This window comes from Eretmochelys imbricata, chromosome 3 (assembly GCF_965152235.1).
Source record: "Eretmochelys imbricata isolate rEreImb1 chromosome 3, rEreImb1.hap1, whole genome shotgun sequence".
Lineage (NCBI taxonomy): Eukaryota > Metazoa > Chordata > Testudines > Cheloniidae > Eretmochelys > Eretmochelys imbricata.
Genome location: NC_135574.1, coordinates 87717618 through 87843517, shown reverse-complemented (window position 1 = coordinate 87843517; position 125900 = coordinate 87717618). Strand labels below are relative to the sequence as shown.

General features: G+C 42.9%; 1 protein-coding gene across 3 annotated transcripts; it reads left to right on the top strand.

The window, feature by feature from the left end:
* Positions 1-5840: 5840 nt before the first annotated feature.
* On the top strand, positions 5841-66442 carry HDAC2 (histone deacetylase 2). 3 transcript variants are annotated; one of them, XM_077812968.1, is made up of 14 exons: positions 5866-6163; positions 23819-23931; positions 24563-24680; positions 26406-26480; positions 26911-27049; positions 31343-31484; positions 38447-38539; positions 38629-38737; positions 41496-41636; positions 49839-49947; positions 51354-51484; positions 52707-52862; positions 65737-65794; positions 66062-66442. In XM_077812968.1, exons 1-14 carry the CDS (start codon positions 6112-6114, stop codon positions 66090-66092), a joined length of 1467 nt encoding a protein of 488 aa, XP_077669094.1. In that variant the 5' UTR covers positions 5866-6111; the 3' UTR covers positions 66093-66442. The 3 variants fall into 3 exon arrangements, with proteins under 3 accessions (XP_077669093.1, XP_077669094.1, XP_077669095.1); XM_077812969.1 differs by lacking the exon at positions 5866-6163 and adding an exon at positions 14434-14671; XM_077812967.1 differs by lacking the exon at positions 23819-23931 and having other exon boundaries at positions 5841-6163.
* The last annotated feature ends 59458 nt before the right edge of the window (positions 66443-125900 follow it).

Sequence of the window (125900 nt, the reverse complement as noted above, 5' to 3'; positions counted from 1 at the left end):
CTCTTATTATGGAGGAAGAGTGCCCACACAGGGAATTACATTAGTCTGTGTAGCTAAGCCTGTTTTGACTGCATACAGCTTGGGGTGTACCAGAATGCCCCACATAGTGGAGGTAAAAGTACTTCTTACAACAAACCATTGATTCAGCAACAGTCAGCTACTGTGCACTATTGTTATGTTCATGATTGTTGATAGAAACACAGTGTGTATATCAGGCAATTATTGAACCAAATAATTGTCTCCAAGACTCATTCACGTATGCTTCTGACATGGGACTTTAAAGGGATCTGTGAACAAATGCATGTTAATAATGTGGTCTGTGCTGTGTTTTTAGGTGACACGAGGCACAGTCCGTCCACATAGGCATCCAGGACTATTCCCTAATGGCTTGTGCTGGTATGAATGGACCGTAAACTGGAATGAGAGAAGCAGAGCAGTGAGAATTACAAATGATCACAGGCTTCAGTTTCTCATTGTCATTTTACAATGTGGCACCATGCAATACCTGTGAAGTGGCTGAAACAATTATCTTCCATTACAATGATTCCCAATTTTACTTCCTTCACACCATGCATGAGGAAAATCTTTAAGAGTATTCTCTACCCAGACCACATTTAAATAGATATAGGGCCATGCATTGTTTATATGGCAAATATGTAGCATTCAACGTTTGACCATGGAATGACACATTGTGTTTCCTTTTTCTACAGCATGAAGTAAAAAAATCCAGGCCCCACTCCAGTGTGCCTTAGGTTTATATTTAACATATATCTACAGTGAGGGACTTTTGTTAGAAAATGCTGTTTATATAACATGGCTGGTGGTTCATAATATTTTTATGTTGAATCTGGTTCACATACGTGGTGGACAGCTGTCTTTTAGTGAACAAGACCTAACTAGGCCTCTGTATGGATAAATGAGATTTAACTAGGGTAACACTAAGACATTATTTCTATTTGAAAAGCTATATGTTTTGGTGGGTGATATGTGTCATCTAACTATCCATGCAGGTGCCTTTTAAGGTACTGTTGGCCTCTGAGAATTACACTGTGTTTATTTGGATTACAGAATATTTCTGGTATCTGTTCTATGTCTAATAAATAAATCAAGAAACCCTGAAAAATAACTTTAAAACTGGATACCTAAATTTAGGATCTTAAATCCTTATTTAGGCTCAAGATCTATGGCCAAATTTTCAAAAGCACTGAACACTCAGCAGCTCCTATTGACATCAATGGGTGTTCAGCACTACTGAAATTCAGGCTCCTCATTTTGGTGACTAATATGAACTCTTAAGTTTGGATTCTTAAATTTAGTCACCAATGCTCAGATCCACAAAGGGACTCAGTGTCACAACACCTAACTTTTAGGTATCTAGAAGAGGGATTTGGGCTTGGGCCTGAGTCTGGCTTACATTATAGTATAGATAAACCTTTAGGAGCTGATCTCTGAGAGAGGGACAGAGCTTAAGACATGCCTTGTTATTATCTCCTATGGGCTTAGGCAGAAAATGGCTTTTATGGCTCTCATTCTATTAGGCACCTATCTCTCCCCATTCATTGTATAGGAAGCCTGGGCGCCTAATTCAGGCTTTGTGAATCACTGTGATCCACAAAGTGGAGTATCTTAAATCCAGTCCCGCTCCTGGAGATAGGCTCCTAAGGGTATGCCTACATAGAATCATAGAATATCAGGGTTGGAAGGGACCTCAGGAGGTCATCTAGTCCAACCCCCTGCTCAAAAGCAGGACCAATCCCCAATTAAATCATCCCAGCCAGGGCTTTGTCAAGCCTGACCTTAAAAACTTCTAAGGAAGGAGATTCCACCACCTCCCTAGGCAACGCATTCCAGTGTTTCACCACCCTCCTAGTGAAAAAGTTTTTCCTAATATCCAACCTAAACTTCCCCCACTGCAACTTGAGACCATTACTCCTTGTCCTGTCCTCTTCTACCACTGAGAATAGTCTAGAACCGTCCTCTCTGGAACCACCTCTCAGGTAGTTGAAAGCAGCTATCAAATCCCCCCTCATTCTTCTCTTCTGCAGACTAAACAATCCCAGTTCCCTCAGCCTCTCCTCATAACTCATGTGTTCCAGACCCCTAATCATTTTTGTTGCCCTTCGCTGGACTCTTTCCAATTTATCCACATCCTTCTTGTAGTGTGGGGCCCAAAACTGGACACAGTACTCCAGATGAGGCCTCACCAATGTCGAATCGAGGGGGACGATCACGTCCCTCAATCTGCTCGCTATGCCCCTACTTATACATCCCAAAATGCCATTGGCCTTCTTGGCAACAAGGGTACACTGCTGACTCATATCCAGCTTCTCGTCCACTGTCACCCCTAGGTCCTTTTCCGCAGAACTGCTGCCTAGCCATTCGGCCCCTAGTCTGTAGCTGTGCATTGGGTTCTTCCGTCCTAAGTGCAGGACCCTGCACTTATCCTTATTGAACCTCATCAGATTTCTTTTGGCCCAATCCTCCAATTTGTCTAGGTCCCTCTGTATCCTATCCCTGCCCTCCAGCATATCTACCACTCCTCCCAGTTTAGTGTCATCCGCAAATTTGCTGAGAGTGCAATCCACACCATCCTCCAGATCATTTATGAAGATATTGAACAAAACCGATTTAGTTGTAACCCCCTTCCAAAGTGACATAAGAGTGTCCACATTGAGTCTGTATTGTCCTGTGTGTTTGTTTGTGGTCCATAGGTAGCTATAGTCTGAGCAGGTGGTATCATAAGCCAGTGGTCTCCAAACTGGGGTGTGCACCCCCTAGGGGGTGTGCGAGATGATCCCAGGGGATGCGCAGCACCAGGAGAGCCGACGGACAAGCACTCCGCCGTTTTTTTTCTTCGGCGGCAGCTCTGCACGTCCAAAGCTGGTGTTCCCCTCTGGCGGCCTGCCTGCTATAAGTCTTCCATTCTTCTTCCATTGGTGGCGCACCTGCGGCTGGTCTTCCAGTCTTCTTCTGTCGGCGGCACGTCTCTGGCAGGTCTTACAGTCTTCACCTTGGGGTGCGCAAGCCAAAAAGTTTGGAGACCATTGTCATAAGCCATACCTGCACCCGGGTAACTACATGAACGCAGAGAGTCTTCAGCCGCTTACAGGGAGGCAGTAAGCCATGTGGATGCTAGCACAACACCTTGTTAATCCCCCCATGAATTTTGACCCAATGCTGGGTTCTGATAGCTGCAAACCTTTTCCCAGAGTAGACATTTCAGATGGGTAGTAACATTTTGGGGAAAGGCATATCTTCCGGGCCTCCATCTGTAAGTCGCCAGCCCATTACAATTGCAGATGTGTTGTTCAGTTACCATAAGCTTGAAAACATCTTTGGTATACATGGGTGGGTTCCCCATGTCCCTTTGCAGTCAGGAACCTCCAGGATTGTTATGTCCTCCAGAATGTGGAATGCCTGAAAAGATTGAGAAACCATGGATAGTAAACCACAGCAACTGGATCCCCCCAAGCTAAAATGGTCTTCAATTATTAAATAATATCACTTATAAATTTCATCTTAGCATTATGTGCGAAGGCTGTACACTCTGCTTAACTCTCAGTCCAGGAAATGAGTCCTATATCCATGGCCCTGGTACAGGTAAGAAACTCCATTCACTCAAAACCATTAGTTATTTCAGGGACATTGTCTATACTCACCACCTTTGGGTAAATCACATTCCTGAACACCTCAGAAACCTCCACCACCACAGCCCCCACCCTCAACTTGCCAACACCAAGCTGGTTAGCAACAGACCTGTAGCGCTTAGGAGTGGTAAGCTTCTAGATGGCTATAGCAACCCGCTTCTGGACCTCTATGGCCACCCTACTGTGTGTCCTGTCACTGGAGGGTTGGGGCAAGTTGATCACAAAGCTCCAGAAATGGAAAATGTGGCCCTGTTTCGATCTTGGCTGTGCAACATGTTTTACTTCGTAAAATCATGCCTACTGTGCATACAACAAATAGGCATTGTATTTTTCCTAGGTATAAGAGACATTTATATGCTCTTACATAGGAATAACAGCAGTGTCAAAAATTATAATTATCATATCATACAGCCTTTGTGATAGTGTTAAATGCACTATGAATGGAAAAGCATAAAAAACCCCTCTGCCTATGTGCAGTTAGCATACCTGGAAAAATGTTAGCTAATACACTACTCTGAATGAAAGAATGCCTTAATGCTTTCTTATGTAAAATCATCACATGTAATTTCATGTGGCATGGTATAAGTACGGCACCCTCATGAGTAATTATTCTTGCTGGAAAACATGTAAAATAGTGACATGCATGAAAATGAAAAATATTCACATGTTGAAATTGAACTGTTTTGAACTATACTGACAGGTTTCAGAGTAGCAGCCGTGTTAGTCTGTATTCGCAAAAAGAAGAGGAGTACTTGTGGCACCTTAGAGACTAACCAATTTATTTGAGAATAAGCTTTCGTGAGCTGTAGCTCACGAAAGCTTATGCTCAGATAAATTGGTTAGTCTCTAAGGTGCCACAAGTACTCCTTTTCTTTGAACTATACTGTTATTCTGAATTCATGAAAAGAACCACTCATGCCTTTTGGAAAAGGACACTGCTTGCGACAGTCACTGAAATAAAACCTATACTGAGATTTTATTTATTTGCCACTTGTGTATATATATATATATATATATATATATATATGTCTATTGATGGCTGATGTTACACACTAAGGCAATGTGAGTAAAGTTGAGCATAGATCATAGGTGCCAACTCTGTGCATGCTCCAGCCCTGTAGCACCCACGGGGAACCCGTTATCAACTCGCCTCTTCCCACTGATCAGTGCTTCCCAGTCTCACAGGCCGCAATCAGCTGTTCTGTGGCATGCTGGAGGCTCTGGGGGGAAAAGGGGGAGGAGCGAGGATGTGGTGTGCTTGGGGGGTAGAAAGAAGGGGGGGCTGGGGAGAAGAGGTGGGGTGGAGCTGGGGGTGGAAAAGGTGGGGGTCGAGCACCCCCAAACACATTGGAAAGTCGGTGCCTGTGGCACAGCTGTAAACCTTTTGCCAGACTTAATGACCAATCTGTACAACATATCACTCTGAAGTAAATGCAGTGGTGCATGTACAGCTGTTTTGGAGATAGCAAGCGTTGGGTATCCCTAGTGCAGCAGTTCTCAAACCGTGGCTTACGACCCCACAGTGGATCATGACCCCATTTGAATGGGGTCACCAGGTTGGCATTAGACTTGCTGGGGCCTAGGCCTGAAGCCCAAGCCCCACAGCCCAGATCCAAAGCCGATGCCCGAAGACTTCAGCTCTGGGAGGTGGAGCTCAGGCTACAGGCCCCCTGCCCAGGGCTGAAATCTTTGGCGTTTGGCCTTGACACACCCGTCCCGGGACGTGTTTTGCTGCCAGCCCAGATCTCAAGGGGTGGCCAGCGCGGGGTAGGCAGGGAGCTGGACCCCAGCCCGTGTAGCACATTGTTCCAGCAGCTCTGTCTCGCGGGGCCACCTGCACCCCGGGGGGTGGCTGGGGCCCAGCCCCCAAGGGCCGCTGGCTGCAGAGCTCTGAGCGCGGCGGCAGCTGGCTGGCGTCTTCCCGCGGGGACGGGGAGCCGGCGGCGGATGCGCAGCCCCTGTCCCCCGCCTCCTCCTGGAGCACGCGACGCGATACAGGCCGCCGGGCGGGAGGGGGAGATGCTCCGCGCATGCGCCGGAGCAGAGGCTGTCCTCATTGTGGGGAGGGGGAGAGCGCGCACCACCCCCTACCTCGCGCAGGCGGGCGGGCGGTACCACTGTGTAACGTTGAGGGTTGGGCCCCACACCCATTTCCTTTGTCACGGGGGCGCCTTCCACCGCTTCCCGCTCGGGCCAGAGTGGGGGGTAGGAGGGTGTCTCTCCGCGCGGCTCCGCGTCCAGCGCTGGAGGGCGGCGGGCGAACGGAGCGAGGGACGCGGGGCTGAGAGACGCGTACGTCGCCCCCTCCCCCCGGCTCGGCCGCAGAGTGGGCGCGTCCCCCTTCCCCGCTGTTGATGGTCGGGTCGTTGCGTGGCTGCCGCCGCTGCCCCCGGCGTCGCGAGTTCACGCTCGCTCAGCTCCCGCCCGCCCGCCCCGGCTTCAGCCTCGGCCTCCCGGCGGCCCCATGGCGTACAGTCAGGGCGGCGGCAAGAAGAAAGTCTGTTATTACTATGACGGTGAGCGGCGGGGGCGGGGACGGGCAGCGGCGGGGCCACGAGCTGAGGGACGCGGAACTCGAGTTCCCCGGTTCCCCGCGCCCGGGCTTCTGCGTCTCGATCGCAGCCCCTGGGAGCTCTCCGGCGCCGCCGCCCCGGCCCCCCACCGTCCCCGGCAGCGGGGTGTCTGGTTCCGGGCAAGGCTGGGGCTGGACGGCTGGTGGCGGCCCCGCCTAGGGGCGGCGGCGGCGGGCTGCTGGGGCCGATCGCAGCCTCCGTTATCAAGGCGACGCTCTTAGCGCCTGGCGTAGCAGCTGGGGAGCCTCCGTGTCTCTGGCGGAGAAGCGGGTGGCCGAGGGCGATGAACCGCCGCGGCTGCCCCTTGTGTTTTGGCAGCCTCCCGACCGGGGCAACGCACACTGGCGTGCACGACAGTTTGCTGGCCGTGTCTGCGCATCTTGGCTCGGGGATGCTCCTCAAATCCGCAAACCACGTCTTGTGACTTATCTGACCAATACCACATAGCTAAGCCATGTTTGAAATTTGGGTTGCTTTGCATTGCGTTTCATGTATTTGCAGCACACCGTAAGGTGGAAACTTCCCTGTCTCCCATCCCGCCCCCCGAAAAACACTCTACGCAAAGCAGGAAAGTTCCCTTTGCTCGCTGACTTTCTGCTCACAGCGTGAGGCTAAAGTTATTGGTCAGATTACTTGTTTGAGGCTAAGTTTCTGCATAAATAAAGATGCATGGGATAAGTCTTACTCTTGACAGTTGAGAATGGGTGGCATGGATGGGGGATTTTGCTATTAGAGGTAGTGAAGAAAGGTGATGAGACTGCTTTGCGTTCCTATTACATGTATTGTCATAATTTGAGATATGGAGAGTAGAGTCTCCAGCCTAGGATGATGCCAGAGGTGCTGCTGCTGTGGTAGATGGGCTGATCAGAAATCCCAGACCTGAAGAAGAGCTCTGTGTGGCTCAAAAGCTCTCTCTCACTAGTAGAAGTTGGTCCAGTAAAAGACATTGCCTCACCTACCTTGTCTATTCAGAAAAATGGCAGATTTGTTGGGGCCTAGTCAGGGTTTCTAACATGCTGCCAAGACAGGCAGAGTTGTGTGGTTACCGCCCCCTTCTCTTTGTCCTTCACTCTGCTTCTTTGTTCAGCATAAGGGGGAAAAGAGGCCCCTGTTAAGGAGAATTTTGCTGAAACTGGGATCTGACTTTTCTCTGGAAGAAGAGTAGGCACTGTTAGTCTTACTGAAGGAAAGATTGCACTGATATTTCTGTTTATATTTGCCTGTCTTGAAACTAAAAATGTAGGTATACGGTTTTGCAGTGTATCAGAAAAAGCAAAATCTGCTTGGTTAGTATACCATTTCACTAGAGTGCAATACTGTGGCATTTTAATAGTAGCCTAAGAATTGTAAGCTCCATTGCTTGGATTCCTACACAGCTGAAAAACTACATGGGGGAGGAGAATGAAAAAAGCACTGGGTTAAGGAACAGTTCTGTGTTGGCAGGGTGATGAACTAGTGATCAAATTGGTCTCAACCACCTCAGATTTCCTTGAAAATGGTTGTTCTTATGGTCAGTTGGAGACTCAGTATTTTCCTCCATGACTGTTCAGACTCCTAATTATTTAACATTTCTCCTGCTGTGTGAGAGCATCTTTCCCATTGTCTGCTGTGCTCATCAATATTCCTAGTATTCATCTGGGTTAGAATGTTTCAGAAGACTTTTTTTTTTAAACCTGAAACCAGCATTGAATGAAGTGCCAAAGTCAATGGTTATTTTACATTCTTTCCAAATGTAATAGATCAAAACTGCGTACTTAGAAATTAGCAAAGCTTATCAGAGAAAATTTCAAAACTAATTTCTGATATAGCTGGGAAAAGTTCCTAACCCACTTACAGTTCATTCAGCATTTCTTCTAATTTCCATGCTGTGTTGTACCCACAGAGGTTTGTAAATGTTCCTCCTACTGTATGTAAAGGGAAAAGGGCTCACGACCTTAAATGATATGAAAGTTGTAATATGAAAATACTACAACAGATATGGAAGTACATCTGTGGGTGGATGCAAACTTACACCTAGCTGATGACATCAAGCTGGAGTTTATTAAAGATTTCTTTGCTGTTTGTTGTGTCAAAGACTTTTGTATAGAAACATGACTCCTTCATTCAAGTTTTGATTCCAATTTTCACTTTGTTTCTTTGGAAATATGTAGAAGTCAAGAAGTGTACACTAAAAATTGTAAAAGTGTAAAAGAGGCACACTAATTCAATGTAGTGTATTTTAAGATGTAATTTAGTACTTTCCCTGCTTTGTAGTAATTTTAGTATGGTTATTGGCAGAGAGAAGTTACTCTATCAAATCAGCATTTCACTTTGCAAATCTGCTTACTGCATGTATTGAGATTAACATCTGCTTGTCTTATTGACTGTTTTGGTACCTTTAAGTCTTGTTAGTACTGCAAAACTCAGGAATGGGAGAACTAGCTTGATTTTACTCATGCTTATGCTTGTAACAGAGTTGTTAATGAAGTCCATGTTGCAGAATTTTTATTGCTGGTGGTGATGTGTTGAGCTAGAAAGAACCCTAGCTTCACTTTCAAATCATAGGCTAACTGCAGTGAAGGGAGCATTATTTTACTTGAACTGAGCAAGTATGATATAGAAATGCTGAGATAAACACATGAACCCATGAGGTTATTTTTAGATTAAATGCATTCTATTGCCAGCCTTCAGAATTGGAATGTGTCGGCTTTAAGGGTATATTCACACTGCATTGTAAACTCAGGTCTGTGGGACTTATTTTTGTTCAATGTTCCCAAGCCTGTGTTTAGGTATATCCATTATATTGTAAACCTGGACTGACAGTTGCTGGACCTGGATCTCACGGCCATGGTAACGTGTCCATACTGCCCTATGCAGACCTTCAGACTTGGTTCTGAGGCTTCAGCTACATTCACACTGAAAATACTCTGACACTTGGGCTCTGACTCACTCCAGCATGGTCCTGAGTGCTTGCTGACCTGAGTCATACTGATTTGTGTGTGGAGGGAAGGGAGGTGTAGGGCTCAAACCTGAGTCAGAGCCTGGGCTTAGTGTGTGATGTAGACATATAGTATATTAAAGTAGTATTTTGTTTTACAAATGTCTCTTAGGTCCTTCCTTGTTCACGTTGACTAGAATAGTGCTTAGATACAATGAGCTATTAAAGTGGTTAAGCACAGTTTTGTAGAACCATACTGTACAGTTTTCGAACAATACTGTAACTAGCCCAGTTGCAGCTGATGAGTAGATTCATAGACTACAAGGTAAGAAGGGACCATGGTGATCATGCTGTCTGACCTGAATAATCCAGGTCCTAGAACTTCCCCAAAATAATTCCTAGAGAATAGTTTAGAAAAACATCCAGTCTTGATCAGCGTGAATTTGATTTAAATCAATTTGATTTAAATCACTAGTCAGGAAGACTTAATTTAATCATGGATTTCTACCTAGAAATGTATTCTTGTTGGTTTTTATAACCTTAATACATTATATTCTTCATAACTCAGATATAGGTTTCATTTTTAGAAGGTACACACTATACATTTTTGAAGTGATTTATTTTGAAAACTTTTCAGATTACTTTTACAGCTCTATCAGAAAATGAATGATTGGTAATTTTATTTACTTATTTATTTCAAAGGTAATTGAAGAAGATATTTATGAAGTCATTGGGAGGTGAACTATCTCAAATTCAACAGGTTAATCATTAATATTTGGAGGATTTTCTTGCCATGCTGTATTAGGAGGAGATCATCACCAGACAGACATTTAAATTGTTTTATTTAACTAAACATTATGTATTCTGGATTTCTTTCTTCAACAGTAAACATATAATATTATAACAAAGCATATGAATTTTTGAATTTAGTTAAAGATTCAACGTTTTTAAAATCAAACCTGATTTTTATTTTGTTTTTAACTAGTTAAATGAAATATTTAGAAAGCAAAACAAAAATTAAATCCACTATGTCAGTCAGGTCAACATGAGAAACTTAAAATATTGGCCTCTGCAGCTAACTCAGTCGTCTTCACTTTCATTTTCCTGTTTGTTCATAATCTGGAAAAGAAAAACCAGCTTTCCTGTTTTTTCAGGTCCCAAACGATTTCTCAATTTGGCATGAATTAGTCCAAAGGAAGAAAATATTGTTTCTACCCTGGCAGAAGAAGCTACTGCTGTTAAAAGTGAGATTATCACTTCAACAGTCTCTGAATCCAAGTGCTTAAGTGACTTCCAGCAGTTCACTGGTGTGACTTGCTTTAAAACATCAGCAGCAGACATATATTTCTTGAATGGTTAATTACCCTTACTGTTAAAAATTCACATCTTACTTTTTTTTTTTTTTTAATTTATCTAGCTTCAACTTCCAGCCATTGGATCTTCTTATATCTTTGCTAGATTGAAGAGCCATTTAGCATATTTGTTCCCCATGTAGGTACCTATAGACTATAATGAAGTCAACCTTTAACCTTCTCTTTGTTAACCTAGATAAATTGAGCTAATTGAGTCTCTTACTGTAGGTATGGTATGTTTTCTAATCCTATAATGATGGCTCTGCTCTGAACCCTCTCCAATTTATTAACATCCTTCCTGAAAAGTAGACATCAGAACTGGATGCAGTACTCCAGCTGTCACACCAGTGCCAAATATAAGAGTAAAATAACCTCTCTAATCCTACTTGTGTTAGCCCTTTTGGCCATAGAGTTGCACTAGGAGTGCACATTCAGCTGAGTATTCCCACAGAATGTTCAGAGTCATTGCTTCCCAAAATAGTCGCCCATCTTGTATACGCTCAGGAACAAGGAATATATGCCATACTTAGATTTACATTTATCCATATTAAAACATACATTGTTGGCTTGCCTCCCAATCCGATGTCTCTGTCAGTGACCTGTCCTCTTTACTGTTTACCACCCCCCTCAATTCTTGTGTCAGCTTCAAACTTTATCAGAGATGATTTTGTTTTCTTACAGGTCATTGATATATTGTAGGCAAACATATTGCAAGTATTTTTAGATTTCTTATATGTATCTTGCACAATTTAATATGGATGTTTAAAAGGTCCCTTCTGCACTGATATTGTAGAGATCTAGGCAGGAACATGTTCCATGTCGGCAAGACTAAACCCGTTTGAATTATGGGCAGGGCACTACTGTGCTCAAATGCCGTTTAAATACGGTAACATTTGTAATATAAATCAGCCACAGTTCAGCATGTTATGTGTGTATGTAAAGTATTCTAAAACTGAAAACTATTTCATATGTGTTTCCAAGCCCTGTGCCTAATAGTCTGGAAACCCCATACATCAGCCTCCATGCTGTGTTCCTGTAATGGTGTTAGGCTGGTCTTCAAATGTAGTTGTGACTATGCTGGCAAGCTTAAGACAAGCTAAGAAAAATCTTTGGAGACACAACTAATAGAAAAAACTGAAGTGAATGTGCAGGGGGGCAGCGGTAGCTCAGTGGTTTGAGCATTGGCCTGCTAAACCCAGGATTGTGAGTTTAATCCTTGAGGGGGCCATTTAGGGATCTGGGGCAAAAATTGGGGATTGGCCCTGCTTTGAGCAGGGGGTTGGATGAGATGACCTCCTGAGGTCCCTTCCAACTCTGATATTCTATGATTCTGTGATCCTACGATTGGCTGACTACCTTTCCAAACATTGTGCATCATGAATTTGTCCACTGCTTTGCAGATACATTTGTAATGACTTTACTAGAAAGCATAGAATTTTCACATAGAATTGAATGTGTGGGAGTAAATTATCACTTGGAAAAAACAGACTAGAAATAGATACACAGTTACTTCAAGTGTAAAGCTTTTGAAGTATGTTATAGTAATATGGTGGCCAAGCTGTCATGTGCATGCATAATAACTTTTTTTTATATATAGCTTAATTTACAAAATGTGGTATGCTCTTTGGCTCTGATCCTACTAGTGTAAGACTGACTTCTTAAATGTACTTGTTACTGAACTGACTTGAGAAACTTTATGCTACTTTTGTAAAAATGCTTACTAAAGATGCAGCCTATTGAAGTGCTTCTACAGGCATTTGGCTGCTTTGTGAGCTTGCTTGTAGCTACTGAATACGCAAGCTAAATTTTTTAAAGCTTAATTTTTTTTATAGTTAACAATAGTAGATCCCATTGAATTTAATGGGGAGCTGTGGGTATTTAACCCTTTCTTTCGCTGTAAGTGCTAATCTAAAAAAGCCTCCAAAACCTGTGCATGCCTGTTAGTTCTTGCTAACTGTTCTTTTAAATTCAGGACCATCTCTACTGCAAAGAGAATGTTGTAGAAGACGAGTGTAATATGCAGTTTAAAGTAAATACTTCAGAGATCAGAATGTGGCAATATACATATAGTAACTTTGTAAGTTTGAAATATTTTAATTTCAGTTAATGCCGGGAGATAAAGTGGGAGAAGCCAAAAAACCCCCAAACATTGCTAGGACATCTGATCTCCATTTGTATTCCATTTTTATAGCATAACATGAGCACAATGCAGGGGCAGAAAACAAACCTTAATTTTGAATTTCTATTTGGTTTGTCACAGTTTATGCTTAGAAGAACTCTTGTGCACAACAGCATCTCAGCGTTGGTGCAGTTATTAGTGCCTGACAACCACATAATTGATATTGGACAGACTACAGAGCAATTGCTTCCAGTCTTTCTTTGCTGAAACCCTCTTGTGACAAACTGGTAGATTTTCCCTTTGAGCCCCTTATGCCTTGTCCCAGAAATTGCTATCTTATTTTTTGTCTATTCTCTCATTTTACTGTCTCCGTAATTTTTTTTCACTTATCTTTTTTTCTCCTCTTGATTTTCTTACTCTCTTTCCTTCGCCTCTGTAGTTTTCTCCATATTACCGGAGACTCACCTGCACTGGCAAAAATCAAATGTTCATAATTCACCAGAGTAGCTGTGATAGAATATGCAGTCTTAGGGTAGTCATCAAGGTATGTGTACATTTACAGCAGCATGTAGCGTACAGACACTTCACGCCCAGCTATCATGGATATAAATAGCAATGAAGATTGTGTGGCCTGCCTTAGGTGAGTAAAGTGCCTGCATGTCTAAAGGCTAAGGTAAATACCTTACGCTCTCTCTACGCACCTAAGCAGTGGCTCCCATTTCTACGCTGCTATTTTCAGCAGCATAGCGTCCTGCTGCCTGCCCCTGCCAGAGCAGTTCCTCGCTGCTCTGGAGCCTTTCCACATTGCTGCCACATGTAGCCACGCTTGTCACTGAAATGTGTACATGCAGCTGGCTTTTACTGCAGGCATGGAGCTATACATGTAATGCCTGTGTTCTAGATGCCATGGTAAGGCCTCAGGTATTTGTCCTCTTATAGTTTTTAATGCTGTTCTTTTACCTCTAAAAGGAAAATGCCATTCTATTCCTATTAGCCAAACATGCAAACTGCTTCCATTTCACATATAGGCGCTTAAACTGACTTTATAAAATTTATTATAAATAGTTCCCTGGAAAGGAAGACTTCCTTACAAATTAAAGTAAAGGTTGATAGATCTGATGAATACATCTACGGAGGATACCAGGACGATCTTTTAAAATGAAAACTTATATACTTATCTGGACAAAGGGTTTGGCAGCACTTGCAGATGTAGAGCACTGTGAGTTAAACCAACCCTGGGAAAGCACTACAGTGTGTTCACACTGTCAACTGCAAGTGCACTGGCGTGGCCACATTTTCGGTACTTGCAGCGGCACTGGGAACGGTGCATTATGGACAGCTATCCCACAGAGCACCTCTTCTCATTCTGGCTCTGTGGCTTGTGGGAAGGGGACAGGGGGTGCAGGGCAGTCTGGGTCCTGTCCCAACGCTCTGTGTTGCATTGCTTTGCATCCAGCAATCCCTGTACTTCCGTCTGGATTTGGCACCATTTTTCAGCATTTTTTGTACTGCGCTCTCTGTCTTCCCTTTCAGTCTGCGGGAATGGATCCCGAACTTCTGAGGAATATGCTGATGGGTCTCACCAGCATGTCACAAATGGCAGTCGAGTTGCTCCTTAAGTTACAAACAGACAGAGAGGAGTCCAACGATGATGTCAACTCGCATAACACATATGACACGAGTTTGCTTGTGGCATTCACGGACATGCTCACCACCGTGGAATGCCACTTTTGGGCTTGGGAAACAAGCACTGAGTGGTGGGATCACATCATCATGCAAGTCTGGGATGACTAGCAGTGGCAGCAGAACTTTCGGATGAGAAAAGCCACTTTCATGGGACTGTGATGAGCTCGCCCCCACTCTGCGGCGCAAGGACACAAGATTGAGAGCTGCCCTGCCGGTGGAGAAGCAGGTGGCTATTGCAATCTGGAAGCTGGCAACTCCAGACAGCTACCGATTGGTCACTAACCAGTTTGGAGTGGGAAAGTTTACCGTTGGAATCGTGTTGATGCAAGTTTGCAGGGTCATTAATCGCATCCTTCTCAGAAGAACTGTGACTCTGGGTAAGGTGCATGACATTGTGGCTGGCTTTGCAGAAATGAGTTTCTCTAACTGTGGAGGGGTGATAGGTGGGACGCATATTCCAATTCTGGCACCAGCCCACCAGGCCTCCGAGAACGTTAATCGGAAGGGCTATTTCTCTATGGTTCTCCAGGCGCTTGTGGATCACCGTGGGCGTTTCACTGACGCAGGCTGGTCCAGAAAGATGCATGACGCACACATTTTTTGGAACACAGACCTGTTCAGGAAGCTGTAAATTGGGTCTTTCTTCCCAGACCAGAAGATCACCATGGGGAAAGTCGAAATGCCCATTGTGATCCTTGGAGACCCTGCTTACCCTTTCATGCCATGGGTCATGAAACCCTACACAGGGAGCCTTGACCATTGAAACGGCTGCTTGCGCTACCTGTAGGGGAAGCTGGACCTAGCCAGTGACAACATCCCCACGGTTATATCTGCGTGCTGTACCCTCCGTAACATTTGTGAAGGGAAGGGTGAAAGATTCACTCAGGCGTGGACCTCTGAGGTTGAATACCTGGAGGATGAATTTGAACAGCCAGAGAGCAAGGCTCTTAGGTGGGTCCAGTGCGGTGCTGCAAGGATTAGGGATGTCTTGTAGGAGCAATTTGAGGCTAAAAGCCACCAATAATGCCTGGTGCCTTGCACAGGAGTGAAGTGCAGTGGTTCCAATGTTAGTAGGAATCTGTGTTTGCTACACTGACGTGCAGTGTCTGTTTCTTTCCTGGGCTAAGGTATTTTTTACTTAATGCAATAATAAAGAATGTTTTCAAAGCCAAAAAATCCATTTATTGAAAAGAAACACAACTGCTTTGGAAACAGAAGGGCAAGGGGGTGGGGAGGGGAACAGTACAATTACAGATTTGCATATGTCCTGTTATCATACTCCGCCTTCCTGTTTGGAGTTCTGTGCAATAAGTGCTGCACTTCTGGCTAGCTAAAATGCATGGTGATGGGGATTGAGTGCAGTGGGTAAGGATCGTAGTTTGCAGGGCTGGGTGGTGAAGCCACAGGTGTTGGCAGCTGGTGGTGATAAGAACCCGGATGTTGAGGAAAGTGGGTTGGAGATGACATGGAGGCACAAGGGAAAGAGTTTTGGGACAAGGGCTGCGGGGGGGCGCGGTAGTGCTCCACCTGCATTGCTACGAGCGCCTGTATCGAGTCCACTTGGCGCTCCATAATGCTTAGCAGCCTCTCTGTGCTTTGGTGCTGGCAATCTGCATTCTGCTGGCGGACCCTCCTTTCGCTCTCCTGCCACTCCTGCGCTTTTTGATTTTCATTAAGGGACTGCTGCATTACTTCATGCAGCATGTCCTCTTTGCTTCTATGTGGCTGCTTCCTAATTCTTTGGAGTCTTTCGACCGGTGATAACAAGGATGGCTGAGATCTCAAGTTTGCATCTGTAAAGACAAAATGCAACACTTAACAGAGGCAGCATTATTCACACTAGAAGGAGCAATGATTCCGCCGTACTTAAAGTAGACAAGCACAATCTACACAATAGCAGAAATGGCCCATCCACAGGAGCCCCAAAATGGTGAGTAAGCACAGGAGCAAGGGGGACTGATTGTTTTACGGCCGTACTGTCCTCTAGGGTTCTGTGCCTTGGGGAGAACCAACTTCTGCAGGGGGCCCCTATACTGAACACTGTCCCCACATTTTCCACAGGAGTTTGTCCTGGAAGATATCTCGCTGCTGAGGGTGTCCTGGGAAGGAAGGGAGGGTCTTCTACTACAATGCGGCTTCCGCCCTGGTTCATATGTAGCTTGCCTGTGTGCAGCAGTGGTCCCACTGCCTCATGGCACTCTGACGCAGACATGTTAGCCTTACAAGGACAAGGAGCACAATAGCTCTGCCAAGAAACCCGCGCAAGCAGATTGCACAGCTTCTGCATGAGACATTTGAAGAGATCACTGAGGCCGATTACCGTCATGTGAGAGAGCACATCAATGCCCTATTCCATATCTAGGGATGCATGCAGCCCTAACCCTCTTCACCTCAAGAGCCCACACTGAACAACTTCCTTCCCAAAATAAAAGTCACTTACCGGGCACCTCCTCCGGTGTTTATTCTCCCCGAAGCACCGGCTGCTGCAACTAGCTACCTTCCTCCTAGATTGAGTACAGCTCCTGGCTACATGCATCTAGATATGTCAGGCTGTCGCCCTCCTCCTCAACACCCTCGCTCCTGCTTTCCTCCTTCTCCTGCCTTGTTGAACTGGGCTCTGAAGTGTACATGGTGGTACTCAGAGTGGAGGTGGGGTCGCCCCCAAGTATTGCGTCCAGCTCTTTGTAGAAATGGCAGGTCGCGGGGGCAGCACTGGAGAGGCAGTTTGCCGTGTGGGTTTTATGGTAGGCATTCCGCAGCTCCTTCACTTTAACCCCGCACTGCTGTGCGTCCCGGTCATGGCTCCTTTCCGTCATGTCCCTTGATATCTGCCCAAAGGTATCGTAATTCCTACGGCTGGAGCACAGCTGGGGCTGGACAACTTCCTCCCCACTAACGCTGAGGTCCAGCATCTCGCCATTGCTCCATACTGAGGATTGCCTGGCGCGGGGAGGCATGGTCACCTGGAAAGATTCGCTGAGAGCACTCCATGCCTGGCTGAGAAAACAGGAAGTGGATTTTCAAAATTTCCAGAGAGTTTAAAGGGCGGGTCTGACAGTTGATCACCTGACGGCAGGGCAGTAGACTTCAAAGTGATGACCAGAGTTGCTAGAACAGGCATTGTGGGACACTTCTGGAGGCTGATCAGAGATCATTAACAGAGCAGGGCATCCACACTGGCGCCATGGCGCTCCAGCCAGGGCACATCAAGCGTTATGCTTCTCATCAAGGTGGATTACCAGGAGCGCTCCAGCTGCGGAGTCCGGGCTCTCTCTGTGCCTTGCCAGTGTGGATGCGTTATGAGTTAGGGCGCCTGGGACCACTTTAATGCGCTTTAACTCGCAAGTGTAGCCAAGCCCTAAGTTTCATGCTCAAAAAGGTATTTCTGCTTGCCGTGGTGTTGTGCATTTCTGAAATATCTCAGCTTTCTTAAACACATCCTTCTCAGAAGGACTTGAACACTGAAAATATATTTAAAAGTTGTTTGTTACAGAGGCTTTTAAAAAAAATTAGGTGGACTGAGTAAAAATACTTAATTTTACTCAGTGACATGGAATGCTTTTAATTCTGTTTGTCTCTCTATCCATTAACCTTTTGAGGAGAAAAATCAGTAATTCAGTCTCTGTTTTAAACAATACCCTACTAATTTCCGAAATTATGATGTTAAGTTAGAAGATTGGTAGGAAATGTAAACTCTTTTTATTAAGCATAAATAACATTCCAAAATGCATTTCTTTTAACACCTGGAGAAAATATACTATTCAAAGGCTTTATTGTGCAATTATTTGGCTCCTTAAGTACCAGACTGTATTCCTGGCGCAAAGCCTTATGGTTTAGTGGTTCAGCAGTAGTTTCATAAAACTAAATGCTTACCAGCGTGGGTCTTCCACCTATACTTTCGGCAGCATATATTGCTCTGGAGCACACTTGCCTAATTACCAAATATGGTAACATTTGGTAAGGTGTGTTAGCCAACTCCGGCAACATATTACTGTCTAAAGTATCTTATAACCCAGTCAAGCTTCAGGCCTGGATATCATTGCAGTGGTTGATCTCTTACCATTGGAATAATTATAGTTACTAACTTTTTATTAAAATCATATTACATTGTTATTGGTAGACTTTGACACTAATTATGATATGCTGCTTAGTTGTAGGACCTAGTATAAGTGGAATGGTTTACTTTAAGTTGATTGTGTTCAGTCTTCTCAGACAACCTATAGCAGGGATCGGCACCGTTGGCACGCGGCCCATCAGGGAAATACACTGGCGGGCCGGGGCGGTTTGTTTACCTGCAGCATCCGCAGGTTCGGCCGATTACAGCTCCCACTGGCCACGGTTCACCGTTCCAGACCAGTGGGGGCTACGGGAAGCGGCAGCCAGCACATCCCTCAGCCCACGCTGCTTCTCACAGCCCCCATTGGCCTGGAACGGTGAACCACGGCCAGTGGGAGCTGCGATCGGCCGAACCACCGGACACTGCAGGTAAGCAAACCCTCACGGCCTGCCAGAGGATTTCCCTGATGGGCCGTGTGCCAAAGTTTGCCGATCACCGACCTATAGGGTTGTGATGTGCAACTGTTTGTTTTCCCTGGGGGCTCTTGCTAGCGTAATCCTATGGTACATGGTTGTGTGGTCAATATGGTAGTAACACACTTAGGCAGTTCACCTAGCCATCCCAATATCTGTGTACTTGTCTGTATGTACATCAACACATACAGTGGCATGTAGAGTACAGACAGTGCACGCTCAGTTAGTTCATGTATAAATATCAGTGTAGACAATGAGACATAACTTAATCAAGTAGAGTGCTCTACATGCTTGAACCCTAGGGTATATGTCCTACATGACTCTCTACCTGCACAAATAGTGTCTACACTGCTATTTTTAATAGTGTAGTGTTCTGCTGCCTCCCCCTGCCAGAGCCTTTCCTTATTGCAGTGAAAGACTTCATTGAGCTGCCAGTGTCTTTCCCTGCTGCCTCCAAGCTGCTGGAGCCTTTCACTGCCACATGTAAATATGTGTATCCTACACACCACCGCAAATGTAGACAAGGTTAGAGTGCCCTCTTCATCAGGCCCAGACAGAATAGATTCTTGTTCACTTAATGTATGCCTACATTGCAATCAAAAACCTGTAGCATGGAGTCTCAGAGCCGGGGTCAGTTGATTCAGGCTCATGGGACTATAAAATTGCTGTGTAGATGGTCGTGCTCAGACTAGAGTCTGGGCTGTGGGACCCTTCCCTCTTTCAAGATCTCAGACCCCAGGCTCCAGCCGAAGCTTGAACATCTACACTGCAGTTTTATGGCCCTGTAGTCAAAGCCCATGAGCCCAAGTCAGCTGACCCAGGATAGCCCTGGCCATTCTGCCAGTCTTTTATTGTAGTGTAGAATGTACCCTTATGGGTTGAGCCAACTCCCGCAGAAGTCAGTGAGTCTTTCTATTGATTTCAGAGTGTTGGGTTGGGTCTTTAATATTAGAATATTAGGACTTGAGCAAAAACAATCTGAGTCAAGCTATATCAGAGTAAAACCGAAATGATGCACTTTTTTCAGAGTAGATAAATTTGGCTCATTAAAATGCTTGTCTGCTCAAGTTAGTTTAATCTGAGGTTTTTACTCTATTCATCTTTGCTCATGGACACCAAGAAAGTAATGCCAGTTTGGTACAATTTCCTGAAAACTATTCCTGTCTCCAATACGGACCTAGCCACAATAATATCTGAGTTTGTAACCTATCAACTGTGGGGGTGTTCTTTACCTGGGGGCTGGCTGGAGCACTGACCTGGCACAGAACGTGCCTTAGTGGGTTAGTCAGAGCTTGTTATTTTGGTACTCCATAGTTGCAGTGGCTCTTCTCTTTGGTAAAAATTCAAAGTCTTGGCTGTCACCTGGTATGCAATATATGGTTTATAATGCAGTTACGTCCAAGATTAGAATTTTCTCTATGCCCTGCCATGGTCTGTAGTCTGCAAGTGCTCAAACTGCCATTGGAAGCAAGCTATTCTCCACTGTGGATTGTTATTGCTTTTGCAGTTGCTCCTACTGGTTACTTTCTAAGGTTCACAACTGGCAACAGTTTCACAAGAGACAAGCCAACTCTTTTCAGGTTAAGTGTGAATAGTTTTCCACCCAGTCTTCACCTACTGTTGCCAAAAAAAAAAAAAAAAATGCCTGTGGACCGTCAAATAGGTTTCTTGTCCCTGATAATGAAGTGGCATACTTTTTTTGTGCTAAATGACAAAATATGAACTAAAAATACACGTAATAGAGTGCCTACTAATAACCATTACATTTGAATTATCATTAGTCAGTGGTCTAAAAATGGTCGACGAATCGATGGTCCACAGTACAGAAAGTTTTGAGAGGGGAGACGGGTCCATGGGATTCTTTCTTACAAAGTGGCCTGTGAAATATGAAAGTGGGAAAATTACTAATCTTAACCTCTGTCCAGTGTTAGTCTGATATGCTGTCAGAACGAAGGTAGTGACCTTCATATAACGATCTAGATAGATAATTCTCTTAAGGACTAAAGAGATTATGTAACTTTTCTTTATCCACTAAACTTGAGTAAAAACTCTGTTAATTTTATGTAATGCCCTAGTTGCCTGAGTAGAAATAGTATGCTTATATTGTCAAAAGCTGATCTGTGTATTGAAATAAAGGAAGGTGGTAACACAAAGGGTAGTCCTATCCAGTCAGTGAGCTGCTAATATTAAGGCGAAAGTTTGTACAGCTGAGAAGTCTAAAGGAAGCTTGATTCTGAAGATGAAATAAGACATTAATTAGAGAGAATAAAAACATTCATTTTACTTTTTTTTAAAGAAATAAGATTCTGAAAAAATGAGCAATGTGCAGGGGAATGTTTCTGAATGAAACAAACCATATGTAAAATATGCATCCTAATGGGCACTTTGTGACCAACTTTTTTTCCCAAATACCTCTATCTCTTGTCTTTTCAGGAATGATTTTTAGGATGCACTCTGAAACTTCTAATTGGCACCCTAAGGCTATTCACTTAAGGTTGTCTTAAATATTTGACAAAGGGACTCCCTAGACATAAGGACTGAATAAATTAGATCAAAACTAGTTTATAACATTTGTAACATTTGCTCTATGTTCTGTTTCAGAGTAACAGCCGTGTTAGTCTGTATTCGCAAAAAGAAAAGGAGTACTTGTGGCACCTTAGAGACTAACCAATTTATTTGAGCATGAGCGTTCGTGAGCTACAGCTCACTTCATCGGATGCATACCGTGGAAACTGCAGCAGACATTATATACACACACAGAGATCATGAAACAATACCTCCTCCCACCCCACTGTCCTGCTGGTAATAGCTTATCTAAAGTGATCATCAAGTTGGGCCATTTCCAGCACAAACCCAGGTTTTCTCACCCTCCACCCCCCCCCACACACAAACTCACTCTCCTGCTGGTAATATATTCTGTCACTGAGAATCAAAAGCCTCAAAATAAAATGGAATCTAAGGTTATAGGCATTGCATTTATTTTACACAATGGACCGGGCAAAAATATTCTAGAAAACATGAAACAAAAATAGGTTATACAGAAAATTAGTTACTGCAGAACTGTCAGGTTTATTGCCTTCTGCTAGCAAGAAGCTTGGTTGAAAAGAAAACAACTTTAACAAAGCTTAAATTTGGAGTTCTCAGGAACTGCGAGTCATCTGGCAATTAAAAAGGTGCCTTTTAGATCCACCTCCCTTCTTGTTTCAGACAGTAACATAATAGGAAGAAGAAAAGGAGTACTTGTGGCACCTTAGAGACTAACCAATTTATTTGAGCATAAGCTTTCGTGAGCTACAGCTCACTTCATTGGATGAGCCGTAGCTCATGAAAGCTTATGCTCAAATAAATTGGTTAGTCTCTAAGGTGCCACAAGTACTCCTTTTCTTTTTGCAAATACAGACTAACACGGCTGTTACTCTGAAACCTGTCATAATAGGTAGACTAAATCACCAGTGGAGTCCACTTCTTAGTCCTCTTCAAGGTTTTCTGTCTCCCGTTATCTTATTCCTCCGTTTAGGCCTGTTAGTTTCTTCCCATTCTGCTTCAGTCCCCAGCTGTAGCCACCTTCTCTCCCGACACACCTCTGTCACTTGAGGGTTTCTGGCTCCAGCTTCCTTTCTCCTTCTGCTTCTGAAGTAGTTTCCTTGGTTCTTTTTGGGGTGGATTGATTTAAATCACCAAGTAGAAATCCTAGATTTAAGTAATTGATTTTAATCAACTTTTCCATTTGTTTTTCAGTATTGTCTAAAGAAATGTATGTTCTTATTGATTGGTATGACCATTAAAACATGTTCATTTACAGCGAAATAGAGCCTTTACACTAGATTTTGGTACATCTTTTTGCTACCCAAGAGGGTACACTACTGCAATATACATTTATTTAAGCAATTATATATCTTTAATATTTTCAGATTCATATTAATTGTACATTTTAGTATGCTAGAACATGGTGAATGATGTATTGCTTGTTTATGAAATAATTTTTTGCTCATAATTTGTGTCAAGCTGCATTGGATGTTAACTGGAATTCAGTTAAACACACAAAACAACATAGAAATGTTATTAAACATAACAAGCCCTTAATACAGTACATGGCCTATTATGCCATATTTATAAAGCTTGAGCTCAAAAGTTAGTTTCCCCTGATTCCTTCTTTATATAGAAAAGCAACCTTTAACTCAAAAGTTTTTGATAGGCTTGTGGATTCAGTATGTTTATTTTTTTATTTAGATGGTTTAAGGGATTATATGATAAAGCCTTAATATATTTTGTATTAAATTCAGATTTAAATTTAAGCAGGCTTATTTTTTAAAGAAAAACTTAAAATAATTTAAACAGAATAAAAAATGTCGGCCCCTTCCCCCTCCCCCCCCCCCCACCCCCCCCAAAAATCTGATTTTTATCTACCTGGTTGCCTTTGACTGCCTCCAATGGCTGGTTCTCTGAGGGTTCCTCTGGCTGCTGGCCTTGGCAGTATTGGTGGTGGTCTATTCACTAGCAGTTTCTTTGACAGCACGAGTAGCTACTAGATAGTTGCCACCATAGAAGCCTATTTGGAGAGGTGGTGGGTCTCTCAAGTGGCAGCTGCCTTTGATGGGTTTCCTTGGCAGTTGCTTTGGGAGTGGCTGCTTCTGGGAGGAGGCAGACCCTTTTATGGAACAATGCCCCTGATGAAAGCTCCATATCCATTTTCTGGTGCCCCCCAGTGGACCCAGTAACATCATGTGGCTGCCCAGCTGTTCTGCATGTCATGCTGTGAAACCTCTGTGTTAAACAATAGTTTTGACAATATAATTAAAGATCCTGATCACACCTCATAAACAGTGACTCCTCCCAAACCTGGCTGGAGAAATTTTAAAAAATAACCCTTTTATATCTATCCCTGTATGCAGGTCTGCAACTAGAAGAAATAATTAACAAATAAATATGGGGGATGGGAAAGCTGTGAAAAGTTATATCTTATAATATTAAATATAATTGTTTATCATTTATAGGTGATATTGGAAACTATTATTATGGGCAGGGCCATCCCATGAAACCCCATAGGATCCGTATGACTCACAACTTGTTGCTAAATTATGGCTTGTACAGAAAAATGGAAATTTATGTGAGTATAAGCAGCAGTCTGGACACTGAAAATGTTTAAATTACTTTTAAAAGATACAGCAATTTTAAACCTTTTTTTCCCCCCCCCCATTACATGTGAGGAATTATTTCTAGAAGCTGATATTTTCCTCTTCTATTTGGGAAACATTAATTAATCTTCGTTCTTTCCCCCCAGTCTTTGACAACTTAAAATGAAGCAGAACTTTTCAACTTACACAGGAGCCACTGCTTGCTACCCATATGTGGCAGAAAAGCAGGGTTAGGCCCCTGTGGGGAGGGTGGGTAGGTTTTTTTTGTTTTGGGTTTTTTTTAACATTTTTGTTTCACGGTAATATATAATATTTCTGCCATCATTAATTATGTCAGCACAATTGGCAAAACATAATGGAGGCTGCACTATAAAAATATTTTGCATGTTAAATTTTATTAATGGAGTTGTAGCTACTTTTACTCTCTATCCATATATGCTTAGGGTACAGAGTTTTTCCAGTGTCTGTTTATAATACCTTTAAGGTAGTTCAGATTGGTTGCATGAATTTTGTCTCTGATTTAATCTGATTTGTTAAAAACTAACATTTGTTGCAATATTATTTTTTGTTAGAGTAAAATTAATTTTACTTTCTTGTTTACAGCGACCCCATAAAGCTACAGCTGAAGAAATGACCAAGTACCACAGTGACGAATACATCAAATTTCTTCGATCAATAAGGCCAGACAATATGTCTGAATATAGCAAGCAGATGCAGAGATGTAAGTCTCCAAATTGGACTAAGTCTACATTATTTATTCATGTACTGGATTGTTAAGTACTTCATATATATAAAGTGTGAACATGCATTGGTTGTCTAAATATTTAACAATGGGTTCATGGCATTGTTTCTCCTTTACGTCACTCTATAAAGAGCTTCTAGTTTTTGTCTCAAGACTACTCAGAACACCAAATGCTCTTCGAGTATACAGTTATTAGTATGGGGTCAAATTGTCCCCAATACAATACACCCCATTCTGAGAACTTAAGTGGGAGGTAAGTGCTATGTGTAGGTCCATTGTACTTGGTCAAATTTCACTTCTAACAGTTGTTGGTTCTTAGTTGCTTGTAAAAATTAAAACACATTCTAAGATAAGAGCTTTATAAATAGAGCAGAGGTTCTCAAACTATGGTCCATGAGCTCCATTCAGGTAGCCTGCGGATAGTTGCCTCTAAAGTGCACACCTGGGTGGCTGCACACAAGAGAATGAAGGGCCGCCTATCTAATTAGTGGAGCCGCGCAGGTGTGGCTCCACTAATTAGGTGCCTGGACACTGGAGAAGATGCACATGTAAGGTGAGGTGGTGGCCTTGGGGGGATTAGGGGGTAGGTGGAAGGGGGCAGTGGGGTGAGAACGGGGCGGGGGGAGGAATTTGGGACATGCAGGGCTGCGGCGGCCAGAGAAAGAGGCGACTTTCCCCAGCTCCAGGGCTGTGGCTGCCGGGGAGAGACTGACCGCTTTCCCAGCCTCAGCTCTGTGGCTGCTGTGGCAGGGGAGAGAGGGAGAGATCCCCCTCCTTCCCAGCCCCAGCTCAGGGGCTGCTGTGGCCTGGGAGAGAGGGAACATCCATCGCAACAAAGGTAAGACTAGTGATACTAAAATATGAGTTGTGTGCTTTTATTTGTAGAACAAAAAAACCTAGTTTATTATTAAGGGTTTTTTTAATATATAGCGCTTTTATCCAAAGTGTTTTACAATAGTTAGCTAACAGTACAAACAACATTTGAAAAGATCATTAAGTGGTCCACCAAGACCCTCAGCAATTTTCAAGTGGTCTGTGGGGGAAAAAAGAGTTTGAGAACCACTGGAATAGAGAAGTGTTACTTCCCCTGCCTTCGAAGAAGCATCACAGAAATGAGTGGGAAAAGAAAAAGGTACTGGGTGAAAAGAAGAGTGAGCTGACTATTAGAATTGGCCTTTATTAGCTGGAGGGAAGTTAGCTAAGATTAAGAATTAATTTGAGGGAAATAATAGGCACATCACATAAGTGCCTATAAAATTGTTCAAAAAATAAACTACAATATTTGAAGGTGTCATTTATGATTCTGTGCAAAGAGGGTATATTACATTGGATTGCAAAACTGTTGTAATTGTACATATATTTAGTCAAAGCTCTTCCTAGTCGTAAAAAAGATTACTCCGTCTGACTTGTGTGGAAAATTTTAAATACCTTAAGCAACAGTTCAGGTTCATTCATCTACAAGCACCTATGGTCCCTAAACGTATATCTATATGCTGAAAATGTCAAGTTTCAGTACAATGTAACTTTGAACAGTTGAATCACTAAATTGCCAAAAACATGGAATGCAATGAAAATGTCAGCTGAACTTGAACTATAACCATACTACTGGTTACATTTGAGTGTTTTGAGTAACATATGTTTGTAATACCTGTGCACATATTAGGACTATGCACTTGAAAACTAACAACACTTTTTCTTACACAGTTAATGTTGGAGAAGATTGTCCTGTGTTTGATGGACTGTTTGAGTTCTGCCAGCTGTCAACAGGAGGCTCTGTTGGTAGGTATATGGTGGACTTAATTTTTTTTAAAGATATTAATATGACAGTAGCAATTAAAACCAATCAGTACAATGCTTTACTAGTCATAAGCAGCATTGTTCTAGCCATGTCGGTCCCAGGATAGTGGCAAGACCAGGTGGATGAAGTAATATATTTTATTGGACCATAGCCTGTTGATGAGAGAGACAAGTTTTCGAGCGCTTGATCGTAGTAATGTGTGCTATGTGGCTTTGTGTGGCTGACAGATTTGATGCTTCACACAGATTGTTTAATACCAAATATGGTGGTAATTTAAATTTTTTAAAAACTGCAAGTCCAAGATAGACTTGAAAAAAGTGGCATAAAGAGGTAATCTTGTTACAAGAAATGTTATCAGTTTTTCTTCCAATACTTTCAAAGACACTTAACTTCTTTTCTTAATGATTTTAGCTGGGGCAGTAAAATTAAATAGACAACAGACTGACATGGCTGTTAATTGGGCTGGAGGACTCCATCATGCTAAGAAGTCAGAGGCATCTGGTTTCTGTTACGTCAATGATATTGTGCTTGCTATCCTAGAGCTGCTGAAGTAAGTTTACCCTTGTGATCTAAAGATGTCAGAAAACCTGGGTGTTAAAATGTTTAAAGGTGACTAAGAAATGCACAGTAATCAAGGTGGCTTGAATTTTCATCAGATACATTGAACCACCACAATATGAATAAAAAATCTGTCCCCATTTAGAGTTACAACACGAAATCCATACTAAATCACATACAAGCAAGGAAAATTAAAAGTTTAAGCAAGGCTTAATTTAGAGGTACTAAGCTTACAGGGACACCTACCTTCTCCTGTAAAGTGACTTTCTCAGTTTGAAGTTGACCATATTTTAAAAAATACAATTTTCCTACTCAAACATATTTCCTGAGATTTAAAAAAAAATCTTTAAAAATATGAGGTGGTTCTTCCATGCTCCTTTTTAAAATAAGGGTCTTTTGTAGGAGCATGAGGGAAACACCACTACACATAATCAGGCCCCTCCCCCTCCCCGATCCTTGATTTCTCTCTGTCTGCGCAGCTGCCTGCTTCCTCTTTGGTTCCAGCTTTGCTGCTGCTGTTATTGGTGGGCACTCTCTTGGAGAAGATCACACAGTTACATTACTGCTGTAGGGGATTAAGTGACCATTAGCAAAACAATGAAAGTGACTACGCAGAGTGCTGTTCGACATACAAATAGACTGGAAAAAAAGGAAAAACAGATAAAATTACCTTTTGATTACCAGTAGCATTTGGGGTTATTTGTAACAACACTAAGTGCAGAATTTTCAGATGGAAGTATATAGATATATTTTTAAGTTGACTCTGTCCCTTTAATTAAAATGTAAACAACATCTTTTAGGAAAGTTAACCTCTAGGTATTTGATTGGGGCCCTCTGAGTTGGAGAAAGAGACAGTCTGCCAGGCACATCAAGTTGAGATGGAAAGGGAAAGCCGTAATCTGTGAGAACACAGTAAAAGAGTGTTTAAAAAAATTAAGGAGAATGCAAAGAGAAGAATCTGTCAATATCCAAACCTCCCACTCTACTGAATCCTTCACATGCACCCAGGACATGAGCCCTGCATTCCTGCCTCAGCAATAACCAGGGTTCCAATCGTCAGCTCGTGACTGAGCAAAGTAGTTTTGTTCGTTATACCCATAAGGAAAGGAAACTTTTCATTGTGCTTATTCATAGGAAGCTTCAGTATATAGCTTCTCAGACCTTGCTATTTTACATTATTCCACAACAATATTATAAAAAATTGTCTCCAAGGATTGAGAAATATTAGATTATTTGAAACTTCATGAGTAGTTTTAAACAGGTTTCCGTTGTGTAATATTGTATGTATTAAGTTAAATGCATTTGGAAGCATAAACACTTCATATTTGAGGATGTAGGGAAAGGGAGACAAACTACAAGATTAGGAGTTCACAGGAACTGTATTTTTTGAACTAAAGTAATTCTCTACGTTTACTGGCACAGTGTTCTTGGACAATTCCTTTAGCACATGCACCATGAGAGGGAAGCTTTCTATTGTAAAATCCATGCTTATTGAAGGAAAATGAGACTGAAAGAAAATGTCTGAGGTTGACAGAGTGAACAAAACAGATTATGACCATGAAAAGGAAAGGGAGGGGCTGGAGCAGTTCTCGGTCAGAGGAGAAAAAGAAAAAAGTAAGGGAAAAGGGGAAATGAGTGTATTAATTTAGATGGAATATATGGGCCCAAAGAGTCAAGATGTTAACGTGACCCATATGACCCTGTCACTGTCCAACATTAAAAAAGTGTTAAGCAAGGTTCAGAGTTTGGTATACAGAGACTTAGCCTGCTTAGTATCATGGCAAATACACCATTAAACATCATTTTAACCTTCTATTAAAAATACAGAAAAGAAGGAAAAAGTTAAAGCATTTGAAATGTAAAACATTAAGTAAGGCTTTCTGTGACTTTCCCCTCTGGTGTTATCTGGACCGGTGATCTGTTAGGTCACTCCAATCCTTGACTCTGGGAGCCAGCCTTACTGGGCTGTTCACGCACAGCCTTTGGCATGTAAGCTGCTCCTTGGATTGAATGACACTAGCCAATATCTCCGGTCCCAGACACAACCCTAGGAACCTCGGTCTTGCAGTGTCCAGTTATGCCCGCTGGACGGTGCAAGCTTATATGAGTTTTTCAATGTAACAAAGAAATTGATATGTACCAGGCTTGTTATCCTCAGGGGAGCCTCTGACACACTGCAAACCAAACACACTGCTTCAGGTAGAATAAACAAAGAAATTTATGAACTGTAAAGATAAATTTTAAGTGATTATAAGTCAAAACATAACCGGTCAGATTTGGTCAAATGAAATACAAGCAAAACTCATTCTGAGCTGATCTTAACATTTCCAGTGCCCTTACAAACTTAGATGTTTCTCACCACAGGCTGGCTGGTTGTTCTTCAGCCAGGCTCTCCCCTTTGATCAGCTCTTAAGTCACTTGGTGGTGGTGGTGTCTGTAGGTGGAAGAGAGAGGAAGAGCATGGCAAATGTGTGTCTCTCTTATCATGTCCTTTCTTCCCTCTTGGCTTTGGGCCGCCCTCCATCCCCCATACACTTCAGAGTCAGGTGAGGATTACCACATCACAGTTCCAAACTGACCAAAGGAAGGGGGTGACTCTCTCAAGAGTCTAACAGATTCTTTTGTTGCTGCCTAGGCCAGCGCCCTTTGTTCCTGTGAGGCTGGACTGGGTTTGTCCCATCCATGGCCTGATGAAGTGTGAACTGCCCCTCTGCTTCTGGAGAGTTTTTGTCCTTGCTTGCTTTAAGCCATGAGGATATATTTTCAGCTATATACATGAAATTATAACCTATAACATCACTATAACAACAACGCTTAATACATCACGAGCCTTCCGAAGACACCCGACATGACAAACTTTGCATTGGATGCCACACAATCATTTTACAAGGATGAACATGGGGGTGCTAGGTATTTCCCCGAGGTACAGAGCATCATACTTTCATTTTAGCAACATCCCTTGTTCCCTTTCCTTTTAGCAGGAGAGATTTTAGAAAGAAAAAAACTTTTGTCTGACAGTCTCTTAGATGGTATTAAATATGTTGCTGCTGCTAAAGCCCAGTCCCATTTCCAAAGAAGACAAACCAAGACAAGTGCATACGAAAGGAGAGAGGGGGGGGAAAACAGGAAAGAAGGAAATGCAGTTTTTGTCTCTGTTGTTGACTTTTTTATGTACAACCTCACTGCTAGAAAAACACAGGCATGGCACGCTATCTTATCAGCCACTCCAAGCCGTGGCAAATTTGTGCTAGCATCAAGTTTTTTGGGCTTTGCATTTATTTGCCTTTTTCTGGTCACAAGTTTACAGTGGTGTTGCAACATTATAATCTTGCCCAGCTAATCTAGACTTTTATTAGAGGGATAAGAAAGAAAAGAAATAAGGTGGGAAAGGAAAAGGACCTGGAAGGACAGCATGCAGGAGACAGTCTCCCATCCCAGGTGGTGGTCAGGGTTCAGCAGGAGGTAGTGATGTCATCTGGGTCCCTGTCTCAATCCCAGTGTTATCACGACATTTCTCAGGATTATGCCAAAGGAGGTCCAGGGTCTCAGGAGATTGTGGGGGAGGCAACCATGACGATGGAACTTGGTCCTTCGCCTCTCGTTTCTCAGTTAGTGTCACAATAGTATGCTTCAAAGCCTGCCCCAGCCAAAGTCTCTTTTTGAGGACTCCAGAAGAGAGTAGTGGGCGTTCTCTCATTATTTTGTTCACCAACTAAGCCTAGTTTCCAAGATACCAATTTTTGTTCACTGATTTCTGATTCCACACTTTTCTTGCCTACCAATACTTGAGTTATATCAATAAGCTTTTTCTTGTTTGTACTAATTCAGTCTTTCCATCTTGCTTTTGCACCTTTTCCCATTAACATTTGTTATCAGTTATTGTGACACTTATTCTCTCTTTACAGTTGAGCTCACAATTTGGGTAAATTTGTAGGCCCAGTTATCACAAAATTGGTGGTGATTGGGTGGGGGGGGGGGGGAGGAGGAACGTGAGAAGAGAATTGGCTTGCAAAATGTAGATTCTTACTGGGTGACAGAATGAGGTTAAATGTAGAATGCTTTTGGTGTTGAAGAAATGAATCAATGATCTTTGTTTTTACGTTTATTTTCTTTGAACGGATATGATAGCTTCAGTTATTATCATGTTTTTGGTTAGATAGCACAGGAAATAAAATCTTAACTATATTTACATACTGACTCCTGAATGTCATAGCACTGACAACTCAAATCACGCCACTTTCTCTTACATCCTTTTTTCACATGTGTATATATATGGTTTTTCCAGATATCACCAAAGAGTGTTATACATTGACATTGATATCCATCATGGTGATGGTGTTGAAGAAGCATTTTATACAACGGACCGTGTCATGACAGTATCATTCCATAAATATGGTGAATATTTTCCTGGCACAGGGGACTTAAGGGTAAGGTCAAACATGAATTTATGACTTGATTAAACTAGCTTTTACTTCTTCTTTTCTTGCAAATGTTCATTTTAGTGTTTGGTGATCATTCATTCTCACAATAATTAAATTTTGGGGGGGAAATGCCATATTCTGTGGAGTACTCAGCTCCCTGACAAATTTTCAGAATTCGCCTGGGAAATCTTTTTTAGCAAATTAACTCAGCCCACACGGAAATGGACAAGCTGCTTACTAAATAGTTGAGATGATTTAAGTCAATTATATTTGAAACTAGACTTTGGCACTTCTTTAGGAAAAAGATGTGTATTTGATGATGGCCTCTGCATTTTCAACCATGTACATACAGTAGGAAAAATAGGTGCTCTGTGCAGATAATGTTCTTTTATGTGGAAAAGGTTCATCTGTCACAAACAATCAAAATTTGGATATTTACAATACAATACTGTGTGCATATGAAAAATGCCAGCTGTGTTGGAAGATATTTCTCATGTTGCTTAGTGTTAATGCTTTGCATTTTTATAGTGCTCTTCATCTAAGGATACCAAAACTCTTCATATATATTAACATATTAAGCCTTGCAACTCCTGTGAGGTTGGTAAATACAGATAGAGAACACAGGCACAGAGATTGTGTATTGCCCAAGAGGTCACAGAGTCTATTGCACATTTGGAATTAGGAACCTGATCTCCTGGCTCTGCATGTTCACTTACTTAGAATAGATTATTTTTTTCCACCTAAACTTGTTCTAACCTAGAAAATTAGGTCTGTTTAACTGTCAGGGATGTGAAAAATCCACACCCTTGAGTAGTGTAGTTAAGTCGACCAATGTCCCCATGTAGACAGTGCTAGGTCGACAGAAGAATTTCTGTCTTGTTTCTAATGTAAAGTATACACTGTAAAAATGCAAGCATTAACTCTTCTGTTGACCTAGCTACAACCTCTCGGGGAGGTAGGATTACCTATGCTAATGGGAGAATCCCTTCCATTTGCAGAGGTGGTTTCTACAATTGTGTGTGATCTGAAAAGGTGTCCCATTTTAACTCTAGAAATGTATGCTGAATACCTCCAGTAGTAAGACTATAGTATATTATTGGCTGTAAACTTTTTAATATGTAGGTTCGTTATGGATCAGATTCTTGCTCACACCCCAGTGTGTGCTGTGTCACTGACATCAGCTGTGTTTGAGGAGTTAATTGTAACTTTCAAAAGGGCATAAAATAGTTCTTAAAAGTTTTCAGAACTACACAAAATGTTGTTGTGAAAGGTAGGTAGGCATCATTATTTTCTTGCCACCTTTACGATGCCTCCAGGAGATCTTGTTATGTGATGCAACATCACCAGTATTCCCAGGGTGGAGCTGGGAGTAAGAGTTGGTGATTCACAGTGGATATTGTGGAGACTGATAGTTAAATGTTAAGTCACTAATGCGCTGATTGTCCATCTCAGTCTGGCTGTTGGCGGCAATTACACCGTTCTAGAGTTGCTTGGTTTTGTTAAATTCCTTCTATATCACTTGTTATAGAAATCAGAGGCGCATATTTTTGTGACTTAACTTGACTGGCCACAAGGTGGTACTGTTGATTTAAACAAAAAGCAGCCAAAATAGGATTATTGTAATGGCAAAGTGCTATCATTATTTAACGAAGCCAGGATGCTTCTGAAAGCTTGGGTAGTTTGCAGTTGTCGGTGAGAAGTCACTTCTCATGAAGTTTCCTGGATTCTTTAGCTAGCCACCTTGAAGACAAGAGGATTTAAATGCTTAGATGGCTGAAATAAAATAAAACAAACAGAGAAGTATCTTCTCTGTTCTTAGTATTTTTATGGACCTTCAGAATGACAAATGATACCTCAACTGTGATAGACCTCCATCCCACACCGTCATAATCACTGCTTGTAAATAGTTTTTTGGAATGAACTGTAATGTATATGGATGCAGATGTTTTCTTAAGAGTTCTCCTCTAGCTAGCAGATCTCAATTAGAAAAGAATGTCCGGATTTCACTTTTTTTCTTAAAAGAGCCTGTAAGTATAAGTATAAAAGAGAAGGAAGGCTTAAGGAAGCCCTTTAAAGTAAGAATTAACAAACATTTACCCTTGTCAAGGTTCCTTCCCCACTCTGAACTCTAGGGTACAGATGTGGGGACCTGCATGAAAGACCCCGTAAGCTTATTCTTACCAGCTTAGGTTAAAAACTTCCTCAAGGTACAAACTTTGCCTTGTCCTTGAACCCTATGCTGCCACCACCAAGCATGTTAAACAAAGACCAGGGAACGAGCCCACTTGGAGACGTCTTCTCCCCAAAATATCCCGCCAAGCCCTACACCCCCGTTCCTGGGGAAGGCTTGATAAAAATCCTCACCAATTTGCATAGGTGAACGCAGACCCAAACCCTTGGATCTTATAGAACAATGAAAAAGCAATCAGGATCTTAAAAGAAGAATTTTAATTAAAGAGAAAGTAGAAGAATCACCTCTGTAAAAATCAGGGTGGTAAATACCTTACAGGGTAATCAGATTCAAAACATAGAGCATCCCTCTAGGCAAACCCTTAAGTTACAAAAAACCACGCAAACAGGAATATACATTCCATTCAGCACAACTTATTTACCAGCCATTAAACAAAAGGAAATCTAATGCATTTCTAGCTAGATTACTTACTAACAATTTCTAATACTCCATTCCTGTTCTGTTCCCGGCAAAAGCATCACACAGACAGACACCCTTTGTTCCCCCTGCTCCAGCTTTGAAAGTATCTTGTCTCCTCATTGGTCATTTTGGTCAGGTGCCAGCGAGGTTATCTTAGCTTCTTAACTCTGAAAGGGTTTTGCCTCTGGCCAGGAGGGATTTTATAGTTCTGTATACAGAAAGGTGGTTACCCTTCCCTTTATATTTATGACACCCCTTGAGTCAGGATTCTGTGCTGGAATTGGCTGCCTAGTATATTTCTCTTAGCCCCCACAGACTGCATCAAACCAGTCAGCTTCTGTTTGTCAATGTCAGTGGGCTCTAGTCAGGCTTTAATTTCCTCTGACATATCCTCTCTAGTTAATTTCCAAAATTGAGGTGGTGTCTCCATGAAACATAGAACAAGTCTTGTGTCCACCAGAAAGAACATCTTTCTACTTTAGATGCCCTCTCTATAGAGCTGTGCAAATAATTGATTTTTTTGTTTTTGTCTGATAGCTGAACAAAAAAATTGAAGAGAAATTTGGTTCATCCAAAACAAAAATGCCAGCAATCAAACTGAAATATTTTGTGTTGAACAAAGTATTTGTCAACCTGAAATATTTTTTTCTAGTTTTTTGTTCAGTTGAGTAAACTGAAATTTTTAACTGCTTTTTTATTAAAAGCAAAGGAAACTTGAAAATGCCATCCACAAAACCACTGAAGGAGGTGTTGCCCCCTTAATATTCAGTAGTTAGGGCACTTAACCAGGATGTGAGAGGCACAGGTTCCAATCCCTGCTCTGCCTGATGTGTGACAGAGATGCGAACCCAGGTCTCCAACCTCCCAAGTGAGTGCTCTAACCACTAGTTGAACAGCTTTAAGGGGAGAGTGAGAGAGACTCATCCCAGAATATCCTATAACTAAGCCCCTTTGTTTTCAGTTTAAAGTGATTTTTACTGAAAAATTCCCGGGTTTTACAAAAAGTATTTTTTTCCTCCAGTTTTCACCTACTTTTGTATCATTCAAATATATAAAAAATAACTTGTTTTATTAGGAAAATACAATACATTGCATGAGTTAAATCTGTATCTATCGGTATAGAGAGATATTACGATAATGCATTAGTCTGTATGCATAGCTGTCTGTTGAAGTGAGGCTACATATTAGTGCAGAACAGAGATGGGCAAACTGCGGCCCGCGGGCTACATCCGGCCCGCGTGACCATCCTGCCCGGCCCCTGAGCTTCTGGCCTAGGAGTCTTTCCCCCCCGCCCGGCCCCTGTCCCGCTGGCGCAACGCTCTGGGCGGCTGGGAAGCACAGTTGCAGAGCCGCAGCCTGACCCAGTGCTCTGGATGGCACGGCTGTAGCACCGCCAGCCACCGGTGCTCCAGACAGCATGGTAAGGGGGCAGGGAAGTTGGGGGTGATGGTCAGGGGGCGGGGGTGTGGATAGGGGTCGGGGCGGTCAGAGAGCAGGGAACAGGTGGGTTGGATGGGGCAGGGGTCCCGGGGGGAGCAGTCAGGAAGGAGAGGGGGGGTTGGATGGAGCAGCATGGGGCAAGCAGGGGTGGGGGTCTGGGGGTGGTCAGGGAACAGGGAGCAGGGGGTGGTGGATGGGGTAGGAGTCCCAGGGGAGCTGTCAGGGGGCAAGAACTGGGGGGGGGGGGTCGGCTAGGAGGCGGGGGCTGGGCCACGCCTGGCTGTTTGGGGAGACACAGCCTCCCCTAATCGGCGCTCCATACAATTTTGGAAACCCGATGTGGCCCTCAGGCCAAAAAGTTTGCCCACCCCCAGTCTATAAGATACAATAAACAAAAAGAACAGGAGTACTTGTGGCACCTTAGAGACTAACAAATTTATTAGAGCTTAAGCTTTCGTGAGATACAGCTCACTTCATCGGATGCATGGAATGGACATATAATAAGATATACACATACATACAGATAAGTTGGAAGTTACCATACAAACTGTGAGAGGCTAATTAGTTAAGATGAGCTATTATCAGCAGGAGGGAAAAAAAACTTTTGTAGTGATGATCAAAATGGCCCATGTAGACACCCACACAAGCTCTGAAGTGCATGCGCGCGCATCTGAACGTACTGATGAATCTGATGCCCATCGCATACACCTTTCAAGCTGTTAGCAGATAACGGTTTAAAGATTTGATACAAATTTTCATTTTTTTCCCATTTTAGTGTATCAGCATATGTTTCAGAACATGAAGTATTTGAAAGTTTAAAAAAAACAAAAACAGGAGAAAAGGATAAAGTTAAGTGTATGCATTGAAAAGGATGTGGCCTATTATTAAATTTAAATATTTATAAGCTAATAGTTCTGAGTCTACAACAGCAAACCGTTTATTCAAATGAAAAGTTTTATTTGGGGATTGGAAATGTATTGTTTCTTAAACTCAAAGGTGGCATTGTGTTTTGAGTTCTGTTTTCATTCTGCAGCAAACCACATTGAATGAAATTCAAAGCATTAATTTACTGAACGCTTTTTTCCCCTGTCTTTCCATCCATCAAAATAAACTGATATTTACCCAGAAAAGTTAAGGTTTTTTTGCACTGATTTTCACCCGTTTTTGTTATTGTGGTAATAAACACTGATAAATTCCTGGGAAAAACTAAATAATATGAAAACTGAAAACGAAGGGCCCTAGCTATAGCTCAGTGGTTGGGGAATTTACCTGCAGTGTGGAAAGACTCAAGTTCCACATCAGGCAGAGCGGGGATTTGAACTGGTCTCCCAATAGCTTGGGTGAATCCTCTAACCACTTGGCTGCTGGGTGAAAGGGGGAACGAGGGAGGAATAGCACTACCTCCTGTTCGGATTGACCCCAAATGTTTTGATGAATAAACTTTGTGTGCAGAAAACTGCTCCCTGCTCTGTTCTCCAGCTTTTTGAATTCCTGAGGCTTCTATTTCAGCCACATCAGTTCCCTTGGGGTTAAGCTTTGACAACTACTTGAGCTTCTTTTCAACTTGGAGGATGCCTGCATAGACACTCTTGTTTCACAGTGTGCCTTGATAAATCAGTTGAGAATCTATCTAGTGCTGCATATACAGATGCACATATTTGTGACCTAGGCTGATGCAGCTGAAAAAAAATGGTAGCTTTTAGTATTTTCAATGGAAACCAGCATAGGCCTATGAAAATGTTAGTCTGACAATCACCAAAATGAAAATGTGTGTCTTGGGTGCCATGGACAATATTGTCTAGGTGCCTGTATCCTCATAACTATTTATAGAAGTAATTGAACTATTGATTATTTTTTCAGACTTTTTTAACCTGCTTTTTTTAGATGATTTGTTCTTGTGACTTAAGTAAGCATCTGACGTGCATGATTATCACTTCAAGCTTAATATTGTAATTTAGGCTTGGGGAAATCGAAAGGGAAATCCATGCTGCTGGTGAAAGAGTGGGGGAGGAGTTGAGAATCATTTACCACTTAGAATTCTGAGTTCACCTCGTAGTTCGTGGCTTTCTAAAAAATAGGCAGTTTCCACAGGTGACAGATTGCTATTGTACTACCAATAAAACTGCTCAATTCCAAAAAACTGGAAAATACTCAAATTGGCTCACTGTAAAATTTGCTATGTGTGCAGCAACAGTGTTTTCCAATTAATCCAGTAAAATTTGGACCTGGGTCAACATACTTAATTGATTGCTGTATTCTGCTCTCCAATAATTGACCAATGTTAAGCCAGTTACAAATATCCTCTGGCTTATTATGATTTTCAGACCTATTTGTAAACTCCCTTTTATTTTGGAAGCTTTTTACCTCCTTAAATAATTGGAAGCATTTGTTTAGGGGAAAGGAAACATCTGTTTTTTGTTGCTCATATCAGTCACTTGATAGACTGTTATGGCACATTTTATATCTCTGTGAATGTATGGCTTATTTTTAAAGGTCTCATTGTTACTCCATGCATCAGCCAACCAGAGGGGTGGGGGATTATTGGTCATGTGGCTGGTTACTCCCTTCCAATGTGCAAGTACAGTTTCTCTTCTATTTTAAAAGCTTCCTTTTTTATGGAGGAACATATAAAGGTACTTTTGCTCTCTTAATCATTACATTTTTAAAAAATCAATATATTGGGGATGGTACACTTTCTCCATTTTAATTTTGGCATATACATTTTATGCTTCAGAATGATTTTCTAGAAGAATAGGGAATTAAGCAAGCTGATTTTTTTGTTCTGAATAATAGCACATATTTTAAGACACGTGATTTACTGTGATTTGGTAAGCGTTGTCTTCTTTAGTAATAGTATATTTGTCAACTTCCTTTGTAGGACATCGGAGCTGGGAAAGGCAAATACTATGCAGTTAATTTTCCAATGAGAGATGGTATAGATGATGAATCATATGGGCAGATATTCAAGCCAGTGAGTATTGTGTAAACCCTATTTGAAAAGCTGACTGGTTGTTGTGAGGTTGAATTTAAGATTTGCTATTTTATATTGTTTATATATAGATCATATCCAAAGTGATGGAGATGTACCAGCCCAGTGCCGTGGTATTGCAGTGTGGAGCAGATTCATTATCTGGTGACAGGTTGGGGTGTTTTAATCTTACTGTCAAAGGTAAACGATAGAGAAAATGCTCACAGATTCACAATAATGCCTGTTAGGTAGAATGCATGGATTTGATTAACTTTTATTTAGGAGAAGGGAGTTTTCATTCTCCAGATCAACCTCTCTCCCTCAAACATATTATTTGATAGTGAAGTTGGCAAGTTAAGTCGGTGGATATTAGTTCTCTTCTGGCCACCAGTCCAATTCACTGCCTGTCGTCATAAATGAGACTGGTAGCCAGAGAGAGAAAGACGATTGTTTTTTCTCTCCCACCCACTTCCATTTACTAAAATTAAGCAACTTGCATTTCCACCTTTTCATAACCATTTCTTCTTTAGATTTTGTGCATTATCTTATTCTTCCTAGTCTCATTTCTTCCTCCCTTTTTTGTTTTGCTATTGTCTCTTTAGTTCCTTTTGGTTTGGAACTCCTTGGGCTTCCCTCATTTTTCCATAGCTGTGCAGCTCAGTTTTAGATTGTGGGGTAATACACCAAATGTATGATTTCTGCAATCTTATGCTGAATTTAAATTTCTGTAATGTACATAGTCTACAACTGTGGGGTCACTTTGTGATGTGACTAGCTATATTTAACTGTGAATACTTTATCAGGTATGCCAAATTAGCTATCTTCTTGAATTGAGAATATTCGTTGCAGCGCTGAATTTTGCTAGTAAACTAAGATGTGCTGTGCCTTACTTGAACATTTGTCCACATTATTAAATTTACCAGAACTCCGTTGATTTTAATAATTAAAAAAAAAGCTTCCTCAATCTCTACAACTAAAATTATATGTTAGTATTAGCAAAATGGGGAGAAGTAATGTTCTTTTGATACTTACTGAATTCTGTCAGTATGCTTTTCTAACGAGAGAAAAAAAGTTATATTGACAACTGTTTCATTATGTTAGTGACTACTGTTACATACTTCAAACTTATTTGAATCATCTCAATTTTCTTTAAGGTGACAATTCTTAAAGGTTTAGCTAGATACATACTTAGGAACACAAGCTCCCTTGAAAGATGTAAGTCTCTTAGATTTGGGGTTCTCAACCTTTTCTTTCTGAGGCCCCCCCAACATGCTATAAAAACTCCAAGGCCCAGCGGAGGATGGGGGAACTCGGGGGTGGGTCGGGGGGGAGAAGGGGGGCTTGGGCATAGGCATAGTTTGACTTCTTTTGGTGGGGTGGGGCAGATCCCGGGTAGGGAATAGCACCTCCAACCCCTGACTCACCTCAGCAGGCCACCCCGCCTATTGGGGCTTCTTGGAGTCGGGGGAGAGCAACCAAAAGTTATAACTCAAACTGGGGGAGCGCAGCTCAAAGAGTTTGAAAACAGCTCAGGGTGCTGGCAGGAGGTAGCTCAGGATGCAGGGAGAGGGGTAGCTGGGAGTGTGTGCAGGCAGGGGGGTTGCTAGGGGCTGTGTGCTGGCAGGGTCCCCCCACTTGTAGTCGCTGCTCCATGAGGACTCTGTCAGCCTTGGAGCTGAGTCCCCCTGCCTGGGTGGCTATTATTGGCTGCACGAGCAGTCAAAGGGAGCTGAGGAGCAGCTACAACCCCAGGAGACAGGGGACTGCCATGGCTGCCCACTCCAGGCACCCGCCAGAGCAGCAGACGCCCTGCACTGCCCAGCTCCAGTTTCCAACCTCCGACCTGGCCAGGGGTTTGGTGGACAGAAGGTGGGTGGGGGATGGAGCTGCCCCTGGAACTGGCTCTCTCTGGGTAAGGTACTGTAGTTTGCGGGGAGGGGCATTGCCCTCCCAACTCCGTCCCTTGGGTTTGGGGCTTCTGCCCAACGGGAGCACTGGGGCTTCAGTCCTGCAGCTCCTGGCTTTAGCCCCGTGGGGAGCACCGAGGTTCGAGCTCTACGGTGGCACTGGATCTCTGGGCTCCAAGATTCAGCTCCTAGCTTCAGCCTTATGAGGGCTCCAGGGCTCAGGGCTTTAGCCCTATGGAGGGCACTGGACTCCTTCCCCCCCAGAAAAAGCTCTGCATCAGACCCCTGATTGAGAACCATTGTCTTAGATGCTTTTGAAAATCCCACCCCAACTGACTTATCTAAGTTCACACACAAAGTTTTTAGGAGAGCTGGAAATTGAGCCCACATCTCCCAATTCCCAGTCCAATACCCTAACCACAAGACTATCCTCAAAGTAATCACTGAGTGAAGGCCAGATCCTGAACTGTGATGTGCTCCATTCTGTGACATACTAGCAGCACTAAAGATCTAGAAAGTAGCTGTTTCTACCTAGATGGAGATTTTGTCCCCATAACTGATGTTCTCTCACTGCCATATGGCTCGTTGGGAATCTAATCAGCTAGTATACTCCAGAGCCACTCAACGACTGCTCTGAAGTGTGCTGGGGTCAATATGGAACCAGGGAGGATCACGTAAGTGCAGCCTGCTCCTTTCTGGCTCCTGCTCTGCGCTGATCCAAGAATCTGGCCCTAGATTTGTCCTTGCATGCCTATATGAGTTATAAAAAAGACAACTTTTTGGAAAAGAGAGAATTGCGAAGGTGTTAATGCGAAGTAGGAGAAAATGTTAAGATGGAAATATTATGCCAGAGGTTCTGTCCATTTCTCATTTACCAATCCTGACACTGTTTTTGTTCAAATGAGATTAATTCAGCTGAGAGCTAAAAGTGCTGTACTGAAGTTTTAATTCTAGCACTCTTTCATTTTAATTAGGTTCATCTGATTTTTTTGACTAGAAATTAATAGTTATTTATTTATTTTTTTTAATTTGCTCTTTAATCTTTTTGGTAGGTCATGCTAAATGTGTGGAGGTTGTAAAAACTTTTAACTTGCCACTGCTGATGCTAGGAGGAGGAGGATATACTATTCGTAATGTTGCTCGATGTTGGACATATGAGACTGCTGTTGCCTTAGACTGTGAAATTCCTAATGGTAAATATTAATTCTGAAATATATTCTTCTGTCTAAACTCTCATAAGAATTGTGAAGTTGCTTTCTATCACATATTATCGGAACCAAATTTACTCTTAAACTTATTAGTCCAGTTCATTATGGATGGGTAGCAAATAAATTTTTCATCACCTAAAATCCAGCATCCCTTAGGAACTTAATGTAGTTCTGGTATGTGCAACTTTGTTTTAATCTCTTAGACCTTGAGTCTGATACTTTGTCAACAGGGGGTATGCATACCCCTGGGGGTATGCAGAGGTCTTCCAGGGAGTACGTCAACTCATCTAGATATCTGCCTAGTTTTACAACAGGCTACATGAAAATCCCAAGTGAAGTCAGTACAAACTAAAATTTCATACAGACTATGAGTTGTTTATACTGCTCTATATACTGTACACTGAAATGTAAGTACTATATTTATTTAATCAATTGATTAATGATATGGTAAAAATAATAGAATCATAGACTTTTAGGTCAGAAGGACTATTGTGATCGTCTAGTCTGACCTCCTGCACAACACAGGCCACAGAATCTCACCCACCCACTCCTGTAACAAACCTCTAACCTCTGTCTGAATTATTGAAGTCCTCCAATCATGGCTTAAAGACTCTGAGGTGCAGAGAATCCTCCAGCAAGTGACCCGTGCCCCATGCTGCAGAGGAAGGCAAAAACCCCCCAGGACCTCTGCCAATGTGCCCTGGAGGAAAATTCCTTCACGACCCCAAATATGGCGATCAGCTAAACCCTGGACGTGTGGGCAAGACTCACCAGCCAGACACCAGAGTTACACTCTGTAGTAACTCGGATCCCACCCGATCTGAAATCCAGTCACAGGCCATTGGGCATATCTACTGCTAATAGTTGAACAGCAATTAATTGCCAAAATTGGGCTATCCCATCGTATCATCCCTTCCATGAACTTATCAAGCTTAGTCTTGAAGCCAGATATGTCTTTTGCCCCCACTGCTTCCCTTGGAAGGCTGTTCCAGAACTTCACTCTTCTGATGGTTAAAAACCTTTGTCTAATTTCAAGTCTAAACTTCCTGATGGCCAGTTTATATCCATTTGTTCATGTGTCCACATTGGTACTGAGCTTAAATAATTCTTCTCCCTCTGTTGTATTTATCCCTCTGATATATTTATAGAGAGCAATCATATCTTCCCTCAGCCTTCTTTTGGTTAGGCTAAACAAGCCAAGCTCTTTGAGTCTCCTTTCATAAGACAAGTTTTCCATTTCTTAGATCATCCTAAGCCCTTCTCTGTACCTGTTCTGGTTTGAATCCATCTTTCTTAAACATGGGAAACCAGAACTGCACATAATATTCCAGATGAGGTCTCACCAGTGCCTTGTGTAACGGCACTAACATCTCCTTATCTCTACTGGAAATACCTCGCCTGATGCATCCCAAGATCACATTAGCTTTTTTCACGGCCATATCATTGGCGGCTCATAGTCATCCTGTGATCAACCAATACTCCGAGGTCCTTCTCCTCCTCTGTTACTTCCAAGTGATGCGTTCCCAGTTTATAAAATGAGAAAGTAAGCAATTTTTCAATAATAGCGTGCTGTGACACTTGTATTTTTATGTCTGATTTTGTAAGCAAGTGGTTTTTAAGTGAAACTTGGGGGTACCCAAGACAAATCAGACTCCTAAAAGGGGTACAGTAATCTGGAAAGGTTGAGAGCCACTGGTGTAAACAAATATGCTGTTTTTCACTTTTGTTAAATGAAGCTACCTTTGACCTTAAACCATAAATGTCTTGATTGCAACTCTTCCATTGTACCCATATTAGGGACTTTACTGTTGGTGTTGATTTTTCATGGAAGGCACTCAGATACTATGGTGATGGGCAGCTGTATAAAACCCTGAGATAGACACCCCAGAAGTTTCAACCGTCTTTACTTGGGCCAGTGTATCTTTCAGACCACATTTGGAATGGCTAATAGTAAAATTTCAGAATTATTTGTTGGCTTGGTCGTTTGCCTTTTTCCTCTGTTTTTGGAAAGTTTTGCTAATTCCAACATTTTTCTTACTAGACATTTTATGCTAAATTCTCTCATCTCTGTTCACTGTCTTCAGTAGAATTACTCTTGACTTAGTTATTCCTGAAAGAAGATTCTGTCCTGTATCTTCTGAAGCCTCCAGGAAACACACTTTACATCCTACTCTTCCTCTGCGTCATCCTCTGTAACTCAAAAACAATTGAAGGAACAGAGTGATTACTGTTTTCTACCTTTTGAGATTTTTTTTGTTCTATTGTCTTGGCGTGTGAAGTGATCCCATTCAGCCAGTATAGGCAGTGCATTCTTCCTTCACGTTGCTCTTAGCTTTTTTTGTTGGTATTTGTAGTCCTCAGGTTCTTTTCACCTCAGATTTTTCTATGCAGGATAATGCTTTTCTAAACGCTGTAATAGTGAATCTTTTTCCTTTCAGTAGAAAAGGTAGTACCTCTACAGAAGATATATGCAACCTTACCCACACTATCGGAAGAGTTAAAGGAATGATCCATGTACACTCAGCTCTGAGGTCCCTTTCACAGATTCTAAGAGGCTAACAAGTCTAAAATGCATCCTATCCACGATCTCTTTCAATCTTGTCCTTAAAAAGACTTGCTTTCTCCCCTCAAGCTTCCCAAACATGCCCCTCTGTCCCCTTTCTACGCAAACAGAAACAATTGATTTCAATGCTTTTCATTCTTAAGTGTTCTGTGTTTCATTCTCTGCTGATTCTCGTTGCCCAGACAACAGTGATTCTTAGGCTGTGGGGTTGTAGTTTCATTGTCTGGCCATGCTGGAAGAAAAACAGAAGACAAGGGATGTGGTTTAATTAGGCTGCAACTTTATTCACTTAAAATATCTGGGAGTACCGAAAAATAAGCTGTACAGTGCAGGTCATAATAATTTTCTTAATCATTTCTGCATAAGCCTCAGCCTGGTCCCAGCTGCCCTCCCTTGTCAGAGGATTAAAGGGGCGAGAGCAGGATGGGGGATTTGGTCCCTGCTGTAACATGTAGGAACTCCAGCCCTGACCTTAGCTCCCTTAATGGATGCTTTCCTTTACATCCTTTTCCACTCCCTTTTATACAAAGATTGTACCCCTTCCATAACAAGTACCTGCACTGGACATGTGCAAGTTATGCTTGGCTACCTCCCCCAACCTCTGGCAGGTTCCTAGATATTCACTGATTCCTTCCTGAATATTGGACAAAAATAAATCTGCCTCCCAATTGGATAGGTGTACCCCATCCTCCCTGAATAACATGGGTGACCAGTAAGATATGTCCAGATGTGGAATAACCAAGGGGGCGTGTTTATGTATGAATTTAGCCACCTTCCTATTTACACTCCTCCTGGTCTTATTCACCCTTGGAGGCTTCACTGCTTCCTATTATGCCCTGCACCCAATACATCAGACCAAATAATCATCACACCGGGGGAAAAATCCTTTGTCTGCCCGAAGCCCCTCTTTGTTCTGTTTATGAAGTCAACCCCCTTATACCATCCTGAATCGTTTTCACAGAGGTGAACAAAAATTACATCTGGTTCCTGCTCCTGGGCTGCCAAAGAGCGTGCAAGGGCCATTGGCTGGTCCCAAGCATGCCCCTCCTTCCATGCCAGCTCAGGATTGACTCGCTACCTAGACCCAGCTGTGATCCTCCAGATGACTCAGAAGCCCTGACTATGCTCCTAGTGTACAATACTGTGCCTGCAGATCTCACTTGGTCTGTTTGCATGATTCTGAAATTGGAAACACAGGAAAACTAGCTCCAATTCTCTGCTTTGGGTCTCACATATGTCCTGTACGCATATGAATGCCATTGTCCAGTTGCCTGAATCACTCTAACCCTAACTGAGCCACAGCTGTCACAGCCCCCATCCAGAATGGGTGGGAATTCAACTTTGTAAGCCCCTTTCTTAAAACTATAACAAATTGGTATATTATGATGGGCCCATGAATAAAGAGGAGCCTGTCTCCAGCTGGTCTCATTGCTATATAATTCCTTCAGTGCTTCTACTAAGCAAATCCTTGCCTCACTACCCTCCTGTAGCATCATGGACTCTCCTTGCCTGCCTAGATCTGTTTTTGAGATCCTCAAGGTTTAGATGACCTTTCATACCTCCCACTGTAATTCCTTCCATTCAAAGCCATTCCTGGAGTATCTCTCACTGACTCAGGCACTAATTTTCTGACTCTAAAAGCTCAGAAAACTACAACCCACCACTAGGAATGCAGCCTTGAACAAGGCCACCTCCTGTCCACTTTTGCATATTTTGTTGAGAACTTGTCCCTTAAGTGTCTGAACATTGACGTCTTGAAATAAGATCAATCACAAAGATTTGGGTATTCCCTAATCCTACTGGCAAATGTAAGGCCTGAGGGGTGACTGGAAATGGTAGATCATGCCAGACCACAGGTTGCCAATGACCCCATGTACCTGAAGTATCTGGTCCTCTGGAATGTGCCATATCATAGACAGGCCCTCTCGCCTCTGAAATAGCACAAAACTGCTAAAATACCTGTCATGAAGACCTAAATGTTTGTGGTACTACCGATTTTCGTACAGCCCCAAGAGCTATCATACACCACAATACCAGAGTGCTATGAGCATCTGTGTGGTTTCCTTGTGGGCTCCCAGTGGCAGGTCCGAAAGTGAGGACAGTGTATCTGCAACACCATTTTCAATCTCAGGTACATGTTTTTCAGCATGTTAAAGTTTAAACACTAGTATAAACCTTTAGCCTCATAACCATGAGCAATGTAGGGGACTGGTGATTGATATGTACCTCTGCCATGTTGCCATTCCACTTTTGGAGAAACAGTTTGTAAAATCCATTCTCCAAAGAGCACTGCCACTGAAATAGAAAAGAATTCAAGGAATGTTATATCCTTTACTATTCCAGTTTGTGTCCAATTGGGGGGCTCTTTATGGGCACAGCACGTGCCTTGGTAAAATATCCTGAAATCTTTTCCTCCCAATCCATCTGAGTGAACCTTTAAATCTGCCCCTATTATCTGTTCCTCCCTCCAAAGAGATACTCTGTTAAAATTACTCAAGCTGTTCCCACACTCCTAAATACTCAGTCATTTTATTAACTTATTAAACAGTTGGCTTTTGATATTATTATGGTGGCCGCTAACAGATGCAAAATGCCTGCCCTGGGGCCACTGCTCAGCATGCAAAGTTAAGATGCCCATTAATAGATTGCAGCTCCCACAGTGTAACCTTCCTAGCTACTCTTGCGTTGACAATCAATCCCAGAAGTTCCCCCACTTATCTTAGGCAAGTCTGCATATACCATAGTCCACACATCTAACTCAGGCCTAAGGTGGGTCAGCTTAGTAGAGGGATACCTCTTTTTTCAGTTCCGGAGGTGCCCCTGGTTTATCAGCCAGGGTCTAGAATGTGGCCAGCAGGCTAGCACACTCCTCAGAATTTGACCTGCCTGCAAACAAAGTTATCTAAGTAGTGTATCACATGCTGTAAATCAGGCCCCCGTCCAATCACCGATTCCAACATTGTGCTGAAATTTTTCAAATGCCAAGCATGGAACATCCCATGGGGAGCTACTTACCAAAATAAAACTTACTCTCAGAACAAAACAGAAAAGGTGCATCTTTCCCTTTGGAACTAGTAGCAGTAGAAAAGATGACTTCATGTCAGTTTGCTGACAGCAACACCTGGGCCGCAAGTCCTAACCATCTGCACAGCCTCATCATAGGGAAATAGTGTACTAAACATAATCTGTCACTTCATTAACTGAATTGCCCTATGGATGTGACAGGTGATGAAACAAGTGATATTCTCTGGGTACCTTCTTGGGAACCAAGCCCAGGGGAAGACCTTAAGGGTTTCTCAGATAAATGAATGAATGGCCCTGCAACTCTTAAACTTATTTCCTTTGTGGTCTTTTTCTTTACCATGTGACCCAACTTATTTGTTGACTTCAAATTTTTGGACGTTACATGACTTCTTAGCCCATATATGGAATGTTAAACAGAAAATACTCTTCCATCTGTCCTGTTAGGGTAGTCCCCAAGGAGAGTACCGTTAATGCTTTAAGCTTAACTGGAAACAAAGCTTTTTCCATCACCCCACTGTCAGCTGCTCTGCTCTTTTTTCCTGGTCCACCACCTCTGCCCTCTGTTCCTGGACCCAGAGGTATGTAAGGCGAGCCAGATTTACCCCCAGTCTTTTGCCATACAGGGGATTTCCCTGTAACTTATACCAGTTGCAGGCCTTGGGTGCTCTGAAGCACATCTTGCAAGCACATCTACTTTTGCAGATGTTCCAAAAACAACTGTTTTCATTAAGTGCCTAGCAAATGTTATTACGAGGCTAGGGTCTCTGTTGGGCTTTCAGAGGACTAAATAGGCCACTGTCAGTTTGAACACCTGTCCTCTGTGGTGTCATCCCCTCTAACCACAGTGTATGATGTGGTATGTCCAACCAGATTCCTGTCTGCATTGCAGCCCTCAGTCCAAGCTCCTCATCCCAGTTAAAACAAGCTATACCTCCAAATATATTAAATGCCTTTCACATTAAGTCCATATATTTGAACAACACTGGGCTTTTTCCAGATATGTCTCCAAAATAACATCTGCATAGATTAAAAAAGCGACTTCCCAATTTTCCCAGGTACTAGCTGTCCCTTGGTCATTCAGATTTCTCATTGCCATGCTTGTCCTGTTCCAGCTTACTTTCTGTCAGAGCTTCTCTGTTCAGCAGTAATGATGTCAGTATATTCATCCCTCAGTATCTTTTCTTTAGTAGTGCAGAGATTAACTTCCATGAGGTCCAACACTCCTGCATAATCATACTCTAGGCTAACTACTGTGGAATCCTCAATGTCCTGAGGCCACCTGGATACCTCTGGATGCTGTTCCTAGCCGATGAATTTGCATTCCCTGTCGGGGGGTTGGGAGGAGGTTGTATTTTGCATGCCCCCACTCCCCCACATTAATGACTCCTACCGCATTGTATGGGGTGTGCACTGTCTGATTATCTTCTGTATCCCAAACCATAACCTATGCTGGGTGACTGAGACGACCTCTACCAGAAGCCCCCAACTTCTGTAACAATGAAGTTAACCTGCAACAGTTGTGTAAAGCAGTTGACCTCTGCTGTAAACATGTTTACACTGGACCCAGCCCCCCAAAGAGCAGATATCTTCCCTCCTCTGTCCCCCTTCTGAGCCTTGTGGCTAAATCTGCTGTTCCACTTATTTCAGTAGTTCCTGCTGCCAGCCTGATATCTGGAATCCATCTGAGGGGTTCTTTACCCAAAGCTTTCTTCCAAGAGTCTGTCTCTAGGATTTGATTCTCATGAAGCAATCAAGAGCATTGGGAGATAGCACACTGCTTCATCCCTAAAGAGGTCTCTTATGTACTTACCATAGTTTATATAAGAAAATGTGACCATTGTATATAGCAAATAGAATGCATCATACTTCCTTGGTATTCAAGACTTCACCTGCTTCTACAGAGGTGCATGGGCAATATATTCTCAAGAATATGAATTAAATTACCCATCAGGAGACATTTTAGTTTTCATAGTAAACCATTCCCTGTTACTGATGCTGTGGGTTGATACCCAGGTTAATCAAGTTGTGATCTTATGAGCAGAAAAATCTCTGGTATGTGCTTGGTTGAGAGCACTCTCTGATATAGGCCTTTCAGGTTTGACTTCAACTATAGTGAAGATGGCAAATGGCAAGTTGTCCTCAGTCAATCACCTTTTTCCTCCCAACAATGGGAATCTTAGGCATTTTGTCTGTAAAATATTACCTCATGTTGCAGTGTTCCAGTATTTGTTTCCTATTTTATGGCTAAAGAAATCAAATCTCATTTTGTCCATTGAGATTTCCTATATTGCATTCACTGGGATTGAAATCATTCTCTGCTGAGTCTCATTTCCCAGATACCAATTTTTCTTATGCCTGGGATGCAGATTGAATCTCAGGGATTCTCCACCAGCAAACTTTAGTTCATCCTTCATCTTTGTTGAGCAACTTGAAGGGAAAACACCATATAGTGGTTTTCTACTATACTTAAAAGCATTATCTAATATCTGAAGTTTGCCAGTATGTTATTTAAAGTCCTGTTATGCAGCCTGAGTTGTATAAAAAGCTGCCTAAAAACGAGCTTTTTAGGTGGCTGAAATCTTTTTTTTTTTTTTTTTAAGAGTTGCCATACAATGACTACTTTGAGTATTTCGGACCAGACTTCAAACTGCACATTAGTCCATCAAATATGACAAACCAGAACACACCAGAGTATATGGAAAAGATCAAGTAAGTAGATGTTCCCTTCTTTGAGAATGGAAAGTCTGAAAATCATAGTCTTTTGTTGGTGGAAATACTTCATAAATTTCCTACCTAATCAAATCTCATCTTTATCAACTTTTATTTATATGGTGTATTGCTTTAGGATTGCAGTGATGGTGGTTTTAATGACTTAGGGGAAAATAGATTTGATTTGCCTTCTTTTTGAAGCATAGATTCAGTTTAAAGTCAAAGTAGTGTGAGTAGTCTTTGCCAATAAGATAGTGATTTTTTTAAATCATTAGTCTTAATTGTTTTTGACAAGACTTGTGCCAGCACAAAACACAGGTTGCAGACACTCCTGAGAACTACCTTCAGATGCTATTGCCCTCTACTTCTGGTGCAGAGCTGTCTTATTTCCATTAACATGAGACCTTTCATGCTTGAACATAGAGGGAAGACTTGCTATGAAAGGTTTAAAAATGTAGGAAAAGCTTATCTGCCATGACCTGAATTCAGGGTTCTCTTTCTGTGACGTCAAACACCTGTAAGCAGAGTAAAGTAGAACTGCTTTAGGAATTTGTAATGTCCATTTTAGCAGAGGAAACCCAGAAAACTGAATTAGTCACAGAATAGGAAGAGAAATATTTTCAAATATTATCCTAAAATGTATTTGTAATTTTAAGTCTCGCCACGTTCTGCAAATCATTTGGGATGTTAAAAGTAGTTGTAAAGCACCGTAGGTCACTGCTAAAGGCTTATGTTTGTATTCATAGGAAATATCCAGCATTTTATTCTGAGTAACAAACCTGCAGAAGTGTCTTTTTGTGTCATTCAAATAATTCATTACGTGTAAGGACTTATGAGTATCACTAATGTTTTGTTCTTAATTCAGCAATTGTGGCAAAACAATTTAAATATCTGTAAGAATGAAAAAGTCACTTCCATTCTGTATAAGAAATCAGTAAGTGTTGATTTCCTTCTTGAAATATAGTTGAGCTAAACTTTTTGTGTACATTGTTGGGACCAACTAACAAATGTGGGCATGAGAACATGTTTCTTATGACCGCTCCACGGAGCAGGTGGTTATAATGTTTAGTTGTGATGTAGCAGAATGTTAACATCTGAAATCTGTCTGGTCATGACTGTAGTTTTAAGCATTAAACTTTTGTGTAAAATAACATCCTTTGTTGCCATTAGTAAACAGCATGGTATGAATTTACCACTTTTCTGGCCAGCCTGTAATAAGTGGAGCCTTGCTCCCCTCTTAAAAGAGAAATCTCACTCTTTAGAATAGAACTGGTTTAACCAGAAGAACTATAGAAAAATGTCAACTTTAAAATTGTTACATTTATGATTAGATATCCAGAAACTGCAGGAAAGGCTACATCTCTCCCTATATTTAACAACTTTTCGATCGGCTACTTCACTTGCAGACAGCGTTTATTTGAGAACTTGCGTATGTTGCCTCATGCACCTGGAGTACAGATGCAAGCCATTCCCGAGGATGCTGTTCATGAAGACAGTGGAGATGAGGATGGAGAAGATCCAGACAAACGCATTTCTAGTAGGAAATGTTATCTTTGGGTGTCCTGTTAGAATATGCCCCCGGAGTAAGGCCACTTTAAACATAATGGGCCAGATCCTCACCTCTGATTATCTGTTTTCTGCCACTCCAGTTGAAAGATCCTGCTCATAGAGACTTCCTTCCAGTAGCTGAATGGGGAGGACATGGCCAGGACAGCGTGTTTCTATTGTCTGGCACTCCCCAGATGATGACATGTGACCCTTTGGGCCTGTAGGTACCTGGTTACAAGTTGAGCTCAATAGACTGTTCTGATATATGCCAGAGTCTAGTCTAACCTGGCTTCTAGCTGGATCAACAATCTGGAGCATCGAGGAGGCTCCCTTTCATTCTAAATTTGCCACAAGAGCAGTTTGGCCAGGCTGGGAAATCTGGCCCAGAACAACAGCAAACCCAAAGGGAACATGGGTTACAGCCTCTTAAAATTTTGAATGTCATGTACCTTCAGAAACAGTATTAAGTAAAAAGAAAAGGAGTACTTGTGGCACCTTAGAGACAGTCTCTAAGGTACCACAAGTCCTCCTTTTCTTTTTGCGAATACAGACTAGCACGGCTGCTACTCTGAAACCTGTATTATTAAGTGAATCAATATAGCTCCTGTAATGAAATGAGAGAGAATTTTTCAAAAATCTAAAAAGAATTCTTGGATACTTGGTAGATATGAGATGGGTGGTCAGAGCACTTTCTGAATTAATCACAGCAGGTTTTAACTTGTTTTTTATTATAAGGTTTAAGTTGTATGGATCATATGATTGTAAGGATTGATATTTATTATTTCTAAACCATACCTAAGAGACAACTGCTTCATTTAACCTTCCATGATATCAGTAGTGGTAGTTTCACAGCTGCTTCTTGTCATCTTAATCTGTTGCCTAGTCAGAACACTTTTCCCTGCTGCCATTAATCATCTTGCTTCTGAATTTGTTCAGTACTTACTAAGCAATACCAAATAAATGGATTTTCACTTGTTTTTGTAACATTTCTTTATAATTATGTTTTAAGAGGTAACCCCAGGGTATCCGCAAATGTTTTGGCCATAGTTCTCTTTTCCCTTGATTAGAGGGCAAATTGCTGCTGGTCTCCTAACCAGTTGCTGAAAACCAGTTTCACACGAATTTCTTTTTGAAAGATCTGTTGTAGTAAAACTTTCTCCTTCTGCTTGCCCTGAGTTCCTTTAATCTTTCTTTTTAATTTTAAATACTAGTTCGAGCGTCTGATAAGCGGATAGCCTGTGATGAAGAATTCTCTGATTCTGAGGATGAAGGGGAGGGTGGACGACGAAATGTTGCAGATCATAAGAAAGGAGCAAAGAAAGCCAGAATAGAAGAAGACAAGAAAGAGACTGAGGACAAAAAAACTGGTAAGAGCATAATGCTGTTTATTATTGTTCTCCCTTCCAACCCATTATAGCAGTGTTTCCCAAACTTGGGACACGGCTTGTTCAGGGAAAGCCCCTGGCGGGCTGGGCCGGTTTGTTTACCTGTTGCGTCCGCAGGTTCGGCCGATTGCGGCTTCCACTGGCTGCGGTTCGCTGCTCCAGGCCAATGGGGGCCGTGGGAAGCGGCGGCTGGTACATCTCTTGGCCTGCGCCGCATCCTGCAGCCCCCATTGGCCTGCAGTGGCGGACCGCAGCCAGGAGCTTTCCCCGAACAAGCAGCGTCCCAAGTTTTGGAAACACTGCATTATAGGATTGCACCTTTCTTAAAAGTGAATTTTGTTAACAGTAAGATACCCTACAACCATTAGCACAAAGAGTTAATGTGCTGTTGAAACATTCATTCTCCTTCGAGTGTTTCCACATGTCGATTCCATTCTAGGTGTGGGCACGGCTGTGAGAGATTTTTGCCTTAGCGGTACCCGTAGGGCCAGCTGCGGCGCCCTCTAAATCATGCTCCGCCCCTATGCCCCCTCAGTTCCATCTTACTGCCTGTGGTGGTCAGAGTACCTTTATTGCTTAGCAAGAGCTAGCAGTTTCTCTTCCTTGGACTTAGGGCCTTTGTACATAGTTTGCATATAGTAGTGTTATGTAGTCGTTAAGTGTTTAGGGTCCCAGCGGGGACTTTGCCCCAGTCTCACGGGGTTAAGTCCTGCTCGGATTGCAACAGGCCTATATCTGTGAGTGACCCTTAAGTGCTTGGAGGAGTCACATGTTAAGGAGCAGTGCTGGATCTGAAAAAACTTTTGGCCTGCAACCAAAAAGAGAGGGATGTCTGCCTCAGGGCTCTCCAGATGGAGTCTTCCCTCTGCCCAGCTTCCGAGCCTTCTAGGCAGGTCACACCGAGGGCTGCGGTCTCTGTGCGCAGCGCACCACCAGCACCTGGCTCCTTCCAGCACCATTTGCTGGTTCCGAAGAAGAAGGCAAAGAAGCACTCCCTGGCACCAAGCAAGAAGGCCCAGGAATCATCTATCAAAGGACCCAGTCCTGCCTGCCAGGCTACTCTGGAGCAATGCGAATGTGCCTGCCTGGCTGGGGCTCCCAGCCCCCTTAAAGGTCCACCACCGACTCCAAGGAGTGTATGGGATCCACACCCATGCCTGCATTGTCGTAATCCCAGGCTCCCCAGGCGCAGAGAGAGTACAGGTCTCCACCTGCTCCAATGACAACCTTGGTGCCGCAGGACCTAGCTAAGACTCCCCAGAAGGGCAAGCCCACCATTAAGACCTGTCAGTGGACAGGGGAATACTGCCGGTTGCCAGACAGAAAACACTGATCTTTGTCGTCGTGTCGAGAATCCAAGGGCAGGTCCCAGTCACATCGTCTGTGTCCCAGGCTGGCATCCAGATCCCCTCGATGCTACTCACCACACGGGGTTGTCGCTCCCCCTATTATTCCTGGGCACTGCTCACTCTCTTGCTGGTCTCCCTGGCACCGGTATCACTGTCCCTGGTATGGTTACCAGTCAGTTACGCCTAGTCAACGATCACCAGTAGCCACGACCTGTAAGCAAATATAGCTGTCGATGGCACCTCCCTGGTCTCTGGAAGGTGGTATGTCCGGTACAGAGGGCCAGTTCAGCCCATCACCCAGGTCCCATTGGTGTCATTGGGCACAAGCCCGCTCCCTCATCTGCGGCTCTGCAGTCACAGCATGGCCAGTGGCCAGCACAGTGGCAGTATTGGAGAACGTGGGGCATTCCGGTTGTGACGATGCCCCCTTCACAGCACTTCTTGGTGGCCACATCGGAGCATCAGTCAGCAGCCGCATCGGGCCCGGTACTGGACGCGCATTCCGAGATCGGGACGGAGGAACCAGTGCCCAATCCTAAGCCTCCTTCTCCGACGATGGTCAAGACCCCAGCATCTCCACCAGCAGTCCAGTCTTCCTTGTCATCCCTGGACAATGCTGTCACAGGACCTTCCAGAGCTAGCCTGCTGGATGACTTTCAGGAGCATCAAGCCTTTCTTCTTCGAGTGCTGTCCCTGTGGGTGCGCGTTTGTGTATTTGTGCTCATAGTTGGAGACTTTTGGTAGCAGTTCCCAGTTGGGTCGCACATGTGTGGTCCCTGCCTCGCACTGCTGCAGGCAGTTAACCGATGCTGTGCGACCAACCTCCTCTCAGTTCTTTCTCTACTGCCCTTGGCTTCGAGTAGGAGCAATCAGCAGCGCCTCGCTACTTTGCAGTTACTTAGTTTCATTGTTAACATAGACAGCACTAAACCATCCCATAAATCACCCGTACTGTTTCTATCCATCACCGAATGCTCCAAAAGGAGCACCATCTCTAAACAAAGACTTCTCAAGTAGATCCATAATCGCACAAAACTCTGTCATCGGTGCGCCTGCCAGTCCCTCATGGGGATTTCACTCACATCCCACTAGAGCCTTATCAGACTCCCACGGCTTCCCTGCACAATGTACCTATCACGAACATTTGTAGAGTTGCTACATGGACCTCTGTTGTACCAATAAATTAAAAACCAGCAGGTTCTTATTAAAGGGAAAAAGGCAAAATACCACATTTATTGTGAATACAGAAAGAATCATAGTAAGCAGTTAGTTATAACATTCCATTCAATCTCATATTTATTCACACATTCATACACACACGCACACACACACACAGAGAGAGAGAGAGAGGTTCTGCAAGGTTGTTATAGTTACCAGCCTTAGAGTTGCTCATGCCAAGCCACTGGCCAGGTGGCCTGGGCATGAGGAGGGAGCAGGGCCTTGTCAGATGCTCATCTGATGCTCCTGGAAGTTGGTTTGCAGAGTCAGACCCCCCCAAAGTTCTCACTTTCTAGAGTCCATTTTTATAGGAATTTCTTCCTATGCCAGTCTGTGGGAATTGCTTCATCATGCTGTTGCTGAATCGATCAGCAGATGGCACATTCCTGACGGCTCCGTGCTGCCAGATGTTATCTTGTTCTTTGGTTCTCCCATTCTTGAGGCTGTTGGGTGGATTCCCGTCTGCCCTCCGGGGGTCCTCTGGTTATTTCCACTTGACGCCTTCTTCAGCCGATGGACACTGAATTCTTAGGCTGGCACCTCCCTGATCATTCAGTTATTATCCACACCAAGCATCCATCCACATACATCCTCTATCTCTGTTTTAATCACAATTATTAACAAAGCAAGATGAATACAACAAAAGGGCAGGGAGTCTCTGGATGCTTTTCTATTGTTACAAAGTATTGCTTTGAGTCTCTCTCTGTGTGAGTAGTTGTTGTTACAAAGAATTGCTTTGAGAACAGACTCTGTCTTAGAATGTACTAACACAATTAGCAGCTTGCAAGTTTCACGCAGAGAGGGAGAGAAACAGTACCAAAAACCAAGAGACCTCTTAATTAGTAATACCCTGGAATTTAAACTATGGGGAATCAAACTCATTTGTGATTTTAATACAGAACTTCTTTAATATGATCCAACATAATCCCCCTTTTGACGCTAAGATTTATAATCGTCAGTTTCGCTTTCTATGTAGCCTATTCAAAAGAAGGTACTGTGAGGCAGTTTCAGTTTGATTCCAATTCATCCCACATACATGATCCTAGTGATGTATCTTTACTACAAGGTTCTGGGGCAACAGGCAAGGTGAGGCACACCCACTTTTGAGGAGTCCATTCGGTACAACCTCTAGTGTCCAATAGCTTCCCTCCCTCCCAGCCCACTGGCTCGAGGTCCAGGGTAGCCTGAAGGATCCCATGTGTAATATGGGGAGTGGGCTAACCTTCAATACCTTTGCCTCCAGGGACTGTTGGTGTGCAATTTTGAGAACAATTTCTCCCATTAACAAGTCTGGTTTTACAATACTGGAAACCTATTGCATTCATTCATATTGATAAGTGTCGAACAATGATCTTTCTTTGTTTTAACAAATGCATCAAACCCTTAATATTTCCCAATATGACCCAGAACATTTTGTGTTCCAAAGTAGCTAGGGCAAGTATCTGCATTTCAGTGCATCCCATAGCTATGGCTGTGTAGTTTCCTATTTCTAATTTTTTTTTCTTATGCATAAGCCATGTGGTAGTATTAAGCCATTACCAAAGATTCCATTGGCCTTTTAGGTTACCCAGACCAATTTGGACCAAGTCTACATTGGCATGTACTTGTTTTTGTGTCAGGCTGTCCTGTAGCTGGGACAGAGAGTTTAATTTATTTTTAATTACTTGCAGGTCTTGTGTATTTTTTTTTTTAAACACACAACAGTGCTAGCACAAGACAAAACACAAGACAAAACACAGAACACAAAACACAGTTTCTATTGTGACAGTAGATTCATGGTATTGGGTTGCTTTTCAGCTGGCATCAGCCTTTCCTGATTTTCTGAAAGACAAAAAGAACATGTTTCTACCCCTTTTGGGGTGGCAGATTATTGCTTAAAATATTTCTTTTACAAATACCCTTGCTGATTGCAGGCAAAACGGAGGAATTGCCCCCACATTTTCCTGTTTTTGTTCTATAGGCAGGCCAGGTTTCAATAGCTTCTATCTTCTAAGGGTTATGGGGAAATTATCCCACTGTTTAGTCATTAAATCCCTGAGGTGGGGTACCTCAGTTTTCCTCCTTATACAGCAAACCAAGTTTATAATGTTTTTCCTGCTGTGTTAAGCTTTAAGTTTATTTACAGGTAATAGCTGAGAAGCATCATTACCATATGACCTTAAAAGATTTTTCCAAAAATCATACACACTATACGTTGTTACAGGGGTACTTGTTATCATTAAATTTATTAAAATTATCTTGTGATACCATGCCTCTTATTTAGACAGTTTGTTTGCTGACCAGGTATGTTCTTTATCTGCAGCTCCTTTGTGCTGCTAGTTCTTTCCTTCATTTATCATTTAGGTAATTTGCATTTTCACAGACGCTTCCTGCTTGCTTTTGGATTTAAAGCCATCAGCAGCTCAGAGACTCTATCTTAAAAGGGACACAATCAACTTTCACCAGAGTTTTGATTACTTTTAATCAACTTCTGCTTCCAAAACACACAGCAATCTGAAAAAGAAAACCCAACCTATTGTGGCTCCCTTTGGAGCCCTAATAGCATTTTAATTAAGTAGCATGGTATGTTTGCATTTCTTTTGCCCCTTCTACAATATACCCTGCACATGTTCTGGGGCAAATGCACATTCCTTCCATAGTTTAACTTTTATAACATTATCCATATCCATTTTTACATAAGGTGTAACTATTTCTTTTTTTTTTTGCTTACAGCGTTTTCATGTACCTTTATCAAAGTGACAATCTGATTACTCAGCCATTTTAAGACTCAGTGTTTCTAACATTGCTTCTTTTTGTTTTGTGCACCTCACCCCTGCTGTTGCTTCAGAGGGGCACTGTCTTTTTTTTTAATTTTTTTATTTATTTCCTACAACTGCCATCTGCTATTTTGTTACAAAAACAAACAAACAAAAAGAATCCAGAATTTTTTTTCTATTCTCCTGATTTTGACTGCCCTGCTGCAGCCACAACTTATAAACATTTTCAATTTTGTAAAGCATTGAGTTACCTTTTAAGGGTTAAATGCCAAATCCCAAAGCTAAACAACACTAATCACCTGTGTCTAGCAAAAAGGTCTGTCAGTTTTGCAACTTTGAATTAAAGAGTCAAATGGATTTTTAGTGGCATTATTTAAAACAAAACCAATTGGTCCTTAGAACTTTACATATTTACGCACACACAGATAGATACATACGCATTTTCTTTTCCTTAACATCCCTTCCACACTGCTCTGTTTTTTACATCTTACATTCCCTTTATACATTTGAGGCAGTTAAGTTCCAATAGAACCCCCTTTTGTTCTTTTAGCAAATTTGACTAAATTGTCCAGTCAAATGATTTTAATCAGTTTATTTTTGCCTGGCTAATTTACAGACATTCCTTTGGAAAAGGGCTCATTCTTCCTTGAGAATGGCTGCAAAGAAACCAAGAATGCTCTTCCTCTAACACTTTTCCTTTTTAACATTTTCACAAAGTTTAGCTGCTTAATTCCCTCCAGCCTCTGCAGAGTTAACTTTTTTACTCTTTTCTCTTTGTAATTTGCCTGGGGGTGCCGTACATAGGACCTTCTCCCCCTTTACCTGCATCCCTCCAGCCTCTGCAGAGTTAACTTTTTCCCTCTTTTTGTATTCTTGGAGTGCCTCTTTCACTATTTTCAGCTGGCTTTGGGTATTTGTAGCCAGCACCTTCCAGTTGTCTGCTCCCTTTTCTGTTTGTGCCTTTTCCTCTTTACATGAAGACAAGCAGAGGGAAGAATCCTTACGTGCCTCCCACAACAACCAAATTGCTGCTACATCTCTTTTGACAGTGAGCTGTAGCTCACGAAAGCTTATGCTCAGATAAATTGGTTAGTCTCTAAGGTGCCACAAGTCCTCCTTTACTTTTTGCAAATACAGACTAACACGGCTGTTACTCTGAAACTAGAAGCTTTGTATATGAGGATATACTGAGCCAATCTATTCTCCACGTCCGAAATATTGCAGACATCAGCTAGGGCTTGTTTAGTCCAAGGACTGTGCCCAAATTTTTGAAGGATTTGTTTAAAAGGTATAATTTCTTTAACAAAAGGGGAGGTTGGAGTTCCTTCTGACTCCATTCCTCCTGCTGGTACTGGCTTACCCTATTTTCTTTTAAACATCTTAACATGGATATTTCAATCTCTTTGTCACTCCTGGTATTACTTAGCAAGTGACACAGCCTAGATTCTGAAATCATAGCTTAATCTATGCGTTTGTCCCCTGCTACCTTGTCGGAGGCCAGCAGGTCCCCTGCTACCTTGTCGGAGGCCAGCAGGTCCCCTGCTACCTTGTCGGAGGCCAGCAGGTCCCCTGCTACCTTGTCGGAGGCCAGCAGGTCCCCTGCTACCTTGTCGGAGGCCAGCAGGTCCCCTGCTACCTTGTCGGAGGCCAGCAGGTCCCCTGCTACCTTGTCGGAGGCCAGCAGGTGCAGTTAACCTAATAGAAATGCCTAGATCAATAGAGCTGGTGGTGTGCACACCAATATTTACAATAACTGAGGTTTTTTACCAATATTCCCCCTTTTGCAATTCTCCACAAAAACGTTGTACCAATAAATTAAAAACCAGCAGGATCTTATTAAAGGGAAAAAGGCAAAATACCACATTTATTGTGAATACAGAAAGAATCATAGTAAGCAGTTAGTTACAGTTATAACGTTCCATTCAATCTCATATTTATTCACACACACACACAGGTTCTGCAAGGTTGTTATCATAGTTACCAGCCTTAGAGTTGCTCACGCCAAGCCACTGGCCAGGTGGCCTGGACATGAGGAGGGAGCAGGGCCTTGTCAGATGCTCATCTGATGCTCCTGGAAGTTGGTTTGCAGAATCAGACCCCCCAAAGTTCTCACTTTCTAGAGTCCATTTTTATAGGAATTTCTTCCTATGCCAGTCTATTGGAGTTGCTTCATCATGCTGTTGCTGAATCAGTCAGCAGATGGCATATTCCTGACGGCTCCTTGCTGCTAGATGTTATCTTGTTCTTTGGTTCTCCCATTCTTGAGGCTGTTGGGTGGATTCCAGTCTGCCCTCCGGGGGTCCTCTGGTTATTTCCACTTGATGCCTTCTTCAGCCGATGGACACTGCATTCTTAGGCTGGCACCACCCTGATCATTCAGTTATTATCCACACCAAGCATCCATCCACATACATCCTCTATCTCTATTTTAATCACAATTGTTAACAAAGCAAGATGAATACAACAAAAGGGCAGGGAGTCTCTGGGTGCTGTTTCTATTGTTACAAAGTATTGCTTTGAGTCTCTCTCTGTGTGAGTAGTTGTTGTTACGAAGAATTGCTTTGAGAACAGACTCTGTCTTAGAATGTACTAACACAATTAGCAGCTTGCAAGTTTCACACAGAGAGGGAGAGAAACAGTACCAAAAACCAAGAGACCTCTTAATAAGTAATACCCTGGAATTTAAACTATGGGGAATCAAACTCATTTGTGATTTTAATACAGAACTTCTTTAATATGATCCAACACCTCAGCCCATACATTTAGACAGCACTATGTCTTAGAACAACAGGCAACATCTGATACCTCCTTCTCATGCTCTGTACTATCGAAGGTTATGACTTCAACACCGAAGCCCCTCCTTCCATTGGAGGGCACTGCTCTGAAGTCACCTAAAGTGGAGCACCCAGAGGGACAGCACTCGAAGAAGAAGAGACGGTTACTCACCTTGTGCAGTAACTGAGGTTCTTCGAGATGTGTCCCTATGGGTGCTCCATTACCCTCCCTCCTCCCCTCTACTTCAGAGTTTCCTTATTAGTCTCTACAGTAGAGAAGGAACTGAGTGGGGGTTGGTATCATAGCGTCGGTTAACTGCCAGCAGCAGTGCGAGGCAGGGACCATGCATGTGTGACCCAACCAGGCACTGCTACCAAAAGTCTCTGACTATGAGCGCAGGGGCGCACAAACACCTACAATGGAGCACCCACACGGACACACATCTCGAAAAACCTCAGTTACTGTACAAGGTGAGTAACCTTCTCTTCTCTGGTGCATGGCTGAGAGCTTGGGGCTCAAGGTGCAGGAGATGGCAGAGCAGGAGGACACCCTCTTCAATGTCCTCTCAGCCTCTACGCCAACCCCGGTCGCCTTGCTTGTACACGATGCAGTCCTCAAAATAGCCAAGACCCTGTGACAGACCCACTCCTCCATCCCTCCCACCTCGAAAAGGGCAGAGAAAAAGTACCTTGTGCCGGCCAAAGATTTTGAATACCTTTATATCCACCCACCCACCCCCAGGCTCGCTGGTTGTGTCTGCGGCCAAAGAGAAGGACAAGCAGGTTCCCCCAAGAGTTTGGCATCCTAGTGGAGGAAGGTACTGTGGTGGCCAGATGTTCCCTGCAGATGGCATGGGACTCGGCGGCAAGGGTGGTCGCATTGGCGGTGGTCGTGTGACGAAGCTCCTGGCTCCAAATGGCGGGAATCTCCCAGGAGATGCAGGCCTCGACCCAGGACCTCCCTTTTGATGGAGTTAGTCCGTTCTCCAGTCAAACAAGCCCCAGACTGCACAGGTTGAAAGACACTAGGGCTACCCTTCGCACATTGGACATGCACATGCCGCAATCAGCCAGGAAGCCCTTCCGGCCACCACCAGCTCCAAGACCCTGGCAAACCTACCAGGGATCTACAGGGAGAAGGGCTGTAAGTTTTAGTTGTTGTCACCCTTCTTCCTCCTGCTCATCAGCCCAGCCTGGCCCCACCAAACACCCAGGGGGCCAGAAGCGATACTTTTGAGGGTGCGCCCGAGAGCGACACCCTAGTCAGTCAACCAGATCCTACTCACCTTTTCCTCAACCACCTCTCTCCCTACAGCTTGGCCTGGTCGCGGTTTACCTCGGACCACTGGATGTAGTAGCTCGGGGCTAGACCTTACAATTCTTGGCCGCCCCTCCTTCCCGTCCCCCCACTTTCCTGTCCCTCTTTGGGGACGCTTCTCACAAGCAACTCCTTGTTCAGGAGGTTGAGAAGCTCCTGGGCTTGGGGGCTGTAGAGGAAGTTCCTCGGGACATGGAAGGAAGAAGATTCTACTTCCATTACTTCCTAATCCCGAAAGCCAAAAGGGGCCTCAGACCCATCCTGGATCTGAATCGCCTCAACAAGTCTCTCAAGAAGTTGAAGTTCTGCATGGTCTCCCTGGCCTCCATCATTCCTTCCCTGGATCCAGGGGACTGGTACACCACTCAGCTTAAAGGACACTTACTTTCGTGTCTCTGTGTTCACAGGGCACAGGCGTTTCCTGTGTTTCATAGGAGCCAGGCACCACTTCCAGTTCACGGCGATACCCTTTGGCCTGTCCTCAGCCCCCAGGACATTCACGAAATGTGTGGCACCATTGCAGCTTACCTGAGACGTCGAGGGGTCCAGATCTTCTTGTATTTCAACTATTGGCTCATCAGGGGCAAGTCTCCAGAGCAGGTGCAATGGAGCCTCGATCTGATGCAGTCCATCTGCAACTATCTGGGCCTGTTAATAAACAGAGAGAAGTGCACGTTAATGCCAGTTCAGTGTATAGAGTTTATTGGAGCAGTTCTCGACTCCACGCAGGCCAGGGCCTTCCTTCCAGAAGTGTGTTTTTAGGCATGTCGGACTTGATCGCCCACATAAAGAGCCATCCGCTCACCACGGCTCACACATGCCTGCGATTGATGGGCCACATGGCTATGTGCACATACCTGGTCAGTCATGCCCGACTTCATCTGTGGCCTCTGCAGGCGTGGCTGACCTCAGTCTATAACCCAGCAGGCATGCCCTGGACTGGGTGGTCATGGTACCAAGCCACGTCCTCTCGTCCTTGGACTGGTGGCTAGACCCTGAGTCGGTGCTGGAGGGGGTTCCCTTTGTGACCCCGTCTCCCACCCTGGTCTCGGACGCGTCAGACCTGGCCTGGGGAGCCCACTTGGGCAAGCTCAACACCCAGGGCCGCTAGCTACCAAACGATCTAGCCCTTCTTATCAACGTCCAGGAGCTCAGAGCAGTTCGCCTGGTGTGGCCAGGCTTCTTTCCCCACCTGAAATGTGGTGTAGGTTTTGACTGACAATACAGCCACGATGTATTACATCAACAGACAGGGTGGCGTCAGATCTTCGGCCCTTTGTCAGGAGGCACTCAGCCTTTGGGACTTTTGTGTGTGGTATGCCATTCATCTGGTAGCCGCCCACTTGCCTGGAACCAGGATCGTCCTGGCAGATCACCTCAGCAGGGCCTCCTCGTCTCACCACGGATGGTCGCTTCATCTGGAGGTGGTCAGCCTAATCTCCGACAGATGGGGGACTCCCCAGGTGGACCTGTTTGCGTCTAGGCAGAACAGAAAGTGCCACATGTTCTGTTCTCTTCAGGGCAGGGACAAAGGCTCCCTGTCAGATGCCTTCCTGATTCCGTGGTCAGGAGCGCTGATGTATGCCTTCCCGCCGGTGCCATTGATCCACAAGGTACTTCTAAAGGTGAAGCAAGACAGAGCATCGGTTATCCTCATAGCCCAAGCGTGGCCTCATCAACACTGATTCAGTATGCTCCTGATACCCCATTGCAGCTGCCTCTTAGGACGGATCTGCTGTTCCAGAACCATGGCAACCTGCTGCACCCGAAGCTGGCGTCGTTGCACTTGACAGCTTGGCTGCTGCATGGCTGAGTATGGACGAACAGGAGTGCTCCACTAGTGTCCAGCAAGAAGCCTTCCACCAGGGCTACCTTTTTGGCAAAGTGGAAGCGGTTCACGTGTTGGTCCTTGGACCGACACATTCGTGCAGAAGAGGCCCCGCTGCAGGACATCCTGGACTATTTACTGCACCTTCAGCTCCAAGACCTGTTGCTATCTTCAGTCAAGGTACACCTGCGGCCGTTTCGGCATTCCACCCTCTGTTTCAAGGCCGGTTGGTCTTCGCCGATCCCATGATGGCATGGTTCCTGAAAGGCCTGGAACGCCTTTACCTGCATGTCCAGGATCCGGTTCCCCCTTGGGACCTGCAACTTGTGCTGTCAAGGCTCATGGGTCCCCACTTCGAATTCTTGGCTTCCTGCTCCCTCCTGCTGCTCTCCTGGAAGGTTTCCTTCTTGGTCGCTGTAACTTCGGCTCGTAGTGTGTCTGAGATCAGGGCACTCACGTCATAGCCGCCCATACGGTCCTGAATGCAGGCTGCATACCATGGATGTCAGACAGGCTCTGGCCTTCTACACTGATAGAACAAAGCCATTCCATAAGTCAACGCAGTTGTTTGTTGCTGTCGCAGACAGGAATAAAGGTTGCCCAGTGTCAGCCCAGAGAATCTCGTTTTGGATCACAGGCTGCATTCACTACTGCTATGAGCTTGCAAAGGTGCCCTTGCCGACAATCGTGACGGGTCATTCGACTAGGGCACAGGTGTCATCAGCAGCCTTCCTGGCGCAGGTGCCGATCCAAGAGATCTATCAGGCTTCCACCTGGTCGTCCGTCCACATATTCGCATCTCACTACGTGCTGATCTAGCAGGCTCAAGACGATGCTGGCTTTGTCAGAGCAGTGCTGCAAGCTGCAAGACTGTGAACTCCACGCCCACCTCCGTTGATTCTGCTGGTGAGTCACCTAGAATGAAATTGACATGAGCAAGTACTCGAAGAAAAACCTACCTTTCGTAACTGTTGTTCTTCAAGATGTGTTGCTCATGTCCATTCCATTACCCACCCTCCTGCCTCTCTGTCGAAGTTGTCGGCAAGAAGGAACTGAGAGGGCGTAGGGCCGGCAGCACCTGATATGCTGCAGCCTGAAAGGGACGCTCCAGAGGGCGCCACAGCTGGCCCTATGAATACCGCTAAGGCAAAAATCTCCAGCCATGCACGTGGGCATGTGTACGCCTAGAATGGAATGGACACGAGCAACACATCTCGAAGAACAACAGTTACGAAAGGTAGGCAACCATTTTTTCTTTCCAATCATACTGAAGAAAAAAATCTAATAAAATCTAAAATGCATGCTTGTATAGGTACCGAAACAGTACTTACAGTCCAGGTGTGGTGTTCTAAATGCAAATCTTTGCCACTGTGGTTTCAAATCCTGAAGCCAGTAATTTGTATAGCTCTAATGAAGTGGTGAATGAAAAAAGGTTCTGTGTAGTTGATGGCCTAAGCTATGATGTGTTGTTTATTTAATAAGATGTAATTTGCAAATAAACAGCCTAGGTTCCTGAAGGTTTTTTCCCTCAGTCTTAAGAAAATTATTTTAGATTGTGTTTCTGGAGTCCTTTCAAGTGTGACACTGACATTTTCTTTCTCAATTGTTTTTAGATGTTAAGGAGGAAGATAAATCCAAGGACAGTAGCGGTGAAAAGACAGACACCAAAGGGTAAATCCCTCAGTATTAAACTGTAAAATATTTGTGCTGTAGAGAACATTCATTAACTTTCAGTGATTTTCCACAGTTAACATATCTTCTGTACAGATGGCTATATATCAATGTGAGGTTATAAATCAGTGTCAGGAGTTACTAAAATACTTTAAAATGTGTGATGGGGAGCTCTAATTGCATCTTTATCAACAGCTAGTCTAAAAGACACTCTCAAAATGAAATTATGCCCTGTTTAATAGTTCTATATCTTTTGCCTTTGAACAGAGCGAAATCAGAACTGCTCAGCAATCCTTGAATTAAAGATAGCCTCACACCAATTACAGAACACAATACTAGAGTGGGAAAATACTAAAAGAAGAAGAGTTTTTTCATGTTGAGAGAGACTGCTGATTTCATTTTGTACTATTTGGCATGGACTGTATTTATTTTCATTCGGCTTTGTTTTGGTTTTTGGCAAGTTGTATTGTGAGTTTTCTAATTATGAAGCAGAAATTCCTTTCTTCACCATGCTTTATGTAATAGTATTTAAAATGGATGTGAGTTATTATGTTAAATGTCTAAACTGATCTATTAAAGTAATTTGCCTTTCCTGAGCTGATTTTACCTTTTTGTAATTATATCTTTATTAAAAAAAATTGTACTTGTTTCTCTTTTGTCCATCATTGCATTATATAGAAAGCATTTCCATATATAGTAAAGATAAACAGTCAGTTGCTGGGAGATTTAAGAGGACAGTCTGTATGTACGTACGCTGATCTGTGCACGTTGTAATGACTCATAGTACATGGACTGTGAAACAGTGACTGATGTACCTATTATACTTACAGTAAATAATGGAAAAGTAGGTATGGGGACATTGTGCCTGGATGTATGAGCATAACATTTGGAAGCAGAAGGTTAAAACTCTGCACCTCCTGGTTGGATTGTATAACAGGACAAATGCCTTATACTCTAGCAGCAGTATACTCTGCTGTTTGTCTTGTTATGGATTAATTTGATAACCAGCAATTAAGTCCTGGATTGGGTGTACTGCAGAATCCCTTCTGACCCTTAGAACTTCAAGCTGCAAAGAACCATATCCCTTTTTTAAACAAAACTTTGTTTGTTCGTTTCCCCTTTTTTTCCTTTTGAACAATTAGTCAATCCTGGCACCTGAATTTGTGATCCTGTTATATAGGTTCCTCATTCTAGATTAATAATCTCCATACCAGCCAGCTTGCTTCACACTGTAGAGAAATGTGGGGAAACTGTAGGACACTTTATTCACTAAGAGTAGTGTTATCCTTTCTTGCAAGGAAATATTCATTATTAGTGTTCTTTTCTTTCCCTTTCCTTTTTCCCATTTCTTCCTTCTCCTGTACCCAAAAAAAGTGCAGTTAAGTGTAGTCTCTTCCCTGTTGCTTCATAGTTCAAGGATTTCCACTAATCAGATTTATGCATTCATGGCATCTTTAGAAGGTTGATAGTAAAGATAACATGACCAAGTAATTTACATCCTTTCCTTGTCACTAAGGAGAAAGCTGATAATTTTTGAAGGTTTGAGGAGAAAAGGATTGAAGCGGTCTGTCTCCAAGACTGGAGTACTATAATAAAAGGACTCATTAATCCATATTTTCCGAACAAACTCTTCAGCTTTCTACTGTATTTAGTAATTCCACTTTGAGCATTTGGACATGGTGGGCCAAAATTTAACCTAATGACATGGAGATTAAATGTACATTGCTGCAGACTGCAGAAAAAATGTTGTCATTTTTTTTCAACTATACAATGTGTAAGTACAGTTCTTCTTCAAGTGATTGTTCATGTCCATTCGAAGCAGGTGTGTGTGCGCTGCGTGCGCGCCAGTCGGAAATTTTTTTCCCCCTAGCAGCGTCCATAGGGTCGGCCTGGGTGCCCAATATCTGGCCCCACCAACCCCCTACCCCCTCAGTTCCTTCTTACCGCCTGTGACGGCTATCTGGAACTTTGCTCGCTCTTGCAGGAAGTGCCTTAGCAGTGTCTTTGTTCTTAGTGTAAATAGTTTTTCTATATAGTTGTACTTATCACATAGTAGTGTTTGGTAGATAGTTAGTTTCCCCTCTGGGGGTATGTCCGGGTCTCCTGGGTTTAAACTCTGTGAGTCCTGTGACAAGTTTATGCCCAAGAGTGATCCTCACTCGTCCTGCCTGCTGTGCCTTTGTGAGACTCACCAAAAGGACAAGTGCCGCATTTGCAAGGGTTTCCGCCCAAGAACCCTTAAGGACAGAGAGCAGAAACTGAAACTCCTGCTCATGGAGGCGGCTCTGAGACCACAATCGGACCCAACGACCCGGCACCGAGCAGGTCTTCTTCGGTGCGCAGCACTCCGGCACCAACGGCGCACAAAACTGGCCAGACTAAGGACTCTAAAGCCCACTGGCACCGCCACTATTCGGGACATAGGGCATCGGCATCAGTTCTCCATCTCCGGTGCCGGTAAAGAAGAAGAGGCCCGCGAGGGATCGATCACCATACACCCTCCCCCCCCCACCCCCCCGAAGCCTAAGGGGCCGATGTCGTCCGCGAGTGGCTCGGCACAGACCACGTCCACCTTGCTTCCATCCAGGGTCTCATCGACTCCTGTCTCGGCTGGGATCCAGTCGAGTCCAAACCCTCCTCAGTCCCCGGACCATCTGGTGAACATACAACCACCATCGATGCCGGAGGCGTTCGAGGCAGCAACGGACCTGATGCGCCTCCCGGTGCCGTCCTTCCCCCAAAGGAGGGACAAGTCTCTGGCGACCGCATGGCCCCTGTTTCACTCCAGGGGCAAGCCAACCATGATGGCTCGTCGGTCTCCATCTCCGGCACCGCCCGCACAGACACAGGAAGCACGCCGCTCCCCGGAGTCAAGTCAACGTTTGTTGGCGACCCAGGGGATTGCTCCTCCATGGTAGTCTTATTCGGAGACCTCAGAGTAGGAGGTAGACTCAGCTCCTTCGAGCAGATCGCACAGCAGAAGATCCTGGTCCCGGCGCAGTCACCAACCGTACCCGGCACCATGGCAACAACAGTGCCAACCACCTGCTCAATGGCCCTTCTGGACACCCTGGGCGTACCATCAGTCAGGGTCAAGTCCATCGTCCGTGCTCCAGAACAGTGTCTGTGTCCTCGATGTCGTTTGTGCCACAATCAGTGCTGGCACTGCCGATGACTGCGCCGCCCTCGACTGGAGTGGCCCCGCCTACTCACATGGTTTCGGCACCAATGCCTCAGCCAGCCCCGGCACCGGCTCCCCAACTGACAGCACCTTTGGAAGCCTCAGCTCCGCCCCTACCAATCTCGACAGTCTCGGTCCCACCGATTTTACCTGCCCCGTCACCGGCTCCAATGCAGAGTTCTTCATTGGCGCTGGTTCCACAGACCGAGTACCGCATGCCAAAGGACCCCGGGGGGGCTGAAGGCAGTGAACTGGGTCCACCTCTGGTTCTCTTTTTTCCTCATCTTCACCTGACGAAGCGGTCGTGGGGACTTCGACGGCCCCAGCCTTGTAGGACAATCAGGTTCTTCAACAGTTTTTGAGGCGGGCCACCCAAAGCCTGGAGATTCAGGCAGAGGAGGTAGAAGAAGACTTAGACCCGGTCATAGACATCCTGGCTCCCTCCGGCCCATCCAGGGTTGCGTTGCCATTTATCAAGTCAATAACTCAAAGGTCTAAGAACTTGTGGCAAACCCCTGCTTCTCTGGCACCTACAGCCAAGAAATCTGAGCGCCGCTACTTTGTTCCCTCTAAAGGGAATGAACACCTTTATACCCACCCTCCTCTGGGTTCCTTGGTGGTCGATGCGGCCAATCAGAGAGAACCTCAGGGGTTTCAAGGCTCCTCCCGTAAAAAGAGGGATGCCAAGAAACTGGACCTGTTTGGCCAGAAGGTCTAATCCACAGCAGGTCTACAGCTTCATATAGCCAACCAACAGGCCACAGTAAGCTGCTACGGACATAACACCTTCTCATCCATGGCAAAATTTACAGAGCTTCTGCCCCAGGAAGCTCGGGAGGAGTTCTCTGCACTCGTGGAGGAGAAGAAGTTGGTCTCCCGAGCGTCTTTACAAGCGACCCTGGACACGGCGGATGCAGCCTCTCGCACTTTGGCCAGAGGGGTGGTTATGAGGAGAGGCTCCTGGCTACAGGTCTCTGGTCTTCCCCACGAGGTCCAACAGACCATTCAAGATCTTCCTTTCAGAGGTGTTGCTCTCTTCTCCAAGAAGACAGCTAAGAGACTTCACAGCTTGAAGGACTCGAGGACTACCCTTCATTCGCTGGGGCTTCACACGCCTGCTACTCAGCGCAGACAGTTTAAGCCTTAACCTGCTCCTCATCCTTATCAACCCCAGAACCGCCAGGACGCTCCACGTAGGCGGAACAGGAGCACTCAGAGGACGCAACATCCTCCATCTGAGCAAAACTCGGGCCAGCCTAGGACCCCACAGGGCTCTAGACCATCCTTTTGAGGGTACGGTCGAGGACAGCTTGCCAATTTGACCTTTAGATCCTTCCAGTCTTACTTTCTCGTCCCGTCTATCCCCTTTCTACTGTGCCTGGTCTCAAATTACTTCGGACCACTGGGTGCTCCGCACGGTAGAAAGGAGATATTCCATCCAATTCTGTACCCTCCCGCCCCCCCAACCCCCTTCCCCGTCCCTCTTCAGGGACCCCTCTCACAAGCAAATTCTGTGTCAAGAGGTGCAGTACCTCCTCTCGGTAGGGGCAGTGGAGGAGGTTCCTCAGGAGCTAAGGTGCAAGGGTTTTTACTCCCGGTACTTCCTAATACCGAAGTCCATGGGGGGCCTCAGACCCATACTGGACCTGCGACAACTCAACAAGTACATAAAGAAACTCAAGTTTTGCATGGTTTCACTAACCTCCATTATCCCCTCACTGGATCCAGGAGACTGGTACGCCACCCTCGACTTCAAGGACACGTATTTTCATATCGCAATAGTCCCACAGATGCTACCTGAGATTCGTGGTGAACACAGGCCACTACCAGTTCGCCGTCCTCCAGTTCAGATTGTCGACTGCCCCGTGAGTATTCACAAAATATATGGCAGTCATTGTGGCGTTCCTGTGCAAGCGCCAAATACTGGTTTTCCCATACCTCGACAACTGGCTGATCAAGGGTTGCTCGAGGGCCCAGGTGGCGGCTCAGGTCGAGTTTATAAGGAGGATCTTCCTCGACTTAGGTCTCCTCCTAAACGAGGAGAAATCCACTCTGTCCCCAGTGCAGAGGATAGAGTTCATAGGCGCAGTCCTGGACTCTACTCAAGCCAGAGCGTACTTCTCGGAGGCCAGGTTCTCACTCACGTCAGGACATCATACAAGGCCTCAGACAGTTCCCCACGACGTCGGCAAGAAACTGTCTAAAGCTGCTGGGACATATGGCCTCATGCACTTATGTGGTGCAGCATGCCAGGCTCAGGGTGCACCCACTCCAGTCTTGGCTGGCGTCAGTGTACCGACCAGCCCGAGATGCATTGGACAGGGTCGTAACCCTGCCCCGCCTGGTACTGGACTCCCTCCTGTGGTGGCTCAACACTCGAATGGTTTGCACAGGCGCACCTTTTGTCAGCCCTTGCTCACCTTGGTGTCAGACACCTCGGATCTGGGTTGGGGGGCTCACCGAGGGGACCTCAAGACCCAAGGCCTCTGGACTCCGGTGGGCCTCGCTCTTCACATCAATGTCAAAGAGCTGAGGGCAGTGTGTCTGGCCTGCTACACTTTCAAAACGCACATTAAGGGGCAGATGTGTTTCAATCCTCATGGACAACACCTCAGCGATGTTTTATATCAACGAACAGGGAGGTGCATGCTCCTCTCCCCTGTGTCGAAGCCCTTGAGCTGTGGGATTTCTGCATAGAGCACTCGATCCACCTGCAGGCCTCATACCTCCCAGGGGTGTGAAACACACAGGCGGACAGCCTCAGCGGACCTTCAACGGCCACAAGTGGTCCCACCGGCCAGACATGGTGAGCTCAATCTTCCAGTTTTGGGGCTCTCCCCAGACAGACCTGTTTGCCACTCCAGACAGCAAGAAATGTCAGGTTTCAGAGTAGCAGCCGTGTTAGTCTGTATTCGGAAAAAGAAAAGGAGTACTTGTGGCACCTTAGACTAACAAATTTATTTGAGCATAAGCTTTCATGAGCTACAGCTCACTTCATCGGATGTATTCAGTTTTTCCACTGAATGCATCTGATGAAGTGATCTGTAGCTCACGAAAGCTTATGCTCAAATAAATTGGTTAGTCTCTAAGGTGCCACAAGTACTCCTTTTTCTTTTTTCAAGAAATGTCAGACATTGTTCTCTCAGGAGGGTCCATCGGGGATGCCTTCCTTCTCTCGTGGGGGGCTGCCTGCTGTATGCTTTCCCACCCATCCCCCTAGTCCACAGGGTGCTTTTCAAGATCCGCAGGGACTGGGCTCGAGTCATACTAATAGCGCCGGCGTGGCCCCGTCAACACTGGTTCACCTTGCTCCTGAAAATGTCCGTAGCGGCTCCTTTCACCTTCCCGCTGGTTCCCGACCTGATCACACAGGACCAGGGCCGACTCCGGCACCTGAATCTGGAGTCGCTCCACCTTACGGCCTGAATGCTCCATGGCTAAGTGCCACAGAGCTCTCTTGTTCGGACCAGGTCAGACAAGTCCTCCTGGGTAGTAGAAAGCCCTCCACCAGAGCTACTTACCTGGCTAAGTGGAAAAGGTTCTCCCTCTGGGTGGAGCAAAGTAATCAGCCGCCACTCCTCATCCCCGTACCATTTATACTGGACTACCTCCTTCACCTAAAGCACCAGAACTTGTCCCGGTCATCAATAAGGACCCTTCCACCTGGGGTTCAGATCGTCTCTCGGTCTTCACAAACCATATGGTCAGTCGTTTTCTCAAGGGTTTGGACAGGCTCTTCCCACACATGAGTCAACCTGTCCCTGCCTGGGACCTCAAATTAGTCCTCTCCAGGCTTACAGACCCGCCATTTGAACCTCTGGCCACCTGCTCCCTGCTCTATCTCTCATTCAAGGTTGCGTTCCTCGTGGCAATTACCTCGGCCTGACGGGTCTCGGAGCTCAGGGCCCTCACGTCTGAGCCTCCTTACACAGTTTTTCATAGGAGAAGGTTCAGCTTAGGCCTCATCTGGCTTTTCTCCCAAAGGTCTCCCATTTTCACATGACCCCGGCTATCTTCCTCCCAGTGTTTTATCCCAAGCCGCACTCCTCCAATAGGGAGCGCAAGCTGCACTCACTGGACGTGCGTAGGGCCTTAGCCTTCTACATAGAGAGAACTAAGTTGTTCCGGAAGTCCGTCCAACTCTTCGTAGCCGTGGCAGACAGAATGAAGGGCCTTCCGGTATCATCTCAACGCATATCGTCATGGATAACTTCCTGCATTGGGGAGTGCTATCCCTTGGCAAAGGAGTCTGCTCTGCAGATAACCGCTCACTCTACCAAGGCCCAGGCCTCCTCTGCGGCGTTCCTGGCACAAGTCCCTATTCAGGAAATCTGCAGGGCAGCCACGTGGTCCTCAATACATACATTTACGTCGCAGTATGCAATTACACATCAGTCCAGGGATGATGCAGCTTTTGGGAGAGCCGTGCTCTTTTCTGTGGATAACTCCAACCCAACCTCCTGAGCTCTAGCTTGTGAATCACCTGCTTGCAATGGACATGAACAATCACTCGAAGAAAAAACGGTTACTCACTTTCTCGTAACTATTCTTCGAGATGTGCTGTTCATGTCCATTCTAATACCCACCCTCCTCCCCCTCTGTTGGAATGGTCAGCAAGAAAGAACTGAGGGGGTGGGGAGTCGGCAGGACCCGATATTGGGTGCCATGAAGGTGCCACCCCAGGGTGTTCCCAGGCCAACCCTGCGGACGCTGCTAGGGGGAAGAATCTTCCGGCTGTCGTGCACATGACGTGTGCACACCTGCTTGAAATGGACAAGAACAACACATCTCAAAGAACAACAGTTAAGAGAAAGTGAGTAACTTTTTCTTTGCAAATAGGATGAGCCTTTAGATGAGAGAACTCAGAAACTGGTTTGTCTGTTTTACTGGTATTTTTAAATGCTTTCTTGCATTTAGCTACAAGATGGTGAATTTGTAGATATTTGTCAAGTATTTTCTACTAACTTCTGGACCTATTGTGATTAAAAAAATACCATAACAATGTTACCAAGATGCTTGTATTAAGTGGACAAATTAATCTCTAAATGATAACTTGATACTTTGTTCCTATAATCTGTTTTACTTTGAACTTGGGATAAATATAACGGGTTTGGTCTCATTTTTGCTTTCAAAGGGACCCTACTGTCCAAGTTCTATGCACTGGTTGTCCCCTTTTGTGGTCCATCAAGGGCAGCCATTCTAGGGTCCCAGCTCCTCAACTGTCACCTCTCTTGGGTGGATACCCGCATCTCTCTGTCCTGCAGGGGAGGTTTCCAGGTTGCATAGCATCTATATTATGATCTCCCTAGGAAAGGCACGCTGCCTAAGATGGTCTGCTTAACTTTTCTCCTCAGAGATTGTACACAGTGTAACTGCCACAGTTAAATTACCAAACAGTGCTTTTTAAGGGGTAGGATGGTCCTGCAGGCTGTAGTTTGTCCACCTCTGTTATATCTACAACACGTTTCTTTCTTTAGTTTAGGAGCTGAGAGTAGTGGGGAGGACTGTACCTGTACTGGCCATTCTTGATCCATAGTTAGGACCCTACCAAATTCACGGTCAATTTCAGAGTCAGGATTTTAAAAATCATCAATTTCAGATACTTACATCTGAAATTTCAGGCTATTATAACCATGGGGGACCTGACCCAAAGGGAGTCAAGGCTACTGTAGGGGGTCATAGTATTGCCACCCTTACTTCTGCGCTGCTGCTGAGGGAGGCACTGCTTTCAGAGCTGGGCAGCCGGAGAGCAGTGGGAAGCGCAGATGTCAAAGGTCAGATGGTATGGGGGGTGTCATCGCTTTTGGGGAGGCAGGGCTGGCCATACAGGTGGGTGACAGCCCAGGGCCTCAGGGTGAGGGGAGTGCTGTAGTTTCTTCTCCCCCTCCTCCTCCCCCCCACCCCCCCCCCGTACAGCCAGCCCGCCCAAGGCCCCTTTAATCCCTGAGCACTCGGATGAGAGCTGGGGAGGAGCAGGGCTGGGAGCAAGCACGCCAGAACCTTTGTTGAAGTGGAGGAGCCACTGCTGCTGGATCTGGGGGCAGTGGCCATGTTCCCCTCCCCACTTTTTAACATAGGTGTAGTTTGGGGGGCATTATTGCCGCCCCCCCCGCCCCCAAACTGCAAGCCTTGGGCAGGCACAGAGCTGATCACCATTTTCAGCTCCCCTACCATGAAGCACAGCCCCTCTCAGCGGCGCCACTCTGTGCCTGACCAAAGCTTGCAGTTTGGGGGAGCTATGCCACCCTCTGCTCCCCCTCAAACTAAGCCCATGTGGGGCAGGAAGTGGGACGGGTGCAGAATGGCCCCTGCAGGAGAAGAGGATGTCGCATCCCTCCCCAGCCCTGCCAGAACTAGCAGCTGGAGCGTGGCGCATGGTAGAAGTCCTGAATGGGCAGCCTTGTCCATCCCCAGCAGATTTCACACGGAAGACCAAATTTTACAGTCTGTGGCACGTTTTTCCCAGCCATGAATTTGGTAGGGCCCTATGTATAGCTGAGCATGGAATTATTTTGATGTGTGTAGTACCTGGGATTATCTTTCATTGCTTCCGTTTATAAAACTACTGCTTATGGGTGTGTTGTTGGATACTTAATCAGCAGTTCATCCACCAAGTGAACCCTCATCATAATTAATGGTAATAACTACTGCTGATGGAGGTTTATAATTAACTTAACGGGAGCACCCAGATGGTTTAGTGGGGCGTTCTCCTCTGATCTGTCTCCAGTTTCTTTACTCTGCTCCCCAACAGGTTTCTCCTTCCATAGCTGTGACACAAGCATAAATACATAAATTGCTTCACTGCTGCCTTTCAAGTTGGTGTGAAAGAAGAACACACATGCTGAGCCACTGTGCTAGGTGACTTCCAGATGCTGCCCCTCTGTTGTCAGTGTACTTGCAGGGGGCTTAATGTCTATGCTAGTGCAATATTTTCTCTTGACTCCAATACAGTAACATGCTGAGCTTTGTATTTCTATTCAAAATTTCTTCTGTTTTTGGGGCATTCTTAGTGGGGATGAAAGGCTGTCCCTCCTGCTTAGGATGATCCTACTCTATCCTGAACACAAGTTATTCTTTAGATCATTTTTGTGATTATCGTGCCAAAAAGTAGATCTCAAACTGTTAGCAGTTTGCCTGAAATTACTGCACTGCATAAATAAAACCAAACCTACCTCAGAAATGTAAAAGCACCAGAGACACTAAGGACTTGTAGATGAAGGGCTCTCAGATACTACGGAGATTAGTGGCAGTATGAAACCTAGAGACAGAGGAACAAATACTGTTATAGACTCCTTTCTTTGCCAGTATTTCTTCCCTTGCTGGTACTGTATTTGAAAGAGACCTGGGGCCAGAACCTCAGTTAATGGAACTTGTCATAGCCCAAGTCATTGACTTAAATGGAGCTAAGACAAGTTACTAGCTGAGGATCTGGCCCCTGAGGTTTATCGTCAGGTAAACTTAGTAAAACTGAGGAAGTTCAATGTATCTGTATTTGCTAAAATATAGAGGCAGCAAAGCCATTAAAATGGAACCAAAATTACTGTAAAATTTCAATCTGACATTTAACTACAAAACTAAAACATCAATCAGTGGAAGAAATAGTGAACTTCGGTAATATTGCGAAAAAAGTCAGGGACGGTGATTAAAAATCTAAGATTCTACCTCCTAGGGCAGCATTACTTCTACTTTTGTGTCAAATCCAACTTTGTATATCACCAGTGATAGGAGCTATGCTGGCCAAGAGGAAGTCACTTGTGCTGACAGTAGTCTGACACAAAACTGCTCCAAGAGTGAGATGATAAACTTTGCACCCTGCAACGCATAAAGAATATTTGTTCCTTGTGTGTCCAGTCTTTTATACCCATGAGTATAACAGAAGTTGATGGAAGTAATGACAGCAATAGGTTGATCAACTCGCTAATTGTCAGCAAATGCTATTCATTTTTTCCTTGGGATGAGAGTAAAGGAGATTCTATTTTTAATAAACTGCAGATGGAAGTAATCTGATACGGGAAGCAGTTCACCAGAGCTATAAATGTATAAATAGCTCTTCTGAGAGCACAGGCTGTCTTGTGCTGGACATCAGTTTTTGCTCACCTGTATAATATATATCTGTCTTGTATCTGCTGGAGAACCATGTTGAGTAAATGAGCAATTAAAGCTCCCTCATATGAAAATGCAGCTATTTGGCACTGAAAGATACTATTAGGATCACTCAACCCTCAACATGCCATGAGCGAGTTTGCTATCTAAACAGTATATTCTTGTATATATGCAGATACTATACTCAGTCTTCCTACTGTAGACATACTGGTCACATAAACCCCAGAAGTAAAAATGTGCTGAATTTGTGAAATGGTTGCAATATATGAACAGATACAATTAGAATACACAGTAGACGGAAGAATTTGAATGATTTGCATATATTGCTGGGTTCTAAATTAACTGTCCCCACTTGGAGAAAAAAACATTTTATCATTACAGATAGCACAGTTAGGAAATGGCAGTAGCAGTCAAAGAAGCAAACACAACACTAGGCTCAGGACTTCCAAGCTTCCTGTGGAGCCAGGAGAGTGGAAACTCTGGGGACTGCTAAGGCTTCCATCAATCTGGCAGGGAGCCTAGAAGCTCAGGGAACCACAGATGAGCTTGGATCTCAGGTTCAATTTCATTTTTGAAATGAAATATTTTGAAACTTTTTTTCAAATTTCCCTTCCTGGGGAAATTTCAAAAATTATATTGTTGTTCCAAAAAAGAACTAATTTTTTTGGAATTTCCTGCAGAATGGAAATTTTGACTTTCGACCAGCTCTATAGCAGATGTACAAACTTCTGCCTTCTAGCCTGTAAAAGGTCCACTCATAGACAGCATGGGTTTCACAGTCACAGAAAAAAATCAAACTTTTTGGCTTGGGCCCATCTCTAGTCTTCAGAGGCATGGTCTGGTGATCCTCGCACATGAGTGAAAACCAGACGTTCTGAATTCTAATCATGGCTCTGACTGACTTCTTTTGTGGCCTAGAGCAAATTGCTTCATCTTTCTGCCTCAGTGTCCCCATCTGTTAATCATACTCATCTAGTGCGGATTAATGTCTGAAAAGTTGTTCAAAGATTAAATATAAGGAATAAATGGTGTCCTGTGTTTGTCTTCTGTAATGCTTCTGAATTTGTTTGAAATTTTACTCTAGTTCTGCAAGCATTGTGAACTTGAAGAATTTTCTTTTAAAAGCTGTTGTCTCTTGCTCAGATTTCTGTAGCTTGCCCAACTATACATTTTAGTGCTTTACTAGCTTCTCCTGTCTCATCTGTATAGTCATTGCCCAAAGGTTTAACCTAATTCTTAATGTTTATGCCTAAGTGAAGAAGGAAACTTCCACACCCCTTTAGCTTTCAGAGATTGACTAATTTATGATTTGCTCAATTTGGCTTTTAGTTCTATCTGTCTGAGAAATAATTACTGTTTTTTCTTACACAAAATACCAGTTATCACCCCAAAAGTGTCATTTCTTAAAAAAAAAAAATAAAAACAACAAAACCATACAACTAATCTGTCTGATGTTATACTTTCGCTAACTCCAGCCAGTGCTTATGGTGATTTCTCTTAGCTTCTCTGCTACAACTCAGAAGGCACATTTTAAACCCTACTTTGTTAGTAAAGATTTGAGAGTCTGATTGTGAGGATTGTCCTCAGTTCTAATAGGAGCTGAGGATGATTAATGTTTTGCAAAAAGCACTACACGATTTTTTGTGGCATTAGTGTGGACAGAGTAAATTATGCATGTAAAATATAAAATATTTCTATGATGTAAACAGCAGATCCTACAACTGAACACCCTCTGAAGTTCAGTTTTCTGCTACAGCTCTATTTAGTGGTGAAATTCTAGCATGTATTCTTTTTATATATAGATAGATCCTGCTGATGACACAGCAACTGAATCCAGTGTTCTTGCTAATACTTTGCATTTACATTGCTTTACATTTGTTTTGTATGACCAGATAAATTAAATAGTTCCCCGTTAGCTGCCATATGTCACCCCAACTTAAGCCCAAGAAAGAACAGCACACATTTAGGAACAAAAGTCCGACTTCACTAGTAGGAAAAACAATTATTTAAAATGGTACATGGGAAATAATGCCCATCAAGTTCAGTATTCTGCTTCTGGCGATAGCTAATACCTGATTTTTTCGTAGAAGACCAAAACCAAAAACATCTTAATTGTACAATGGAGGTCGGGTTGTGGTCAGGGGGTTATTTTTTATGTTTAACTTTACTTAACTTGCAGGTACTCTACAAGGAGGAACCCATAACGGGAGGAAAACCAGCACATTGCCAACCCCCTACTAGCTCCCTGCATCTTTAGTGCCACACATCAGACAGGCACCCTGACCCTGGAGGCTTCCACTCAGACACTGGTCTTGACTTGCTGGAAATGCGGCCTGCATGTCCCCACCGATGACAGCCAAACGGGGAACCACCCAGTATGAAAGGTGTCTGCTAGTGGAGTATCTTAGAAACCAGGTAAGAGCTGCAAGATGAGGTAGCTCATCTGTGTAGCATGCGGATGTCATCAACAGGACACACACGGCAACATCTGGGAGGAGGACGCTAGATTACAGATGACTGTGCCAGTTCCAGAGGAGGGAGGAGAACTGGCTGCTTTTCAGGGAGAAGATTGGTTGCTAACCACTTCGGGCAGTAGACAGTGGTACACCCCACCCAGGTGACCCGTTCATGCAATGAAGAACAAGCATGCTGTGTATTGGCTGCAGGAAGTGAGAAGGAGGAGCCACCTGCCCCTAAAGCTAGGAGGCTCCCAGTCACCGCCCCCAAGAGGAGGCGGCAAAGGGTGGTGGCGGTTGAGGACTCCCTTCTGAGGGGGATGAAGGCATCCGTCTACTGACCTGACATGATGTTCCAGGTGGTATGCTGCCTTCCTGGAGCCTGCATCTGAGATGTTAAAGAAAAGTTGCCAAGGCTCATCGGTCCCTTTGATGACTACTCCATGATGTTCATCCACTTAAGCACTAACGATACTGCCTGAGCAGATCACCAGTGACTCTGGGAGTGAGGGTGAAAGGCAGGTTGTGTTCTCATCTATCCTTCCAGTTGAGCGTAAGGGCCCAGCTAGGAACACATGCATCCTGGAAATTAATCCATGGCTGCACAGATGGTGTTTAGGGGAGGGCTTTGGCTTTCCTGACAATGGCATGCTGTTCCAGGAACAAGGTCTGCTTGGAAGAGATGGGCTCTATCTGACCAAGAAGGGGGAAGGCATCTTCATGCACTGACTCACCAACTTAGTGAAGAGGGTTTTAAACTAGGTTCAAAGGGGGCAGGTGACCAAAGCTCAGAGGTAAGCATTAAAAAAGAGGATCTTAATAGAGGGCTAGAGCTTGGGGAGAGGAAGGGGCAGGAGGGAGGGGAGACCTGGAAATTGCAATAGGGTCATAGAAGCAACAAGAGGAAAATCTGTGTGGGAATCTGCACAGCATCTTAAATGCCTCTACATAAAGACAAGGGGTATGGGGACTATAAACAGGAAGAACTGGAAGTATTTGTACATAAGCTACATTATTACTTAATTGGCATCACAGAGACTTGGTGTGATAAATCTCATGACTGAAATATTGGTATAGAGGGGTATAGCTTGTTCAGGAAGGACAGGCAGAAAAAAAGGGAGGAGGTGCTGCACTATACATCAAGAATATATGTAGACTTGTTCTGAGGTCCAGAAGGAGGGGAGGCTGAAAGGCTTTGGATAAAGATAAAAGGGGGGGAAATCGGGGTGATGTCTTGTTAGGTGTCTACTATAGACCACCAAATCAGGAAGAGCAGGTGGATGAAGCATTTCTAGGACAAATAATAGTACTATCCAAAACACAAGACCTGGCAATAACTGGGGACTTTAACTACCCAGACATCTGTTGGAAATGTAATATGGCAAAACACAAAAGGTATTGGAGTGTATTGAGGACAACTTTTTGTTTCTGAAAGTGGAGGAAGTAACCCAGGGGACAGCCTTTTTAGATTTGATTCTGACTAAGAGGCAGGAATTGGTAATGAAAGTGGCAGGCAATTTGGGTGAAAGTGATTGTGACATGATACATTTCATGATTATAAGCAGAATAAGGAAAATGGATTTCAAAAAAGCAGACTAACAGTCTCAGAGAACTGATAAGTAAGGTCCCAAGGAAAGAAAATTTAAGGTAAAATGTAGTTCAGGAGAACTGGCAGTTTCCCAAAGAGACAATATGAAAGGCACAACTGCAAACTACCCAATACAAAGGAAAGATAGGAAAAATAAGAAGAGGCCAGTATAGCTCCATGAGGAGTGCTTCAATGACCTGAAAATCTAAAAGGTATCCTCCAAAAAGTTGAAACATGGAGAAATTGTTGAGGAGTACAAAAGAATAGCACAAGCAGATAGGGACAAAATCAGAACAGTTAAGGCATAAAATGAGTTACACCTAGAAAGGGACATAAAGAACCTCTCTTTATTGCCTTTTAAGTATGTAAAGAGCAAGAAAAAGATGAAGGAAAGTGTAGGACTTCTACTTAGTAGGGAAGGAGAGCTAATAACTGATGACGTCAAAAAGCCTAAGGTGTTTAATGCCTATTTGCTTCAGTTTTCACTAACAAGGTTAATGGTAATCAGATACTCAACACAATTAATATTAACAACAAGGGAGAAGGAATGCAAACCAAAATAGGGAAAGAACAGGTTACAGAAATATTTAGATAATTTAGATATATTCAGATTGGCGGGGCCTGATGAAATTCATCCTAGGGTATTTAAGGAACTAACTGAAGCAATCTCACAACAGTTAGCAATTATCTTTGGGAACTCCTGGAGGATGGGGAAGTCCAGAGGATTAGTGAAGGGCAAACACAGTACCTAGTTTTTAAAAGGGGAAACAAAGAGCACCTGGGCAATTATAGGTCTGTCAGCCAACTTTGATGCCTAGAAAGATACTGGAACAAAGTATTAAACAATCAGTTTGTAAGCACATAGAGGATAATAGGATTACAAGGAACAGTCAACATGGATTTGTCAAGAACAAACCAACCTAATTTCCTCCATTGACAGGGTTACTGGCTTCATGGATAGGGGGCAAGCAGTAGATGTGTGATATGTCTTGATTTTAGTAAGATGCTTGATGCAGTCCCACAGGACATTCTCATAAGCAAACTAGGGAAATGTGGTCTAAATGATATTGCTGTAAGGTGGGCACACAACTGGTTGAAAGACACTCAGAGTAGTTATTAATGGTTCATTGTCAAATTGGAGGATGTGTCTAGTGGCGTCCTGCAGGGATCAGCTGTGGGTCCAGTACTAGTAAATATTTTCATGAATATCTAGGGCAGCGTTTCCCAAACTGTGTTCCATGGAACACTGGTGTTCCGCACGATGTGAATAGGTGTTCTGTGAAAGAATCGTAATTAAAAAAAATAGGGTCTTGCACTTGATTTTTGTACTATTTTATACGCGCTTTCCAGTTAGAAATTGTTAGTTTGAGTTATTTTAAATTTCTTTTTTTGCTTTGTTTTATAAAATAAAATATATTTGCACATAGATAACGCAATTTTTTATTTGAAAACCAAACAACTACAAAACAATATTATAAGTGTTCTGTAAATATATACCAGGTGTTCCGTGGCCAGAAAAGTTTGGGAAATGCTGGTCTAGGGAATAGAGTGGAGAGCATACTTATAAAATTTGTAGATGACACCAAGCTGGGAGCAGTTGCTAGCACTCTGGAGGTCAGCATAAGAATTCAAAATGACCTAGAAAAAATGGAGAATTGGCCTGAAAGAAACAAGATGAAATTCAGTAAAGACAAGGACAAGTGCTTCACTTAGGAAGGAAAAATCAAATGTACAACTACAAAATGGGGAATAATTGGCTAGATGGTAGTACTACTGAAAAGGATCTGGGGGTTACAAAAAGAAAAGGAGTACTTGTGGCACCTTAAAGACTAACAAATTTATTTGAGCATAAGCTTTCGTGAGCTACAGCTCACTTCATCGGATGCAGTGGATCACAAATTGAATACAAGTCAACAGTTTGATGCAGTGGTGAGAAAGGCTAATATCATTCTGGGATGTATTAACATGAGTGTTGTATATAAGATATGGGAAGTAATTGTCCCACTCTATTTGGCACTGGTGAGGCCTCAGCTGGAATATTGTGGCTTTAGGAAAGAAATGGACAAACTAGAGCATCCAGAAGAGAGCGATAAAAGGTTTAGAAAATCTGACCTGTGAGGAATGTTTAGTCTTGAGAAAAGGGGACTGAGGTGGCAATGGGTAATAGTCTTCAAATATATTATGGCCTGTTATAAAGAGATGGGAATCAATTGTTCTCCATGTCCACTGAAGGTAAGACAAGAAGTAATGGTGTTAATCTGCAGCAAAGGAGATTTAGGTTAGATATTGGGAAAATCTTTCTTACTATAAAGATATTTAAGCTCTGGAATAGGCTTCCAAGGTAGGTTGTGGAAGCCCCATCATTGGAGATATTTGAACAGGTTGGGCAAACACCTGTCAGGAATGGTTTAGGTTTACTCGGTGCTGCCTCAGTGCAGGGGGCTGCTTGTCCTTTCCAGCCCTACATTTTTATGATTCTTTGTTACAGGGAGAAAAACTCCTTCCTCACCTTTCCAGGTGAACAGTTTAAGTGTCCAAAAGGAGGAAGTTTTATTCCTTTCATTATTGTTTACGATTGATGAAACTGTCAGTGTTGTCAATGTGCATACAGAACCCGTCTTATGGTTAATCCTGCTAAACTAAGGGCCAAATTTTCAACCTGGCTTCCATTTGCATGTATGCAAGCACCACTGCACATACACTTTAGACACTAATACCTTCATAGCTAGTTGATAGATAGTGTTCTGCATTTTCAGTTTTAATTTGTAAAAAAAAAAAAAAAAAAAAGAATTCTGGGAATTTTTCAGTGTTTGGAAAATAAACATTAAAAACAGGATGAAAGCTGGTTAAAAAAATAGAAAAATTGGGAAAAAAGAAAAACAATAAAACTTTCATAATATACACATTTTACTACAGGATAACTGAAACTTTTTTTTTATGTACAAAGTATTTTTATGTTTTTTTGTCTCTCTTAGAGCTAGTAGTTTTTCCAGAAATACTGGTTTGTGTATACTCGAATAATTTTTTCAAAGTATCCTCAGTCATGTTGAGCCTCTTGCTGTCTTGGAGGTAGTCCAACTTGGAAAATAAGTGCTCTTCATCAATAGATCTAGGGGATACACTCAAAGGTCATTATGCCACTTTGCTAAAGTTGGTAAGTGTGTCTTGATGACTGTTCCAAAAAGCAAGCATATCCAGTTTCACATTGTCAGCATTAGTCATATTCATATAAGTAGTAAATTCCTCTTTCAGATTTGAAATTTCATCGTTAGTGGCAAATGCTTGAAACACTCTGGCATAATGATTGTAGTCTGCTGCAAAAATTCACCTTGAGGAATGGGTGCAACACCTGGATGATATTCCAAAAAGAATCTTTGGCACCAAACGCTTCAGGGTTCAGATTACAGACCATGGTCATCTTCCATTTCTCACTGAGCATTGTGTTGAAGGTTTTGAATGCTTTTTTGGTTCTCTCAATTTCTGGGGTTTGAAGAATTTCCAAAAACATCTGGGTTTTCTTGCCAGATGTTTCTCCTGCAGCTTTTGTGCTCAATTCAGTTGAGATTTTGGCTCTTAGGAAACATCTGTATTAGGAAATGTGTTGGCAGTAGTCGGAGAAAACTCCAGTGTTTTCTGTGTGTCATACAATGATTCCAAGTTTCCAACAATGAACCTTACTTTGGTCTGCAGAATCTGGTGGTCATTTTGGTTATTTGTCATTCTCTTCAGAGTTTCTGGTTTAGAACCAACAAGCTCCAGTTGATCTAAAAGACACATTAGCACATGTGAAGTACTAGCTCATCCACCGGTGTGGCACAACAGGGGAAGATAATCAGCAGTCAGCTCTGCACTCATCATGCACTGTGTAAAACAAAAACTTCAACTTGTTTGCATGCTTGAAAATGGCCCCAAATCCAATGATGCAAGATTTCACATCTTCCATTTCTTCTGATGACAACACAATGTTAGTCAGATGAGCAGGACAGGTAATACATAGCAGCTCTGGTTTCTGACTGAGTTTAATCTCCTGTGCACACTTAGCTATGTAGGAAACAGAATCTCTGTTAGCTGTGGCCACATTTTCCCAAATTAGTTGGTAGACCTCAAACATATCAGTCATTGCTGTGTTGACAAAACGGGTGTCAACAGAGGGGATGAATGTCTCATCAGCACAAAACAATGTGGGTTTATTCACTTTGAAATTAAAAAAATGAAAACAAAAGGCCAAGAATTGGATGGTCCAAAGCATCAGGAGACTTGTCAGACTAGACACCACATTTCCTTCAATTCATTCCATCCGTTTAGATACTGCAGCATTGTCATTTTCCTCCAGATGCTTACGAGTGAGGTTGTCTGCATTAGGAAGGGTTTTTACTGCTGGATAGTATTGTCGCAGAAAGTCACCAATACACCCCTCTGCAATGAACAGCGGTTGTCTGGCAAAACAAAGAGCACCCACAAATTCATTGGCACAATCGTGTTGTGTTCTCTCTTTCATTAAAGCCCTGGTGCAAGCTCCTGACTGTTTATCCCACAGCTCACTTTGCTCTTTAAGCTTCTTGTGTTGCTTGCTTTCAACATGCTCTTTGATTCTGTCAGCATGAGCCCTGACCTCAATGCTGCAGTGCTTGCAGCACAATGCATCCTCTTCATTCCCGTCTTTATTTTCCTTGAAAATTTCTAAGCACTGATTTTCTTGTTGGCATTCAGGCATAGATTTCTCTTTACCTTTTTACCTTATCTTTATCTGTGGAGCCTTGATTGTTTAAATTCAGTGCCGCACTAAATGGACTCAAAGAAATAGGCAGCCAGCATCTCCTTGTGAGCCAATCATAGCGCGATATTAATGTTGTTGTTTCATTTTCCGATCTCCACCATGTGTGTGTTCTTTGTTTTACACTGTGAAACTGCTTCAGTCTCAGAGCTGCCGGACACAACAATCACATAAAGCATTAATGTTTAACAAAAATAAGTACCTGAAAAAAATATTGAGTGGCTTGATAAACGAGTGTCAATCCTCGTTTATCAAACTCCTTTAATTAAAAAATCCTGGTAATTTATCAGTGAAAAATCTGTAAAAACTGGAATGCTATAGATACTATAATACTTTAATGACCACATAGTAGAATTAGTAAACACCAAAACTGATTTAGACCAGGTAGAATTTACATGCACAAACCCCAGTGCTTTTTTGAACAGATATTAAAATCTGGGTTCATAATTGTTAGTGCTTGAAAGGAGTGATAGGTTATTTGAATCTGCACCAATGGGCCATATCTAGTCTAGTTTTTTGGAGTCACACTTTATACTAACTTTACATTTATAAATGGTTTCTAAAGGGTTCATAAATGGGTAAGAGCTGTTATAAGCACATTACAAAGATGAGTAATATGTGTTACAGATGGCTATAAGCACATCAATAAAAGGTGTTATTGATGGTTATAAGCCACAGTTATAAGTAACCTGTTGAACTGTATAACAATTTATTACAACTGATTAACCATTTAGTTTTTTTTTTTAAATCAGCCATTTATTAATCCTGTATAAACAGAACCTTGATATATATTGTGACTATGTTTGGTCATATCATAATTCGAGTGTTTGCCTTGACTTGAATTAATTAACACAATTGTAAATGCAAATGTACACACTCCACTAACATTTCTTTCAAGACACACACACATTTGTTACTGGTCCTGGCTGAAACAAACATCTGTAGACTGCCTACATTTACATTTACAAGTGTGTTAGTTCGAGTTAACTGGCAATCATATTGAATTACAATGCAGCCAAAAACTCTAGTCTAGTTAGGGCTAGGGATGCCACTACTGATGACCTCTGTGACGTTCTGGGATGCAATCCAGACCTGTGAGTGGCTGTGTCCCCACCTGCCTTTCAACTTGGAGTGTCTCACAATGCTTTGCTACTGTAGGTGCCAACCTGGGCCCTTCACAAACATCACGGCAGTCACACCACTTTTATAGTTCAGCTGCAGCCTGCCAGCACACTCTGATCACATTCTAATTTCCACCAGCCTTGGTTACCACTTACGGGGTGACCCCAACGCACTCCCTGTCCCAAATGTTCTGCAAAAACATGTGTTCCACACTTATCTACCACTCGCCTGGACAGTTCTGAGATTTTAGGTCCATTGCCCCTCTAAGGGGATCAATATGCAACAGTTTGCTACTTTAAATGGAGTTACTCATATGGGGCACACTGCTAAGCCTTTCCCTGTCAAGGCAATAGTGTCCCTTTGCGAGTTCCTCCTGCTACCGGCCTGGTCTGATATCCAAATTCTAGAGTCCTCAGTGAGTATTTTAAATAATAAACTTTATTAAAGAAATGAAAGTAAAACCATAAGCTTGGGAGCTCCGTTGGTCAGGCAGAGTTACAGCAAGACAAACACGCACACACATCCTGATCTAGATTGCCTGCCTGCTTGCCATAGAATTGGTAACAATGTACAATATATTCCTATTATCAATTGACCAAGCAATACAGAGAAACAGGTTATCAAATCAGAAACTGCTACTGGGTAAGGTAAGAAACTGGTGCTAGGCAGAGTAGGACAAGTAACCTTTCCGTGTGTCACACTCACAACAGACCTGAAGATCTGGGCTCCTCCAGGAGTCCCTTCTACATATGTGCAGATTGGCAAAGGTAACCCAGTGGACACCTTGACTGACAAACCCTAGGCTGCACTCAGTCTACTGGCCCTATGCTATTAGCACAGCCTACAGCCCACACAATTCAGTTTAAACACAACTCTGGATTAGTTTTGATTAGAGAATAAAACAAGCATATTTAACCTCAGAGAGAGAGGTTTTAAGTTAGTACCAATATAAGGTGTTAAAGTCAGAAATCATTACAAGAGAAACAAAGATAAAATATGTCCTTGTACTAAGACTTAACAAACTAGATTTGGTTCAAGGTGAAATCCCTTGTCACGTGTTCCGAGTAGCATTACTGACCAAATTCTCATGCCAGGTTCTGCTCCCAAAGTCCATAGGCTCTTTCTTTTGTTTTCTCAATTGAACGAGAGAGAGGGGTGGATAGGGAGAGATAAGTTGGGATGTGTTTGCCCCTCACTTTTTTAGTTCAGTCACCCTTTGAAATGCATTATCCTGAGGACTACCCCAAGATAAGGTTCATTCCTGCTATGAGGACAGAAACAAAATGTTTTGTGGTGAAAGAGGTTCCATGCTGTTTGCTAAGATGCAGATCTGTTTGTTCCTGCCCCCCTTCCTTGCCAAAGAATGGCCACTTGACAAGTGATTAGCCAGGTGTCATCAAAGCTGATGGGCAAAGACGTCAGCTTGTCCTTTGTCTTTGACAAACAGGTTTACCCACTTCCCAGACTTATCTGATAAACACGCCTCAGTCATGATTTCTGCTCATGTTCATAACTTTATGTCTAGTGTTGCTATACACATTTCACCATATTATTGACCAATGAGTTATTAGTTTTCAAATTATATTTCACAAAGCATATTTTATACTAAAATTACTACAATTGAATGTAGGGTGTAAATACAGGGCTGCATTCAGTTACAACCTCCTATGACAATTTCAGTATTTTACTGGAAAGCATTTCTAATAATAATATAATAATAAAGGGGTTTTTTTTACTTAATTTTCACTCCTGCTTAATTACATTGGCTTAATAGATATGTGCAGATGAGAAGACAAGTGCAGATGGCACCATTAAAAACTGGATATTTACCACCTGGACTTAAATTTACTGCAGTACTTGACATATTTTTTAGTTTAACTCTAGGGAATGCTATATATTTTTAAATGTTATTCACTGTACATTGATGTGCTGGCAGAACTAGATAGCTGAGCTGGCCAACAGTGGGCAGCAATAAAAATGTAACTTCCCAATTTGGAAATATGAATTAATAATAGTCTAGGCCTAACAGTCCATGATTGCACTGCCAAAAAAAAAAATGTGAGTGAGCTATGGGCAAGCTTCTAGTAATTCCATGTCATAGTCACCAAACCATCTCTACATGGATAATTCATATGCTGCTTTGCTCCCTGATTTTAAATCTACGTTGAAGGCTTTTTTTTTTTCTTATGTGATGCTGGTTTTGTCAATGTTTGATTCTATAAAATGTCCCCCAGGACTTACTTGGTAGACAAAAGGATTCTCTATCACTATGGATTGTATTGTACTCTGCTTTGTTATGCCTACTACAAAACAGAGCCAATATTTTAAGCTTTTTTTCATGTTGGCAACCAACTGAAGGCAGACAAATCACCACTCTGGGGGTGAAGGAACAGCTCAGAGAAAGAGAGATGATGAGCCAGGCGAATACTCTGCTGTGGTATGATAGATTGAGAAATTATGGAAATTTCACAGATTTTGATTATTAACCAGCACCGTAGCAGCATTATTTTAAAATGTTATAAATCAGCCATTTTTATTCTTTTTTCATTAGCATGTGTTCATTAGCATGGCGATTAAAATTGTGACTCAGAAGTCTGACAACAGCTCAAATACAAGCACAAAAGACTCCGGCGTCTTGGATTTTAAAATGCCAGCCTTCTTTTATTATTATTATATTCAGGCACTGATATGCTTTTTAACCTTTCAGGATATGAGTGGAAAGACTGTTAAGCTGAAGTGGACATGACGGTGTAGGTATGTTCCATTTCTGGCAGTTCTGTTCCATGGTCAGGGAATGGTAACCGGCTTAAAGAATCCTTGAAAGGACAGTGCTGCTGGGATTGTGCAGATATTGAATTGCAGATAGACCCGTTATCAACATAGCAGAATGCGATATAGACATAAATGTCTAAAACACTGGCCATTGTTTAAAAAAGAAAAACAGCACCGAGAGAAGAGCTTGCGGAAGTTGTTTGCATTTCACACATTTCTTGTATCTAAATTGAGAAAGGTTTCAGAAAAAACTATGAATGTGCCACAGGATGGATTCTAGCGACCGGCAACAATAAAAATAGTAGATGCATTTTGCACCTGTGCCCTACCTCTTATGTGGACTGCTCAAGGGCTAACTACACCAGCAGCAAACACCGTAGGTCTCGAGTATAAATAAATAAATAAATCCATTTAGGGGCAAACCTTTAAAACATCAGCTTTCTATTCTGCGTTGCCTTGCTTTGCTGGATGATTTTCATTCCCAAGTCAACAGCAAAGCCTAGTGTAGCCTACTTCTTCAAAAGGGACCAATGACCTTGTATACTCATCCTGAAACTGTTTTAACTTGCACCAGACATTTATGTCTCTAGCTGACCATTGTATATGGTGTGTCTTACATTGAAAGTCTATTAGCATACTGAGTCAAATGGTAATGAAGAGATTGCAGGAAGAGGTGAACAGTGGCCAGGGGGAGGGGAGGAAAACCCTGTTTACAAATGAAGAACAAGGAACTGGTGTAATGTATCACAGAAAGATGCCATGGCATCATTCATTGGGAGGAGAGAAGCTGCCAGTGGGATTGGTCTCATGAAAGGAGGCTTAGGCTTGGCCTTGGCCATCCAGGTTGAAAATGCTGTGAGAAGGACTTTGGATGAGCAATGCCTTCTTAGCAAGAGGTCATCTTGTTAGTTGAGTCTAGGCTCTAGAATGCATGTAATGATTTTATTTTATATGTAACCCTTTGTTTCCAATATTTCTGCTTCCTATCATTTGAATCTCTGTTTTTCATTAAGTAAACTTATACTTGTTTTCTCCATAAACAAATCTAAGCTCTGCATGTTAAGCAGTGCTGGGGTCTAAAGGTTAACTAGTAAACTGTGGTGTACTGTTGCTTTGGGAACAGCGACTCCGGTGATTCTGTGAGTGTCTAGTGAATAAAGGGCTGGACACTGCAGGATGCTCAGAGCCTATGTACACAGAGAGAGGAGTACTCGAGCTTGTGGGGTATCAGGGAGCTGACCAGGGCCTGCACACACAAGGCTTCTTCACAGTAAGGACAGGTGTAGTGAGGTGCCTCACAACCCTGGGTACACCTGGAAAGCATCACAATGAAGTTACAGGTATCTAAAATTGGAGAACCCAAAAATCAGTTAAAGAGAGAGAGAATGAAAATCTTCCCCTGTATTTTTAAAAGAAACCCTTCTCCTTCCCCCATGACACCAACACAGCTGTTTGGATGATGCAGGAATCCGAGAAGGCCACTATGCCATTATTTGTTCTGTCTAGCAGAACAAATCAGATAATACAGGAGGGGGGAAAGGGATAGTTTAAAGATAGCTGCTAGTGTAACCCACGTGACTAATGGGGAGATCTCTCTTTAAGAGATCTATTGAGAAGTGAGGAGGGGGTAGGAATGAGTTGTGTCTGGGTCATTGTTGCTACACAGGTGCACAATTAGTGCTCCACATCCAGAAGTTTCTGCAATTGGGTGTGGTAGTTGTGGGCAAATAGGTTTCCTGTAACTGGACTCAGACTTTACTGAGGGTAAGTAGTCAGAGCAGCTACTTTACAAAAGGACACGTGGGTTGGGAGACGCTGAGGCATAGAAAGAGAAATCAGGTGGTTTTCCCCTAACTCTGAAGCATTTTGCAGCAGGTTAGTGATATTGTTAGCCTTCCAACAGGGATGCCCTAGTGGAGTTAATTATAGAAAGGGGAAATTGGGAGGGAAAACTGTTTTATTTCATTATAATCACATACTTTGAATATTATTTGATTTTAGCCAAACTGTTTTAGTTAAATTGTCTCAACCAGTATGGTTCATCAACTCTTTTCTTATTTAAATGGGTTGATGGGCGGGGGGGGAAAGTCACTTATATTTTGCTGCTAGGGAAATACTACCTAGATGGAGCTACTATAAGGTGGGTGCATAACTGGTTGGAAAACTGTTTCCAGAGCATAATCAGTGGTTCACAGTCAAGCTGGAAGGGCACATCGAGTAGGGTCCCGCAGGGATCAGTTCTGGGTCCAGTTCTGTTCAAAATATTCATGAATGATTTAGATAATGGCATAGAGAGTACTGTGACCAGATTGGGGCAGATGGCTACTGGAGAGTGGTAGAAGACAGATATATTAGCCCCAGTTAAGCAGGTCCCTTCTCTCAGGGAAAGGTAAGAGGGGCAGTTCCAGAACAATCAGGAACTTGCTGGAACCAATTAAGGCAGACAGGCTAATAAGGACACCCAGAGCCAATTAAGAAGCTGCTAGAATCAATTAAGACAGGCAGGCTAATCAAGGCATCTGGTTTAAAAAGAACCTCACTTCAGTCACTGAGGGGCACGCAAGGAGCTAAGAGGGCGTGCTGCTGGAGGACTGAGTAGTACAAACACTATCTGGCATCAGGAGGAAGATCCTGGGGTGAGGATACAGAAGGTGTTGGGAGGAGGCCATGGGGGAAGTAGCCCAGGGAGTTGTAGCTGTCACACAGGTGTTACACAAAACACTGTAGACAGCTGTGATCCACAGGGTCCTGGGCTGGAACCCAGAGTAGAGGGAGGGCCCGGATTCCTCCCAACTCCCTATTGGATACAGGAGGTGTTGACCTGGACTGTGGGTCCCACCCGAGGGGAAGGTCCCTGGCCTGTCCCCTGACCCACTAGGTGGACCAGCAGAGACTGTGGGGATTGTTCTCCTTCCTTTTCCCCATGCTGGCCAGTGATGAGGTTAACTGAGTGAACGGTAGGCTTGAGCCAGTAGCAAAAGTGGCCAAACTGAGGGCTGCCGTGAATCTCTGAGGCGAGCAAATCCGCCAATAAGCACAGGACCCACCAAGGCAGAACTTTGTTATAGTACACATAAAGTTTGCAGATGATATCAAGCTGGGAGGGATTGCAAGTGCTTTGGAAGATAGGATTAAAATTCAAAATGGTCTGAAGTAAATAGGATGAAATTCAATAAGGACAAATGCAAAGTACTCCACTTGGAAGGAACAGTCTGTTGCACGTATACAAAATGGGAAATGACTGCCTAGGAAGGAATACTGTGGAAAGGGATCTGGGGGTCATAGTGGAGCACAAGCTATGTGGGATCTGGGGGTCATAGTGGAACTTGAGTCAACAGTGTAATGCCTTTTGTTTTGGAGTTGATTGTGGGGAGGCTAACCCTGTGCAATCCTTGCTGAAAATGCTCAGTGACTGAATGCTGGGGCTCTATGGGAGTAGTTTTTAGGCACTAGCAGAAGGGCAATGAAGTAAACTCTAGCCCAGTCAAAGGTTACACAACTGTTCAAGTTAGTACGTTACTTAACAACACTTTTGATTTCCTATTGTGACATTCACCTTGTCTGTGATACTATTGTCAAGATAATTTCTACCACTAATTGTGTTGTAGAGACTGAAATAGTTAGGGAAAATGAGGAACATGCCCATGTAGTTTCAAATTCAATTACTGCATAAAATAGTGTATAAAGTATGTTCAGCTCTTAAGAAGAGTGACATACAGTTGGGGATGGAGGGAATCTAAAATAACTAGGCTTGGCAGTATTAGATTTTTTTATTGGTAAATGTTGGTAAATATCAATTTCACTGTATACAAACAAACCCACACAAAATATTTTCACCAATAATAATTAGGCATGAAAAAATTAGATATTTATTGGTAAATGTTGACTTCACTGTTGGCACACAAACCAACTATAAATGTTTCCATAAATAATGATTGAAATTTACAGCTAGGTGAAGCAAGAAAAATGCTGCTTGAAAGCTTGTTAGAATTTGATTTAAGCATATTTACTTTATATATTTTGACATGCAATCTTGACAGTTTGTTTAATTGTTTAACAATTATAAAGCTTTAATTTTTTCAATCTCAGTTTCTATTATCATTAAATAATTATTGACTGGTCCCCTCCCATGATTTCCCACAACTGTGAAAATTTAAACCAATCATTAAAAAATGTTTTAACCCCTTCATTTTGAGCAACTGTGAAAGTGAAAATTGATAAAAATTGGAAAAATGATTGAAATAAACATTGGTATTTCCAGTGATACTATAAAAATAAAAATTGAATTCTACCAAGCCTAAAAATAACCCCAGTTACTGGTGCAGAGTGAGAGTGGGGGCCAGACTTCAAACATAGAGTATTGTAAGAGAGTTACTGTGCTGGCTTTGTCTGTATGTGAGACATCCAGAAACAGCCCCTAAACTTTAGGTGTGGCTCCCTAGATGGGAAAGTTCCCCCTCTCAGGAAGTAACCCTGGAAAGAGCTTCAGGTTGAGGACATGCTTCCTGCCCGGCAGAGAAGGTGGAAGCAGCTTTGACTCCGCAGCAGCAGTGTGGAGCAGCCTCTGTACCCACTTTTAATATATGCTCTGTCACTTACTACTGCTCTGTTACTTACTACTTTCATGCCAGTGTGGTCATTTCAAGGATTCTGCCTGCTGTGTTAGTCCACCAATATAGAGACGAAAGGTCATACAACAGTATTTTGTGGCAATGAAAGACTATAGTCCAGGCCTGTCAGCAATGACAGTTTATATTAATAAACAATGGCTAATACAAAAGATTTATAAGACGGCTCTAAAATTAGTCAGCAAATAACACCATGCAACTAATACCAAACAGACCTTTAAACAGTATTAGAACAGGAAAATCCTAATTTGGGAACTAACATGAGCACATAGCTGGTCGAGTAAACACTAGGCTGGGTTTATTAGCTATCACTTGTTTCTGACTGCCTTGTCTAAACTAGGATTTTAATTGAATCACAGCCCAGCCCCCAGAAGGACGACTGGGAGGTCCTCAAACCAAGGAGAAGAAGTGTGTGAGTCCAAGGAGGGCTCCATGAAGCTGGATGCTGGTGGCATGCCAAAACCTGTCTGAATCACAGCACAGCTCCATGAAGAAGTGCTGTGGAATCCCTTAACCAAAAGGAAGGAGTTGTGAATCCAGGGACCACTGCAGGAGAAGACCTGTGGGAAAGACTCTCCAGAGAGGTCAGGGGCTGCAGTGGGACCGGCAGAGCTCCCTGGCACAGAGGGAATTGGGATCCTGAAGCTGCCTGATGTCCAGGTAAAGCCTCCCACTTCCACCCAAGACTCCTGCACCTGCCCTCTGAATCCCTCTGCTCTTCGACACACCACCACAGGCCCCTGCACTCCAGCCAGAACCACTTCCCTCAGGGCTTGTCTTCAGCACCGTGCTAATTCGGTGCCGCTGCACTGAGGCAGTGGCGCCAATGTAGCACACCTGGTGAAAAAGTATTACATCAACAGGAGAGCGCTCTCCCATCAGCGTGATTGCTCCAACTCAACAAGAGGCAGAAGCTATGTCAGTGGGAGAGTGTAGACACCGCTTTAAGTCAATGTAAGTGACGTCCCTCGGGGGATGGTTTTCTTCACATCCTTGAGCAACTTAACTTACATCGACTTAAGCAGTAGTGTAGATAAGTTCCTAGTCTAACCTCACTCGAGCTGGGTGGCAGGGGACCGTTTTTCTACCTTGTGAAACTTTGTGATTTTTTTTTTTGAAAATTTTTCCATTTTGCACTAGGATGAAACTGAGACCTTTTGAAGTTTTTCACAAAAAAATCAGAGAGAGACCCACTCGCCCCACAGTAGCCAATAGCCTGGTAGTTCGGGCACTCACCTGGCATATGGAAGACCCAGCTTCAAGTACGTGCTTGGAATTGGGCACACCTGTGACACATTCCAGGTGAGCATCTTGACTACCAGGTAGTTTTGGGGTTTGTGTCTCTATGATTTAAACCAGATGTTCCATCTTAGACCTGAGAAACTTCTCCTGACAACGTTTACTCAAAACCATATGTTGCCACAAAAAGTTGTGGTTTTTAACAATTGGCATTTGCTGATGAAACATTTTGTTGAAAAATTCCTGACCAGCTCTAAACCTCATATCCTCTAACTTTCCTACTCAGACTCCCCCAGTCAAACTCTCTTCTCTCCTAATTTCCCCCCCCCGGCAGATCTCCAGCAGCCAGAGTCAAAACTTATTTTACTGTGAAATTCATAAACACCGAATCCTATTACATTGTAAAATAAATGTGTGCAAAAAGGAGAAAAATGGGCATGTGGTACATCAAATATTGTGTTTTCTTATTTTTAATAAAAGTGGTATGCAAACCAATAAAGTTTGGAAATCTGCCCTATTTAATACAATCCCCAGTTTTGTGGTGCCTTCAGTATTGTAGCCTTTCTGCTTAGAGCTTTGTCTGCAGATTTGATACCAGATGGTGGGGCTGTTGATATGCTATTGTAGATTCCTTACAGCGTAACTAGGGTATTAGTTTCGGGTTGCTTTTGTTGCAGGCAGAGAAACATTAGTTGCTGTTAGCTGTTGTTGTGATCTAGTTACTATGCGTGGTTCTGTTCATCACCTCTGGTCTCACTTCTACCTGTCCGTTTTTTGCGGGAAGAGGGTTGGGTTCAGATTTTGTTGTTTCTATGTAATTTTCCATCATCGTATATTCTTTGATTTTCTCATGTCGGTGAGGTCTATAGTTGGTTTCCTTCAGTGTTTTTCTTTGCCAGAAACTGAGATGTTTTTCAAAAGTCCTATTGTCTCAGACTTTGCAGTGATGATTCTGTGGCCTATTTGCTTATTTATGAATTTTCCATCCTCTCTTTTTTCTTTCCCATCATGTAATGTTCTTTCCTGAATCTTTATGTATTCCCCAATATAACAGAGAAGCAGTGTGCAGTATCCCCTATTTCCTCTTCTCTGTACACACCTTATCTTTAGTTGCACTGCTGATTTACTAGATCTAGTGATAAGACCTAGTACTTGAATCTTCAAACCTCTTTGCAAACAATGAATTTCCACAAAATCCCTGACAGTTAGGTAAGTTTCCCAATGGGCAAAGTGACGCATAAAGTTTAAAAGCTTGATCCAATACTCATTAAAGCAAATCTCTTGATTTTTCTATCAAATTCTGTATTTTAACAGTGGTACTCTTTTTCTAACTTGTTCTTCACGGCACCACTGTGACTCTCTTTCAGGGTTAAAAACAGTCCATGAAGAAAGATCCTAAAGAAAAAAGGTTTTGGCCATGATATTAAATTTGAGATACTGAAAGACCATGCACAATGTAGGACAAAATATTAACAATTGATACATTTACACTGAGGTTCTTTCTTTACATTTTTGAAAATTATTTTCAACGCCTCAAATGAGGATCAATAATTTCTGCCAGCTTCACTTCCTGAAAGCAAATAAATCCATTACAGCATAGCATGTTATGATCTTGAAATGGAAGTAAGACATTTCAATGACACAGACTGCTAAAGAGAGAGTTTGAAGACCTAAAAATCGCTTGGTTTGAACAGCTTAGGAAACAGATCATGATAGGCACTAACCTTTATGGAAAAGGCTTCTGCAACTTAATAGGGATGAAAACAATACAGTTTGATAGAAATTACCCTAACAACCCATAGACTGTAATAGAGAATATAATTCTCTGTTTTTGAACCATGTTATAGAATTCTATAGTAGAGATGTAATTCTCTATTCAAATCAAAGGGATGATTTAAAATCCTATAGAAAGGATATAATTCTCTACTCAATTCTATAAGACTTTTCCATACATGAAATTCTCCCTCCCTACACACAGCTAATAAATGGGGTTTGGTTGAGTGTTATTTGGAGAGGGAGGGACTAAATCATCTTCCCCAGGAGGTGGAATGAGAGCAGAGTGGTGAGTGGCTGCTGCTGCACTCCATATATGGAAATAGCCTCTGTGGCCACTGGGCACTCCTTCAGTCGCATGCGGGTTTTGTCTGGTGGAGCTGCATAATCACAGGTCCACACAGATGAAGCCCTCAAAGAACACAGCTGTGCACAGTGTGCAGGGCTATTTATCCCTCCCCCCAACACACACACACACACACACACACAAAAAAACACCCCACTCTGCATGGACTTTCCTTTTTGTGTGGTGGCAGAGGAGCCACGGATCAGACTGGTCCTACTGAATTTCAGATTGAGTCCACACATAGGTGATCACCTGTCCCTTATTTAAAGGGATGTCCCCTGACCATTTTAAATATTAAATTAAAACTTATGATGATTGCACTGTATACTTGAGAGAAAAAATACATGATATGCTAAGGGAAATGGTGTTCTCCTAAAATATCCCTTCAAATAAAGCCTTGTCCTATATTTTTCATGTGGATTTCCCTTATTTCCATCCAACAACAGTGGCCACTCTATCCACAGAGAAGTTGGGAAGGGACAGGATTTGGGTATGTGTGTGGATTCTTGAAGGATCCTGAAATCAAGTGTGATGGGGCAGCTGCCCCTCATTGGCAGAAAAGGGGTTAAAAGCAGCCCTAGGGAGGCTGCGCAGGAGGCAGCCAATCAGGGCCAAGCACGCCCATATAAAAAGGAGTTGCAGGACAGAGGAAGTCAGATCACTGCTGGGAGCCCAGGGAGAAGGACTGTGTCTCTGGAAGGCTGAGTGAACTGCCAGCACCCTGGACAGAGCAGTGCTGCCTGCCGGAACCTGGGGAGTGGGAGACAGCTCCTGTCTGGCTGCTGGAGTTCACAGGCTGAGGCAAGGGCAAAGAGGATGCTGGGGCCACGAGGAAGTGGCCAGACAATTCACTGCAGTAGCCATTAAAGGAAGTGGCTGAACAGCAGACTGCAGCTCTCCAGGAAGGGAGGAGCACAGTATGCGGCACAGCCGGAGGGCTGTGTCACTGAAGAGGATGCCGCGGTCCTTGGAGAGACATGGGTCCTAGAGCAGGAGTGACAGTGGCAAGGCACCACCTGAAGAGGGCACACTAACACACAGAGCTAATTCCCAAGACAGCCAACAAGAGGTGCCAGAGTGGTGAGTGAATCCCGTCACATCAGGATATAAGTCATCTATTAAGACATGTCTAGACCAGGAAAAAAGGGAATGTTTAGAAATGTGTTAGCTAACACAGTTCAACTAACATGCATCTGACCACTAATGTTGATAGATTTTAAAGATGTTAAATCCTGTTAGTTGGTTGACGTCAACCCTAGGCTCATTCTAGGGTTAACCATGAGTGGCTAACATATTTTTAAAGGTGTTTAAAACCTGTCTGCATTGATGTTTTAACTTTATCTATTTTCCTAGTCTAGACAGCGACAGCAAGTAGATAATTAAATTAACCATAGTTACGCTACATTTAGAAATTAAATCCACCCATACAGGCTGTATACTATTTTCAATATGCCTAACTTAACTGATCACTTTTGAAATAGTTTGACTCTGTCTTTTTCTGGACCATTCACTGTGAACAATCTGTTCAAAATAAAACAGAAGAGCAATAAAGAAACTACAACAAAACCAATCTCACTTTGAAGATCTGAACCCTTATTAATGTGAGGAAGTGCCTCAGTTCAGGCAGTTAGGTGAAATGCACACTGGAAAGAAGTCTGTGAAGAAGATTGTCCATTTGTGTAAATCAGCAGAGCTCCATTGAAGTAAGTGGATCTGCAACAATTTACACCAGCTCAGATTTGACCCAATATCTGCTGCAGACTTTTGCACTGGAGATGAGGGATAGAGAGAGATGATGCGGAGGAGAAATGTTTGCACAGAAATTTCCAACACGATCTTTATATTTACATGTTGAAGACAAATATCTTAGAGAAAAATAAGAACTTTCACTGGTGAAGCGTGCATATAATTTGATATTGTCTCTACTGGAGAACACTGCACTCTTAGTAAAAAAGGTGTGTATTTTTGAGACACAATACCTGCTCAGACATTTTACATTTATCTTCATGGTGATTCATTAGAATGATATGGGATTTCCAAGGGAAGTGAGATTTGCAGTTGAAATAACATTTTCCTACTGGCTTGTCCACCTCTCCAATGGAAGTGAGAGGAAGAGCTTCTGTATTTATGTTTAGCCTATCTTTCTGTTGCATGTTGAACAAGTGTCTGGAAAATAGTTGCACACCAAGCTTAACACAGGAGAAGCACTACTTTTCATGCCATTGTACCCTTCAAATGACAAAGCCACTGCTGGATGTACAATGGAGATGCTGGAGGAGTTCAGCAGAGCAAAGCATGCCTAACTAACATAAGGCAGTGGTGATGGAAGTATCAAAAATGGCTTGGGACCTATGGCTGCAACCGGAACTCCAGTCCTCTCTATAAAACTAATCGATTACCAAAGCTATGTTCTAAAGAGGACTGAAATGACTTTCTGCTCATGTCATGTTACCAGGAGAGCGCAGGCAGAAGGGCAATATACAATCATTAGAAAAGTAACGATTGATTAATCAATCGATCCTCATGACCTGCCTGCACACATAACCAAGAATGGGAAAGGGCAATGGAGATGGTGAAGATGAATGATTGTCATTGGGGCCTGGATCACAGTTGACTCTTTGTGAAAGTTACCTAGTGCCACAGTGAACAAGGGAGAGCATCTCAGGGCAGCATGAACATGCTGGATGAGGCAACCAAAAGACAGCCATATGGGAAAGTGGGGCCATGTATTAATATTTGTCATGGTAGGATTCTTTGTAAAGGCCATAGGCCACATCCTCACCTGCTGCAAATTGGTGTGAACATTGTTTTGTTCCTTGTAGCCATATTACAACTATTATAAAACCGCCATAACAATGATGGTCATCAACTGTTCTTTACCTGCAGTGTTGAGAGGGTCTCTAAGAGCCATAACTCGGCAAGAGGTAGTGGTGATCCTGATTCAACAGCATCCCAGTGCTGTACATTTCCGATTATGAATATAGGAACCTAATCTAAGTAGTATTAGTAACAAAGAGAGGCCTTCTGGTCCAAAATGTCCGCCTAATAGTCTATACATATTTTTAGTCTATTCACCGCTTAAATGAGCGTTGTTAATGTTGAGCACCACCACACTAATGTTTAGCTGCCTCGGAAATCACTGGGATTCACAAAGCCTGGATTAAGTGCCTAGGCTTCCTATACAATGAATGGGGAGAGATACACAAAAGCCAACATGCAAGGTGGCTCCCTGCCTAAACTAGGCAATGGGATTTGCCCAGGTGAGGGGTGTGTCCTAAGACCTGATTTTCTCAGGGAGTTCAGTGCCTAAGACCCGGCTGTAGGGAGGCACCTTCTTCGCTATCAATTCACAACTGCAATCCCTTTCTTGGCATTAGGCGCCTATGCCATTTTAGCAAGGAGGTAGGTTAGGGGTGGGAGGAGGACGACAATGACCTCACTTACAACTTTTAGCCCAGTGATTAGGGTACTCGCCTAGGATGTGAGACCCCCCCCCAGTTCAAGGCCCCCCTTCACCTAAGGGGGAAATGGGATTTGAACAGGAAGCTGTGACCTCTCAAGAACATGCCCTAGCTACTGAGCTATGGACTGTTGTGAGGTTGGGCTCACTGTGTCTGCTATTGAAGCTGTTCCATTCTGAAAGAATCATTTGGGAGAGAGAGCAAGAGCATGAGCACAAGTATGGCACTGCAGCCTGGTGGTTGGAGCATTTACTCAGTATGTGGAAGACCCAGGATCTGCTCCCCTCGCTCCAATGAGCGGGACTTGAACCAGGGATCTCCCACGTGCCAGGTGAATACCGTAACCATTTGATTAAAAGTTATGAGAGAGCACCTGCTTGCTTGCTTATAAAGGCCCAATCCAGTAGGCAAACTTTAAGCATGCTTTCCAGATTAGGCTTCCTCCCCAGGTGAGTTAAGTGGAGAAATACCTATCTTTCCCTGGTTTGTGCATTACTTTTGGGGCTTAGGTGTCCATATGCCTAAGTGAGACTGCAGTGTGCAGAGGAAGAAACATAGGCACCTAGGGAATTTTTACTGCAAAAATATAGATGCTGAGTGAGTTTAGGCACATACGGGTTCAGCGGTAGCTGAGCAGGGCTCTTGTGAATCCCAGTGGGGCCTGATGCTGGGATTTAGGTGACTAATATGGCAGTTAAGTGCCTGAGTCCTTTTGTGACTCTAGCCCTATGTTTAGTTTTCCCTTCTCTGAAATAGGGATTATAATACTTACACAAGTGCATTGTGAAGATTTAATTACGTAACAATATATAAGGAGTTATTAATATTGTCTGCAAACTACTAATGTTTATTAAGGGCCCAGTGACCAAATTGCTCTTTGAGGTCTTCAAGCTGTTTAAGTAGGGAATATATATGGTACAAAATGAGAGGGAGTTATAGATTATCCTGTAATAAGGACTAGCCACTTCCTGCTCTCATATTAGTGTAAAACCAGAGTAACTCCACTAAAAACTATGGACCAAATTCTCATATGATATAAATAGGCAAACTCTAATAACTTCCATTGAACTGCACCCATTTAGATCAGCTGGAGATCTGATTCAAAGGAGTTCCTGGATCTGACTCATTACTCTTTTGTCAAAGGTACAATATATTAGATAAATCGTTATACTTCTTTCCCTCAGAGAATGAAATGCCATCCTTCATGAGCTTCCATAAGCACAGAGATTTAAAAAATGAAACCTATACTTAAGGCTTCAATAACTCCTTAAGATAGTGTACAGCACTTAAAATTTTAACAGCTAGTCTCAAGAATCCTCCTTATATTAGTGAGCAATAATTAAGCATTTAAACTACACATACAGACCATCCATTGTGAGAATAGTATACCAGAGGTTTTTGTGGAAAGATTTTCAGATATAGGTGGCTGGAATCGTCCCCCATCTCTGCAAAAACAGCAGAGTAAGACTTTAGAGATTTCAGTGACTATTAAGTTTCCTTCAGTGGTGGTCTTTAGAATGTCAGAACTCCCTGACCTGAGTTGAAAGCTGAGATGGTTGAGGCTGGACACACAAAGGGATGGTTCTTCCATGCAGTAGACAAAAGACTGGTGTCCTCCCTCTGGCTTTTTCACTCAGAAACTGAAGCAGTTCATATTTCAAGAAGTATGTCCTACTGGATTAAAACCATTCCACTTTGGAGCCACATGAACAACAGACTGAGGTTTACATGCCCAAAGAGTTCTGAGCGGGTTTCCCCCCCCCCCTTTAATTCCAGCCGTGCACATATAGAGGTCAGTGGGGCCACCACTACTTGAAGAAATGGCTTAGTTCCAAAGTGTGCATAGTTCAAGAAGCTACATTTTTGCAAGAGGCCCATAAGAAGCCTGCTTGCTGTCAGAAACTGCCACTGCATACATTTCAGCCTGTTTTTATATCTTTGTCTGTAATTCCCAGAAAGGAATGGTAATTAGCCATAACAATAACACCCAGCAAATGATGTCTCCCACAGAGGAAAACAATCTGGACAAAGTCCTGATAACATCCATGTCAGGTCATTCTCAAGGCCTCTAGCTCGACTCCAGTACAGCACAGAATTTCCCTAGCATGGATCTTTTATTTAGGCATCCATTTTGTGAAGCAATATTGATTTTTTTCTTTTTTTGAGGTTTCTCTCTAACACAGAGTTCCAGGCTTAAAAGAAAAATCCTCATGGAAGCAAACCAAAATACAGTGGGTTTTTTAAAAATGTTATTGTTGAAACATAAAATATAAGAATGCCCTGGAAGGGAAGTTGTCATTTTAAATCACATTTTCTAAAATCACATTTATGCAGGGCTTTCAGCATATTCAGCCATGCTTAAGAATGGCTAAAACTTGGATATGGCTGAACCAGTTTCTAACTCCGTTTAGCTGGGCAGTACAGAGAGAGACAACGTATATAACTAGGTTAAAAAAAACATGTCTTTAATTTGTGTATTCTGCTACAGAATAAAAGTGACAAGGTGGGGAGGTAATAGCTTTTACTGAACCATCTTCTGCTGGTAAGGGAGACAAGCTTTAACACATTTCTTCTTCAGCTCTATGTAAACTCGAAAGCTTGTCTCTTGCACCAGCAGAAGTTGGTCCAGTAAAAGGTATTACCTCCCCCACTTTGTCTCTCTAATATCCTGGGGCCAACCCACAGCTACAACAACACTGCATACTGAACAGAAGTGACTCTTGGAATTGCAAGCAGCCTTGCAAGCATCTACCATGCTTGTAACATACTTCCACATGCAGTAGTTCCTACAGTAGTGACAAGCATTGCCAAGCCTGTTGTGGTAACACTTGCTCAGAGCAAGGCTTACCTCCATCGGATCATCAGATCATTCTGTGCCCGTGCACAGAAAGTGAGGTAATTGAAGCAGCCCTGTTGAAAGGGATCCTCCCAGCACACCCCACAAATGGCCCTGCAACCCTTCAACAATTATTCTGTGCAATTTGCAACATTCCTTTACCTATTATTTTCTGTCTTTGAGTAACTCCAGCCTGTAATTTCATAGGATAGGTATCCACAATGCAGAGAGAGTGCTGTATGTGGACGTGCCAAAAAGATTTAAACTAGCCACCAGGTCTAGTATGGATGCACTTCCCGCTACAGGTCACAGTGGTTCAAATAATGATGAAATTCTCTGCTGTAGAAAACGCACTGAAGTCAATGTGACTTATTTGTATTGTGCAGAGGGAGAGTCAAGTCCTTGGGATAACATACATTATTAAGGTTTCAGAGTAGCAGCCGTGTTAGTCTGTAACTGCAAAAAGAAAAGGAGTACTTGTGGCACCTTAGAGACTAACCAATTTATTTGAGCATGAGCTTTCTGATGAAGTGAGCTCTAGCTCACGAAAGCTTATGCTCAAATAAGTTGGTTAGTCTCTAAGGTGCCACAAGTCCTCCTATACATAATTAACCCTGTAACAACAGTTTGGTTTCATCCGTGCTGGTCTGCCAAACTTTGTTAGAACCCTGTTAGGACACAACCATGTTTGAAGCATGCTTAAGTATTATTGTTAAATGTAGCTGCCAGCACCGTGTAGACAGGCCTAAGTTGCAAATGTCAAACTTCAATAGTTAGTGAACATTATGGAGCTTTCTTTTTAATGTGCATTAATTATCACTGGCAAAAATAGTTGCCACAGTGGATAGTCTGTTAATGGATGTGTGCTGACAAGTCTGGCCGACTGACAGTTGATAAACAGGAGCTTGGAGGTCAAGGTAAAATAGTGAGTCAACACCAGAGCTGGAAAAATTATAGCGTTCCAGCGGTTGTGCAGAAAAAATGAAATTAGTCAAAACCCAACTGTATGTGATGACAGAGTGCTTTTCTCACTACTCTCTGGTGACATGACACCTCGTTCTAGGGGAAACCAGAATACTTAATCGTCATAGGCATACTAACCCTAAAATATATTGAACTTTTAATTATGCCTGTGGTGAAGGATGAGTAATAGGTATTTTGCGGACACAATGCTCCCGCTTGGTATTTACTATTGAAGACAAACTGCATTTAGGAATTTTCAGAAGTGAGGTGAGGATTCTGAATGAAAACACCGTATTGCAACCTCTATCATATTGACTGATGTGCATTAAAGCTTTAGCTTCTTGTCATTTCCATCACTATCCATATAAGAAACTCTGTATTATGGATGAGGTTTTAGGGATCTGCATTTACAAATAAATACTATCCAAACACAGTAAATTGTAAACTTCAAAACATTATATTTTTATGAGAACATCGTTTAGGTGAGCAAGCTCGTGTTTTGGGAATGGAAAGCGTGGGGGGAAAGCTGAAATAGAATATTACATTATCAGACTGTCAATCTGGAACTTTTCTCAAGCACTAAATTAACATGAAAATCACTTGCTGATTTGATATTTCTAACTGGTGTACCTCATAAATTGAATCTTCTCCTACAGGGTTAGTTTGGGTACTCTGTCCACTGTCTAGCAGTGATAGAAATGCTAAAGCTGGAACTCTGAAAATATAGTACTTTTATTTCCTAGTTTGAGAATAGTTATAGAGCTGGATCATAGGACTGTACCATTAAGGGTGATACTTCTTATGAGCTTATAGAATCATAGGACTGGAAGGGACCTCGGAGGTCATCTAGTCCAGTCTCCTGTATTCCAGGCAGGACTAAGTATTATCTAGACCATCTCTGACAGGTGTTTGTCTAACCTGCTCTTAAAAATTTCCGGTGATGGAGATTTCATAACCACCCTGGACAATTTATTCCAGTGCTTAACCACCCTGACAGTTAGGAAGTCTTTCCTAATGTCCAACCTAAACCTCCCTAGCTGCATTTTAAGCCTATTGCTTTTTGTCCTATCCAAGTTGAGAACAATTTTTCTCCCTCCTCCTCAGTCTTCTCTTTTTCACGCTAAACAAACCCAATTTTTTCAAACTTCCCTCAGAGGTCATGTTTTCTAGACCTTTAATCATTTTTGTTGCTCTTCTCTGGACTTTCTCCAATTTGTCCACATCCTTCCTGAAATGTGGCACCCAGAACTGGACACAATACTCCAGTTGAGGCCATATCAGCACAGAGTACAGCAGAAGAATTATTTCTTATGTCTTGCTTACAACGCTCCTGCTAGTACGTCACAGAATGATGTTTTTTTTTTTTTTGTAACAGCATTACACTGTTGACTCATAATTAGCTTGTGATCCACTATGACCTCCAGATCCCTTTCTGCAGTACTCCTTCCTATACAGTCATTTCCTATTTTTGTATGTGTGCAACTGATTGTTCCTTCCTGAGAGGAGTACTTTGCATTTGTCTTTATTGACTTTCATCCTACTTACTTCAGACCATTTCTCCAGTTTGTCAGGATCATTTTGAATTTTAATCGTATCCTCCAAAGCACTTGCAACCTCTCCCAGTCTAGTATCATTCACAGACTTTATAAGTGTACTCTCTATGCCATTATCTAAATCATTGATGAAGATATTGAACAGAACTGGACCCAGAACTGATGCTTGTGGGACCCCACTCGATATGTCCTTCCAGCTTGACTGTGAACCACTGATAACTGCTCTCTGGGAACAGTTTGCAACAGTTATGCACCCGCTAATGGGTCAGATATCTCCTCAGTAAGCTCCTTGATATTCCTATGAAAATAGGTATGTGAATTTTGTGCCTGTGAAAGGAAGCTGCTAGTCTGTCTATCTACAGAAGATATGTAAAAGAGAGAGGACAGCATGGCACAATTGCCACGGAACTCTGATTTGAAGAGACTGGGCCCAATTCTTGGGACCACTTAGGTGCTTTTTGCTGCTCCAGCAGTGGAAAAAAATGGGGCCACCAGCTTCTAAAGGATTTCCCCATGTAGTTGTGAAAGGGGACCCCCTAGCAATATAGATCCCACATAGCATCACTACACCTCTCCTCTGCCCCCAGAGAAGGGAGCATTCTTAGGAGAAAGGGATAATGGCTTGAGTGTCCATACCCCAGTGATTTGCAAGTTTGTCTTCTGGGGAAAAGTACAAAAGATAAAAAGCCCCCCAAAAATGGGGGGCGGGGAGAGAAATCACAAGCTCCTCATCTCTCCCCAAGAAGCCAGTATAGAGAAATGATCACAGTTATGTTTAACCACTTACACTGACATAACAATTTGTTTTAAATCAGAAATATTTATTATAACTGAAAGTTTATTTACCTCAGAAATTACTCACCATAAAACTAAACATTTTTGATGTATGGCAGTTCTCAGCTTAAGGAAGGCTAGAGGAGACCCTTAGCCTAAATACATGGTCAGTAATTACAAACTGCATTACATAGCCAGTTTTGTAAAAATTTCCCCACAGGTGCCACAACTGGTTCATATTCACTGGTGCCAGCAAGAGTCTGTGTTGGTGTACGCAGGACTCCAGGCAGCCGCCAGCATTTTTATTATGCACCTGATCAAAAATCTATTGAAGACAATGGAAAGACTCCCATTGACTTCATAGGGCTCTGGATCAGGCCCTAAATTGGCTATTTCTGCTCAGGAGGCTTTTTGTACCATGCTGCTTAAAGCCCTGGTAGAACCAGAGCGCTGCCTACACTAGTGGGTCCGCTCTTGTAAGTGGAGTGGAGCTAGATGTAGCAATGCTGGGAAATTTCAGCCTAGTGTAAACAAGGTCCAAGAATGAAACCAGAGATGATCAAGGAGGGCTTCTTAGAAATACATTTTGGGGCACTATTCAGTATTGAATCTCTATCATCAAATGATTAAGTATCTATTCAGAATCAGGGGGCAGATTCTCACCTAGTGTAAAATAGTGTAATTTTATTAATTCCAAGCTGCACTGTCACCTGGTCATTACCCTCACATGCACCCAGCCCAGCCCCTGGAGCAATGCTACCAGTGATTCCCCCTGGCTTTACCTTCCTCTGCAAGTCAGTAGTGTGGGGGAACAGGGGTGGTGGAAAAAGTGCAGTGCCAGTCTGGGTTTTTTCCCCCCTTGGGGCTCCTCATGTGACTAGAGGGGACAATGGGCAAACCACTCTTGTGAGTTAACTCAGTTTCTTCCACTCCTCCAGCATGGAACGCTGGGCGTGAGGACAGACAGTATGCAGTCTCCACTCCTTGAGTGTGGTCTTGAGCAGTTGGGCAATACAATCTAGTGCATTGCAAAGTAAACTGTACACAACATCCAGTTGCTTTTGAAAGTTTGTTGTCCTATTAACCTTTTTCTGATATAGGTTTTCCCTGTATCTGCCATAAAACTGCACTTCAAGATTCCCCCTGCTTTAAATGTTAACTGTGATTGAACATCCAAACCAAAAATCCCTGTAGAGAAGTAAGACAGCATGGCTTGATCAATATCAGTCAGAATATTCTGCATATCTGACAGGTTTCAGAGTAACAGCCGTGTTAGTCTGTATTCGCAAAAAGAAAAGGAGTACTTGTGGCACCTTAGAGACTAATCAATTTATTTGAGCATGAGCTTTCGTGAGCTACAGCTCACTTCATCGGATGTATCTGGTTAGTGAATCCTGTGAGGAGGCAGAATGGTGCATTAAACTTCCTTGGACTGAGCCAGTGTTTGCTGACGAAGGGTACGTCATTCATTCCCTCTGTAAATAAACTGACATTTTACCATTGGGGAAAAACATGAAGAGAGGCATTTGGGCAGAATGTTCCTCTCCATATATATGTTGGTTAAGTTTAGTCTATGACTTGCTTGAAAAAAAAAATCTCCTTTGAGAAATCTCCTGTGAAAAACAAACTTACGTGAGCAGTGTTTTAATTCTGAAATATGTATAAATACTCAGCCTGCAGAACACCAATTACAAATAACTCAGTTAAAAAAAGGGTAATCTGTTCAAAACCAAAATACAGATTAGCTATTTATGCATTTAAAACATATTTATGTGGGACATTCTTGCAAATGAGAAGAATATCAAGCTATGACATACGTACCCAACTGCATAAGATTAAATACTTTATCTGAGTTTTCTCTTACCAAAATTAGTAGTGAAATGGTTAACAGTTTTAGCATTTACTTTGTCACAACCAGACTTCATTGCTAGCATCCCGCAGAGATGAATGAAGACAGCTTACTTCTAGTGTTATTGTTTCCATGTGTTTGGCTCCAGACTTAACCCAGCATTCCATTATTTACATTCTAAAGGTTATCTTCACAACCAGAAGGGACAGAAACTTTATGTAAATACATCTATAGCTAAAGAGAGGGAGAAAGAAAGAGGGGCAGGTTAACCCCAAATATATAATCCCTGATTGCCTGAATTAATGTATGAACAACTGTATTAAAAGGTTTCAGAGTAACAGCTGTGTTAGTCTGTATTCGCAAAAAGAAAAGGAGCACTTGTGGCACCTTAGAGACTAACCAATTTATTTGAGCATAAGCTTTCGTGAGCTACAGCTCACTTCATCGGATGATCCGATGAAGTGAGCTGTAGCTCACGAAAGCTTATGCTCAAATAAATTGGTTAGTCTCTAAGGTGCCACAAGTGCTCCTTTTCTTTTTGTATTAAAAGGAATTTTGTTTATACAAAACTCTGAATATCTGAATATCCCAAATGCCCCTCACAACATCTGACTATTCAGATTTAACTTGTACTAGATATGTAGGAAACAATGTAATCAATAGTTGTGGAATGCTCTGTTTTATTAATTTCCAGCATCATAGAACAATAACTGAAGCATCCTGTAACAATAAGTAACAGACTGTACAACAAGGAAAAAAGGAAGAGAAGGAATAACATTTATCCATTGTTTGCAGGGGAGATGTGAACAATTATAATGAATGTAAAAGACAAAGCTGTTAACAGTTAAAGAGAGCACATACAGAGTATAAAAGCACATTGGTCAGTTTCATCTTCACCACATGGGTCTGGCCAGAATCTGTTTAGTTTCCTTTTTTCAATAGTAATGGACTACTGAAGTTTCTGGTCAGAGGGCACATAACAAACTAGAAAAGCCTTGTTATTGTACATTACTCAGAGCTTCCTTGGAAACAGGCTGGATGTGGAAACACTTTCTACAATCATTTTTATTAAACTCACTGAAAATTATCCTTCTTTTCTAAATTGCAAGGCTCAAAACAGGAATAAAATATTTTGCTTTACCCTAAGGATTAGTAAGAGTGGCAAACAAAGCATCTCTAGCAACAGATTTACTTCTTTTTTTAAAGCTTTTTGCAGAATCCAATAGCGTCTTCCAACACATGCAGTATCATCCTTGATATCCAGACACAACGTAGCATGGACTTTTCTACAGTATCCCGCAACAACTCAGTATCTTTCCTCTCTGGATTGTGAGATTTATGGTTTTGAAATTGTTTTATGCAGTTACCATACTACAGTCTCTCTTTTACCAACATCCTTCAAATTGCCTAGGTCTTTGTCTCCATCTTGTCACTTCCCCCCATCTCAAGTACTGTTGATGGACATTGTTTATGGGGCCCAGAAATTCTACAAGGTTTACCTTGAAAAATATCCTTGAAATTCTCCTCTTGGGTAGGAGTGTTAATGGGAAGTAGGGGAGTAGAGGGATGCTGCCTACCAAATACCTGGGAATCTCCAGGGTATGGAACCTCCACTTCATTGGATGGACTGCCACTCACTCCTGGTAACATGAGCCAATACTGTCAGTGGATAGGCTACCCGCTCCCATGAAAACCCCTCTCAATGAAATACAAGGCTGATTTAGACAGTGAAGCCAAATCTACAGACACAGCTAGGACCTATTCTGGTTAAAACATTCCTGCACTGTTTTCTGGTTGTGCTCCAGTGCCTTGAGCTATACTGGAGCATGTCGCAGGTTCCTCCTCCTATAAAGAAAAAACCTCCATAAACTCTTCTCCTAATTCTCTCCACAAATGCATACCCCAGTTCTGGAGAAAAAGTTGTTTTTAACTTAAAAAATTGATTTTTTCATTTAAAAAAATGTCAGTGTTACACCTTTTTTCAAAAAACATGTCAAAAAAATGGTCAAAACTGACCCTGTCCTGCAAAAAGTCCCTGTTTTGACAAATGGGCATTTTCCAGAGAAAAAAAGTTTTGTCAAAAAATCCTGACCAACTCTGGTGGACTGTAGAGCTGGCCAGGCATGGTGGGGAGCAGAGCATCGTCAGTCATTCTCCCACAAACGGAATTATATGAGGGATAATACTTCCCAATGCATAAACCCTCCTGAAGCTTCCACCTGGCTACTCCCAACAGGAAAAAATGACAAAAACTGGCCAGGGGAATGAGGAGATGTTTCAGGCATATGACCTGCATTATTAAAGCTTCAAACCATGGGAACTTTAAGTACAGACATTTGGCTAGGAAGAGGAGAATCATGCAGAGAGAGGCTCCATCCTTCCCACCCTTTGTTCCATCTCCAAAATCCTGCAGAAAGCCTAGGAGTGTCTTCCATGGAATCTAGAAAGCAGGGAAGGGTCACAAATGATTTGGAATATATGTGTTTATCATATAGCATGATCTTAATAAGCTGGAGAAATAAGCTGAAATCAGTCAAATGTAAAACCATTATAGGCAAATCTAGAGGTATTCACAAAGGAAGGAATAGTCAAATGCACAAGGGTCAAAAGAAGGTGAGTACTGTATCACTGGAAGGATCTGGCGTTATAGTGGATAACTGATTAAATGATCCTCAGTGGAGTTGTACTGGAAAGAAAAGTTTCATCTGGTACCTTAACTGTAAGTCAGTAGTGTAACACGGTTGCATATGAGGCAAACTCTACATTACATTTTGGCTGTGTTAATAGGAACATCTATTATTCACTTATGTGGCACTGGTCAGACCTGAAGTAGTGTGCTACATTCAGCTTTGTACACAAACTTTTAAAAATGATATTAACTATTTAGACACAAATTCAGAAGAAAGAGGGGAGGGGAAGAAAAATAAATAAATTGGGAACTTTTAAAAGTTTACCAGTGAAGAAACTTTAAGCGAACTGGATGGGTTCAGTCTAAAGAAAGGAAGACTGGAGGGAAATATAACTTATGTAAACATATAAGAGGCTGTTACGGAGATAGTGACTCAATTGTTAAAGTTATATTGTGATTTCCACTTTAAAAAGGCCCTTCTTTTCACAATTTGCTGACTGATTTAGTCCCCAGACTTACCCTCATAACTCTTGAAGGGTCAATTGAATTCCCTGTGTTTACTAACTTTTTGCAGAAGAAATATTTTTCAATTATTCCATTTTGAAAATTTTCTCTTTTTTTTGCATAACTTTGGGTTGCTCTAGCTCAGCGGTTCTCAAACTTTTGTACTGGTGACCCCTTTCACATAGTAAGCCTCTGAATGTGACCCCTCCTTATAAATATATAAAAAAGTGTTTTTAATTTAACACCATTATAAATGTTGGAGGCAAAGTGGGGTTTGGGGTGGAGGTTGACAGCTCATGACCCCCCATGTAATAACCTCATGACCCCCTGGGAGGTCCCGACCCCCAGTTTGAGAACCCCTGCTCTAACTACACAATAAAAGCTCAACAAATTCCAACCTTCACATACACAGACATTCTGATAACATCACGCATAAAGGTCACTTTTTTGAAATTTCAAAATTAAATACATACGGCCAAATCCCCATGTAGTGTAAACTGGTATTGACACAACCCTGATTTACACTAGAATACATTCTTTTATTTGTTTATTTGGGGTAGTTTAATTGAATTTTTCTGAGGAAAAAAACCTGTTCAGAGCCATCAGTGACTTCCATTTTCCAATGCCATCTGCTAGCACAAAGGGCTTAAACAACAATCATCAAGTAAAACTGTACCTCATGCACGAATCATGTACTTCAACACAATACTAATTCAACAGGCCAGACAAATAAAAACATCCACTCCACATTGTTAAAATTATAAGGGTTAGGGTTTTTTTTGGTGGAGATGGAAAGAGGAAGTTTGTGAGCTATCGGTTGTAGAAGAGGATGAGGTAATGTGTAGAAGACAAAATCATGGTTGCAGGTTACAAGGAGTGCTTGAAGACTTAACTACAGATTTTCTTGCTTTTTGTGATGGTTTTGGTGGAATATTTGTTTGAGCAACCTTAACTGGTTTTTCATGAATGTTCTTTTTTTTTTTGAACTAGAGAGAGAACAGTCCAAGAGCAAATTGTTCTCATTCATCAATGACAACAAAACAAGAAATAATGAGCTTAAACTGTAGCAGAGAAAAGTAAGTTAAATGTTAAGGGGAAACTTTATAAGAACAGTTACACAATAAGAGAAAGAAAAGGAGTACTTGTGGCACCTTAGAAACTCACGAAAGCTTATGGTCTAATAAATTTGTTAGTCTCTAAGGTGCCACAAGTACTCCTTTTCTTTTTATGGATACAGACTAACACAGCTGCTACTCTGAAACCTGACAATAAGAGAAATTTCCATTGGAAATTGTGGAATCACCTTCATTAGAACAGTAAGGCTTAGACAAGACACCCGTCTATTGAAGATGGTTTAGAAATAATGAAATCATGATCAATGCAATACAGGATGCACTAACTGACCCATCAGGTATCCCTACCAATCCATGTTTTTCTATGTATTTCTACTTGACTGTCCTTGATTGAATGACCTCCCACAAGGATCAGTATTATCTCAAACATTACTCAATTTATATTCAAATGACCTACCATATACCAGGTCTCGCAAGTTTATTTATGCAGATGATATGCCTCAGGACTCAGTCACACTCCTTTGACATACTTGAGAATGTTCTGAATGCAAATATTGCGGCTATGGTCGATTATTGTCATCCTTGGTGCCTGATACCAAGTGGAAGTAAGACTGTATCGGGTGTTTTCCACTTACATCATGCACAAACAGGCAGAGAGCTGAACATAATTCTCAATGGTCAGCGAAAAAGCATGATTCACACCCTGTCTATCTGGCATTACATTGATTAGAATTCTCACATATTGTGACCATCTTACAAGGTCAAAATGTGCAGCCACCTGCTTGGAAAACTGGCTGGAATGACGTGGGATACCAACGCCCAAAAGTTATGCACTTCAGCCTTGGCACTCTGTTATTCAGCTGTGGAATATTCTATATATCTCTACCATATCCTCCCTCAGTTGCCTCTTTTCTAAAATGAATAATCCCAGTCTTTTAATCTCTCCTCATATGGAAGCTGTTCCATATTCCCTATCATTTTTGTTTTCCTTCTCTGTACTTTTTCCTGTTCTATATATACATATTTTTTTAAATGGGCAATAAGAATGGCACATAATATTCAAGTTGTGGGTGCACCATGGATTTTATATAATGGCATTATGATATTTTCTATCTTATTACCAGTCCCTTTCCTAATGGTTCTTAACATTGTGTTAGCTTTTTTGGCTGCCACTGCACATTGAGCAAATGTTTCCAGAGAGCTATCCATGATGACTCTGAGATCTCTTTCTTGAGTAGCAACAGCTAATTGAAATCCCATCATTTTGTATGTGTAGTTGGAATTATATTTTCAAATGTGCATTACTTTGCATTTATAAACATTGAATTTCATCTGCCATTTTGTTGCCCAGTCACCCAGTTTAATGAGATCCTTTTGTAACTCTTTGCAGTCAGCTTTAACTTAACTATCTTGAGTAATTTTGTATCATCTGCAAACTTTGCCACCTCACTGTCCATTTTCCCAGAGCATTTATGAATATGTCAAACAACACTGGCTTCAGTACAGATCTTTGGGGGATGGTGTTATTTAACTCTCTCTAATGTGAAAACTGACCATTTATTCCTACGCTTTATTTCCTATCTTTCAACCAGTTTTCATGAGAGGACCTTCCTTCTTATCCCATAACTGCTTACTTTGCTTGAGAGCCTTTGGTGTGGGATCTTGTCAAAGGATTTTGCAAAGTCCATGACTACTAAATCCACTGGATCACCCTTTTCCACATCTTTGTTGGCCCCCTGTGATTGGGTGTTCCCCCCACAGGAGGCAGAGCAGCGTAAATTAGATTAATTAACCTGATAGCCTGCACCTGGGAGAGAGCCAGGGATTGAAAGGTTGATTGATGAAGTAGCCCAACTGATAAGAAACAGGTAGGTCATGAAGTTGGCAGCAGACAAGGATTGCAGTGAGGAATCCTGTAACTACTCTCTGGCCATTAGAGAGGGAAGGAGGGAAACCTATGGGAGAGGGTGTTGGAAAAGGCTCAGGGAAACAGCAGCAAGGTTTAAAATGGTGCAAGGCCTTGGCTGCTGATTAGAGGATCCCTGAACTGGAACGTGGAATAGAGGGTAGGCCAGGATTCCCATAATAGCTACTGGATGAGTGGCACAGTCAAGGCAGTGAAGGGAAGACTGCCCTTTTGTATGGAGAGACTTTGATCTGCTGGATGGGAAGGACTACAGTGACCGAGCCGGAAGGCCAAGCCATGAAGAGAGAGCACCTTGACTCACAGAGAAAGAGAGGTGGTAGGGTGCACAAGCAAGTGACAGAATAGGGCACTGGACTGGAAGGAGCTAATCCTAAGAACAGCCAGGAGGAGGCACTCTAGCAGTGAGTTGACCCCCTTAAAATCTCTCAGAGAATTATAATAGATTGGTGAGGCATGGTTTCCCTCTAGCAATGCTGTATTGACTCATCCCCAACATAGTGTGTTCATCTTTGTCTGATAAGTTTATTCTTTCCTATAGTTTCAACCAATTTGCCTGGTACTGAAGTTAGGCTTACTAACTTGTAATTGCCAGGATCACCTCTGAAGCCTTTTTTTAAAAATCAGGGTCTGACAGGCAACCGCATGGCTCCTGATTGGCTCCCCGCCCCATATAAATCCAAGTGGTGTTCCAGGAAATATCCAGGTAATAGTGTGGCTCCTCTGTAACTGCCATGACCATTCCTGCTTTATGCTCTTGAACTCCTGGTTTCAACCTTGCCTTGATTTGTACCTCGTCTTCTGAGCTGGACCCTGAAACCTAGCTTTGACTCTGATCTTTTGTATCAACATGTCTTAGAACCAGACTGTGAACTCCTCTGCTGCTCTCAATCTCTGGTTTGACCCTGCTCTGACCATTGGTAATGACTACCCTTTTCAGGATCCTGACAAGTTATGAGTGTAAAAGTAATAAAGTAATACTTCTGAAGTTATGTATGAGGGAAATCTTGTTGTATCTCTCATGCCCTTAGGCCCTCCTTTAGACATACATACCAAACAAAAGTATATTCCCAGTGAGATTATGAGCACAATAATCTTGTCTGAGACATTACCTTGCAATTCTGTTGGCTCCCAAGCTTGGAATTAGGTGGCTTGGCAGCGCAGAATCAGCAGAGAAGAAATTGCAGGCTAGATCCTCCTAATGAGCTTAATAGGATATCAGTGAATTTGGACCTTCAGCTCACAAGCTGAGAAGGTCTTTTGCCAAAAAGTATAGGCAAAAAAAGGTTGTATGTGTAGTTATTGGGAGGAAAAATGAGGTGGGGCTGAAATGTGTGTTCATGTACGTGCCTGTGTGTACGTGAACCTTATTAGTAGGGCCTGATTGTGTCTTGGTCTTATATTGGTGTGGGGCAGGGGGTGGCAGAAGGAAACTTCCCCCCTGTACAACCCTCGTAAGGGGCAAGCATAATTGCAGCCTCTGAACTGCAAGGGCTTCTCTGTCACTACACCCCTAGGGCCTATGACCTGATGCCCCAAAGAAGACCATGAAGGACAAAGAGGAGGTAGAGCCATAGTCCCTACCCTCTCCATACTGGCCCTTAGAGTAGGAAGGCTGCACAAATGGGCATAGGGAGCACTCCGTAATGGCAGTAGTAGAAGATATGCTGGGGAGCTTGGAGAAGGACTTTGCCTGTCTGAGGGTACATCCATGTTAGGAAAAAAGGTACGTTCTTGCTTTGTGTTACTTAACAAGGTAGCTAATGAAGTAAAATCCGAGTGAAGACAAGGCAGTTTGTAATCACCCATGTAAACAGGTTGAGGTAAACATTAGAGGAAGCCTAAGGTTTACCTTCGCCAGCCAGTAACATGTACTAATACTACAATCGTCTTGTCTTCACTTGGATTTTATCTCATATTAGCTAACCTGAGGTAAGAGCATTCCTTTTTACCTAATGAAGACCAGGCCTGAGGCTGAATGCCTCTGGTTCTTCTCTGAGATGCTACAGCTTGCCACTACCTCTGGCCTTGTGCTTAATAGGAATGATCTGGCCTAGTATAATTTTCCATCACTTTTTGTTTTGGTAAACAGCTGTCATCCTTTCAACACATATTTTGCAGGTGCTTCTTTTCCATCAGAGTGGCTAACAGAATTCAAAACTCTGGTGAATAGTATGTTGCCACTCTTATGTGTCCTGACATTTATGGGGAAAAACAGTATATTTTAAATTGGAATTCATGTGGCTGCTGATGGTGTGGGGACCTTTCAGTTTAGAGGGAAAGGAACTGCCATGGAAGGGTCAATACTGGGAGCCTTTGCAAACCCTTTCTTCCCCTGTCAGGCCTAGGAAGAAGGAGAAATGATAGCCTCTTCAGTCCTCAGGCCTGGGGGAGCAGACAGGAATCTGGTCACACAACCTGTCCCTTGGCCAGGACTTTCAGGGATGGAGTGAGTGTTATGCCTGGTCCATTTATGAAGGGAGGAAAAAACCCTCAACATATGCAGCAGGTCTGATTGGCTGCTTTTTCCCAGGAGTCAGGTAAAGGGAGAAGGCAGCTAATCAAAGGGTATTTCTTCATAAACTGAAGAGTTTTCCTCACTGACTATACAAAGTCTGAAAACCCGCTTTTTACAGGGCCAGTCTCTAGTGTTGACAGCCTTATATGTCCTTGATCCATTTCCCATGGAAATCAATAGTCTTTCCACTGGCTTTAATGAGAGTGGGTTGGGCCCATATTCAGTAGGGAGACCTCTCCTGTGGGTGATGGACACACAGAGCAGGAAGGGTACAAAGGTGCTGTCATGGGGTGTATAAACCCCACACTAATTAACCATGTGTTAACAGGAGCCTGAGCCCAATTAGACCACTTGGTGACACCTGGAGGGGGTGTTAGGCATAATTGGTGATCAAACCCAGTTGGGTAGGAACTGGGTCTTCATGACGGAAGGAGCACAGATAATGGAAAAAAGGACATGGATGAGACCCAGTAGAGAGATAACTAGCTGTTTCCTCTCTTGGGCTAAAGGGAATAAAAGCCTGGAGCCAGAACCAGGAGGTCCTGAGCTAGCAGGAAGTCTGAGAGGTGGGGGTAGTGAAGCCTAGGGTCAGAGGCAGGTTGTCCTGAACCAGAGGTAATAAGGCCTAAAAGGCAGTGATGGTAAAGCCTAAGCTGTGTTTAGAATGAAGTCTGAGGGGCTGCAGGGAGATGGGAGAACTCTGCAGTCACTATCTTGGTAGCAGAAACTGGAGAGACTTGTGGGAAAACTGCAAAAAGGGTCCTGCCAGGCAAAGAGGAAACCGACAGGGAGTGGGGTTGTGTGGGGAGGGGTGGTGGAATACCTGAAAGACCCAGGATTGGAGAAAGTTCCTGTGGCTGACCCTGATGCAAGGCAGGAACCAGACCTCTAGGGAGAAGCCCTGGGAGGAGATGATTGTTACAAAGGGTCTGGGGAAAAGGTGTGAAGAATGCCTAACCAGCCACTGGGAAGGTGGCATGAAGCCCCCCGATGTAGTTGGATAAGGATGATTTAAAACCTGGAGGGAAGGGTGGGAGGATCATGGGGCCAGGAGTTGGAGCTGAAGACCAAATATAAGGATTGGAACTATTTGTTGGACTTCCTGTTACCCTGGAAGGGGTAGAACTAAAACAAGCCCTGACCAGAGGACTGAGTCACAAAAAGGCCACCACAGAACTAGAGCTACGGTCAATAGGGAGTGCTAGAGAGGAAATACCTGCTATGCCACTCCCAGTCACCGTGGGGCACACCACTCTTCTACAGGTGCCCTTTTCACTCCCCTCATCTCGGGCCAGCCAGCCATTAGGCCAGATTCTAACAGATTGTGACACTGGCTAACTGTCTCAAGGTGCCATTACAGTAGCAGGGTTTCACCAGGGTTGATCCAGCTGGTCTAAGTCATCTGCCATCGTGGAATAAAAGCCACATATGAGGCTCCCCCTAAATGGCGCCATTGGCTGGCTAGACTAGGTGTAATTGCACATGGGTAATGATATTATCTATCATAGAGCACCCCAGCATCTGACCCACTGTGTTTTTTCCGGCTTAGATAACACCTTTTATCTGTAAATTTTTTTAAAGAAAACACCCTCCATTTATAATTTATGCTCTAGTTATTTTTTATGTGAGAAGAACACCGTTATAGCTCCCTTTAGATTTTGTTGCTTATAAATTATAAGTATGCTCTTCACAATAATGGAGTGAAGCCCCTATTACTTTGTGAGCTGTCATATAGTTATCTTGTATGGAGGGAGACCGTTTGACTGCTTTGGATTGTTAAGCTTTACATAATTACAAATCAGAAAGGTTTGCCCCTCCCCCTTCTAGAATGTCCAATGTGGGGAGACTGATAGAGTTAGAACCCAGTGAGCATTTGTGTCAGTAAAGCTGTTAATTTGTTGATTGCTTGTCTCTTATGCACACAGTTTTCAAAGCATCACATAAAATTCCTTTTACTGTGTTGTGCCCTTCATATCTAAAATGTTAATAAAATTCAATACCTCTCTGGGGAAGGGTAATTACTTCGGTAGATTTTCTGTGTCACAAGACCTAATAACTCATAAGCACATTACTTACTCATCTTAGCATAATGAAAGAATGACAGTATCTACACTTCAAAGGTCAGAGAGAGTTGTATTTTATATATTTACTCGAATCCGTTAGACACTACATTTTACTATTGTACAATAAAAATGTCAATAGTTATATCATCTTTAGCAACAGATCCCATTTTGTTGGTTTTGTTTTCCCTTGTCCTAAGACCGTGATTCACCCTTGCATTCCTGATTTACAAGGATGTAAACTCCATGCAGGGGACATGCCAGACCTCTGGCTTACATTTTCAAAAGTAACTAGTGATTTTGAGTGCCTCCATTTCTGGGGTGCTCAACTTGAGATATGTTAAAGGGGTTTGATTTTCAGAGAATGGTGCTCAGCACTTCTTGAAAATAAGCCCCATAAAATGTCTTAGTTTAGTCTTGTCTTTTCATGCTGTACTCAATTCTGGGGTGGAGGGGCGGAGGGGGAATCTGCTGTTACATGTGTATAAACCCATTTGCTGAGTGGATGTAACTGATAGCAGAAAATAGTTCAGTGTTTTTAAGTGGGGGGGTGGAAAGTGTGGGTTAGGAAAAAACCCATGTATTTAAAAAAGGAACTAAAATCAGTTTCTGCTGATGCTTTCTAATCTGTAGAGACAGAATGATGTGAATTTTCCATACTACAGTTTCACTTCCACATAGATAGTGTTGTGTGATCAGCACAACAAAAGTTAAAAGCCTTAGTAAAGATTTCTGGATGCTTTATAGACAAGACATTCCCTCTAAGCTTTCATTTAGACAACACTAAAAACAAAAAGGACCTAAAGAATTAAACAGCAATAAAGAGGTCTTATGGCTGTTGTAGTTATCACTGAAAAATATTCCTAATTTATTTTTTTCATAAATGACTCACCATAGAATCATAGACGATTAGGGTTGGAAGAGACCTCAGGAGGCCTCATACATTTTAGGGTTTTTTTTTTTAAAAGGTTTTGGTTTATTTGAAAGAAATATGAAGCAATTTTTTTGTCAATTTTGCTGATAAATCAGTATTCTAGACATCCATTGAATCCTTTGGCAATTTGAATGGTGTTTGGTTTATATCATTAGCTTTTTAAGCTATACAGTGTCCAGTCCAGTTGTTTTGTTTATAGCAGAATGATAGTGCCACTATAGTCAAGACATCTGTTTAAAGATTAACCATTCTAAATCCTCTAAAATTGACGTGGAGTTGGATTTCTTTTAAATTTGGAGTGTCACAGGAGGGTGGATGTAAGGTTTAGTGAGCCAAATTTTAAGTCATATGAACTAAGAAGTCCAGAGGAAATAAGCCTGGAAAAATAGCCATTTTAAAAAGTTTCTGGTGGAGATTTATTTTTTTCTTCTTGGAGCTAAAAAACAAGCTATTGATATGATGTGGCTCAAAATGGTCTCAACTGGTCAGCACCCACTAAATCTTTGAGGGACCCTAATTGAGAACTGCATTTAAGGAAATGTACATTTCCTACAGAGCACATGTGCCAATACAGGAAAAAGGCTAGAGGGTTTCCATTCCTGTCATTTTATATGCTTTAAATTTGACTCTAAAATTCTAATGGTTAATCAGATTGCTTTGAAATTTGGTGTGCCTCATGGGGGCACTCTCCCGTCAACTTACCTTACTCTTCTCACCAGGGGTAGAGTACAGGGATCGACTGGAGAGCGATCTGCTGTCGATTTGGTAGGTCTTCACTAGACCCACTAAATTGACTGCCAGTGGATCGATCTCAGAGCGTCGATCCCAGCGGTAGTGTAGACCTGCCCTCAGTGTAAGCAATGCAATGTCTACACTGACACTGTCTCAACCTAACTACGTTAACTTAAGTGCCATGCCTCTCATGGAGGTGGAGTTATTAAGTTGGTTTAATGGGAGACTTACATTGGTGGGAGCTACATTTTAGTGTAGACGCTTACAGAGTTAGGTCAACATAAGCTGCCTTACTCTGTAGTGTAGACCAGGCCTGAATCAGAGGCTTGCAGTCCCTCCCCACATATATACACAAACACAAACTGTTTTCTTCCACTGTCTTGTACAGTTAAGTTGTGAGGTACTAATGATTGGATTGATCACAGGTTTCTGGATGGCCTTGAACTTTAACATAACTAAAGATAAATTAATCACTGACCTCTGCCCACTATGACCACATAAGACAAAAGGAGTTTTGGACTCAGGACATGGAAGTTGGTGTAATTTATGAGTAATGAGTGACAATTTTATTTTGGGGGGAATGTAATCGAAGTCCTTGGGAGGGAAATTAGACATGTGAATGCCTTCTTGGAGGAGAGAGGTGTGTGAGGAATAGGAGGAGAGGGGTTTAGGGCTGGAGTGAGGAGAGGAGATTATGGGGAGGGAGATACATAGGTTGGGGGCTCAGGTGAGGGAGCCCTGGCAGCCCCAGCTCTGACAATGCATCCTAACCCCACTGGACTCTACAGCTCTGCTTCTTGAGAAGGGATTTCCTTGATTTTACAAAAGCATTTGATAGTATCCACAGAGAAGCCCTCTAGAAGATTCCAGCAAAGATTGTAAATTGGATAAAAAGCTTTGTGTGAAGAGTTTGTGTGCTGCATCAGGACAGAAAGTGGAGACATGGAGTGGCATTCTATTCCAGCTTCTCTTCTTTGATAGCTGCCTGAAAGGGGGTTTCAACTACCTGAAAGGGGGTTCCAAAGAGGATGGATCTAGACTGTTCTCAGTGGTAACTGATGACAGAACAAGGAGAAATGGTCTCAAGTTGCAGTGGGGGAGGTTTAGGTTGGATATAAGGAAAAACTTTTTCACTAGGAGGGTGGTGAAACACTGGAATGCGTTACCTAGGGAGGTGGTGGAATCTCCTTCCTTAGAATTTTTTAAGGTCAGGCTTGACAAAGCCCTGGCTGGGATGATTTAGTTGGGGATTGGTCCTGCTTTGAGCAGGGGGTTGGACTAGATGACCTCCTGAGGTCCCTTCCAACCCTGATATTCTATGATTCTTCATTGTCATAGACTTTGTGATAAGGAAAGGGATGACTGCTACCAAGGACACTGGTATTGTTTGTTTGGGGAAAGAGAGAGGCTGCGAGACTTAGGCCTGATGTACATTTAAAAATTAAATTGACTTAGCTACTTCACTCAGTGCAGGTTTTTTTTTTTAATCATGCCCTGAATGCTGTAGTGCATTGCATGAGGTGTGTGTGATGGGTTCCCCCCCACACAAGGTGCCACCTGGAACTGGGGTACTACTGAGCCCTCTGACCCAACAGCCTGGGCTCCCTCTCACACTGTGCTGCTGTGACAAGCTGCAGACATATTCCTGGTCTTACACTTCTATCAGCATACACACAGGTAGAGACACACCCAGTTGCAGTTACATGCAGGCTCTCTGACTAACCACTGCACAAACTAACAGTAGAAGGGCAAAAGCCAAGGTAACTCTCAGCTCCCCAGGCATACACCCCTTCTGGAGCATAAACCCAAAATTGTACCATCTGTGTTGCACAGGGAACTGTATAATGTAAGCTCATAGAGTTCATGCCCTCCCCTCAGTGGGGAGAGGAATATGGAACAGCCCATCTGAGCTAAGATTCCCACACACTTCACTCTAAACTCACTGGTTTAGATAAAGCAAAAATAAGTTTATTAACTGCAAAAGATAGATTTTAAGTGATAACAAACAGCTCAAAGTAGATTACCTAGTAAAACAAAAACACAAACTGAGTCTAAGATACTAGAAAGATAGGATATGAATTAGCAAATTCTCACCCTGGCTGATGATACAAGCAGGCTGCAGATTCTTAAGGGACATGCTGCACTTGCTTTACAGCTGGAATCCCCAGGTCTTTCATACACAGGCTAGAAATCTCTTTAATCTGGGTCCAGCACTTCCCCCAGTTCAGTCTTTGTTCCTCAGGTGTTTCCAGGAGTCTTCTTATGTGGGGAGTGAAGAACAACCCATGATGTCACTCCCTGCCTTATATAGCTTTAGCATAGGGCGGGAACTCTTTGTTTCAAAGTTGGTTCCTAGACTGGTTTCTGGAAAAATACTGACATCCCAAGATGGAATCCAGAATCATGTGGCCTGGTCATATGTCTTTGTAGAGTCATAGTAGCCATTACTTACAAGTTGTCTGGAGTGTTCTCAGGAAGATTCAGCAGGTGGGAAATAAGCTTCTCCTAAGGCCTATTGTTTTCCCTAATGGCTCATTACCCTGGATAGGTCCTTCCCAACCAACTATCTACACTGAAAGCATCTTGTCTAATGGGCATTATCCAGGTGTAACTATATTTGAAGTACAGATACATAGTTCATATTTATAACTTTGATACAAAAAAAGATACATTCATACAAATAGGATAATCATATTCAGCAAATCATAACTTTTCCAATGACCTCTTACATGACCCAACTTGCACAAAAAAGTCATAATTATGCTATAATCATACCCTCATCATCTCACTATGAAGAATATGGGGTGCAGTGTCACAGGGTGTGAGTAGCTAGAACCACCACTGCTCGTCAGGAAATAAGTAGTCCTGGGATAGGAGGGAAGGTCCTCTTGTGGATCAGTTCCTGTTTAAAAGACAGGAAAGAAAAGGTAGGAATAAATACACAGTTTTCAGAATGGAGAGAGGTAAACAGTGTTGTCCCCCAGGGATCTGTACTGGGATCAGTGCTGATCAACATTTCCATTAATGATGTGGAAAAGAGGTTCATGGTGAGGTGGCAAAGTTTGCAGATGATAGAAAATTATAAGAGACACAAGATGGGTGAAGTAATATTGTTTATTGGACCAAATTCTGCTGGAGGAAAGTAATAACTGTTGAACTACACAGAACTCTTCTTCTGGTCTAGGGAAGGAAGCGGGGAAGTAACCCTGAAGAACTTTGTATAGCTCGAAACCTTGTACATTCCACCAGCTGAAGTTGGTCCAATAAACGTTACCTCACCTACCTTGTCTCTCTCATATCCTGGGACCAATATGGCTACACTAACTGCAAAAAAATGTTATTTAAGATATTTAAATTGAAATCTGACTGTGAAGAGTTACAGGGAGATCTTACAAAACTGGATGACTGGGCAACAAAATGGCAGATGAAATTCAACATTGATCAGTGCAAAGTAATGTACAATGGAAAAATTAATCCCAACTACCCATTCATAATCATAGAATTGTAGGACAGGAAAGGATCTTGAGAGGTCATCTAATCCAGTCCCCTGCACTTAAGGCAGGACTAAGTATTATCTAGACCAGAGTTTCCCAAACTTGGGACACCACTTGTTCAGGGAAAGCCACTGGTGGGCCCGGCTGGTTTGTTTACCTGCTGCGCCCACAGGTTCGGCCGATCGTGGTTCACTGTGCCTGGCCAATGCGGGCTGCGGGAAGTGGCGGCCAGTATGTCCCTCGGCCCGCGCCACTTCTATTAGCCCCCATTGGCCGGGCACAGAGAACCGTGGCCAGTGGGAGCCGCGATCAGCTGAACCTGCAGATGCAGCAGGTAAACAAACTGGCCGGGCCCACCAGGGGCTTTCCCTGCACAAGCGGCGTCCCAAGTTTGGGAAACACTGATCTAGACCATCCCTGAACAGGTGTTTGTCTAACCGCTCTTAAAATCTCCAGTGATGGAGATTCCACAGCCACCCTGGACAATTCCACCCTGACAGGAAGTTTTTCCTAATGTCCAAACTAAACTGTCCTTGCTGTAATTTAAGTCCATTGTTCTTGTCCTATACTCAGAGGTTAGGGAGAATAATTTTTCTCCCTCCTCCTTGTAACAACCTTTATGGAATACTTGAAAACTCTTATAATGTCCCCTCTCAGTCTTCTCTTCTCCAGACTAAACAAACCCAATTTTTTCAATCTTCCCTCATAGGTCATGTTTTCTAAACCTTTAATCATTTTTGTTGCTATTCTCTGGACTTTCTCCAATTTGAAATGTGGTGTCCAGAATGGGACACAATACTCCAGTTGAGACCATATCAGC

What these genes read in the sequence shown, in the direction of transcription:
- HDAC2 (XM_077812969.1), top strand. Translation starts at nt 14,617, where the DNA reads ATGCAAGTTTGCAGGGTCATTAATCGCATCCTTCTCAGAAGAACTGTG. An exon ending in GCTATCCTAGAGCTGCTGAA is followed by an intron (nt 27,050 to 31,342) that starts GTAAGTTTACCC and finishes TGGTTTTTCCAG; the next exon opens with ATATCACCAAAGAGTGTTAT. An exon ending in TCCAGACAAACGCATTTCTA is followed by an intron (nt 51,485 to 52,706) that starts GTAGGAAATGTT and finishes TTTAAATACTAG; the next exon opens with TTCGAGCGTCTGATAAGCGG.